The 134,009-nt window shown below is 42.6% G+C and overlaps 12 protein-coding genes across 12 annotated transcripts; 5 read left to right on the top strand and 7 right to left on the bottom strand.

The window, feature by feature from the left end:
• Positions 1–1,584: 1,584 nt before the first annotated feature.
• On the bottom strand, positions 1,585–10,037 carry foxn1 (forkhead box N1). Its single transcript, XM_076735258.1, has 9 exons — positions 9,918–10,037; positions 8,248–8,430; positions 6,891–6,986; positions 6,671–6,792; positions 6,361–6,457; positions 4,487–4,694; positions 3,878–4,318; positions 2,855–3,015; positions 1,585–1,704 (listed from the first exon to the last, which is right to left on the bottom strand). The coding sequence occupies exons 1-9, from the start codon at positions 10,035–10,037 to the stop codon at positions 1,585–1,587; spliced, it is 1,548 nt and encodes a 515-aa protein (XP_076591373.1).
• A 12,106-nt stretch (positions 10,038–22,143) lies between these two features.
• On the bottom strand, positions 22,144–29,802 carry LOC143323159 (solute carrier family 13 member 2-like). Its single transcript, XM_076734827.1, has 13 exons — positions 29,701–29,802; positions 27,233–27,361; positions 26,973–27,109; positions 26,596–26,843; positions 26,444–26,503; positions 26,006–26,198; positions 25,472–25,594; positions 25,169–25,378; positions 24,772–24,866; positions 23,739–23,854; positions 23,358–23,519; positions 22,811–22,948; positions 22,144–22,452 (listed from the first exon to the last, which is right to left on the bottom strand). The coding sequence occupies exons 1-13, from the start codon at positions 29,800–29,802 to the stop codon at positions 22,324–22,326; spliced, it is 1,842 nt and encodes a 613-aa protein (XP_076590942.1). The 3' UTR covers positions 22,144–22,323.
• Positions 29,803–32,208: 2,406 nt separating this feature from the next.
• On the top strand, positions 32,209–36,969 carry slc46a1 (solute carrier family 46 member 1). The gene is made up of 6 exons (XM_076734826.1): positions 32,209–32,771; positions 33,474–33,865; positions 33,990–34,468; positions 35,059–35,142; positions 35,453–35,609; positions 35,715–36,969. The coding sequence occupies exons 1-6, from the start codon at positions 32,457–32,459 to the stop codon at positions 35,764–35,766; spliced, it is 1,479 nt and encodes a 492-aa protein (XP_076590941.1). The 5' UTR covers positions 32,209–32,456; the 3' UTR covers positions 35,767–36,969.
• Positions 36,868–43,285, bottom strand: sarm1 (sterile alpha and TIR motif containing 1). The gene is made up of 8 exons (XM_076734824.1): positions 42,090–43,285; positions 40,739–41,357; positions 40,430–40,642; positions 40,256–40,347; positions 39,853–40,179; positions 39,523–39,712; positions 38,908–39,029; positions 36,868–38,514 (listed from the first exon to the last, which is right to left on the bottom strand). The coding sequence occupies exons 1-8, from the start codon at positions 42,551–42,553 to the stop codon at positions 38,400–38,402; spliced, it is 2,142 nt and encodes a 713-aa protein (XP_076590939.1). The 5' UTR covers positions 42,554–43,285; the 3' UTR covers positions 36,868–38,399.
• Positions 43,286–45,516: 2,231 nt separating this feature from the next.
• vtna (vitronectin a) lies at positions 45,517–49,399 on the top strand. The gene is made up of 8 exons (XM_076736083.1): positions 45,517–45,604; positions 46,092–46,211; positions 46,294–46,713; positions 46,815–46,954; positions 47,047–47,203; positions 47,311–47,463; positions 47,559–48,062; positions 48,586–49,399. Exons 1-8 carry the CDS (start codon positions 45,547–45,549, stop codon positions 48,702–48,704), a joined length of 1,671 nt encoding a protein of 556 aa, XP_076592198.1. The 5' UTR covers positions 45,517–45,546; the 3' UTR covers positions 48,705–49,399.
• A 69-nt stretch (positions 49,400–49,468) lies between these two features.
• Positions 49,469–56,065, bottom strand: scarf1 (scavenger receptor class F, member 1). The gene is made up of 11 exons (XM_076736082.1): positions 55,820–56,065; positions 55,487–55,548; positions 55,249–55,350; positions 54,298–54,838; positions 53,991–54,209; positions 53,568–53,696; positions 52,708–52,814; positions 52,462–52,573; positions 52,235–52,359; positions 51,800–51,937; positions 49,469–51,682 (listed from the first exon to the last, which is right to left on the bottom strand). Exons 1-11 carry the CDS (start codon positions 55,918–55,920, stop codon positions 50,568–50,570), a joined length of 2,751 nt encoding a protein of 916 aa, XP_076592197.1. The 5' UTR covers positions 55,921–56,065; the 3' UTR covers positions 49,469–50,567.
• A 478-nt stretch (positions 56,066–56,543) lies between these two features.
• On the bottom strand, positions 56,544–66,570 carry rilp (Rab interacting lysosomal protein). The gene is made up of 8 exons (XM_076735689.1): positions 65,865–66,570; positions 64,164–64,287; positions 61,766–61,887; positions 60,569–60,754; positions 59,925–60,094; positions 59,594–59,719; positions 59,379–59,477; positions 56,544–58,095 (listed from the first exon to the last, which is right to left on the bottom strand). Exons 1-8 carry the CDS (start codon positions 66,201–66,203, stop codon positions 57,969–57,971), a joined length of 1,293 nt encoding a protein of 430 aa, XP_076591804.1. The 5' UTR covers positions 66,204–66,570; the 3' UTR covers positions 56,544–57,968.
• A 322-nt stretch (positions 66,571–66,892) lies between these two features.
• Positions 66,893–82,739, bottom strand: prpf8 (pre-mRNA processing factor 8). Its single transcript, XM_076734714.1, has 43 exons — positions 82,555–82,739; positions 81,780–81,900; positions 81,493–81,661; positions 81,150–81,314; positions 80,760–80,978; positions 80,444–80,656; positions 80,127–80,252; positions 79,873–79,978; positions 79,286–79,476; positions 79,023–79,142; positions 78,716–78,905; positions 78,514–78,633; positions 78,077–78,211; positions 77,823–77,952; positions 77,492–77,688; positions 77,013–77,219; positions 76,332–76,495; positions 76,088–76,214; positions 75,706–75,898; positions 75,373–75,560; positions 74,922–75,160; positions 74,590–74,736; positions 74,242–74,452; positions 73,971–74,087; positions 73,620–73,867; positions 73,349–73,528; positions 73,093–73,228; positions 72,752–72,921; positions 72,502–72,631; positions 72,261–72,407; positions 71,963–72,123; positions 71,611–71,802; positions 70,910–71,147; positions 70,666–70,794; positions 70,348–70,461; positions 70,043–70,216; positions 69,673–69,866; positions 69,305–69,544; positions 69,061–69,202; positions 68,765–68,905; positions 68,513–68,652; positions 68,103–68,305; positions 66,893–67,583 (listed from the first exon to the last, which is right to left on the bottom strand). Exons 2-43 carry the CDS (start codon positions 81,886–81,888, stop codon positions 67,429–67,431), a joined length of 7,017 nt encoding a protein of 2,338 aa, XP_076590829.1. The 5' UTR covers positions 81,889–81,900; positions 82,555–82,739; the 3' UTR covers positions 66,893–67,428.
• Positions 82,740–83,688: 949 nt separating this feature from the next.
• Positions 83,689–86,965, top strand: LOC143323673 (arsenite methyltransferase). The gene is made up of 10 exons (XM_076735668.1): positions 83,689–83,816; positions 84,129–84,262; positions 84,632–84,782; positions 84,860–84,996; positions 85,167–85,236; positions 85,324–85,405; positions 85,522–85,653; positions 85,735–85,877; positions 86,071–86,196; positions 86,481–86,965. The coding sequence occupies exons 1-10, from the start codon at positions 83,781–83,783 to the stop codon at positions 86,568–86,570; spliced, it is 1,101 nt and encodes a 366-aa protein (XP_076591783.1). The 5' UTR covers positions 83,689–83,780; the 3' UTR covers positions 86,571–86,965.
• A 127-nt stretch (positions 86,966–87,092) lies between these two features.
• On the bottom strand, positions 87,093–94,277 carry aifm4 (apoptosis inducing factor mitochondria associated 4). Its single transcript, XM_076735667.1, has 19 exons — positions 94,167–94,277; positions 93,307–93,391; positions 93,100–93,209; positions 92,888–92,997; positions 92,464–92,508; positions 92,287–92,368; positions 91,954–92,066; positions 91,722–91,808; positions 91,536–91,627; positions 91,241–91,371; positions 90,742–90,857; positions 90,578–90,649; positions 90,293–90,356; positions 90,101–90,177; positions 89,748–89,865; positions 89,535–89,633; positions 89,364–89,439; positions 89,178–89,282; positions 87,093–88,343 (listed from the first exon to the last, which is right to left on the bottom strand). The coding sequence occupies exons 2-19, from the start codon at positions 93,387–93,389 to the stop codon at positions 88,313–88,315; spliced, it is 1,611 nt and encodes a 536-aa protein (XP_076591782.1). The 5' UTR covers positions 93,390–93,391; positions 94,167–94,277; the 3' UTR covers positions 87,093–88,312.
• Positions 94,278–97,414: 3,137 nt separating this feature from the next.
• On the top strand, positions 97,415–118,629 carry tlcd2 (TLC domain containing 2). Its single transcript, XM_076736112.1, has 4 exons — positions 97,415–98,013; positions 98,445–98,527; positions 101,240–101,322; positions 115,017–118,629. Exons 1-4 carry the CDS (start codon positions 97,835–97,837, stop codon positions 115,395–115,397), a joined length of 726 nt encoding a protein of 241 aa, XP_076592227.1. The 5' UTR covers positions 97,415–97,834; the 3' UTR covers positions 115,398–118,629.
• Positions 118,630–119,491: 862 nt separating this feature from the next.
• ccdc92ba (coiled-coil domain containing 92Ba) lies at positions 119,492–133,386 on the top strand. Its single transcript, XM_076735091.1, has 4 exons — positions 119,492–120,068; positions 120,417–120,557; positions 126,652–126,699; positions 129,190–133,386. Exons 2-4 carry the CDS (start codon positions 120,425–120,427, stop codon positions 129,906–129,908), a joined length of 900 nt encoding a protein of 299 aa, XP_076591206.1. The 5' UTR covers positions 119,492–120,068; positions 120,417–120,424; the 3' UTR covers positions 129,909–133,386.
• Positions 133,387–134,009: the final 623 nt, after the last annotated feature.

Raw genomic sequence — 134,009 nt, 5'->3', positions numbered from 1 at the left:
GGTCTGTGATGTAATTTCCCTCATGTTTGTCAGGCTGCTTAATGTAGAAAACACCAAAATACCAACAGAAAGTTAAAAATCAGACCGTTACATCAGAGGAGAAGTGGTCAAATGGAACAAGCTGCAGATCACAAAGTGTCTTTGCTGCCATCTTCTGTGACAACAGTCTCACTGCACTGTTACCGATCATCGTCCATCACTGCACAGCACTGCTCTACCACAGGTGGAGAGTTTTTCCTATGCTGAGCCCAGAGCACAGTGGAGGCTATGATTGTAAAATATACAAAACAGTACGAATAATATTTTATTACACTGAACTTCAAGGAGAGACTTTTTTGGACCAAAACAGTGAAGTTGCAGGCAGACAAGACAGAACAATGAGCTGAAAATCGCTATTAAGTTCTGTAAAGACATAAAGCTTCAGATTAAAACATTAAAAATGTGATTTTAATCAGCTCACATACCTCATGCATGATAATCCAGGCATCTGTATGCATGTTTCACAAACTCTTAACAATTTATGCGTGTTTATGTTTTTAATATAGAGGAACTATCCATACATTGACTATATCAGGTAAACCTTTTTCTCACCAAGGGCCGTTTCAATTGTTACAGCATCCGAGGGCCTAACTCAATCATTGAACACATATATCATACTGACCTCTGCTGATGTCACATGGTAATGATGATGATGATGATGATGCTACTCGATTGTGGTTCTTCTGGTTTGGATCAGACAGTCTCTCCGAGAGTTTTTTCTGAAAAGAGTGGCTCACAGTCGGAGGTTGTCCCACACAGAAAACTTCGCTGCACGTCTCCTCATACTGGGATCCTCAGGATGTACAAACAGTTTATACAAACTCGAGCAGAGAGAGGTTGATGTACCTGGTTTTGAGATTTCATGTTGGTGGCTGGTTCCACATTAAATGACGTAGCAAATATGTTCAGGTCCTGTTGTTTACTCTTCATGTCCTGAAACCTCTCACCAAACGCCTGAAGGAGTTTCCACACTGTGAAACTTGTTCTGGCAGTGTAGGAAAATGCACAGTGTTTCCTCTTTCCAGTAGCACTTTTAACTGCTTTAAATTAGCTTACAATGATTTCACATTTCAAAGCAGAGAGCTGAGAAGCTTGAGGTTCAGCTCTGAGAGGTTCTTGGTAATGTCCACCATGAAGGCCAAAGTAAACAGACACTATCACTGAGTTTCCACGTCAGGCTTTCCTTCATCTTTATGGATTATTTCAGACAAACCTAGCAGCTCAGCAGCAGCAACAAAGCACTCCTTCACAAATTCTCCTTCTCAATGAGGTTTCAGCCTCTTAGCCATTAGCTCGCTCACCACAAAACTACATAAGGTCAGAATGTGGTCTTGTGAAAGCTGCTTGGTGGTCATCCAAACTCCACTGAAGAGGCTTAACTTCATCCAAGCGCACCTGTCGTCGCAGCCCATCCAGTTTAGCACGTTTTGTAGCTGAAACGGAATTCAACCTTTTTCTCCTTGCGAGCACGTCCCCACAAACTCAGGCCCCCTGGCTCGCCTTTCATTTCAACAAAATAGTAATAAAAATAATTTGTATAAATCTCTAAGCGCAATACTCTGCTTCAACTTTCGTTTTCTTGATGGTCGCCATACGCATTGACGTGACAGCAACGTAACAGTTACGTGTGTTGCGTTCAGGGACCCCTTGGAAGGTCGTTTTTGTCTACAATTTTAGATAATTTTCTTTCATAGCGGAAAAACGTAATTGCTGTTATTTATTCATTCATTCATTCATTCATTCATTCATTTATTTATTTATTTATTTAGTTAGTTAGTTAGTTAGTTAGTATTCAGACATTTTGTATTTATGAATTGCCTCGTGGGCCAGATCAAACGGTCTCGCAGTCCGCATACGGCCGTTATAGCTCATTCTTAGCTCCTGTAGAGTCAAAGGGGACCGATCCCAACTAGCATTTGTTAGTGGTGGACCGCTAATGGACGACTGAACCGTCCGCTGGCAAACGAATGACCCGCCTCACTCTACCTCTGATTGGCTTCTCGTGATAGTCTTCCCTTTTCCTAACCAATCAACACTCCTCATACCTAAACGTAGCCAACCCAACCAAGGCATGCAACCCAGATCTTTCTTGCTGCAAGACAATAGGTCTAACCACCGGGCCACTAATCCCTTCGAAACAGATGAACAGAGACTGAATGCGAAGGTTGATTTACAAATGACAAAATAAAACAATTTCGTTTCAGATTTACAATTAAAAATGCATTAATACCACAGTAATGTGAAATTGGTAAAATAATGTGATAATAGTGTAAGTAAATAAATAAATAAATACATGAATTCACAAATTAATTTAATAATCGAGTTTTCAATTAGCAATTTCATTACAATTTCTGTTTTTCAAGTGGTTCTCTGTTTCCCTTTCCATTTATCAAACCTATAAGCATTTGTTAATTTGCCATTAGATATAACAGGAGCAGTGGCAAAATTTTTAAAAAAGAGGGGGAAAACTAAGTATTGGAGGAGACAAAAAAAAAAACAGATAGAATCAGCTGAACTTGTTACTAACAGTGGATACAAATTAGTCCCTCCAAAGAGTGGTAAACAGAGGATTTGATGGGTTAAATAACCACCAAGTTAATACTGTGGCATGAGGTTGCCTGCAATAATATTCCACATTCAGGTTACATGAATGGCCAAGGAGTGTGAAAGAGTCAGGTGTTTATATTAAGGAGATGGATGCGGTACATGAGGTCAGATACCCAGCCAGACTCTCCACCCCTGAATAAACCACAGGATGCAGCCCATTTAAGCAGCCATGCTGCTCTAAGTTTCTTTCACAGTCTATGTTTTCCACCTCATAATCTGCTTTTCGTCGGCTGACAGGAGGAGGTATGACCTGCTGGCAGCTGGTCTGGACGTGGTGGTTCTGCAGGGCAGAAGTAGTGGACGGGGTCGTGGTGGTGTCTTGTGGATCGGAAACCAGGCTGTCCTCCCTTAACTCCTCCCATAAGCTACCTGAGAAAAAGGAAAAATATCAGATGTATTCAGGATGCATTTACCTCCTGATGCCAATTGATCCCTCCTCAAATACATCATGCAAGGTTTTTAGAGAATAAACACAATAAAGTGATAAAATAAAAACATAGATCATTAACGTGAATGAGAACACTAATGTTAACTGGTTCAAACACCAAAATGACATACAGCCATCATTAACATAATTAATTGTATCTCTGCTTTTGTTCCTTTGGCATGCTGAGGTCTGTGCTGGTCTGATAGCAACATAAAGGATTCATTTACACGGTTGTTGTTAATTGTATCACATGCAGACTTTGCACCCAAACAAAATGATGCCACATTTTGACACCCAGCGTATAAAATGAGGTAACTACTTGCACGCCATGAGCTGAAAATAGCTATCACACAGCAAACAAGACTCTGAAGAAACTGTGATCAGTTGTCTTCTTCACACGCATGTATCATCTCTTCCTGTGTCCCAGCGAACATGAGCAATATGATGTACCAAGCAGGAAATTTCACAGCTGGAAAGTCAACTTGTTCGTGCTCCTTGGTGGTAAAACTATGCAACTGAAACTCTGTGTCAGTTCCATTGTAATGTTGTAACGCTGGATTTCTGTACCTACTCATCAGCCAACGTATACACCGACAGCAATATCTCTGTGAGCTATGCTGAAAGCTGATATCAACTCATAATGTCAGCAGTGCCAGTATATCTGTCAATTTGCAGAAGTTGGATGACGTTGAAGGAATGTTTTTGCACTGTTGAACACACCTTCATTTCTCATTACCACAGTGATCAAAACTCACATGTCTCCTGCTTGGTTGTTTTCATAATGTCTCTATCAGATTCCTGTACCTTGCAGCTGTAGGTCAGTCAGACTGGGGTTGAGCGTGTCAATGTCGCAACTGGGGTCTCCCTCCAGCAGAAAGTCCTGCATGCTCCTGGGGCCAACACTGTACTCAGCCTGCAGGGCAGCATTGTAAGGAGGTGGCATCTTACCAGCCATGGGTGAGTTCAGGCTCTCAATGGCTGTTGGCTGTCCACGGGGTGAGTACAGAGCAAATGAGTTGCTGGGGTGAGCTGCAGTGGGGGGAAGGTAGCAGGGCTGCTGAGGCTGAATATGGGCATACTGTGGAGGCCGAATGGTTAAGCAGGGCGGTTGAACTTGGGCTGGGGGGCAAGACGATGAGGTGGTGCTGTAGACAGGGGCCACTCTGGATAACAAAACTGAGTTTGGGTAAGGTGGCAAAGACCTGAGCTTGTCCGGTCTCTCTCCTAGTAGACGATCAAGGCATTCTGTAGAAAAAGTGTGTATCAAACAAAGTTTGAATCAAATAAGATGTGTTAAAATTACCATCCAGTGTTGGTAGGTTTAAAGTGCAGCTCAGAACAGAAAAAAAATGATTAAAAGGTCAAACAATCTCTTTCGTTATTGACATCTTTCGATCGGCTCAGGGGACGCACCTGGCTTCGCCATGCTCCTGCGAACAGTGAGGGGGTCCTTGCGACGCCACTTGTGCACCTCATCCTGCATCTTCTCCACCTTGGCTGGATTGAGAGCCCACAGACAGCCTTTACGGGATGAGTTCCCATTTTTGTTCTCCACCTTGACAAAGCACTTGTTCAGGGAGAGGTTGTGACGCACAGAGTTCTTCCATCCATCAGGAGCGGTCTGAAAACAGAAACAGAAGATGGAAAAGAAAAGGTTTAAAGCAGATGTTCTTTCTACAAAGACATGCCAACCATATGACATTTTATCACATAGATAAAGAAAAGCAGTAAATTCTCATTTGAGACGCTGGAAGCAGTGAATGTTTGTCATTTTTCCTTGACCACAATGAACACATAATCTGAACGCAAAAATCTGGCTGTCGGTCAGAAACAGTGACACTTGTGCTGCACTGTGCAATGCTGTGTGCTGGGTTTATCATTGGATCACAGCATCAGTGCGCTGAGCTAAATGCTAACACCAGCATGCCAGTTCATCCAATAGTTGTTGAGGCATTTTCAAAAAAAAAAAAACTACAAGGTGGTTGAAGAGGAACCATTACTGTTTCATGGTGGACCAGAAGAGATTTTAGTTTTAATTTGTTTTACTCTTTTAAATGCTAATCATACTTAAATCCATATTTTGCCCTATCTTGGCATTACCAACACATTTGTTCAAATGTTGCATGAAATCCATACACAGAAACCAGGACACCAGGCCCGCCCTGCAGGAAATATTAAAATGTGAATTCATCTTTCAACCATCAGCGATGTTCGATATCTGCATGCCAGAGCAAGTGGCAACTAAACTCAAAGAAACTCGGTAGTCAGAAAGCATTTAGATGTCTCTATAAAAATCACAGCTTTTGCAAAATACGTGGACTTTCTTTGGTGTATATCACTAATCATCTGCCTCATTTATTTTCTGGCCCTGCAGCCTGTGTCTAATGTGGCAGGCAGCTGTTTGGAAAGCAGCCATCTATAGAGTGCCTTCTTTAATATGAATGGCAGCAAGTCTTTGAGCTCTTTCCAAAGGTGAGTCTGAGCTTATTTGATTTGTAGATACATGGAACCTTTTGGAAAATGTACGTGATGACCCAAATCGAACCCTGCCGCTGGCTAATTTAATCAATATCAAAGCACAGGGGCATGAATTTATAACGTGTTTTAATCTACCAAGTATCTTCTCAGTAACATTATATAATTACTGTAGGATATCTCTTCAGTCCCTGCAATGTCCTCACAACCTGCCTAGAAACACCCATACAAACACACACTGCAGATATTAAACAGATCCCAAACACCTCCTCATTTTACTCCCCCATGCCAGCCTCATGCCTCAACAGGTTATTACCCAGCTGGTTAGGGCCACCTATGGCTGCAGGTGTAACACACTGTTTTATGCAGTGCGTCATTACCGAGAAATGTGACACACATGGCAAAAAGATCAATAAATCAAAACAAAATGCTCAAACAGGTCAATCAATTTGCAAATAACTTTCATGGGAAAAAAGCTCCAAGCTCACTGCTAAAAAGATTTACCTCAACCAGGAGCAGACAAAGAGGAGCAGCAGAAATCAGAGGCTTTACATCTCCAAAACATACAGCTGAAGTTAAGTTTAGAGATCAAGTCATTTGGAAGAGGTGAAACTACAGCAGAAAATAGTTATGCTTTGAACAAATTACACTATTGTAAGTATATGAAAACATAAATTGAGATTAAGTTTTGCTAGGAGTGTGAACACTGCAGCAGAATATTTGGTCAGGCTGTAGCTTGTATCACAGATGATCACGAGATTTTTTTCAACGGGTTAAATTCAACTTGATATAGAAAACATTAATAGCGTTACCTTGAAATAGGGGAAGTGTTCAGTCATGAAGCTGTAGATCTCACTGACTGGCAGACTTCCTGTTTTACTGTTCTTCAGAGCCATGAAGATCAAGATGCTGCAGTCGTGAAGGAGGCATTTTCACATTAGCATTTTACTGAGAAGCTCGGTTTACGCAAACAAAGCACTTCACTTCAATTTAAGGTACCCCCACCATATTCCCTGGAATCGCTTCATTTTTCAGTCAGAAACACATTGTTGCTTTAAAAATGATTAGGGAACAAAGGTAGACAAAAATACAAATGTTTGCAAAAACAAGATGAAATGTGACCTGTATGAGTAAATGGGCTTGGGGAAGAAGGGGTGTGACGTGCTTCCCTGGTGCGATTCGGTGGAGACAGAATATTTTGAGCTGTTGGACTGGTCGTTGTTGGAATAAAGTCTAGATGAGACCTGTAGAGGACACAAACGCACAAAATCACGGCCTGAAATCACTCATGTTTTAACTAATCATCACCTACTACATCCAGTCTTCTACAACACTCACTCACCTGTTGTCGAGGGCTCGATGAGCTGTAGGATGAATAGCCTTGAGACAGGAAACAGGAAGGCTCTACTGGTGCAGCTGGTAGTTCTGAGTATGATCTCTGCAAGAAAGAGAACAGAAAAATAAAACTGTTCAGAGAAAACATTTAGACTGTAGTCTCAAAAGTGAGGCAAAATTTTTGTATGTGGTTTAATACATCTGTAATCAAATTTGGGCTTAAAACTGACTTTGTGGCCTGATTTGACACATTTAACCTGCAATAAAGTATTTTGTTGTGAGCACTGATAAATCATCACCTTTCAATTTGAGATGGCAAAGATGTTAGCAAACAGTTGCTTATTTACAAATCTAACATCTAAGTTCTTCAGCTGCTAAAAGCTTCAGTAGGCTCACCAGCTGATCACTAATCAAATGGAAAAAAAAAATGCAATATACCATTTCACAGGTTTGTTTTTATATATAATGCAAACCATATTATATTTTATTGACTTTCAGTGAGAGAGGTTTTTTGGCCAACAAACAAAACAATGACATATAATCCACATCCAGCAGTGACAGAGCAGCATTAGATCATTCACTTGTAGTCGTGTGCACCCGATGAATCCATCGTTCACTCTGTTTTAGTCTCTTGTCTTTCTTTGTGTCTGTCTGCTGTTTGGTGTTGAGCAGCAGGTAATGTACAGTGGGTTTATAAACGGGTGCACATAACTAGTCTTTGAGTACCAGGCAGCAACTGTCCTTGATCAGCAACGCATGGTTCTTATCTACACGCGTTTCTCATTAAAACCAAGGTAACCAACTCTGACAGATGTCATAAAAACAGCACCTGCTACAAAGACATGGCAAACCAAAACCATGAAAACAACACTCACTATAAAGCTCCATAAAGCCAAGGCAAGCTTCAGATTTAGGTGATAGCTCTCTGTAGGTTCATTAGTATGAGTGGCCCCTTTGGTGCTGTCGCATTGTTTTCACATTATCATGTGATACATTGTTATTCTAAAAATATCAATTACAGCCGCTCTAACATTTGCATTCAGATTAATTTGCCTGTGTTAGTAATGACTGAACACGAGTGAGAAACAAAGTGTGTTGCATTTTTTACACAGTTCTAGTACTGCTCTCCGTTTATGCACCCCCTGTCTTTCTATCATACCTTACTTACACTGCACAAAACCTTAACTGAAATAGCAGGTGAGAATAAAATCAGTGTACTGTACCAGAAGTCGAGAAACCTGAAAGCTGCCATTGTACTGGTCCCAGGATGTTGGCGCCTCGCCACTTGAGCTGTCAGTGTCAGGGCTGCACACCTCCTGCAGACAGCTGAAGGAAGGCAAGCACTGTTGGAGACAATCTGTGGCCGTCATTGCTCCATTGCTGAACTGTCGGCGGTACGGATGGAAGCGGTCAGAGTCAACGGAGCCTGGTCCCGGCGCTGATCCTGACCCTGGACTGACGGATTCATCACAGCTGTGCCTCCTGTTCACAGTCCTCAAGCTGAAGGTGTTGTTCTCTTGCTGCGTGACGTAGCTGCCCTCTTTAGTCTGTGGTGTGATCATCATCACAGTGGGTACAAATTATTCAAGATGTACATTACAATCTACACTAACTGTTGGCAAACCAATCAGGGCAGGGCTCATTATGTGGAACCTCTCCCCACTCCTTTCCCTAGACCAAGATGCTGCCAAGATGCTTACAGGGAATCCCCTCAGGCCACTAAAACCTCCTCTCTCATAGTAAACAAACCACGGAGAACTGTCTCAGCCTTTCACACTCTTCATGAACAATGAAAACAATGAAAATCAAGATTTTAACCTAGTTAATATGTCCATATGCTGTTTTTTTTATATATTACAAGACATCATGAGGAAAATAAGTAGTCAGTGCCATGGCTTAGCTTTTCCACCTTGGAATTACAGTGGACCAATGACAGTCTCAAACACAGAATCAGACAATCAGGGTTTCATACCTCACATGCCTGAGGAACCAATCCGTCAAATTGCGGGTTGGGGCTACAATGAAGGGGGGGGGGGGGGGGGGGGGGGTGTCTAAGGAGAGGCTATGGATCAGTATTTAGCAAATTTGCATGTTTTTCTATTTTCAAACCCGAGACGCTCTGAATTTGTCTGCAAAGCTGCAAAAAGAGAAACGGCGAGCCATCATGTGTCACCAAACAAGACAGTGAAAACTCCACCAGAGCACTGTTTTGAAAATCTCACCCAAAAACAGATGAATGCTGCCAGAAAACCGATACTGCTCCTTCCATTTATCATGGGGACACAGCGAGCACACAGCAACATGTTGGTACGTTCATTTTTCTTGTGTTTTATTGACCGTGCCCAAACAAACGTGCAGTGTGCTCGATAGTGTTAGCCAGCATTCACCTGCCAAGTGACATGATGAGTCATGTCAAATGCGGACAGGACATTTTATATGGCTTCGGGGTGTTGACGAAGAATGTTATGGGAAATGTTATGCAAAACATTTCATCAGAATACTAAACTGCTAAATTAGACAATGGCTACATTCATAATGATGTGCAATAAAACTTCACGAGTGAGTTTCTTCTTCTTCACAATCATGTGCATGGCTGACTTGCTCCTATTACCACTTGTCACTGTGTAGCGTACACCAGCTAAGAAAAGAAAAGCTGCACTTTACCTTTGGACAGAGAAGGCTATCTGTGTGTTTACCATCTTTATGCTAAGCTAATGGACAAATGTGAGATTGGTTGATCTTCTCGTTGAACACTCAATAAGAAACTGAATAAGTGTACTTCTCTAAATGTCGAACTATTCATGTGAGACTGTTGAATACTGCATGTACCCCAGGTGTTCACTAATTTGCCCTCAAAAAGATCTATAACATTTGTCCTTGTAAAGACCATTTAATTCACAAACACCCATTCATTTTTTAAAACCAGTGTCTGTGCATACTGGAGTGCAGACAGCAGCTAGTACAAGAGTCAGAGCTGATTTTCTATTTCCAGGGTGTTTTGGGTTGATACAGAAAGGGCAAGGTAGCTCAGTACCTGTGATTGTGCCATCTGCTGGCAGGAGGTCCCACAGGGCTCATAGGTGTGTCGGTTGGCCTGGGGGGTTGATTCTTGAGACTTGCTGCTGATGGGGTAAAATGACGGGGAGTTTGACATTCCGCACCAAAAGCTGCTCCTGTGCAGAGATTTTAAAAAAAAAAAAAAAAAAAAAAAAAAGACAGGTTAAATTTGAGATGGGAGAGAACATCCATCCATCCTCACTGGCATTTTTCTGGCCCAGTTTTGATGAAACTGAGACAGATGATGCATCTTATTACTGATTCGCCCAAAGAGGGCTTGGCATAATTCAGGATGGATAATGTGTTTATGTGTCAATTAGCTTTGTCAATCCAAATTAAAGGGTCACACAGAGCTGTTAAATATTTTGGGAAATGCTTTTGTTCGCTGTCAGCAGCTGGTTAGCTTAGCTTAGCATAAAGACTGGAAAGAAAAGGAAACCTACAGAAACCTTCTGTCCAAAGGTATCTGCCTGTTAATTGTTGTCTGTGTAAATGTAGAGGTGCTGACACCTTTGAACAAAGCCAGGCTAGCTGTTTGCAGTCTTTATGCTAAGCTAAGCTACATGAGAGTGGTATTGATCATTTCAGAAAGAAGAGTTTTTCCAACATGTCAAACTATTCCTATAAATTGTGCATTCGAGTAAGAGAAGAAAACGCAAGTAGCTAAAAATGAAGCTTTTTTAAATCCTACTTTTGATTTACTGTATGTTGCTGTTGGCACATGACAGAAAGCAAATCTTGAGTGCTTTGACAAAGCACTTCTTGTCACTGATCCTTTGAGATCATATCTACAGAGTCTTTATTCTACTGTAAATCTGCAAGATACACTATACTGTGTCCTCTGACGGCATGAGTGCAGGCGTGGGAAGAGCTGAGTTCACTTTCAGTGCCAGTTTATTAAAACACTAAAGTTTGACGTTATTTAATGTGCATGGGGCGGGGTTTTATCTGGCTGAGAGTAAAAGAAGTGTTATCTGATTCCAGCGAAGGTGACAGACACGTGGCCCAGATTCCAGTAAAAGTAACCTCAACCCTGACATAAACCAAGCTCATTAAAACTGCCAACAAACCATGGCTGTCAGGTCACGTAAAGCCAAATAATGCTGAGGCAGAGAAAGTTGGATCCACCTCTTCTGTAGTGTGTTTATGTGTGTGTGCGTGTGGGTTTGTGTGTGTGTATGAGAGAGAGAGAGTAGCAATCGAAACTCTTTCTATTCAGATCAAACGAGGCTAAAGTGTCATGGTGAAAGTTGAGAGATTGCCTTTTCACTGCTGTGGCAACAAATCCTCTCATCTGCTTGACAGACACGCTGCCACCAGCCAGAACGCAGGCACTTATAGAAAGAGAAGTAGAAACTTTACCAGAGGTGTGTGTGTGTGCGCGCGCATGCATGCATGTTTGTGTGTGTCACGTTCTCATCATGAAGACCATTAGAAGAAACTGAGCAGTAACCAAATCTTTTTAGCTGTTTTAGTCCCTAGATGACCCATGGATGCACAGGTTTAGATGTAGAACCAGTTTGTGTGCCTCTCATGTATCGACAATGCAGTCAAGTGACAGGATTACCTGCTGGAATCCAGGTGTTTAACAGTACTTTTAATCTGAAGGGTATTTCCTGACTCATCAAAGACTCCTCTGAATTAAAAACTACTGCATGTGTTGCACAACAAAAACTTATTTCCCAAATTGTTCTTCCCTATTGTAATCCAAACAAAGATGGAAGCTGGAAATGACATTTTCAATTTGTATAATGCGAACCAAAATAAAAACACATGAAAAGAAAGTGAATATGTCATTCCCAGCTACCTGGATACACAAATACAGCTGCCATCAACTGTGAAACTGGTTATTCATTGTGTAGCAGACAAAATATTTTGTGAGGATTTCCTTCCCTCTGTTTTTTTTCCTTTTTTATTAGTTAAAAGCTGCAACAGTGTAACTGGTAATCTCAGTGTGAACGATCCTGCAGTGGGAAACATGTCTGGGACTCCCCACCAGCGAACTGAAGAAGCCTCTTGGATGAGAGGCGAAACATCTCATCTACACACCTGCAAACTTTCATAGTGCTATCGCATTGGTCACGGCTGGTGTGATGCCAGTGCAAGATGGCCTCTAGTGTGTATTTGTTGTCTTACTGTATTTGCTTTAGAGACTTTCTCTGAAAATCAATCATGTCATCGCTACAGTATCATTTCATGCCCTTGTTCTTAAGTTGACAGGTAGGTAAGATGGGCCCATTTCACATTCCTTGGCCACCGTGAGACGTTACTGACAATTAAATCTTAGGAGTGGTTCCCTGTGTATCTTGAGCCAAAATGTTTGAGGAATTACTCGGCTTCAAAGCGAGTAAGTGAGCAAGTGACAGGTATTTGTACAGAACTTTTCTAGAGAAGATGTCACAAAATGATTCTTAATTTAACCAGCTCCTGTAAGATGTACTGTTTGTGACACTGTTCATCACTGAGGAAACAATACATCTTAACTGAATTATCTTTTGCCCATTACAGAGACTAAGAGTATTATGGTAGAAGTAATGCTAACCAGTATGTATGATGCTCCGTACAGCAATTTCCGTCTGCAAAGTTCACCCATTGGACCGAAAGAGAAACACCGCCCTCACTCTATTGTTTCCGCCCCCTGTGCCCTGATCTTAAGGACAGGGTCAAAGTTTTTCAGCTCTGTCTGAAAACAGGAGTCAGGTGCCCATACAAACACTGAAACAGGTTTTGCTTGCTGTCCATCAAGAAATCACTTTACGTTGCGCTTTCAAAGGAAGAGATGGAGGTTGGTTTAGATGCTCACTGTGTCAGATTTGGTCATTATTGCATCATTAACTCTAGCCATGATTTGTTTGAGAGACAAATTACATGTTTGTTCCAGACCAATCATAGCTTGATATCATTCCTGACCTGCGTGCTGTCATGAGGAAAGAGGTGCCTGGGACCAACTTCTGGCAGTAAGAATATAAACAAACAATGGCATCTGACAATACAGCGCTCTGTGCTCCTATTGGTCAATGTCATGAAACACGTTGTGGAAGGCAAGAACAATTCTGACACAGCAGTTTTTCCGTCAACACGCCATGAGGTGCATCCGCTACACGATCCGCTACACAGGATAAAATGATCCGTTGCATCGCCCGATGTCGGTTAAGGCTATTATGAGACTGACATTGAGTAGTCTGACCACAGCATAAGGCTTCAGCAGAGTTAGCCAAATATGCTAGAAATGTTCCAAAGTTACAGTCTTTTCAGTGTAAAACTCCCTCTTTGTGTTTCGCTGGACAGTTTTGAGCTGCAGCAGAGGGACAGTAAGAAAAAGAGGGAATTTTGGACTAAAAAGACAGGTTTCTATTTGCATATGGTGCAAATTTTAACCAAGGAAATCAGCAAAAGAAACTGGGAATTTATGCATGTTTCCATCCAAAACTGCGACTATCAGGAGTTGGTTCAAGATAAGCAGTAGGTGGCACTAATGCTCCTATCAGCCAGTTGTACCTTTGTAGAAGAAGACAGCGTAACAAGTTAAAAGAGCACCAGTCAAAGCGCATATGATGGTAGAAAAATGTGGAAAACATGATGGAAATATGGAATGTACATTTGTTTCATGCATTAATTTGAGGAAGGTTACAGTCTCCTCATTGCTCCACACAGATCTGAAGTTTTTGGCTGACACCATCTTTCCTGCCTCCTGTGGAACAGAAGCCTCAGTGGACATTTAAGTCACATGCTTCATGTGCATCGTCATTTATTTGCTGAGACTGTTCCCTTTGTGTTTTGTCGCATTTTGCTTTCATCGACACATTTTCCAATTTCCAGCATTTCTCCTTGTGTGCAAATTGAAAATACCCATAAAAACAGGTGGACAGACGCCCACGTATGAGCCAAACTAGCAGAAATTGACTTGATTTGTCAAACTCAGACAGCTGAATCCTGAAGACTGTAGATTTTGTCCCTCATTACTGACATTAAAGCACTTCAGGAGGGGATCTTTTAATAGCAAGGATAAACAAGAGGAGCGATTACAATAAGGAAGAGCTGTTTCAGTGCAATGCTGACTGTGAACCTATCCTTAAACTGTCACATACACTTTCCATCAGTGACGTGACGAACGTGTGAATGTGTAGAGTTCCTTACATGCTAATTTTCCAGTGCGATCGCTGCCAATACTTCACAAGGAAGCCAACATGTCGTAGGCACGAAAGTGGAAATGTTGTTGAGACTGCTCCATAAGTTGTGCTGATAGTTTGTGATGCCATTTTGAAGACATTGCACATGTTGAAATTAGATGTAATCACAACATTGTAGAAAAATGTATTAGTCCTGTATATATTATTGTAATATACGGGGCTAAAAGCAATTTAAATTTGGTATTTATGTGAAGTATATCTGTGTACATTTACTTACAATTTTGAGCTACTTGTTCTTTACTTTTGTATCAGCATTTTTACTGTGCCACTACAGTTCAGAAGGAAATCTGGTACTTTTCACCTGTAATATTATTGTACGATTCATGTGACAGCTACTCATTTCAGATACAAAACCTGTGATCATCGTTTAAATTTGATGCATTGTTATAGATAAAACTGGTAGTGTATAAGGTGATTAAAACTAGCCCAACCTTCAGCAGCTGCAGCAGTAAATTGCTGCTTACGTGTTAATGTATCAATAATAGTGATCAAATATTATGAAAGTGTGAAGCTGATTATACTTTTCATTGTTACTGAATAACATTTTGAATGCAGGATCTTTACTTGAAACTGAGTATTTTAACATTGTTGTGCTGCTTTCATTTGTCTGCATACTTCTTAAAGGACCACATTTGAAACATTCATTGCTCCTAAAATCTCAGTAAGTGTCCGGATCTGTGTTTTTAAATCATCATCTTAAGTAAGAAATGTTTGACCAATTTCCTTCAAACCTGCAATAACTTGCATTGTGTAGTGTAAATTGCAGTGGTAAATTAGAAAGTCAGTGACTGCTGGCACAAAATAACAGTTATCAGCAACTCTTTAACATGCATGTTGGTCAAACCCTATGTAATTACTCTGCACATTAGGAAGAAGATAACCATCTGCACTGGATAAAATTAAAAAAAAAAAAAACACCACCCTCCAAATGTCAAATGGGATGCAACTGTTTGCTCACCCTGCACAGCAATGCTTTCCTAATATGCAAATAATGTGGTTGTTTTTGATGTAGAAGAGCCAGTACAAAGTGTGGGTTCGGCTAGGAAGAAAGCCAACTCAACCAGAAGACAGCAAGTTGTAGACAAAGCACCATAGATGTGATTTGTTTATGATTTCCAATCTTTACGGTTCATGTGAATTTTGAGACAAGTTAGCGGTTTGACAGTCAAACCCTTTTTTAGTTCACAATGCCTTATCAGCAGCATCATCATCCCACGTGTCTGGGGTCAGATGGGATTTGGAGCGCTGCGTATGAAAAAGTCACCTGCTGCACACTGTACAGTTCTGAAGTACTTGTACTTTACTTGAATATTTCCATTTTGTGCTACTTAAAACTTCTACTCCACTACATTTTATTATTTTATTTTGTCACTGCATTTTTATTACTCTTGTGCTTTTTACTCCACTACATTTATTTGACAGTTGTAGTTACAAATTAAGATTTTAAATAAAATCTTAATAAAAATATAGTTTTTTTAAAGATTAAAGCAGTGGCTGTTCCCATCGTCACGTCTCAGATGTTTATGAGTTGTTAACGGGACTTGTACCCTCTCTACATATCCAAATGCTTTCATTTCGATTAAGTGTTCTAATCCCAAAGAGATCAAATTATCCAATGTTTTAGCGAAGTTAAAGATTTGAAAAATATCTAAAATATTAGTAGAAAGTTCTCCTTAATAGCAGACATCATTTATGCTGTAAACAAGTAACAATCAAATCACCTTATTGCATAATGTTCATCAGGCTATGATGCTAAAACTGTGTGAACTGTGTGAAATTAATTGATGATTATTAAAGCTATCGTCTCTTTAAAAACTAGTTAATCCCTCTCATGGATGTCATGATGATCACATTTATTCTGGATTTTAAATTTAACATGTTTTGAAATTCTTATCCAAAATAGTAACTTCTGCACACTTGCAGCATTCTGTGATGCCAACAATGTCAAAAAAGGATTACATACTGACAGGGTTTTGTCTGCAGTGTCGACATGAGCTGCTCAAAGCTGACAGAGGGTAATAAGCAGTCAACGCCTATAGCTGTGCTAACAGTATCAGGACGGTTACTACGTAAACATGAGGTAAAGAAAAATGTGCGGTAGAGTCATTCAAAGTGAGCTCCAGTGCTGCAGCACTTTTTGAAAAAAAATGTCAAATTAACTTACCTAAGCTTTCCAATCAATAACTGTTCCCTCTCTTCTTTTTTAGGATTTGTAGCGTCAGTCGGACCCGCTCACTCAGACCTGTAGCATCTGAGTCCACTGGCCTTGTGTATCTGTGCACCTCCTTCACCCTGACAGTGAGCCACTTCGATTATATTGACTGTCTAAATATGTCTGGAAGTGGTTGATGGGCTGGTTTCAGATTTTGGCAGCTCCAAATATCATCCTCTTCTTGTGTGTTTATTCTGTGTGTGCGTGCGTATGTGTGTGTGTGTGGTGTATGTTTGGCAGTCGTCCAGAAAGAAAGAAACAGAAAGAAATAAAACCTGCTACAACAGGTTCCAAAAGATCTACTGGTGCAGTCTTTGGCAGCTGGCAGCGCTCTCTTCCTCCTTCCATCAGTCTTTCTTTGCCTGACTGAATGGTTACTTGTCTGAATGGGACATAAGATACACTACTGATCACAGCCAGTGGCAGAGAGCGGGCGCCGTGCCCTGCTTTCTGAGCTCGCCTATGGCAAAGGCTGTCTTACTGTAAATGTGATCTACTTCAACTTAGCTGTTGCACATTCAAACAAACGTTTGCACAGGTAAACACAGGCAGGTTAATTTGTGCATTAAAGGGTGCAAGAAACATCCAAAGTTACAACTAAAGCAACTAAAAGGGCTGTAAACAGAAAGCAGTCGATCTGGAAATTTCAGTTTATGATGCACCCACTAAGAGTTAATGCCATGCCTAATGGAAATACCCACCAATCAGGCTGTTGTGGTCTGCAGGATGTCAAGTCAAACCAGTCTCATGACCAGCGGGCAGCTCCTACGTACGTCTCAAGGATTTTCAAGCATGTCCCTTTTTCTTGAGAGATATTTAAACTCCAGTTCCTCTCTGCAACTTTTACAATGACAGTACGAGGCTCAAACAGTAAGAGAGGCAGAGAGATAAAGGAGAAAGAGAGAGAGGGAGAGGGAGCAGAGGTATGTCAATACAGGTAGATTCCTATCCTATCCTCCCAGTGAACCAGGAAAACAGTAATAGCCTTAGCTTGTAGCTATACCTTGAACAAACCCTGTCCTCAGCGAGAGGGTGAGGCAGAATGACAGAGAGACAGAGGATTAATTACAGATTGAATAAACTCTTGTGTTACAGTGCAAGGCCTCTGCAGAGCGGAGCTACTGCTGAAGGCTCTTTCTGCCAAACATGGAGTTCTTGAGGAGGGTGTAATGTGGGAACAGATTCCAGGGGCCACCTCACTGAAAGTCTCATTGTCTTCTGGGGAAAGAAATCGCCCCAGTGCTCGGGTGTACTCAGCTGCAATATCATGTTGTGCAGAGTTAGAAAACGTTATTGATCCTTTCATAATTGTTTCCTCATACCTCTCGAATCAGTCACTACTTTAAGCATTAGTCAACGTTTTCACAATCCTGAACTCAACCCAGGACAGATAAACCTGATAGACAATTTTCGATCAGTTCCTTCTGAGTCACTGTCCGCTCACAAGTGCGAGGCCCTCTGGTAAAAACAAATAAATTAATAATGACAAGTAACTGTCGTTGGAAGATGTAGTAATGCTGGTAGCATGTGCATACCTGTGCACGCACTTCTATTTTCTACTATATTCAAAGCAGCATCTTGTCATCCAAGTGGAATTTAGACATGCTGAGTCTGTGACTCATCTACCTCATCCACCGATTGGTCTGCTTTAAGAATGACAGATTGTAGAAGTTGCATAAGGCGTACAAGCTGCTTTCAAGCACATTGTTTCTCTGGCCCCCGTGTGCTTTGACTTTGACAACTGCAGTCTGTTGTGGACAGTCATGCAATGTGCTAGCATCCAGCATGTATATGACATTTGCAATGTTAATGTAAAAAGGGACATTGCTTTTAACTGTTGCAGATCACCTGCTCATAGTTGAGGTCAAGAGGGGAAGTTTTTAGCCAACTATACTGAATAGATTTCCCTGACATTTTGTACACATATTAATGTCACCCCCTAGATGAATCGTAATAACACACAACGTAAAAAAAAAAAAAAAACACACAGAAACCTCATATTTAACTGAACATAGCACAAAGACAGCATATCATATGTTGAACTGAGACATTTGTGCCTTCACAGATGTACAGGTTTGCCATGTTATGTGCGCTAATGCACCTCCATACTGTCAGAGATGCTGGCTTTTGAACTGTGCGCCTATAACAAGGTGGATGGGTCCCTCTCTTCATTAGTCTGGAGGACCAAAAAGAATTTCAAAGGTTGACTCTTCACCAGGACAGTTTTCCACTTCTGGACCAGAGAAGTCTGAGATGTTTCTGGTTTATATACGTTTCCTCTTTGCATGGTAGAGTTTCAGGTTGCATTTGTGGCTGCAGCAAAGAACTCTGTTCACAGATGATGGTTTCTGGAAGTGACCCTGAGCTCATGCTGTGATTTCCACTGCAGAATCGAGTCTGTTTTCACTGCAGTGCCGTCTGAGGGCCTGAAGATCACAGCCAATCAATACCAGTTTTAGGCTTTGTCTCTTGTGTGAAGAGATGTCTTCAGATTCTCTGAATCCTTTAAAGACATTATGAACTGTAGACAATGAAATTCCCTAATTTTTTGTAAGTTTACACTGAGTAACGTCATTCTTAAACTGTTGCACTACTTGCCAGCGGAGTGTGGTGGTGAACCCCTCCCCATCTTTACTTCAGACAGACTCAGTCTCTCTGAGATGCTATTTTTTTCCCCAATCACGTTACTCACCTGTTGCCCGTTAACTTAATTCATTCTGAGATGTTCCACCAGCTGTTTTCTTTCAGCATTTCAAAACTTTTCCAGTCTTTTGTTGCCACCGTGCCAACTTTTTTGAAACATGTTGCTGCCATCAAATCATCAAAAAAAAAACCAAACAATGAAATTTGATATGTTGTCTCTGTGCTATTTTCAGTTAAATATGCGGTTTCTGTGTTTTGCAAATCATCACACCACTAAACTAAGATGGTGAACACAATATATATAAGCATGTTAGCATCGTTATTGTGAGCTGACAGCCTCACAGAGCTGACTCTTTAGTCGTCTTACAGGTTCATCAGAAAGATCATCATGACAGTATGAACAGTATGTAAAACTGCTGTGCTGTTGTGTTGAAATGATATGTTGATGGCTATTTGATTGCGAATTGTGGCCTGATGTTTGCTGCTTTTGCAATAATGATGAATATATAAACATATTGTTCAAAACTGAAGAAACAAACTCCACATGCACAGCATGTGATCACTGAAGTGAACTGAATTGGCAAGGGACACATACTGCATGAGCTACCTAGCTTAGCTTGCTGCCACCACGTCCTGGTTCCCGGTAAACAGCTGAAAAATCATGGATTGATCGATGACATTATCTGGTAACAAGCAACCCTTATTTTGATCAAAGCAGAAACACCATTATCTGGGGGAGGGTGATTTTTCTTCCTCAGACTGTTTAATTGTAATAATTTTTAAGGACCTGAACATGAACATGACAAAGCTCTCCAGAACTGACCTGCTGACGATGAGACTGTGCATCTTGACCTTTAGGCTGCAGCTCAACAAAACTCATAGCTGACAGTAACTCACCTCTCCTCTGAAGGGAAATGCAGTGAGACTAGTGCAGATAAATAACTGAGCCGTTTTTTGCATGATGGGAGAGTGTTGACTGATTCCTTTGCCACACCTGTGCAGAAGCATGCACTTACTTACTTACTTTCAATACTTTGTTCCCGTCATCTGTTTAGTGTGTTGACTTTGTCGTGTCTCTTGCTTGACAAATTCTACCACAAACCAGCCCCTTAAGATGTCTTTGCCAGTAATTTAGGAGTACACCCGGTACAACATGTTTGTGACTGCGGTCCATTTTAGCTGTTTTATTAGTTTCACAACAATTCAGATGATTTTCTCCCATAAACAGTATTTGAAAATAGGAAGATGATTGTAAGATGAAGTCAATGAAAATCCAATTCCATATCTTATGTCATCTGAGCAGTGATTTATGTCTTTCGAAAACTCGGAAGAAAACTCTCAAAGTCCCTGAGGCAGCGAGATTTATCACTGACTTCGCTTTCTGGCTCAGGGTGAGGTTATAGAAATTCAGCGATTACTTTTCCTGTCCCAGGGATATCTCATAATAAAATGTGCAGCTGTTTCTTCAAATGACTGTTCTCAGTATGTTATATTCACGATCACCCTTCATTGCTGATTCGGGCCCCTTATTAAAAAAACAGGTTCAAAAAGCTGAGTCGAGGTGGTAAAGCTTTCCAGGGAGTCTGATCACTGCAGATGATTGATTCACATCTCACAAAACAATGTTCTTGCACATGATCAGTAACCTGAGACTTACAAATACTGACCATCCAGCTGCAGCATTGTACATCCTGCTTGTCTTTTATCTATTTAAAAGCAGTGGTGGAGGAAGTACTGAGATTTTTTACTCAAGTAGAAGTACTAATACAACTAGAGATGCACCAATACTGACTCAAGTAGCTGGATCGGGTATTATTGACAGTGACCTGATATTGGATACCATCATTTTAATAAATAACAATTCCCTAAATCCCTAAATTCACTAGTGTAGAAATACATATAATATACAATATGATACACATAATAAATCCTGCATTCAAAATTTTGCTTGTTTAAAAGTACATAAGTGCAAGCAAAGTTGCAGCTGGAAAAGTTGAGCTCATTTTAATGGCACTGAGTAAATGTATTTAGTTACTTAGTTACACTGTACAAAAGTCACAAAACACACATTGGGACAGGACTCAATTACATTATGAGACCAAAAGTAATCAAAATAAGACAAAACAGAAGATATGACATCCAGATGTGGTCTTACCTCTGATGACTGACATCCATCACACTTCCATAAACTTCCATTACTGTGAGAACATGTTTAACAAGACAGACAACGATCGTTCCTCCATTGAATGATGCCGTCTTTTACTCTGAAGAAGAGTGGTCGCTAGATTAAGCAAAAACGTTTTTGGTTTCATAACTGCGTACTCTTTTGACCTCCCTGTACTGTAGTTTCACCATTTTAAAATCCCTTTTGCTCCGGGCCTTCACACACAGCAGATACGTGGACCCCTGCCAAGGAGTTCAATGAAAGGTTTTCAATTTGTTTCCTATAATTGATTTCCCTTACCTTCAATCCTTTTGCCTTTCTCCCACATTGACCCTTTGACAGGATTTGCCTTCTGTCCACTGGGCTCTCTTTAAATCAGCTGGGGACCTAATCCTATGGATGGCAATGAGATTTGAGCCCACCATTAAATTTACCTATCTCAGTCAAATAGTAGAGCAAACCTGCAGCATCTCTGTTCCACCGATTCTCTCGTCATTGACAGACAGCAGAAAAGTCTGAGCAACAGTATTCTCAGTATTGCATGTAGTACAGTGTGTATAAGTAGGAATGATTATTGCTCTCTGTATCAGGTTTAGACTCTGTCTAGTCAACATATATGTCTACAGAGAGAGAGGACCATGGTTACATATGGTCCATTATGTTTACTGCATGTACCTGCCCCATATTGTATACAATGACACATTAATGCAAATGTAAAAACAAAACGATTGATGGGTTTTTTTTAATGTTGGTTAAACTTTATTACATTAGGACAGTACAACACTGTTTATTACGGCTGCCATGAGAACTCACAGTATCAAAGTTTCTTCTCTCTGCAATCCAGATGGACATCAGCGCGCACGTGTTTTTAAATGTCATGTGTGGTCGATGAAAAAACACTGTTTCAGCTTCTTTTATGAACAAACGGTGCTCCAGTGTTTCCAGTCAGCACGTCCAGCTGGTTTTGAAAGCTGCATAGAAGCACCTGTGTTAGCACTCAAGGACAGTCGCTGCACATCAGGCTGGACAGGATGGAGCCTTCAGGGGAGCTTTAAATACAAACAGCAAGTCGTCTGCCAGCCCAGTCCTCCAGTGGAGGAATCCTGAGATATAAGCAGATACTGTTCGTCTCCCCCAGCTTCTCTCCCCTGTTTCCATTTTCCTGAGATCACATTCAAGGAGTTGTGGTGACATTGGCCCAGCTGGGAAAGGTATTTAGCTGGAACATGGCCACACCCCACGTGTTAATGGCTATGTTGATGGTTATGACTCCAACAAAGTTCAGAATGAATCCAGCTTTGGCCTGGAACAAGCAGAAAATAATACAACAGAAATTAAATCGCATTTGTCCTTTGGTCCAAGGCAATACGCTGTTTTGTCAGTTCCCTATCAGAGTAGGTCCTATACCGGTCTATCAATCTTAATGCCAGTTTGTGGAGACTTCAGGCATGTATACACTGTATTTGCTTTTCAATTTGCCCGAGGTCAGTAATATTCTATTATTATAATACAGGATATTGTGTGTGTGCAGGTAAACCATAATGATCAGATATAAGGATTAATATAAGCTGCTTATCTTAAAACTGGATATGAGCCTTTATCCAAAACACTGTGTGCATGTCAACACTTACAGGGTCTGTATGGTTTCTGAAAGGTCTTACCATGTCCATGACTTTAAGGTTGCCATAGGAGAAGGCGATGGCGTTGGGTGGAGTGGCTACAGGCAGCATGAAAGCCAGTGAGGCAGAGATGGTGCAGGGCAGCATGACGTACAGTGGGTGGATCTTGATGGCGGTGGCCTGGATTGAAAGAAATAAATAGAAGGACACTCGTACACGTGCTGAACAGGCAAGTCTAAAGCTGTCAGGGCGCCACGGTGGGAGAAAAGTGCAATAGATAGTTTTTTAAAACAATGCAACTGGCTGATATCAAGGACAGGGACAGAGCTGTCATACGTGGTCCATTAGCAGGCATTGTTTTATTTTCACATAAATATATAAATGCTTTCATAATGTATCATCAGGCTGAAAGGCAATGAAATAGATGTTGAATAGATGAGTGAATTTGCTAATGATAAACATCTTAAAGGGAGGCAGGATTGTAATCTAAGTACCTGTACTGGATATCTATAAGACTGAGAGGTCTAGTTTGTTTAACCTGCACACAAAGACATATGTAAAACAAACAGAGTATTATGTTCTGTCTCACCATGGAGGCCAGAATTGGCAGAAAGAGAGTGGTAGTGGCAGTGTTGCTGGAGCATTCGGTGAACATGGCCACCAGCAGACACAGCAGGATGGAGATGGCAAAAGGAGGGATGTTCTGCAGCGGTATGAGACTTTCTCCAAGCCACACAGAAAGTCCAGATTTCTTTATATGGGGTGAAAAAACACATCAGCATTGAAACATCTACGCAACCCTGATTCCAAAAAGGTTGGGACGCTGTGTAAAAGGTAAATGCAATCAATTTCTAACTAACTATGTTTACTGACAATGGCTCTACAAAGTGTTCCTGAGCTCATGAAGTAATATAATTTCTACAATCTGGGTTGTGGAAAGGAAGATCAGTTTGGTCATCAGCTGCATTACCTCACTTCCATGGGCCAATGCAAAACCTCCTCCCAGAAGCAAAAGGATGTTCCAAGGCATCTTTTCATGGACGATGTCCCAGCTAAGCAGAGGTGAAGGGGCTTCAGCAGGGGCCCCTATTAAGATAGAGGTGGGTTTTTTTCAGCTTTTAGTTAGGACAGTCATAAATAATGACATATCTAACCCAACTGTAGAAGCACCTCGCTTTTACTGTGTACAGATAAGATGCTGTGACCATAAATGCACTCCACTAAGATAAAAGGAAATGTGATAAACTGGTCAGAATCACCATCTAAATGTGATGTTGTAACTGGATTCGTACTTAAAGCCTGATTTTTCTCTTTTCCAAGGTGAGAAATGAACTGTGGCACCTCAAAGTCTGCATCTCACCTTTTAAACTGTTAATCATTGTGTCACTCTTCTGTGTTCAAAACACACCGCTTTTCCACTTTTTGAGGAGTCACAAAGACTGTGTTGCTTATAGGCAGAAGCAGGACATGCTTAACTTAATTTACCAAGGGCGAAAAAGTATTCACTGATACAAAAGTCATTTGTCTAAGGAACTGTGAACTGTTGTACAGGCTTGACCTTGCCGCTATCAGGCTACAACTCAGGAAGGAGTCGGGATAACATTTGTTAGAAAGCACTGAATCAGCAAGATGAGTTGTCAAGGCCCGTAAAAGTTATTGACTGTATCTGTCTGTTTTAGGACGGAGATAGAGGACAGACTTGATTATAAACCCGCACTCCTATCTTCATGTGACAGACTTGCTGCAACATGCTGCAAACATAAAAAGTGGTGCAACAGAGAATGAACATTTCCAACAGATAAAGTTTAAATGCTTCAACATATATAGTCTTATTTGTCTCAAAACATGCTGATTTAAGGTTTTTTCCACACACTTATGTCAATTATCAACATGTGACCCTCAAAAGCTCCAAAATCAATATCTTATCTGTTGTATGGTAAGATGTGCCCTCAGACGCACCTGTTGCACATACTAAATTATCAGACACATGCCAGCTGACCTACCATCCTTGGACTTCCCACAACATCTGGGTAAATTGGACGGGATGCAGAAGAAGAGTGATGACATTAATATGGCCACAGTGCCATCTGTGACATACCTGAAGAGAAAGCACAGTACAAATATCTGCATTTCTACTGCAGAACCTCTTGAATAGACCCAAGACTGGACAGAGGATCGGGTCATCAATTCAAGCATCAGACACTGGACCATTCAATGATAAAACAGTTCTTGACTGGCTGACACTCAGCATCATGGAGACCAAAGTTTGGTGATTGATACACCTTTAATAGTAGACCCTTCCTCCTTCACAGTGGGCCATTCCCTGGTTAACTGTTCACCTCTGTGCTTTTTCACCTAGGAGTCATAAAAACCTGTGTTTGAACCAGTTTTTGAACTCACGGTTTGTCTTTGTTGAAGAGCACAGTGGCCCAGCCGGGTATGAACCCGGGCTCCCTGGTAAACCACAGAAGAACCAGCAGCGTGAAGATAACCAGCACACAGGCCTCAGCGAAGCTCATCCTGCCCAACTTTTTGTACTCATCTTTGATTACCTGGAATGCCTCCCTGTCATTGTCTTTCTTTGTGCCACATCCAAAGGACTTCCTCAAGCTGCAATAACACAATGTGACACTAAATTATTCTGTTTTTGCAATGCAGATGGTTTGACAGTGACAGAGAACGACTCCAGCCCACGAAACTTACTTGAAGCCCAAAAACATGAACTGCAGCCACAACCAAGACAGGGCGAGCATTAGCACCATGTTGGGGAAGGAGAAGCCAAACCAGCTTGCAAAGTTGATTATGCCTCCATTACCTGGGAAGAGTCTATGATATAAAAGAAGAAGAAGAAGAAGAAGAAGAAGAAGCATTAGAACCAAAACACATGGCTGGACTCTCTTGCTAGATTAAGTGCCAGCAAGTTAGATTGGAATAATTTTGTTTTTATAAAAGGCGCGTTAGATTTGGCCATCACATCAGTTAGTAGCGTAGCGTTTTCTCAATAATTTCATTACTGAATCTACTTGGCGTGACTTAAAAATCAAGGGCACTTGGCATATTGAGTTTGCTCACACTGGCTTTCACATCCAACTTGTTTAAAACTTGTTTAATCCTGTTGCTTATCTGGACTTTCAATCTAATCAAAGGTGTGGCTATTTCTGGCGTTGGCGCAAGACTACAAAGCGATCTTTGGGTAAGATTTTATCAAAACCGTATTTGTGTACATGAATGTCGTACTCATCAATTTGGCCTTTCAGGATGACGTTGGGTGTGGTTCCAGTGAGGGTGGCCGTGCCACCGATACTGGCAGCATAACAAACACTGAGGCTCATGCCTTTCGTCAGTTTCGCATATTTCTGCTCCCTTTTAAGTCTGCGCTGCTCCGTCTCTGAAGTCGTGTCACAAACTTCTGGAAGGACGAAGCTGACACCTGCAACAAGAAAAAACACAGTATGCCATGTGGTAATGCTCTCATTGGTCGTCCACGCTTTATTACTTTCTGTGATTGTTAAACTCAGTGAGCACAAAGTTTCTCTGGATTTTAAGAGCTCTGTGAAAGTTAAGTTTGACAAATTAACATATAGTTTATTGTGGCACTTTTGTTGTTCTGTTTGGGGTTTTATTATTCTTTTCTAAGCCAGGCTGTTAGTTCAAAGATAAAGTTAAAAAACCTACGTGAAGACACATTTTCCTTCATTTTCTTCATATCTGTGCTGCCACCATCTTTATCTGCATCTGCAAAACACCAACAAGTAAACAACAGAACAAAAAAATCAGTAAAAATAGTGAAAACTAGCAACCAAAAAGTTAACAAAAAAGACACACACCCATGTCGATGCTGCTGTCCTTTGGTTTGAGCTCCATGTCATGGCTTTCTTTGACGTCACCCATGTCGAATGCATCGTTGTCCTGACCATCGTTGGTCGGACTATAATCCCTCTCTTCAGCGTTGGCCTCTGTCTCACACAGCTGCTGCAGCACAGCGTTGGCGATAGGCAGCATCATGGCTGTGGAGGCCGTGTTACTGATCCACATGGACAGAAAGGCCGTGGTGCTCATGAAACCGATCATGAGGCTGGAAAGGACGCAAGACAAATGATTAGATTGAATGGATGTGAGTCCGTACACGATACGGCCAACAGCTTCCACTCTTGTGGGAAGGGTTTCCACAATGTACGTGCAGGTGAAGAGTGAAGTTTCTTACAGAGATGGCTTCACCCCTACAATAAGCAGAACTTGAAGGGCGATCCTCTTGTGCAGGTTCCAGTGCTCGACAGCGATGGCCACAAGCAGCCCACCAACAAAGAGCATGTTGGAGTCTTTCAGGTACTGGATACAAACCTGGATCAGGGAAGAAAAAGGAGTAAGGAAATAGGTTCATGTGGGGCAAAAGAGGTAAAAGATCCAAGCTAATTCCAAGAGATGGCAACGAAGATGTGTGTGTACAGTATGCAGTTGAAATACCTCGCCTGATTCCATGATGCCCATCATGGGGAAGAGAATGACGGGCAGCAGGGCGGTCACAGCCAGAGGGATACACTCTGTACACCAGTACAGCGCCATGAGGATTATTACAAAGCCACATTTTGCCTCCTGTAACGACACACAAGGACTAGGCTGCTTAACCTGCTTACAGTTCATACTGTCTGTCACACATGCCTATAAATGGTCTGATGCACTTGGCACGTGTATGAACAATGGCTGCTTGAGAAAAAGAAGAAGAGGAGGCACACGTTAAAGCTTGTGAGGCAACTACAACACACCAGAAACCTCTTTATCTTGGCTGACCGACTATAGTTCAGCCTTTCATCACTAGAACAGGCGACGTTTCCTGAAAAATATTCATGTGCTCACTGTTGTTGTAGGAACATTTACTGACAAGCATCAAAAATGACATTAAAAATCAAAAAAAACTACAAAGTAACACAAAGTAAGCTCCGCAGCTTCTGTCTGTGTAGCTGTCAGGAATTTCTGACACTTTCTGGCACAACTGCTGTGTACTTCAGTGCTAATGCCTTGTTTTACCCACTAATTGCTTGTAATTAAAGCTGATTAAAAAAACAGCTGGCACCAGTCAAAGAAAAAAGAAAAGACATTCTGCTGAATGATACATGGCTGAGTATAACTTCTTTCCTTCTATTTTTTATTTTTTTAATCTTTTTTTTGCTGTGTGTTCTATTCATATTCCTGAACTCTGTTCAGCTTGGTCCTTTACAAAGGAAGTGTATTATTATTCATTATTGTTCTTTGTGCACACATGAACAGTGTATTGCAAAAAACAAAGAGGTGAACAACAATGAAGGCCCATCAAATACTCATCTCCCTTAAAACTGACTATAAACTCATTGTGACAAGCTCAGAGGGAGCAGAGATTGTGGTCGAAGGGACTGATGGAGCCCCTGAACATGATCCCACTTTTCAATTTATTACAGTAAAAGATTACATGGCACGAAGGGTCACTGACGGGGGGCCTTTTCCTGGCCATGGTGCAGCTAGAGACAATGTAAAGCAGTGAAATGAATGCACCTCCAGGCTGATGTCTTTGATCCTTTTTCATTATCAGAGGTTACCTCTTTCATTTTGTTGCAGTGGTTTCACAAAATTTGGCTGCAGATTTGGATGCAGAACTATTTACTTCTTGCACTGCTTACTCCTAGTAATCACGTTGTAGTAGCAGTAGCAGCAAAATGCATGTCCTATATAGTTTTAGTATGTGTTCTTAGTGCAGCACACATTAGCATATCTAAGTTACTGGTGACAAGGTTACTGGGCGGTCTCCATGGCCATAATGAGCGGCCTGTTTGAGGTAGTTTGTAACAGTTTTTGGTGTGAGAAAACAAGCCAAAGGTCAGAGATTAGATATGATAATACACCTATCATCAGAGCTGTTCTTTGATGACCTGTGGCTCTATGTTTTGGCAAAGGAAGGTCTACCAGATAGCCCCTTAACCCTGAATGTACAGTGAGCTTGACCTGTGGACACCATGTGTAAGACCTTATCAAGAAACGTTTCAACTCTCACTTGTTTAGCAGCTGAGTTGCAGCTTCTCATGCAGCTACCTGAGGAGATTCATGGGTGTTAGAGGACATCTGTGCTGTACAAATGAATATCTACCATCACATATATTTAAAGGTGGGGGTGTGAGTCATTCAGGAGCAAGTTTGTTGATATTACCATCTCTCCTTCTTCACATGCTATTACATGTTAGCATGTGAGATTTAGCGTCCCTCTCACTGCCCCCATCTCACCTCCCCTTCCCCTTGTTCTGTGCATGAACACAAACGCCACCTGTTGCTGATTGGCTGGAATAGTGTTGTGTAGTCGTTGTTTGTCTCCCATTTTCAGAGCCAGGGCTGTGTTTTTTATTTTTATTTTTTTTCCAGAAGTGTCACAAAAGGGACAGCTAGCAGACTGTGAGAAGATATTTGCTGAATTTAAAATTCAGCAAATATCAACAATCTTTCTCCTGAATGACTCACCCCACCTTTAACTCAAATAGAAATTATACAACAGCACAACTGTTTTTGTTTACTCCATCTTCAGCAACGTTTCCCATCAGCAGCTCAACAGATGATGACTAAACTGCATCGTGTGTTTGTGCTGATGGACAGAAAAGGCTGTGCTCTGCCTTTAATTGCACATTCGTCATTATTAACTGACTTCATGGCAAACATTTGGAGAGAGGGTTTGATCATTTGCATGACATCTCACATAACAGCAAAGCGAGTCAACACCAAAAGCCCATACTTACACCTATACAGATATACATACATGGTCAGCAACGTTTGAGGGCTTAAAATATCTCAGTGATAGCTTAATATATGTATTGTATAACTCTGAATGAACTTTTTCAGCAGGTCTGAAGTCTAAAATATGCCTGCAGATATGTCTAATGACAGGAAAACACACATACACGTGTTCAATTTCTCACCGTGGTCGGGATGATCAGCGGCAGAGGAAGGAGCAAAAGAGGCGTCAGGACGATCACAATGTAGTTCCTGTACCTCCACAGCCACGTAAGAAATCCAGCCATGATCCGCAAGGTGTGATGGACATCCAAAGTAATAAAGAGTCAGAGGGAAAAAATAATTAGTCACACCATCATACATCTAAGAGACAGTACCAAGCAAAGCACAGTGTATATATAGTGGAAAACTGAAAAAAGAGATTAAAAATTAACTTTGTGGTGAGGGGCCTGCGTGCACAGGGTGTGTTTCCATGTGTTTAGAGGGGGGGCAGATAAGGTAAGCAACCAGGAGTCATTATATTCAGAAAAAATAATCTTTCTGATCTTGACTGAAAGACTGCTGGGTTTTTTTGTTTGTTTGTTTGTTTGTTTTTGGAGAAAACGATAAACCTGGTGATTATTAAACGGGCTATCACAGGGCTAACACATTCACACTGTTTCACTGCGAGGAGCACTTGATAGAGCAGTGGGAGGAAAAAGCCTTAAACACCGGCTGTGAAAGTGGGCAAGGTGTAATTCATAAATTCATGAAATGGCAACCTAAAAATAAAGAAAATAAAATCAAAACCACCCAATATGACTGAGAGAAACTACAAAGCGAGTAAGTGTGTTGTTTCTGTCTTGTGGAAGGAGTGGGAAATAAAGGAAGAATAAATCCATCACACAAATAAGTCATGTGGGCGTAACTTCTGAAAAACAGTCTCGTGATTCCAAAGAAAAACATCCTGGAGAGGCTAAAATGTAGACAAACCTGATCAATGTGCATGTCTGTCCAATAAAAAGGTGAAAAAGTTTCACAGGAAAGACGGATGATTGACATTTTACTGCTTGAGGCAACCCTGAGTTTGTTTTTAATTATGGTCAAAGTCTAATTAGTGGACAGGAAAAAATGCTTTGAATTAAGAAAAGAATCCTCTGAGAGACACAGAAAAAGAAAAACATGAGAGGAAAATGATCACGGGCTATGTTAATATCACCATTTTAAAAAAAAATAGTAATAAACAGAGTTTAGTTGGGCTGTGAGACATGAACTCTGCTTCAGGACTGGACAAAGTGGGTGTTCAGGTTTGACGCATGTGTCTGAGGAGCAGAGAGTTTGATGTAAACAAGAAGTTAGTTGTGAATGAGACACAAACTTCCCTGATGGATTATTTGTTTTACCACTTCAGGCTCAACATTTGTCATTTTGTGACCTTCGAATAAAGGCCCGATTTAGAGTGACTTTATATTTAGCTTTGAGGTGTTTTTTTTTTTGTTTTTTTTTCCACTTTATGAAGTGATCAAAAGCAAGTTAGATCATAAAAGTAAACCCTAAACTCTCAAATATGTGCAGTTGGCTTAAAACAGATAAAACAGTGCAACAGGGTTTTCTGTATTTTCCACATTTAGACACAAGATTAAAATGCAAAGGGTCACAGGAGGGCAGCACCTCTGTCTTTTGTGTTAAATGCAAAAAATCCCTTTTAAAATAGCAGAAAAAATATATATACAAAAACATGTTTAGTCTATAACCTTAAACAATCCACATGACTATGCACAGAAAGAGATCGTATGCTTATACTCTATTAAAGACATGCTTTACCAGCCCTGCAAGCTTTCTCAAAATTTAAATAACTAAAAGGAGGCAGTTGACAATCACTGCACGCCGCTGTTTTTCTAAGCAGATCTGAGATCTAAATTTAGCTACTGAGTAAACTCCTGCCGAGCATCACAAGGCACTGATGCATATCTCTATTTACTTTTGCTCAATTGACCATGAAAATAGTAGGATGTGTTGAGGCTGGTAGTAAAGTTAATATCATTAAATTCTAACCTAAAAATCAATTAGGCCTTAAGGTTTAAAGAGTAGTTTATTTCTTTAAATTAATTTATCCTTAATACCTCGTTAGAATGAGTTACCAATAAAGGAGAACACTGACAGTCAGGTGGTGTCTTCTCTGCTGCCATCATGGCTGTCCTGTCATGTCTGTCTTCTGCTATTGCTGTCCATTGTATGATGTGCATAAAAATATGTTATATTAGTTTGATAAGGTGTGTTGTTTAATTGTGCTTTTCTAACATCTGGTCAGGGGCCACACATAACAAGCATGTCCATGGATGAAGCCAAAAATGATGTCCAGAAAAAAAAAAAAAAAAGCTGTTGTATTTTAAGCTATAGCATTTTTAATGATTAACATCACTTCAAATGAGAAGTAGTTTGTAGCAGGGCAGCTGAGGTGGTTATTTTTGTGAGAAGTTTTGCCCATTAGCATACAGCTAAAAACACCACTTTCGGGGAAATAAGCAGAGTCTTGTAACTGTAACTGTAATTAACCTTCATGTTAGGAAACAAAACTGGTCAACTGTATCTGTTCATGCTCAGTTTGAGGTCGCACAGCAGCAATATTTATGCTAAATATCTGATTCCTCTCAAGGTGAGCCTCTGCAAAAAGAAAGTGTAGTTCACCTTTTCGTCCAGACGGGGTCACTAAGTTTCTGCTTTATGAGCACCGGCGGCGCTTCCTTTAGTTGGCGGAGCGGGTCGATAATTTATCTTCAGGCTGGGTTTCTGTTACACATACCAAAGCGGAACTAGCAGCACAAACAAACTAACGTTAGCATGGTTAGCTAGCTAGCTACTCAGCTACAGTGGAACAGAACGGGGAGCTCGTCCATGTCTCAGAGACTCTGAATGCAAAGTTAGAAACGCTGACACAGGTGGTGTTTACAGCTCAGTCGACATGGACGAGTCAGACACCGCAGCGATAATTCCCGGCGACGTGCTCACATCAGCTGACGATGACGGCTCAGGCGGCTGCAAAGCACAGATAGAGGAGGCTGTTGTACCGACCACCCGCACCGTGCGACCACCGTTCACATGCCCGCTGCCGGTGTCTGTGGAGCCGGTGCTGTTCCTCTCCATGTTTTCTCTGGCCCTGCAGGCGCCTCTGGCCACACAGTATCTGTGGGACCGCATCAGTGAGGACCTCGGCTACGACGGGTCCAAGAGGTCGGAGTGCAGCAACAGCTCCGTGCCCCCCGACCCTCTCCAGAAGGTGGTCAACTTCACTTAACGCTTATTTCAAACTACAAAGAGTGCAACAAGTGTGCTGCTGTTGGCCATATCTGTAATTTAAGTGTCTTGTTCAAAGGAACCTCTGTAATAGTAGCTGCCGGCTGTTAGGTCTCATTTTCCGACCGACTCATCAGCGAGTTAAAGGGCTCTGTTGGTTAGCGAGCTAGCTATTAGCCACAGCTGGTGCTAGCCAGCTAATTAGCCAGACACATCAGGTGTGGATCATTAACTGATTATTCACTATCAGCGGGAACAAAAAGTCTTGTAATAAAGTTTCTTTTTGGGATAGTCATAAGTGAAGGAATCACATTTACAAACACTATAAATTTGGATCAGTTGGCTCAATTGTATGTGTTGCTTTATTTACAAGAACTTCTGTAATCCCGGGATAGATGTTACACAGTCATCATCAAAAATAATCTAGTTGAAGGAGTTTTTCCACTCAGTGACAGAGAAGCACAAAGTTAAAGAAAAAAAAACAATGCCAATATTAAAGATAAACAAGACATCTCTATATTACCTTGTCAAGTACTTAATTGAAGTATGTAGCACAGAACTACACAATACACAGCACTCAAATGAGTCATCAGTGTCCCTGAGCATCATAACAACTCCATCATGTGTAATGATAAGTGTGGCTGACTGAGTTACACTCAATACTTTTTTTTTTTTTTTTTTGTAGGAGGTGGAAACCTTGACTGCTCACTGGAACCTGTACATCAGTCTTGGGGGCTTTTCTGTAGGCCTGTTGGTGGTGCCTCTCCTGGGCTCGTGGAGTGACCTCGCAGGTCGCAGACCTGTCCTGATCCTCCCCAACCTGGGAATGGCCCTCCAAGCAGGGATTTACCTTGTGGTGATGTACCTGAAGCTGCCTGTCATCTTCTTTCTAGTGGGCAGGCTACTTAGTGGCCTTTCAGGTGATTTCAACGCCATACTGGCTGGCTGCTTTTCATATGTGGCTGATACCAGCAACAGAAGGTCCCGCACCTTCAGGGTGGCGGTCTTGGAGGCTTGTCTGGGTCTCTCAGGGATGCTAGCCAGCATCATCGGGGGGCAGTGGCGGCGGGCACAGGGGTAAGAAATATGTGTTGTTTCACAATAGTATCTAGTGAGGGATCATTCATGCCAGTGCACTTTGCTCAAAATCTAAATATTTGCTGTCTGAATTTGTAATTATCATCTTTATGCCTGTGTTTAGGTACATCAACCCATTCTGGCTGGTCCTGGCCACTAACTTGGCTTCAGCTCTGTACGCTTACCTGTTTGTCCGTGAGTCTGTCCCCTCAGACCCAAGTGCCAGGCTCCTCACGTGTCGCCACTATAAAGCCGTCTGGCACCTTTTATCAACAGGAGGCAGTACTAATGAGGAGGGTGGAAGATATCACAGATGCAAGCTGTGGCTTTACACGCTGTGTTTCTTTCTGGTGGTGACCGTACACTTCGGCAGCAGGGAACTGTATGTGTTGTATGAACTGAGCTCGCCGCTGTGCTGGGACTCAGCCCTCATTGGCTACGGATCAGCAGCTCAGCACCTGGCCTACCTGACCAGTCTGCTGGGGCTGAAGGTCATGCAGCGCTGTCTGGCAGACTCCTGGGTGGCTCTCGTGGGTCTGGCCTCCAACATCGCAGGGCTGGTGGTCTTCTCTGTCGCTGACACCACTCAGCTCATGTTCACAGGTGAGAGAATCTGAGAGAGAGAGTTAATGAACTTGAGTGTTTACAAATATGTTCTGTCTGAAAGTCAGAGGACTTCACGGTCTGATTACTCCACTATTGAGTACAGAAGTTAGTATTTAAGCATTATTAGGTATATGATGATTTATGTGACCAACTAAGATCCTTTCCTTGGATTATCTCTTGCAGAAGGATTGCAAAGTATATCCATTAAAAAGCCATTTAATGACAACGCTGACATTCAATACACCCTTTTTGCTTTCATTATCCAGCTTTATTCATGCTTTACAGCTCCAGTTTTGAAAGCATGCACTTTTTTTTATAGCCGGAGGTGAAAACAGTCTCACTTTATCAGGCAAACGCAGTCACGCTGTCACAGCTCAGCAAGTGACAGACTGAACAGGTGGGGTATGTTGGCAACCTTGAAACACCAGGCAATAAAAGACTAGTGCTTTCTCTGCTGTTTGTGGTCCATCTAATGGCAGACTGAGAGCAAATGCATTCATACAAACACAAAAACAGACCCTAGAATTATGATTAGCAGTGGTCACAATGCGTTAATGTGGTTTCATTGTTAATTTGTCCATCACCAGGTTATGGTCTGTGTTTCCTCTTCATCACTGTGACGCCTGTGCTCAGGTCAAAGCTGTCCAAGTTGGTGGACCCATCAGAACAAGGTCAGTCACTGAGCATGTTCAAATGCAGCACACAGACTAAACAGCAAACTGTGCAATGTTGTCAATATGTAAGCATTGTATTGAAAGACTAGTGCATTGCCTTCTTGTCCATATGTAATTCTGCTAAATGGTCAGAAACACATCTGAAAACCAGAGCTAGCTCAGTGTGTCAGCTGTCAGTGAATAATTATATTTAGATCAGCATATAACACTACAGTGCTGTTTAATTTGAAGCACATGTCCCTTTGCCACGAGGGACAGCCCGTGTCCTGCACGCCGTGTGCACATGATGCTGTGTTTGTTCTCCCAGGTGCCTTGTTTGCCTGTGTCGCCTGTGTGGAGAGCTTGTGTTACCTGGTTGGCAGCGGCCTCTTCAACTCCCTCTATCCAGCCACACTGCACTTCATGAAGGGCTTCACCTTCCTGTTTGCTGCCATCATCCTCTTCATCCCCGCCGGAATAATTGGGTGAGTTTGCTCTTGCCTCATTGGCCAAATGGATCTCATCAGCAAACACGTTTAAGCTTATTATACATATAGATTATTAAAAACTGTTCATGTTTGTCTTTCTAGGACCCTGCAGTGTTTAGACCAGAGGAGAGACCACAGAGACTCCACATCCTGACCTGAGGTCTGTGTGGTGAGCAGCTCTGACACTGAGGTGTCCGTCATGTCCGTCTGTGATGCTGGGAGAGACTCTCTGATCCTCTCACAGTGACGAGGCAGCTGGCTGTTGTTTGCTAGCCCAGCGATGGGAGTCTTTTAACTAGTCACACCTAACTGATCAAGACCAAAGGATGAAGAATCAACCACTGACTTACAGCACAATCACGAGCAGAGACTCAAATTTTAGCATAGTTGTCCGATCATGAACAAGATTCAATCCACGTTTTCATTCAGTGATTTGATACATTTTCAATACAGCGTGATGAGTCAAAGAATGTGCCTTAGATTTCCATTTTGAATTTGTTAAATTCAGTTGCACCAAAGGTTACGGTGCTAATGTGTTTTCAAAGGGTCATTTATTGACAGCAGCATATCAGTCACCTGACACAGGTGGGGTTCCTAATCACAGCCGTAATCATTAAGTGAGACATCCTTGACACTTCATGCTCCCTCCTCAAGGCAAGACACTGCAGGTGAGCAGGGTGAGCGTGGATATCACCACAGAACTTCCCCAGTTGATTGCTTACACTTAAACAATAACTTTTTGTATCACAATTTTATGTGAGAGAGTGAAACTGTAGCAGCAGCCAGAGATGACTGAGGTACACCTTGACCCTCCATAAAGCAGATAGCACGGTCCAAACTCCTTGAAGAGCCTCCCTCCCACCATCGCAATGACACAGGATAGTCCCAGAGCACAGGTCCACGGCCAACATGCACACAGGGGTCAGGTCTCAGCCGCACAGCGAGGGAACAAGAGCTGCCAAATCAGCTTTAAAATGCACAAAGGGAAGTTCAGAGGTTAAGTGAGGTTTTAGCTCAGCGACTGTGAATTGATCTGCATGGAGATTATTTTTGACGACTTGGTTGGATCATGTGCTCAAAGCCTTTCTTCAGACTTACCCACAAAGCTGTGGATTTGTGGTCACAATCGGTTGCCGTCATCGTATTTATTGGAGTGGAACATTTTAGATAGCTTGTGTTGAAGATGATGGTTAGATCTGTTTCAGTTTATATGTCACACAAAAGCAAAATGAAGTTCAAATAAAGAATTTCACTCTTGAATGTTTTACAACACATTTTATTTTTTTTTTTACCATCTTTCAAATAAAGGGACCAAATGATGTTTGACACAGAACATGAATAAACACAATGAACAATGAAATCTTGTTTGACTACTTGAAAAAAAAAAGTTAATATCAATTACTCAGACTGTATTTAATAAACACCATCGGGTGGACATGGGAGACAAACAATATTAAGGCAAGATCAGATAAAAGACCTGTGGAACAGCAGTTGCATTCAGGCTATAATAACTTATTTTATTACTAACACATCTGGATGACTGCTGGATGTCACACTTTATATTAAGGTACACATATTCACCATTAACTAGCTGCTTATTAGCATGAATATTAGTAGCATACTGGCTCATAATTAGTCATTATAAAGCACTTACTAAAGGCTTATTCTGGGGGTTATAAGGCTATTAAGGGTTTGGTTATTAATATAATTCCTGTACAACAACTTCAGCAGTAATTAGGGGGTTATTGAGTGAATATAACGGCCTAGTAACTGTAGAATATGACCATGCAGAATAAGGCATTAACATTCATTGTGCTACTCATATGCACGTGAATAAAAAGCTAGTTAATGGTGAATGTGTGGACCTATTATAAAGTGTTATCCTCTGCAAGACTTAACAAAGCCTTCATCACAACTTCCATTTCAGCATCATCAAAGCAGAGCTGTCTTTCTTGAGTTTTAATGTACACAGGTGTGGAAGGGATTAGTCACTTTTCTAAGCCTGAGTGTGTCATATTGCTGGCTTTCTTTAAGTTTTTACTTGACTGCTTCTATTAAATTCACAGAGGCAACACGGATGGGGTTTCAGTTGCAAACCTGTGCTGAGTAAAATCTCAAGTCAGCGTTATTAAATGATGTACGTCAATTCAAAGTTATATTTTTACCTACTTTTACATAAAGAAGGAAATGTTTAATACTACATGGGTATTTGCGGTTGCCTGTACACTCCTTAAATCTGCAATTGGCTAAATTAGGGATGCAGTTGTACAGTATGTAGCTTATTTGCCTCCAGCTTAGATTATGTCCACAATCAGTGCATCTGCTAGGAATGGTTTCTTTTCTGTCACAGCCCGAACATTAAAAACATCACAAATGTCCCCTGCTTTGGTTTAACTCATGTACAGAGCAGTACATGATTCAAAAACAAAGGCTTCAGAAATGACTATTGATGGTTTTGCTGGATGCCAATGACGGCTGATCTATCACAGTTATTTTCCTGAGAGACAGAAGGCGTATACTGAACCTGATTACACATATACAGCAGTGTGAGCGTACTATCATTAAAGGTGTACAGTTTATTATATACAATCTCAAATCCCTTTTTTTTAAAACTTAACTTATTGATTACAATATATTTGGTCTATTTATAGTAGGTCTTCTTGTGAGCTTGTTACCTAAACATAATCAATGTCGCTTCACATGCATTTGGGCTGCTGGCCACGTCGAACCTGTCATCACTGAAAGTTATCACAGCGAGATCAAACTCTGCTTGTGGCACTTATTATCTCATTCTTTCTTTTTCTGTCCTTTTGAGGCTGCCGGGCCGTCCAGTTGGTCTCGGTGGCCTTTCAGAAAGCGTAGGATCTTCTCCATCGAGGCCTCCTGATATTCATGAGACCATCTGTGTCGAGAAGAGGCAACAGGCATTTGATGATGTACATTATAAACAAATCAGTTGTCTCTAAATGGATGTTTTGCAGATCTGCTAAACAGCTGTCACAAAGCATAAAAAGCTAACGCTTGTATTCATAAATTATCCATCAAAGCCATTAAAAAGGCTATAAAAGATTGATAGCGTTAGCACGCAAAGGGACTGTGTTGTCATCACACAACCACAACAAATCTTCAATCAGCTCAATAAGCTGTTAAACCTGTTGAGAAAGGTATTTCTCCTCCTAAGGTTTACTGGAGGCTCACCACAGGTATGTGGTGAACAGTGAGAAAACAGGCTGTCCTAATTGCACCACAGCATTGCTCTGGATTGTTTGCGTTTTCAGAGTGTACAGCGACTCACTTGATGCCATTGAAGTTGAGAATCGGTCTCATGTCCTCTGGCAGAGACGCGGGTTCGGGCCACATGAAGTTATCTGTGACAGGGACAATGTTCTTCTTGCCTGCCAGGGCTGTGACTATCTCCTGCAAGATTAATGATAGTATCCTTGAATCTGTGATGTGTGTCCTGACAAGAAAAAACACTTAGAAAACATGATGTAGCTCAGACAGGGAACATGAATGCAACAGCACTGATTAGATTAAACATGCACAATTCTCAGACATCCTGCAGAAGACAAAGGCGAGTGACATTTTCTGATTCTGTTGCAAGGAACTGTGACATTAACACACATTTTGTAAGACTAAAAGTAGTCAACTGGATCACATCGATTGCATAACGGAACATGTAATCTTGAAAGGAACAGCAGAGATCCAATAGGGGTGTGGTACATCATGTTTACCAGCCAGAATTTCAATTTCCTGACCTGGAAAATTCATATTTGATTTTAATTAATTGCATTTATTAAATCCAGCTGTCATAAAGTGATACCTAGGAGCTTTTAAGTGGTAACAGGTTCACTGCACTCATTTGATCACTGATCTGATGTATTCCAGCTAATACTGTTCAACTTCTGACCTTATGCACCCAATCCTTCATGGCAGTGTCGCCCATGCACTTGTCGAGCGCGTTTGCGGACAGGACCAGGATGAAGTTACGTGCCCTCTGTACGCTCTGAACCAGTTTGTCCTCAAATTTACCGGCCTCCAGCTTCTCCACGTCGATGAAGACGCTGAATCCTCGGACCTGCAGGTGCACCTTCAGAAGGCTGGGACCGGAAAGAGAATGAGAGAGTATGTAGGAAAAATGCAGTTTAAGCACAGGTGAGGCTGAACTTACACATGCCCTCTGTCCTCGCCCTGGCTCTAACTCAACCTCCTTTTCCACTACACCTGTTTCAGTTCTGACCTGGCCAGCTGGGAGCCGGTAGTCCGACGGTAGCTGATGAACACATCGGGCCCTGCTGGCTGGGCGTCTGTGTGGCTCGGTTTTAAGGGCCTGCGGGATAAAGAGAGTATCTTGGCTCTGTGGACTCCGTTTTCTATGTGGCAGTCGTGCTGGAGCTGCTGATCGGTCACGTTCTGGATAATGTTTCGATCCACTCCTGACTGGACCAGGCCGTAGGTGTACTGACGGAAGCGAGGGTCCACCTCAACCAACCAGTCGGCCATATTGTTTGGGTCGCATGTGGCGTAGTTGGCATAAGTCTTCAACACACGCAAGTCTCTCAGAAACCTGAAGGATGAGACAGAACAGAGGTGTTACGTTGCTCAGCCTCAGAACCATGCGTCGCAAGGTCTGCACCACTTGCCTTTTGCGAGTGAGGCCTGCAGTCATGCCCAGATCAGCACTCAGCTCCTGGTCTGTGATGTTCAGCAGGAGGTCTCCATCCACCTGGAGCTCCTGCACAGTAAGGGAAATGTCAGACATGATGTAAAATAAGTACATCTTTATGCTTGTCTCTCTGTGTAACTGATTATCTTACCTGGAAACGGTCACAATAGGCACTAAAGCCAACCTGCTGCAGCCAGGTCTGCACTTCACAGGTTTTCCAGTTGGGCACACATGACAGGATACGTTTCGGCACTTCCTCCCCCATCATGCTCAGTGCCCGCTTGGCGAGGCTGGAAGCTGTGCCATTACTGGAGTACATGACGATTCTTTTCAGGCTCTGCACTGCTCCGATCTCTTGAAATATCTTGGAAAGAGGACAAATTCAAGTCACAACAAAGCTACCAGACAGTATGAGCTAATATTCTGAGCACAGTATGTAGAAAGCGGACGGTGATTGTACCCTGGTGTTGCGTTGACGAGACTTGATGCTTGTCTCAACACAAAGGTAAAAGGCTGCGATGCACTTTCCCTCCAGTCTTGTGCCATCCAGTAATGGCATAAGATGCTGCAGGTCAGATGCCGTCCTGCCCTGCATGCAGTCTGCACTGTCCGATAAACTGCGGGCAAACTCATCTGGATCCAAGGATGCAATGAATGGCTCCACCAGCTCCAAGGTCCCAGATTTCACCACCTCTTTCTCAATTTCTCTGTTTGCAGCTAACACAGTCACAGCCAGACATGCGTGGAAGCGGATGAGTTCATCCTCTTTGGAAAAAGCCAGTGGGAACAGCCACTCGGCCGCCTGCTTCTCGATCATCCATCGCTGACAGCGGTGGCCTCCGTACATGGCACAGTTCGCCAGGGCCACGGCACAGTGGCGCAGCACTGTGGGATCTGTACCCCGGCACCAAAAGAGGAGGGTATCCAGGGCACCGTTAGAGATGAGGTGGATGGACGTCTCCTCATTGTGTTTGAACATGTGCTCCAGGATCCCCGAGACGCTGCGAGCCAGCTGTGCATCTTCCTGATGTCGAGTGAGGTTGAGAACGACCCCCAGACCCATTCGCGCTACATAATCTCTGTTAACACAAGTTTGGAAATATGGTAACAAAACTCGTACCATCAGTTAGCCACACTTCACTTCACACATGGTGTGTTTGTTAACACCAAGGTTAACAATCTACTAGGGCGGGAACAATGAGGTAATTAATGGATTATGTGATCCTCATAATAAACAATTTTTATAAATGATTAAACCTTTCAGCCGTTTATCAGGAAAAAACAAACATTCAGGGGTACCAGCTGCTTTTCTCTTTTTCATATCGCTGTAAAGTAAATATATATTTAGTTTTGGACAGCTGGTCCAGCAACTTAGATATCTGGAAGCCTGTGACCTCCATGATGGGTGTTTTTCACAGCATCCAAACATTTAATCGACTTGAACCATCAACAGAAGAAAAATATTCACTAAATTCAACATAGATGGACACAAAAACATGAATATTGCCTTTAACTTTTATGAACCAATAAAAAAAACAATTTGTAAAGCTCAGAAGTGTTGATTCATCTGGATTGTTTTTGAAGCTGAAGCTGTTACTTTCATTTTGCCCTGCAAGATCACATGACAGAAACGCCTACTATTTCATTGATTTGCATGACATTGTAAGTTGCTCCTGTTGTTCATCCCCGTACAGACACTGCAGTGTGATGCCATCGTGTGTATGTACAGACATTATACACATTAAACTCCTCAAAATGTGATCTGTTTGTTTATGTTTAAGATACTTGGTCCACCCCTGTACACACACTACCTGTTTTCTGAGATCAGTATCTGCTCCAGCAGCTTTGCAGACTCATAGGTGATCTCCACGGCAGGTGTCTGCTGAAGCTGCAGCAGCAGCTTCAGGCCTCCATCCAGCCGGATCCTGTTGCAGATGTCCTCGGCCACCTGACGGCCGACAGTGGGCAAGACCCAGGCCTCCTCCACCAGCTGGAAGATCTCTGCGATGGCCTGACGGGTCATATCTGAATCAGAGGTTTCACTGCCTGTCTTCAGCCTCCTGATGGCGCAGCGCAGGGCGGGGAGTGAGGTGTCCAAAACCGCCTGGACGTCGGCACTGATGCCCGGGGAGACCGCTCTGGGATCGGAGCTGGAGCCGCTCCTCCCTCTCTGCAGCCTGCTGACATAATCCGGGACTGTGAGCCTGTCTGAGCTGAACATGATGGAGAAATGTCGATACAGCCTCCACAGGAAGAGCGTCAGAGAGATGAGCATCTACCGGTAGAAACGCGTCAGCGTCGGTGGATGCTGTTTATTTACAAAGGCCGCGTTTCCCTGACAGTGATTTTCCGCCTCGTAAACACTCTGCAGATGTGTCGATCAGGGCTTCGGTCGTAAATCAACAGTGACAGCTTTCACCAAATTGCATCACCTCTCTCATCCCTGGCAGTAAGCGCATAAACACCGATGAGCAGACTTTAAGCCGGTCACGGTTCTTCTGCCCTGCTCCAACAGCCGCTGCTTTGTCTGCGTTATCTCACCGACCTGAAGATGACTCAGTGCCTCACACACTCGGTGTGTTCAAGTCTCCTTAAAGAGGCAAAAGCTCAGCTCAGATGACCCCTAGCTGAAAGCCTTGAGAGCAAAACCCACTTCCTGAGCTGAAAAAAGACTTGTTGTCTATTCTTCTGCTTTCATTGAGCTCTTCCAGACAAAGAGGGCCTGTTCTGCTCATACGGCGTCTCTGCTTGTCTCCTCCAGCAAATACAAACTATGACACCGAGGCAGACCCCGAGCTGTCGCGTCCTTCGGTCAGCATCCGCAGGCTCTCTGTATCCTCAGGGGTCTGCAACGCCCACCGGCTACGGATACTGACAGGGATGAAGATGAAGAAAAGAAGCCCCCACTGCTCTCCTCCCTGCATCACAGAGCGTGCTCATCGTGCCCATAAACACTGCACGCCCTCTGCTGGAGGAACTGGAGAACAACAGGGAGGAGTAGATAAAGATATTTAAAAAATTAAAAAAAATGATTCATCTGCATCAAGTATTACAGGGGATATGGAAACCCATATTTTTATTTATTTATCATAAAAGAAAGAGGATTTAGATTTGGTCTTTTTTTATCTTATTGATTGAAATGCCTCATGAATAATGCATTAAAGGGATGAATATTTATCCCACTTAAAATAATAAGAATAACTTATTTAAAAGCAATTACAGAAATTTTTGAGGCCAAAGGAGAAAAACTGGAGAAAAAAAGTGGCTGTGCAAATTAAAAGCATTGAGAGAATCAATACTGAATCAGTACTAACAAGATGACTGTCACACAGTGCAGAATGGGAAATCATGGAGGCACCTCGTGGTAGTTATTTGTATTTATAGACTCTAAGTAACAAAGATTTAAAGTGTTCAGTGTTTTCCTGCCAAAATGTTTCCTCATCGCAGTCTGGAGAAGACTTTAAAACACCACTCAGATCTTCATTTTGAGAAATGAAGTAGCAGAAAATATAATTAAACAGTTAACTGAATACATTAAATACGTAAAATCTTATTTCTGGTGTGTGGTCAAGTTTTCTGCAGTGAGGGGGATCGGGGGACTCAAACGTCACCTCAGTGCTTCTAAAAAATACTAAGGTCACAACATGTATATTTAAGCAAATAACTATATGAACACAGAATCTGAAAAAAAAATCATATAAAGTCAAAATATGATAACAGATTTTAAAAAGTACTTAAAAGGATGCAAGTATAGTCCCTGAAATGCTGACCAAAGCTAAGCCTGAAAAAAATGTAAATGCATTTTTCTTATCCAAAAATGAGATTTATTTGGTCAGAGTGCAGAACACAGACACTGATGATTTGAATAATGAAATGATTTGATTCAGTTCAGTTCAATTTTATCGCACAGAGCAGTCATCATCAATGTGTACAAACAGAGTAAACTGAAAAGTAGGATTTTAAGTAGCTTAGTGCAGTTCCCTTAATGCCAATGAAGTGTTCCAGTGTCTGTAATAGGATGCCATGTTCAATGGTGTCGCACGCAGCACTAAGATCTAATAAGACTAGTACAGAGACAAGTCCTTTGTCTGATGCAGTTAGAAGGTCAATTGTAACTTTAACCAGTGCTGTCTCTGTGCTATGATGCACTCTAAATCCTGACTGGAAATCCTCAAATAAACTATTGTTGTATAGAAAGTCACACTGCTGATTAGCAACTGCTTTCTCAAGAACTGAGAGAAAGGGGAGGTTGGATGTAGGTCTATAGTTGGCTAAAACCCCTGGATCAAGAGTAGGCTGAGATCACCGAGAGACGATCCATGTAGATCCAGATAGGAACGGGCAGGCAGGTGGAGTGAGTCAGCAGGATCTTCAGGTGGACACAAGGAAAACTGGCAAGGCAAAACTCTAGAGCGCAGAACAAAGCACTGAGCGAGCACCAGGCAAGTGAATACAACAATCTGAAGAAGACTGCTGAGGGGATCCAGGTTTTTATCCTGTGGCTGCTGAGTGTGGATCGGCTGCAGCTGTGGTGGCTGATGGGCATGAAGAACAGGTGTAGGTGAGCCATGATTGAGGAGGAACCGCCCAGTCCACACACACACACACACACACACACACACACACACACACACACACACACACACACACACACACACACACACACACACAGGGCAGCACAAGGACAGGAGGAGGCTTATTTGTGCAAACCACAGATTTGATAAAACTCAGCTTGTTTGCTGCTTTAAACGTCATGGTCAGTGTGGAGAGTGACACATGAAGACAAAGATGTCTGCACTCACTTTCTTTCCTGCAGCTGTCAACACCCCTTTATTAGTTTGTAAACCTGTGTGTTAAACTGTTTTACGAGACCTCGTAGCAGTCTGGTACTTTCCTCTTCCGTCTTCACTGAGGCCTCAATATGACCCCAGGTTACACATTCAGGTCTAGTTTTGTCCTGAAAGCTAATGATAAAATAACAAAGAATGATGTTGCTGATGACTCAGAGACAGTCACTGCTGCCACTAAATGACCTGAAGATTGCAGTCAAAATGCACAAGCAGCCTGATCAGAGGTCAACAGAACTTTTGTTTCTATCGATCTCTTTCTCTCTGTGTGACTCTGTTTATTTGCTCGAGTCGAAAGAGCTTTGCAAATAAGGTTAAAGTAGACAAGGAAGAGGGGTGACTGACACATGTTTCCAATGATTGGAAGCACACAGTCCGTCGCTGCTTTTCTCATTCTGTGCTCTGACACAACAGAGGCAACATGAGGCTGTGGGCCGTCCTGCTGCTCGCTCTGCTCGCTCGGACCTTTGCAGAAGATGGTAAGTACAGCATTAAAAATCACTTTTCAGCTTCAAAAATGGGATTTCTCATTAGCAGACAGAGGAGTGTTGCTCATCCTTCAGTATAGTATTACCATGTCTCAGTCAGACTTGATAATATGCCTGATCTGTGTGTCAGATGTGTCCTGATTTAGAGTCAGCGTTTGTCTATCAGCCGCTGCAACTACTAGCATTTAACATATTCATTCATGTAATTTTTAACATATTTAGACCACAGGGTGGCATTAAATATACAGAGTGATCTACAATGATAGAAACAAATATTCCTTATAATGAAGAACAACATGTCCCATGATGTCATTGGCACATTGTCAAAGCCTCATGGGAGCTGTAATCAAATCAAATCCAATTTAACTTAATTTTCCAAAGAAGGAAATTAATTTGGACAGAGGTGCAGAACAAAAACTCATCCAATGAAACACTAGAGCCAATCGATTGTCTTGATTGTCTGTTGTGTCCTCTTCAGAGTCTTGTATGGATCGTTGTGAGAATGGCTTTGATTCCCAGAGGAAGTGCCAGTGTGACTCGATGTGCAAGTATTACAAGAGCTGCTGCTCTGACTTCGAGGTCATCTGTGGTATGATGAGTAAGGAAACGTCTCTGCTCCTATCTTTGAAATCACGTCACGAGTCAAAACGCTGCTCACTGAGAACACTTTCCCCCCTCAGCTCGTGGAGACACGTTTGTGTTTGCAGAGGATGACGACGATGAGCTGTTTGAAGGCACCACGCCACCTTCTTCTCCAGCCATCAGCCATCAGCTGAAGCCCACACAGGAGCCCACCTTAGACAGACTGCACCTGCATGCTGAAACCACATTGGAAATGACTATACCCCCTCAACGGATGGACACCATAATTCGGAAAATCCCTGATCTGCAGAAAACACCCATTTCACAGACAGTCCCACTTCCACAGCAGGCCCCCAGCTCGACTAAGCCCCCTCAGACTGATGCAACAGCTGAGGCGACCACTGTTCCCATCACAGCAGGCACCACTGAAGCCCCCGACCCAGACGCCGTGGCCTGCAGTGGGAGACCTTTTGACTCCTTCATGCAACAAAAAAATGGCTCCATATATGCCTTCAGAGGTGAGAGGCTGGCATTGTAATCAACTAATATTCAGGTGTAGGAACGTGACGTTCTATAAAGAGCAAAACTTGCTTATGAACTTCTCGTGTTTTCTTTCTAGGGGAGTACTTTTTCGAACTGGACCAGAAGTCAGTTCTTCCTGGTTATCCAAAGCTCATCAGGGACGTGTGGGGCATCAGCGGGCCTATCGATGCTGCCTTCACCCGCGTCAACTGTCAGGGGAAGACTTACATCTTCAAGGTGGGGGCCCAGGAAATGATCCTCTTATTGATTTCACCAGTAACATATGTGTCAAGCTCAATGCTTAAGTGAATCCAAACGTCCCTCATTAGGGAAACAAGTATTGGAGGTTTGATAACGGCGTGCTGGATGAAGACTACCCTCGAGATATCAGCGTGGGCTTTGACAAAATTCCTGATCACGTGGACGCAGCGTTTGCTCTGCCTGCTCCTGGTCACAACGGAAGAGAGAAGGTCTATTTTTTCAAAGGTACAGCCAGATGCTACATGATATATTGGAATATTTGGTGTAACCTAAAATTAAGTTACTTAAATGTCAAAGATTTTCATTTGGGGGCATCTTCTTGGTTTCTGCAGGCGATCAGTATTACACATACGAGTTCTTGCACCAACCGTCCCACGAGGAGTGTATCACCATGTCTGAGAGGTCTCCGTCCACACTGTTCAGGCGCTACACTGACGTATACTACAACAACTATGAGCGTTTTCTCAGCGAGCTCTTCTCTGGCTGTGAGTGGTGGTGCTGTGGGTCATTTGTGTTTGATTGGAGGTGGAGGCAGGAGTTGTCCCATAATGCAGCTTAATGTTCTTCTCATCTTCTGTAGTGCCTCAGCATCATGACAAACACCACTTCATTGACAAGGACTGGAGGGGCCTCAAGTCTCCGGTGGATGCTGTCATGACAGGCAGAATGTACGTCCCTCCCTGGAGGTCCACACAACGCCGCAACGACTACTGGCCTGACCAGCAGTGGGGTCAACAGCAAGGCCAGCAGTGGAACCAGCAGTATGGACAGCAGTGGGGACGTAGGAGGCAAAGCCGGTCACCCTTCTGGGGGTCCATGGCTGAGCGGGGGATGAACATGGGACAGGAGTTTGCAGAAAGGGGGATGGAAATGGGTCTGAGGCTGGCAGAGAAGAGGATGGAAATAGAGGAGAGGCTCGGACGAGCCTGGGACAGACGGTGGGATCAAGACTGGGACCAGGACAGACGGAGAGATGGTTACGGTCAGAACAACAGAGGCAACTATGACTCCAGGGGTGACAGGTCGTACTGGGAGCCCATCCACAGGGATCTGCCCATCCAGAGCGTCTACTTCTTTAAAGGAGGTAAGGGACAGATTCATCACCAGTGTAGTTTAGGTGAATAAAAATGTCATATGAGCTATTAATGAACATATTAATTCATTCAAACTTTAGACCACAAGATGGTCCAACCTGAGTCATCACCCCCGCCTCGCATGGATGCCTTGTGTGCACAAAAACTGAGATTTTTATCACAGTTAGGACAGCAATGTAAAACCTAAAGCACGCTGTCAAAGCCTCAAGGGAGCTGTAATGAAATCCAGTTTAACTTTATCATTCAGGAAAGTCACGGCTGTGTACCTGCTGGCTTCTCCTGTCCTCCCAAAATAAAAGCACCGCTCTTACGATGCAGTTTTTCGGACAGACTGATGCAAGAAAGCGCCTTGAGATGAGTCACAGATGTTGAGGGCACAACAGGAACTAAGTAATTTTATTAAACCCCCCCCCCAGCTGTGTCTCGCCACACAGGCTTATTATATAACTAGTTTCACATGCTGTGTTTTAGTCCACAACACAAAGTGACTGTCTCATCCTCTGTGTTTTACAGATAAATACTACAGAGTGGACCTCAGGACCAAGAGAGTCGACCCTGCCATGCCTCCATATCCCAGATCCATCGCCAAGTACTGGCTCGGCTGTTCAGACACCACCGGGGCAGAGAAGTAGTTTCAAATATTTTATTTGATTATGATCATTTGGATGAAATTTGTATATAACCGATAATTCATTTTAACTGAAGCTGGCAGTGTCGTCTGTAAAAAAGTGTGTCAGACGCGGACACGTAACAAGCTGCTCATCAACTTCAGCAAATATTGGAGATCAATGAGAGTCCACACACACACACACACACACACACACACACACACACACACACACACACTGCTCATCATGGCCAAAGTTCAGCTGGTTGAGTTTCTGAACTCTTCTTTCTCATGTATTGTCAACATCAGCTGACCTGATTTATTAAACACATCTACACTGAAAATAGGCTGAATTTTATTGCTACTTCATTCTTCTACTCCAACTACAATTCAGAGGGAACTTTTTACTCCACAGCTTGTATCTGAAAACTATAATTACATCTTACTTTATGATTTTACATACAATATATATGAACAACAACTAACCAACGGTGTATAAATTAGTCGAAAATTAGCACCACCTCGACCATGTATGGATGCATCAGCAGTAATATTCCAATAATGTGCTACACATCATAATACATCACTCTCAGAGGGGCCCCTCTGCCCTCATGTGTACACTTTATGATATGATTATGATATGATATATGATAGTAATTTTGTGCTTGTACTCATTTTGAGTGTAGGACCTTTACTTGTAACTGAGTGTTTTTGCAGAGTGGTATTGGTACTTTTACCTAAGTAAAAGATATGAGTACTTCTTCCACCTATCCACACATTACACCTATCTACACGTTACAAAATGTTTATTTTCATTATTAATTGTGAACATATTTACAATAAATCTGAAAATATAAAACACTCATGACATGATGGAGGCACTACAGGGTCATTGATTCATGACTCATGGTCATACAGATGTTCACTTGACACTTCATGAGAACGAAAATCCCTTAAATTGCAATAATGTGGGTTTTACCCAGCAGCAGCACTGTGTGACTGTCACAGCAGAGGTTAAAGGGCAGCGACAGGTGGGTTCATGCTCGAGGGCGCTGACTTTTAGTGGTTTTTCAGATTTCTACAGGCTGTACTGTTTCAGAATGTCACCGACTCCACATCAACACCTCCATACAGAAGTAGCAGCCACTGCTCCACAAAAAGGAGTAAAAAAAAACTCCTCCTCATCCTCCCCTCATTGTTTGCTCATAAATTCTGTACCACAGCGTGCTGCGTGTGACATCATACGATGTGTTATTGTTCTTTTGTGCGTGCAGGTCAGTTCAGGAATCAGATTAACACTGGAATCTGATAAGGGCCCCATTCAAAAACAATGTGAACAGAAAAAAATCAGATGCGAGCAGTAAATCCAAACTGAGCACTAAGCTTGCAGTGTGAACGTAGCCTTTATATCTGTTTATCCTCTCTGAGTCCAGGCTCAGATACTTACAGTACTTCTATGTATACACTTATGATACCATGCATCACTGGAGCAAATAAAAAACAACTGTTGCTCAACTGTCTCACTTGTGTTCATATGAAAGTTGAGATACTGAATGCAGCCAGTGGTGTTGTTAAAGGAGAAACTACCCAAATACCTCACCTGATGTTGTGTAGTGTTCTGTTTCATTTATCTTTCAGCCTAAAATATAAATGTCATCTATATTCTGTAGAGCTTAGGCTAAAAGCTTAAGTATTGTTTTTATCACAAACACTGCATCTGTGTGTACATAACTTCGAAGCAAATAACACCACAGTTCAAGACTCAGACCTGGTATTTACTCAGATTTGGAGCAGTAATGAGGTTTTTCCCTGTGTGAACTGCAGAATAACACATACGCAATTGTGTTGTGTGTGGATCAGACCTGCTGACATATTAGTTTCTCAGAGGTTATGAATGCTTAATCATGATGTTTTCATAGCAGGGCTCTGCACCCTCATTGGCGATGACTTCAGTGAGACTCGCAGCGTCTCCTGCGGGTCCCACAGTCAGGTAGTTGCTCTCAATCCTTCCTGCACTGGGGTCTCCACCCTGCCTTGTGTCTCCATCAGCCCTCAGATTTGACCCAGAGTCAGCTGAAGCCACCTCTGGTACGCTCTTCAAAATGGACGACAGTGGCCTTTTTGGAGTGCTGCTCTCTGATGATGGGGTGTCAGGACCACCACCACCTGTGTCAGGGGAGTTGAGCGACGCATGCTTTCTTCTGATTGGTTTACATACGCCAACCTCCCCTCCAGACGGCCCTCCCTGCTCCCACACACTCGCCCGAGCTCCGAGTTTCTTCCTGGGTGGTTTGGTGATCCCTTCAGCGGCTTTAGATTTGGGCCTGCTGGACTCCTGCTCCCTTTGTCTCTGGAGGCTGCCGAGCCGACGCAGCATGGCCTGAACAGGGCCTTCAGAGCTCGACTCTGTCTTCGACACGGGCCTACCTGCCTTCCCTACCGTCACGTACACTGTGGTGACCTTATCTGAGACCTGAGCATCTGAGGCAGATGTTGGCAGCTGGGTCCCCCTTTGAGCAGCTGTGTTGGACATAGTCCGTCTTCGTCCTGAGGCCCCAGGGACCTGCAGGGTGGCCTGGGATGGGGTTTTGTCTACTTCCTGGTTCCCTACCTCACTACTTGTTTCTTGATTGTCTGTCGCCTGCACATCCACTTCATCTTCCCTCTCCTCATCCTCAGCTCCATCTTCCTCCCCAGTTCTAGCTGCACCTCCCTGACTTTGGAGGGCAGACAGCATCAAAACTCCCCAGGGTGACTTGGGTTTGTTGCGTGGGTGTCCAGGGAGAGCGGCGGGGTCCTGAGCCGAGCCACGCCTCTCCTTGGGGCTAAAGCGGGTTCCCTCAGCAAAAGAGACGGACGGCCGCTTGGACTTGGCGATGCTGGAGGTGCGAGGGATGTTGAAGGGCGAGGTGATGTCCTCACTGCTGAAGCCGGATGGGTCTAAGAACATGTTACACTTTGAGCTCATCTCCTGGAACTCACCACCCGCTACCGCTGGGATGTCTGTCAACAAGATGGAGACAGAAAAGTCAAGTCGAGACATGAGAGGAGATGGAGGGGAAGCCTTCAGGAGCAGTTCTACTTGCCACCAGAAGAGGGCGATGTAAGGTTCGTTCCTACCTTCTCTTGGCGGGACACAGTAGAGCGCCTCTCCCTCCTCCTCATCACTGTCGAAGGACGACCCCTCGGTCACCCAGCCAGAAGACGGAGGCTCAATGAAGCTGTGGTTGAACGTCAGCTCTGGGTCATGGTGGGAGACTGTGTGTGTAAACAGAAATAGATAATGATTATAAAGGCTGTCGAAGAAACACATTTAATTTCACGGGAGCTCAGAGATTTTTAATTTAATCTTATTGAATTCCATCTAGTAACGACGGTATAATCAAACACAATTTCATAAAAAGCAGGTAATATACAAAGTGAATTATAAAGTGCTCCCTTTGTCCTTTATATGTGCAACTTTTGGCATTGAAGAGTTTGTACACAATCCATAAATTACAATGTATCACTGTATTATGCTGCATTAGACTATAAATATTGTGCAGCAGGACTGACCTGTGACACGAGGCAGGCCGGAGGACCAGTCAGAGATACAGGGAAGTGCAGCACCGATGTTAGCCAGGACGCTGTAAACATGATATTTCATGCGAACTGACAAGCCTCCATCTGCCACAGTTGCCCTGGAAGAAAGATGGTTCAAGTTCAACGTAGTCCAGCAGTGTTTGGGCTTGTACAGTGAGTGAAGTGGACGTAATGCTGATAGAGTGAAGTGAGGTACAGACCTGTCTTTGCCATCAACGGGGCCTCCTCCACAACAAAAACAGCAGCAGAGCACAGCGAGGAGCAACAGGAACAAAGGAACCAGCACACCTGCCAATACAGAGCCTCTGATACCTGATGCACACACACACACACACACACACACACACACACACACACACACACACAAAGAAACATGTGATGTCATTCATGCTTATACATTAATCCCAGCAGCGTATGCATTTGAATGGATGGATGGATGGACGTACTGTTGGGGCAGACACCAGTGACCGGGTTGCACTGGACTCCCTCACCACAGTCACATGCAGAGGAACAGTTGACGCCGAACTGCAGGGCAGGGCAGCTGCTGTTACAGCTGGAAAAAAACATAAAATCATGTGATTAAATCACAGCAGCAACCACAACATCCTGTGTCTGGATACTGAATCTGATCTATTTGACAATATACTGCGACAACGAATAAGGACCGAGAAGATAATTAAAAGGACCATAATTACATTTGTTAAACAATGACGATGCTGCCGACTATTTTCCAAAGCATACTTTGTTTCACTTGCTTAAATTATATGACTTCTTTGTTTTGAAAGTTCCCCTTCTTCAAGTTTGTCCTCTCGGTTTGATCTTATGGAAACACAGCTCATGACTGCCGTGCTGTTTAAAAGGCAGACTGTTGAAGCAACTCACAGCCGCATTACTACACGACCGTAATGTAACTTTGACTAGAATAAAACAGAAATGTATGATCCAGTGAAGTGGTTAAACACGCAAAACCTTTTAAGGCTAAAGCACTGTTTGGTCTGTGTAGCTAACAGTGTGCTTACAGACTGTGTATCCACATTTTAAAGCATTTCTTTCAGTTTGAATATCTGCAGAAAAATGTACCACGTACAGTACACTCCAGGGTCAGCCGAAAGCTTTTATCAGTCTGCTGACACTACAGCCATTTTCATCTCATAATACAACAGACAAAACTAAAAAAAGCTTCAACAGCTAATTTTAGTTTCTCTTCTTTGTGTAGAGGAATGTCACTTTTTGTGTGTGTGTGTGTGTGTGTGTGTGTGTGTGTTTTCAAGTGAAACCATTAAAAACGTGCAAATAGAAAAGTCACCTCTCGCCCTGAAAGCCTGGCTGACAGACACATCTTCCTGTCACGTGATGGCAGTTACCATGGAAACAAGGGCTACACAGGAAGCTGCAGGCGTCTCCAAACGTCCTGTTGGAGCAGGCCTCCTCACACCTGGCGAGAGGGAGCGTTGACCAAGGACACAGAAAATAAGGACATCGAATAGACCCGCGTACGTTTTCTAATCCTGAACATCAATCTCTCACATGTATGACTGTTTAAGATGATTTCACTCTTTTCTTTTATGTGGATATTTGTGCCACACATATATCAGTCCAGATATATGTCTGCTTGTAAGGTAAAGTATCTGTGATTTGTTGGTCTAAACCATGAACAACCCACAGATGATCCCTTCAGTGTGACTGTAGCACAGTCTGGTCACGTATGCCTCAAAGGACGCATGCACACCTGGGTCCAGTCCAGCCAGGGTCACACCTCCAACATGTCCCAGTTTTTGGGTCACATGGTTCATTGCTCCTGCAACGTGGACACTTCTTCTGGCAGCTGTCACCATAATAACCAGACGGGCACGGGCGGTCGCATTGTGTGCCGTTCCAGCCGGGCTCACAGGCATCACAGGCACCATCAGTGGCAGAGCAGACCTGGTTGTCTTTACAGAAACCGCAGCTAAGGGCAGGAGACAGAAAGAGAGCAAGAAAGAGTTGTCAGTAACACACAGGTAACAAAACCAACAAGTATCCTCCCTTACACCTACCTCATTTTACAACCACTGCCATACTTCCCAGCTTCACAGGGCTGGTTGCAGAAGTGTCCCTGGTACCCTGTGTGGCACAGGCACTGCCCATTGGCCGGGTTACAGCTGCCGTGTGTGAGGTCACAGTTGCATCGTCGGTCACAGCTGGGTCCCCACCAGCCCGCCTCGCAATCACACACACCGGTACGCTGATTACACGGCGACATGTAGCAGTTGCAGCTGACGGGACATTTCAGCCCCCAGTGGCCCCTGAGGCACTGGCACCGGCCTGTTAGCTGGTCACAGCTGGGGCCCACAGATCCCCCGCTGACGCACTGGCATGGCTTGGAGCAGGTCGGCGTCCACCAGCCCTCGTCGCAGGTGCAGTTTCCGTGGACGGGGTGGCAGTAGCCGTGCCGGGCGCACTTGCAGGTGTACTGGCACAGCGGACCCCAGCGGTTGGTGTTGCAGGTGCACTCACCAGTGACGGGGTGACAGCGGCCGTGCGGGTGGCACGGACACACCTTGCGACAGTCTGGAGCCCAGAACTCAGGAGGACAGCCTGGTCACCACCAAACAAACACAGGGAATACATACAAACAGTGTGCAAAAACACAGTGTGTTGGTGTATTTACAACAACAATCTAATAACTCGTGATACTTAAACACATTCATCTTTTAATACTTCTGCACATATACATAAATTGGATTTTATTTAGTATAATTGTTGCATTGTTACTTTTACTTAAGTTAAAGATATGTATATGTGTGTGTACTGTGGGTTCACAAACAGGATCAGGTCACATGCAATTGAAGAGAAAGATTTACAGGTTTATGATGTTGTTTTGCAATAACGCAGTGACCCTAAATGGTCACGGCTACACAGTGCAATTCAAACTCTGTAAATAAAACTGACAAAACATACATCAATCAGCTGATGTTAAGCTGCTCCTGCTGTTTATTGTAACTCACGTGTTTTACAGTGAGCTCCATAGTATCCAGGTGGGCAGCGACACACTCCAGGATACACACAGATCTCATCCTTGAGGCAGGCCTGCTCACCCTCACACAGAGCTATACACACACACAGACGCACACACACAGGTAAACAACATACCTGTGAATGACATACCCGGAACAGAAAGCAAATATGGAGGCAGTAAAAGCATAATTCCTTCAGACTGCTGACCAATAAAATAGTTCAACTCACGTATGGTGCACTCCTTTCCCTCTTGTTGCCATCCAGTGCAACAGACCAGGACGGAGGGGTCCCTGAATATACAGAATATAATCAAATCTGCGATATCTAACCAGGATAAATCAACTACAAACACTAGCAATAGTTAAAAGGACGATATAACATTAAGTCTGTTTTCAGACCAAGGAGCTGTCCAGCACAGTCCTAAACTCCTTGAGAAGTTGAAGCTCCTTGAGAAATACGATACGATTAATGGTTCGTATCCAGGGAGGTCAAAATCTTTTGGTCACCAAAGTGGCAGTGAAGCGATAATAGGTGTAAAGCGAAGTTAAAGTCAAAGTGTACCTGATGTCGCGGCAGACGTTCTTCCCAGCAGGATCCAGTGTGTGTGAGGAGGACAGCGAGCAGCAGAGCAGAGCACTCAGAGCTCTGAGGAGAAGCTTCATCTCCACACAAAGACCAAAAACCAAAACCACGGACCAAATGCTTTCTGTCTCACGTCTTCACGTCCAGTTTGTTCCTGACTTCTTTCTTTCCTCTCAATTTGTTCTCCTTCCAGTCAGAGGGAGCACAATGAGAGGCAGTATCTCTCTTTCTGTCTCCCCTCCACCCTTCCCTCCTTCCCCTTCTCTCCCTCTCTTTCTCTCCTGTGAGTCGTCTTGTAGCTCCAGAGCAGCCAGAGAGGTCGAAGCCCTCGGGTTTCCTCTTCCCATTTCCTGGGGAAGTCAGAGCCACTTCCTTCTATTCAGCCAGACACAGAGCTTTTAGAGATGTTCGAACACTAACACACAAAACTCGCCACACACACTGGTGGGGCACACACACACACACACCCCTGATGTTCACCTTTTTCCCAGAATCTATTGTTGACAGAATTCCAGGACATGATGAAGAACGCCTTCATCCTCCTTATAAGTCTTGAAAGTCAGTACAAAGATGATGACGTGAGCACTGGGAGCTCCTGTGAAAAGTTTTCATTCAAGGGCAGCAAAACTCGTGACACAATTTTTAAATGTGGCATTGTGGGTTTTTTCTTGAATCATGGAGGAAAAATGCATCGAGACCATTTCGATTTTCAATACAATGCCGTGTTTAATGGATTTTATTGGATCTTGAAATCTCACCAAAGCAGAAAATCCACATTTTTGATTGTATGTATCACACTTTGTCAATAAAGTTCACTCACATGGTAAGTGACATCTTAAATGTCTTTTCATCAGCAAAGCTTTCCATTACACACATGCTTACAAGAATAAATTGTGAACACAGTGTTTTGGGAAGACATGATCTGATTGGAAGGTCATTCATCGTCTCTCAGAAAACATAACACCGCTGGTCGGTCCCTGTGTGAGTAGTCCTATGGCCAGATATTTAGAGGGATCGGAGGGGTCAGACAGAGTAAATGTGGTTACTTTATGGTAACCCGTTGACTAATGGTGGTGGGATCTAAAGAAAAACAACAACCATTTCTCACTTACGCAAGGGAACACTAGCTTGCTTTTAAAGTAAAGTAAGCAGTCTGCAGAGGCTGGTGCACTACCCAGAACACGTGTGCTTATACGCACATATGCTCATGCGCATCAATGGCACTACCATCATATACACACCAGCCAAAGACTTTGGTTCTGTGCAATGACTGAAAGTTAAGAAAATATCATTCTAACGATACAACCAGTAAGTTAAGGCTTTAGGGGTTAAATGCACTCACCGCTGCAGGAGACTGGTAATATGACTAAAACTTTGGTTTTTTTTGTCCTTGAGCATGTATGTGCTTCAAATCATGAATAATGCATGAGTAAACACATGGCTTAAAAATTCCCCAACTGAGGTAAAAGTCACATGATAAATTTGAGGTAAAAACTTGATTATTAAATATAGAATTAACACCCTCTTGTAGAACAGAGCTTAACTTAATATAATGTTTTTCATTAATAGAAGGCAGACTTTCATTTCAGAATATATACCTTTGTAATGTCTTTGGTTTTTGTTCAAAAGATCTGAAGATCTATATAATTATCTACGTATATTAACCCCTCTCTCTTTTTTACAGACAATAAAACTTTGCTTACGATGTTGTATTAATACTTGAATCATACAAAAGGGAGTAACTTTTTTGTGGTGAGTTAAAAAAAATATCCCTCTTAATACTGCGGTACACTGTACCATATATACTGTAGTACTACATATGTACTTATTTATCACCTCTCTGGAAAGTTAAGGGGATTTGGAGTAAAATGAACAGAGGGGGAATTGAGATCAACATAAATCAAAAAAGAAAGGTGAAGAGTTTGTTTAAAAATGTTTACACTTCCTCTTTCCTCACACTCACAGAGCTTTTGTGTTATACACACTGGTGCTGTGTTCAAACGTCCATGTAATCTCTTTCCTGAACCACAACCAGATTGAGGAAAAAGTTGTGACTGACGGAAGAAGGGTTTCTGTTTCCGATCAAAAGGAGACAAACTTGGAGAAACCTCTGTGGTCAGTACCAGACTCAGGAAGACGGCCGCTGCTCCGTCCTATCGGCGGCCTCTGAATCCCCAATGATCTCCCAGCTGGAGGCGGAGTTGCTCATGTGGGTGGGGCTCCGGCCGCTGCCAGACCGCGTCAGGAAGCCAAAGCTGCAGCCGACAGAGTAGGAAAGACAGGCCTGAGGTCAGATCTGTAGTCAGGGATTACAGCTAAATATAGTCCAGGATTGACAACGATCTCAGGACAGTGAAAGCGTCAGCAGACAGACATGAAACTGCTTTGATTCACAGATGATGTCTGCTGTGTTTTTATAGCAGTGGTGGTTTGGGGCCATTTTTATTGCTCTTGCTTTGCATTTAATGCGAATTACAGTGAAAAGTGTCACAGTTATTAGAGTTTAATTAATCATTCTTCTTCATAAAAGCTCTCTACTTGTTTTTCTTTGAAGATTCTGGGCTAAAAAATATATCTATTTATGCTAACCCTAACCCTAACCCTTATGTTATTTCAACACAAAATGTGCAACAGATGCATTAGACTGGCCGTCCACCAGAGCCAAAAAGACCCATGACACATCTTAACCCAGCTGTATTTTCAGTCCTGGCCAGACAAGAGTCATCAAAAAACACATTCTTCACTTAATCAAACTCTCAGTCAGATGCTTTCCCTCACTCAGACTCAAAAGTACTTTCCCCAGTAAGATTTCCTTCCCTGCAAGTCTTAGCTGCTGGTAATTCCCAGTCCCTCCCTTTCATTACTTGACTCAATATATGCACACTTCTGGGAAGACAGACTTAACTTAAGGGTAAAAGCACGAAGAGGAGTAATAAGCCAACTTAAAATCCACTTTGTAGATTTGCTGAATTACTACTTGGAAAATTAATTCCTAATTGTGCTTTAGTGTAAACATACTATGAAAATTAAAGACTGTACAAGCTTATATTGATATTTATATTACTCCAAAGTAAAGCATCATGCTTCTACTGATGTAAATCATCAGGAATCACATCTCTTTTGTCACATGGCGTTTCTCTCTCTCCTTCCCATGCTTCAAGCAAATGGCATTAGAACAATCCTCATCTGGCCCGTCCAGAGAAATCCTCTGTAATCTCTGTGTCAGAAGTACACAATTACGAGCAAAACCAAAACCACTAGCCTTTTTACTGATGAGCTCAGGTCACTTCAGTCATTTTCCCTACAGTATATAACACTTTAAAGCCATGCAAGAAAGAGAGTTGACCTATATTTTCTCAAAGCAAAAACATAAGCAAAGATAGACACTGAATCAAAAATATCAAACCACCACTGTCAACAACCTCAGGGAAGAAATCTATACAGACGAGGACATCAGCTCAGGCTTTCTGCAGACCAGTAGTGTGCTTTCCAGTCTGAGCGGTGAAGTGTAGCAGAGTAGGGCTGAAGTTGTACTCACAGATTTTGGATGCGTGACTCAGCTGGTTTGTCAGTGCCGTCAACTTCTGTACCATCAACTTCTGTCTGTCCGAACAGAGAACTCCTCTCCTCCTCGTCACTAGCAAGAAGAAAAAATACTTAGAAAAAAGTGTGTCTGCTCTCTGCTGAACACATTTCTACACTGGACGGTTACTTCTGGAAAGGATGAACGTGTGTCGTGCATGTAAGAGAGACCTGCTGCTGCATTGATCGACAGGCATCCCAAGCATCTTTGCCTTAATGAGCTTTCTCTTCTTTTTGATGGCAGAGCGGACAGCTTCTAAAAGGAAACCTGGGCACCTCTCCTCATTCAGGATCTCCCTGCAGAAACACACAATTATTTGCGTTTATGAACAGTTCTTTAAAACTCAGCGTATCAGTGCTAAGAAACTTAGGTTTTACCCACATACCCAGCAGATGATGCGCCTGCATTTAAACTGACCCCAATTTACAAAACTGTGCAACTTCCAAGTGAAATGTTTTCTCAGGAGGACAGCAAAACAAGACAGACACATAGTATACCCACCTCTGATAGTAGTTGAGCTCCTCCTGCACCAGGAACAGGTTGGTTTTGAGCTCGTTCCTCTCGAAAATGATGTCACGCACTTCCTTCTTGGTGAAGCACGGCTGATCAGGATCCTTCTGGTCAACCGCTGACTTTTTCACTGACTCACGAGCTGTTTGACTTGGACTCGACTGATGGGAGAATAGAGTGATCGGGTCAGGGAGAAAAGAGTAAGCACAACAAAAATGCAGAATGCTTCTTTTGGTTTGACAACTGCTATTTGATCAGTAATATAAGCTTCTCAAGACCATAAGTAAGTGTAAAACTATCTCTGAATTTGAGAAATAAACCTGCCTAAGCACATTTTTTTTACATGTAGACTACCATATAGTTTTTTGAACATGAAAGTGAGGAAACATTTATTAAGTATACATATACATATATACATATACATACATACATACATATACACACACACACATATATATATATATATGTATATATATATACACACATATATATATATATATACACACACACACACATACACACACACACACACACACACACACACATACATATATACATATATATACACATACATACATATATATATATATATATACATATACATATGAGCAATCCTATGTAAGAGGTTTGCATACAGGGCTGTTGCTGTAGGTTCTGTCCAGCTGTGCTTGGAGGTTTTCTATCTCTTTGTTTTTCTCCTTCAAGTCGGCCTCCATGTCAGCCTTCCTCTCCACGGTGCTCGTCAGCTGGGTCTGCAGCACGTTCTGCTTGTGTCGCAGCTCCGCGTTCATCTTCATGAAGCGTTCCAGCTGCTCCTGGAGCTGTACACACCCGCGAGCAAACACACGTATGAAATACAATTTATAATCATGAACTGTGGCAAGAAGACCCTCTCAACAGATTTAAAGTCAAAAATAGACAATTTTTAATGTTTCCTACCAGGTATAAATATAGTTAAAAACCAACACAGCAGGGCTGAACATCTATCTGTATCTGAGAGTGAGGGGAAATGTCTCTATGCATGGTAATTGGACCAAAGGTCTGGAGGAAGGCGAGGGCAAGGAATGAAATGACACAGTGTCAACACAAGTGCAGCTTTCATTTTAAGAATGAAAAAAATTCAAGATATCCATTAGAGCAAACAGAGACTCTTGTTCAGCTGACCATTAGTAGATTTTTTTTTTTTTTCAGTCCTTCATTTGAGTCAGCTGACTGTGAGCAAAAAGCAAAGTGCTAAACAAACACACACCCAGTTATGGCCGCTATTTAAATCATGTGGTACACATGCCTTGACACACATACAGGCACACGCACGCATAAACGTGCGCGCGCGCGCGCGCACACACACACACACACACACACACACACACACACACACACAGCTGTGAAAGCTGTAGCTGCGGGTGAAAACTCTGCCCAGACTTGTCTTAGTGAAAACATTACCGACTGCTACACGATACGTTATTGTGTAATTATGTGTTACAAGGCTCTATATGTACAAACATTAAAATTGGGTAATCTTTGCATGACAGCAACTTCACAGACACTATAGTTTTTATGAAAAAAAGCCAATATGTCTTTCAAAAAACCGACTTTTCTAGCTACAGCCATATATATTATTTAAGTGTTTGGGTGTCCACATGTTCCTGGTGGATGGCAGCTTTCTCTCTGCTTTTCTTTCCACTCTGGAAACCCAGTACCCAATTCAATGACAGAAAAATATTCCTTTTCAAGCTGGGAACTACTGTGAATGAATGGTTGACTTTTAATGAGAATGTGTCAGTGCACATGGGCAGAAAAATCATCAAATATCTGTGTTCGTGTCTCCTTACCGCCTCCACCTCTTTGGAGATGGTGGTTATCTCCTGGACTTTGGCTCTCAACTCATCTCTCTGCTTGTCCACCACCTGCTTCAGCTTCAGCATCACCTCTCGCTCTTGCCGCTGGACACGGTCTGAGCACATATGCACACAGACACACACACAGATACAGTATAAACTTAGGTTCAGGTAAAGAAAATGCTGGCCCTTTGTGAAACCTTTTTTTTCTGTTCAACTGAGCAGTGATTGTTACACTGATAGCTAATAACACACCTTTACTGATATATAGTGTTGAATTACCAATAATGTAATAAACTTACCATAGAAAATAAAGAAAACAAAGTAGAGTCATGACTGGACACAGGATATGAAAATAAAAATATACAACTAATCTGGATAGTTTGATTCCAGTTATTCCTCCCATGTATACGGTGACAAATACAACCATGATAACTCTAAAACCTCTGAGACAGTGAAACTAATTAACACAAAACAGAGGAAATCTACACATAACAGGTTATCACCACATAACCTCAGGGTTACACAAGATAAATACCTTAAATAAAGCATTGCAGAAGTGACAGAGGACACTTCACATGATCTTGATATGTTCTGTGCAGACTTAAAGGTTCAGCTCACCAAATCACAAAAGCCATACGGGATCTCTTACTTACTCCTCGAACTTTGGTTCAACTTTGGTTTTATGTGCCAAGGTGTTGACATACGGGTTTCGAAATTTATCATCACATGGAGGTAAACAGAATCTTTTGTAGTTCTCACAGCAGAGAGATCGAGAAAAGGGAAAATTCAACAAAAACTTTTTTCCAGAGACAAAGTTCCAGTAAATCAGGATAATACACAAACAGTTCTCATCTGAACAATTTTTTCACTAAAAAGGAAAATTGTTCACAGCGAGATTATCTGGAGTACCTAAGTTCAGAAAGACATTTTACTGTTGAGTTTCTATGCGTGTTTTTTTATCCAAACAGACCACAAATACTATTCCATTCACCTCTGGAGTATTGGAGTGGAGGGAGAAATCTCTGACGTGAATATCTCAAACCCCAAACAAATGAAGCCAAAGCTATCACACTGTCAGATACCATTCATGGCAAGATGTTTAGATAAAGTGGTGCAGCAGCAAAAAATAAGGTGTATCTTTTAGACCATATACAGCTTCCCTTAAAATTAAATTCTTTCATATAAACTGAAGAAATAAACAGCACATTTCAACTTCACCCCAGCTGAATGAACCGTGGGAGCCTGGGAGCAGTCATTCATCACACAAAATTACTGATCACATTTACCTGCCACATGGCCTCTTGTCAAATAAATCAGAAAAGTATGTAAACAGCATGTTTTTCCTGTCAGTACAAGAAAACAAGAGTCTGCGAAGCTACTCCACCCTCTTGCTTGCAGTTTCCTCAATGCTGAGGTTTATTGGTGAACACAAGAGAAGGAACCAGGGATGATTTCTTTTCATTTCACTTTGTCAACCCAATTATTACATAAATATATTGATATATTACATGTCAAATGGAGATGACCTTTACCAACAAAGCATTGCAATTATTTATGCTTTTCGGACAAAATATTCTATTTAAATTGCAAAAATACAATAATTATGCAATTTGAAGGAAAAATCTTATCTGCAAATTTCCAGTGCATCGTCTTCATGCCCGCAGGGCAAGCACAGCTCTCCTCTATGTCCTCTCCTACCTCTGAGACCATCTGCTACTTCAAAAATGAACTATAAACACTGCAACAACCAGTTTGACTGCTTTCAGTCTCAGTGTATACGACTGTTAGACTACTGCTTTGAATCTGTGCGGTAACTGGTGCAGAGGCATTTTCACAGAAAATACATATATTTGCATTTTTTGACTGCAGCAGGAAAACTACATAACCAAATGACCCTGATGTTAAATGTTTGTTTAAAAAAAGGTGATGGCAATGCTGGGTAGGTCTTAGGGGTGTTCAAGGGATCATCATGGCACTCACACCAAATTCAGGTTCAATTCTGTTTGGAAAAACTACATTCCTGTTCGAAGTGCTTCTAAAAGCAATGAGGTACACAGCATGCTATCTATTTGTTGTATGTTGTTTAAAACATCATAACTCACACTGTGGATTTAGAGCTGTCCTAAAAACACCAAATGTGTTGTCCACACATATCCAGTTTAGACTGTCTTCTCAACTCTCACAGATGAAAATCCCCATGATTCCTTCTAGTTTTATCTCCATTTTGGGGTGGGATTTCAACTGTCATGAGTACTATAAACAATATGTAGTGTAGAACAGTGAACGACTGCTTTTGGAATGAGTAAGTCTTTTGGAACTGATCTGGGAAGTAACTTGCCAAACACAGTCCAGCCTATTTAACATTTAACTTGAAAATCCTGGCACATACCTTCCTGTGCATGGCTGCCCTTCAGCCTGCTCTGCAGCTCCACCCTGTCCTCCTGGAGCTGCTGTACCTGGACCTGCAGCTCCTCACACCTCCTTCTCCACTGCTGCTCCTTCTGCTGCAGCTCCTGCTTGTGAGGATGGGAGACAGATAATAAGAACATGACCTCAGAGATGGGACATTAAGCTTTGTTAAAGTCTCTTGAGCATGTCTGCATTTGGCTTCTGCAAGCAAAGGCTGTGTCCAAGCGGGTGTGCCATTTGGTTGTTAAGTAATTACAGATGCTTTGTTGAAATGGCTCCAAGACATTTCAACAGCACTTTCTGTCTTCTGAGGACCACACCTTTTCAGTCACTTGCTTAGCACTGATTTGAATAAGTCTTACATCCTGTGCACTGATACTATTATTAAAGTGTAAAGGGCTACACACACAGATGCGTAAGGATTACCATAAGAGATTTGATATGATGTAGAACAGGCAACGATGTTGGTTAAACGGCGTAGAACAAATGCTTTCTTAAGACTTTAGAAGTCTGATCAATGTTATTTAAAGACAAATATTTGCTTTGCCTTTACAAAACAATTTGAATGATTGGTTGGCACAGTCTCACAACAATAATGTCCCTTGTGGTGTTAATAAACTATAACACATGTACTACAATGACCGGCTCCTGCTGTGGAAGTACAGTGCCAACTTCCCTCTGTCAGTAACTGTCCTCATGTCACGGCAGCATTTTACTGTATCTTGTTTTATCTCCTGAACTAGCTCAAACTGCACGAATTTCATACAACACTGTAGCATAAGCTGTATGCAACTTGGCCACAGATGGAGAATAAAGAGTATTCATTAAAGAATGAATATTGTGTTTTAGAAGTTAACTTTCTTAATTAACACCAAGTGAACTTAGGCCACTACTGATGTGCTAATTGTACATGACGTTAGCTAACAGCACGTGAATGTAATACTTTTATTACTTCCCGCTGAGAAGCTTTGTTGATTAGCTAGCTAGCTTCTTTTTAGCTGACTAGCAGCTAACATTGGTTTCAAAACTATCCAACGAATGACAGTAAAACCACTGCTGTGTCGCACAACCTATCTTAACATACAAAGTTTACACGCTAATGGTAACCTATTCACCATTAGAAACAGGAGTACTGATATAAAGGTTAAATACCCCCACTGGGTGAGCTACAACACCCCCGTAGCAGTCCTGCCATGGCCACTGTTGCCTTGACGACACAGAGCGGCGGGGCTGGTATTTCGGATTAACGCTAGCAAACTGCTATCGTTTAGCTTAGGGACCTATAACATTTTATATCATAAAACGTCATAGCTCAGATAATCATAAATAGCGCTACACACAGCGTAAAACTCCCCTTTCACGCTGTCTTACTATGCTCTTCACAGTCCTTTCATATCTGTAGCGTTTATGTTATGCTTCTGCGACATGTGGATGGTGTCGGCCATGTAACGTTACTGCAGTTGGCCTCCGGCCTGCATGTCAACTGACATAATGTAGCTACATGTTTGTCACGACACTGAGTAGAGCAGAAACAATTGTTACTACCGCTTACATAAAGCACTGTCGTACAGTTTTAACACTTGTATAACACACACACACACACGGTGGGGAAAAGGCATTGGCGCCGTTAGTATATTGTTTATACAGTACTGTGAGGATTAAAAGCCCCCACGTTTCTCACCCGTATTTCACTTTTATCGTTTCCCTCTTCGCTTTCCTTCCCCACACGTTTCTTCTGCTTCTGCAGCTGAATCGTCTCCAAAGTCTTGAGCAGCTCCTCTTCCCTCAGATTGTGAGCATGGTTCCTCGACGCGAAGCTCTCCAGCAGCTCCAGCACTTTCACTATTCTCGGCACCAGACCCACGACGCTCTCTTTCCCGCAGCCATCGATAAGTTTCTCCACCTCGGTGCCGATCACTTTGGCAATTTCATACACATCGTCCACAGTCAGAGCCGAGAACGTCCTGTCAAAACAGCCCTCAGTGGTCCTGGTCTCTGGATGTGCTTCAGGTCCCTCCATGTCTGGAGTCCGGGCAGCTCACTTCACATATTCTACATCAGCTATCGAAACCGACAGTGCGCGACACTGACAACCAACCGTGACACGAGATAAGAAAAGTGAAAATGAGCTCGTGCTGGTGTAAAGTTTAACGTGAGTGCATTGCTGAGCCCACGCTACCGACACGCCTCAACTTGACCTGCTCCTCTTTCAAAACACGTCATGCATCTTCACGCTGTGCTCACGTTAACACAGCAAAAAAAAAAAAAAAAACAAGGACATCGAGTACTTTACTAAACACTGTAACGTAAGGCTGGACGATCCAGGACAGCACTCATGCAGGATCCTCCTACTTTTCTGACCAATGTAATTCGAGCACACACACACAAACTACATGCAGAAACCCGCCTGCCAGGTCGAGCATACTGATGCATGCACCAGAGCGTGAACATTCAATTTCCTCTGCAGAGCTGCTGCCAGAGACAATGACCTTTAACTGTCCAATACAATGTCAATCACATCACTAAAGTAAAGGCAGTTATATGAGAAGGAAAACTACACTTAAGTAGGACAAACTACAGCGCTTAAGCAGGACCCAAACCAGGCTGAGTGCTCTCCTGTGGTCAGTGTTGACCTCTGGCTGCTCCAAATAGGGAAGCAAGCCTAAAAAGAGTTCCCTTGTTCAGTCAAAATGAATATGAATGCTAAATGCTTGTCTTCTAGTGAACAGATCTTGTACAGTTTTATTAAAATATCAGAATTACAGCAGATTACACTATGACATGACAAACACTTATCAAAAAAAAGGTGATCTTTATTTAAACCCAAGCTACAATGTCACAGTCGGTGCAGTACAACATAAGCAACAGGGCATCACTGGCATGAAAATACATCTTTCAATTTCATTTCTCAAAGGGCTAAGGGGAAGCAAATCTTTATCCCACCAGAAACAATATTAATTGTCAAATATTACACTGAAGTATTGTGTACTGTAAACTACACACAAATGCACATATGCTTAGATGTTGAAATGAAGCCTTACTATAGTAAAAGAGGAGACAAAACAAAACATTTGTAGAAAATATCAAAAACATTAACACACTCCTAAAACATCCTGAATGCTTTACATAAAAATTTCCAATCATCAGTTTCATGTGTTCAATAGAAATATTACAAGGGCTGTTCTGTACTGGCTCCACATAATTCCTGCAGAGCTATCTTGAAAATGTGTGCAGAACATCTGCTCTCAGGCATACATGTCCTCGCGGTCTGCGTTATAGATCTCACCCTCCTGCAGTGAGGCAAAGTTTAGGAAGTGCGAGGGCCGGTGGACTTCATGATAAAACTCCTTGGGATTGGCCAGCTGCAGGTCGTACTTCATGTTGGGGTCATGGCGCACACCTGTAGCGAGACAAGTGAACAAAATGTTTATTTGAGCTCACCTTCTCTGCCACTCCTGTATGTATTCTAGACTTTGGTGTTACTGGTTTGGGCACTATGAGTGCCATCTAGTTCCATTATATTTGTGAGAAGGCAGATTCAGTTTCCACAGTCAATAGAACTACAGAACTCTGCAACTCACACCAAAACGATGTAGATGGATAAACAGTAGTACAGGTAAGAGGCAAATAGTGTATTTTTGATTTTGGTGAGAACTGTCCCTTTAAGATGACAGTCTCACCTTATTTATCCACTGTTCATAATATTTAAATAACAAGAATACTGTGTATTGAGCTCTGAAGCAGAACTGGACAGTAAAATCAATCAAATTGACACAGAAACAGAGCAGAGATATCAATATATGGCACTGGTTTTTGTCACAAAGGAAAACAAGCAGCAGTATTGAGGATATAAAGTTCATCTGTATATGAAAAGAAAAGTTACTTTAGATTAAAAAAAAGATAAAGAACAGTTACTAACCCATGAAGTTGTAGTTCCAGGACACCTGTCCAGGCACCATGAAGAAGCCCAGGAAGCGGTCAGAAAGCAGCATCTGCACTCTTTCATAGTGGGATGGCAGGTAGCCTTTCGGGTTGTTGCCCTTGTCTGTGTTCTGGCGACCCCACTCATAGCCACTGGGTGTCAGCTTGTAGGCTGTAAGTGTGCACGAACCTGGGGTGAAGCTGAAAACCAGAGGAAAAATTAATTTCAGTACCATTCAACTGACAGCCATAACTTTACTATGCAGTCATTACTGTAATCCATCAGAGTTTTAAAACATAGCAGAAAAGGAAAACCAAGAGTCTGTCTCAAAAAAAGGCTTGACAGAATCAATTTTCTCCTACAGTTATCAGTGCTTTAATGGACAATTTTCTTGTTCTGAAACCTACCTGCAAGTGATGATGATGGTCTTTTCTCCATCCCAAGAGGGGTTGTCAGCCATGATCTTGGCATGGGTGGTGACGTCCTGTGGGGACAGCTGGGGCGACTCATTAGGCTGCGTATGGATCCAGCCGAGGGGCTCCATTTCCTTTGAGGAAAAGAAAGAAAACTGTTACGAAGTAGCCAGTACAACAAACGAGCATCCATCACAAAATGGTAAGAATGAGCTGCAACACTCTCAATCTGCTTGTGTGTCTTACTTTGAGGTACTCATGACCAGGCAGCTGGTTGGGCAGATGGACAGTCTGGTGTGTTCCCCACTGTGGCACCATGACGATGCAACGGATCTCCTTCACCTGGGGGTTGTCTGGTGGACTGGTGCCATACAGATAGCCTGCAATCTGGAACAACACAGTGCACCATCAGTATCTACAGACAGTTAAGTTTCTGTACTTCTCACACAAGTGATGAGGGAGATGTCAAGGTTTGCATCAATATAATAAGTTTAAGGAGACAGTTTGTCTCTGAACTGCAGTCCTATGAATCCCCTACATACCTGTGCTCGCAGATCTGAGATGCAGATGAACTTCTTCAGGACGTTCTTGGGCAAGATGTAGGTGTAGCCCGTCTCCTTGATGTCATCAGATGACACATAAATGTGGTTGGTTCGGAGATGGAGGTTGGCAGCAGATATGGCCCTGAAAGGTGAAGAACAAGGAACATGAAAACCAACTGACATGGAAACAAAGATTCTGACTCAATCTTTAAGGGAAACAAGACTCAAAACAGTGTCGGCTTACCTGACTCTCCACTCGGTCTTAGAGGAGAAGGTCTGGGTCTCATAGTTTGAGGTGGTGGAGGTGATGATCTCGTCACCGTGCTTGTTCACAGTTCGGGTCTGTGTGGCCGTGAGCTGCGACTGCTCTTTAGTCTGCTTTTCAATCTCGGCAATTTGCTGGCGCTGCTGTGATGGAGCGGAGATCTCCATACCCAGGATGATGTCACGGATCTCAGACTGGGTCAGTGAGGCCACGTTCACACTTGATGAAGACAAGGAAAGCATTGACTACTAAACGCAGGTCTAGCTTTAATCTGTTCTATTGTGTTACAGAGAGCAACATATCATATTTGATTCAGGCCAATATTCAGCCCATAAACTGACACTTACTTGTTCTTTTTGCCGTAATCTGCCAGAATGAGATCTTTGAGTTGCACTTCCACCTTGATCCACTCCTCGTCAGTGAGCGTGGGCCAGATGTGATGGGGCTCAGTGATGGTCGTCTTGTCAGGTTTCAGGATCACCTTGGCTCGGTCGTTGTTGACGTGGAGCGCTCTGAGGATCAGGATGAGTCGGGAGAAGGCCTAGAGATGGAGCAGACCACCAAACACAAACTATTTACACAGGGGAATAAGCTGATGTCATGAAAAATAATTGCACCCCAATGAGCTTTACTGAGAAATCGGATCAGGTACACGACACAGGGAGATGAATTAAACGCTTTGAATTTCAGGCTCCTGTCAGACAGGATGAAACTCACTGTGTAGGACGAGATGGTCTTGAGCCAGTCGTCATAGAGGTTGAACAGCACCATCTGAGGCTCTGTAGCCTTCAGAATCAGGTCTCCAAACTTCTCCACCTTCAGACAGGCCTGGAAGGGCAGCTGCAACTCAGAACCTTTGATCACAATGTTGGGGAAGTCGAGCAAGTGGACCTAAACAGAGAAAACATTGGCATTAGAATGGGAAAGCATTGTGTGTATACATCCAACTTTCAGAAATACACAGAGATGATCCCTCATGGCTTATAAGTATTACAGTAATTATTAGCACAAATGAGTCTCACCTCCAGAGGATCCAGCATGCCCTTCCTGGTGACAATGATCTGTTTTGGCTGCTCCTCCACAGGGAGGGAGCGAATCAGGGCAGCCACTTCTTCAGCTGTCTTCCATTTGGCCAGCTGCAGAGATACAGGAAGAATAAAGTCAGAGATTTGAGAGGGAATGAACATCAGTGTTTGGGACAAGTATCAATGTAGACACTTCAAAGTGGTAGGAGGGTGCTTGAGTGCGCCTGTGCCACTTGTAGATGAGGACTACAGAGTTAAGAACTTCATAAAAATTAGCTGCACTGTTTCTGTAATACAAAGAAAGCAGGGCCAAACCTGTCCCAGACGTTTCTGTCCAGCCCACACAGATGTGTGAATGATCTTGAGGAAGAGCTGGCCAGTCCTGGGGTTGAAGATGAAAATAGCTCCATTGATGGGCTTCGTGGTCAAGTTGCCCTCAAAGGTCTGTTGAGACAGATGAAGAATACATGTGACTAAATTCAAAAGGACGCAGTATTTCCAAAACTAACAACTCTTCGGTGAATTACTATTGAGGATTAAAGAACAGGTCAGTCCTCACCTTGTGGATGGTGACTCGGTACACATTGGTGTCATCTACAAACCAGATGATCTGGTTGGAGAAGAGTTCACCATAGTTCTGTGAGGACAGGTAGGGCTCAGTGGGCTCGGACGAGTACAGCTGCAGACCTTTGCGGATGCGCTCCCTGAGCACGTACAGGGCAGGGTTGGCCTTCATGATCTTGGCCATGGCCTGCTGGATCAGAGGCTTGCTGCCAGGGAACCAGTTACCATAGCCACTGTAGAGGAGATAAAATGACAGAGTTAAATACTGGCTGGAGATTTTTTTTTTTTTCATTGATATTCCCACATTAATACTCAGAGAAAACTAACTTAAGGGAGATCAGAGTACCAGACACCATTTGCGTGTCTGCTGATGTGACCTGCTACTGCAGAGTTACACTCATGTTGAACAAGTTAGGACATTAGTGTGAAGACTTCAAAGGCTACTGCAGAGCACACTTGTTGACATGAACAAGTGGATGTCAAAATCCAGGCATTGCTGTTAAGCATACAGTCTTTTTGGATTGCCTGTTCTGGCCTGCTGTAGAAAAATGGTGGTGTAAAATGGCAGCCTCAGTGGATGAGGACCGACTTCCTCTGTAGATATAACGGGCTCATTCTAAGGCAATGAAAACACAACTCTGAACCCCAAATCCTACACACTGAACCTTTAAATAAGAAAGATATAACAATCCTAACCTGTGGAGGTTGTAAGCCAGGTCAATGGCAATGAGCACCCCAGTGGGGGAGGGGTAGATACTCATGTTGTCGGTGGTGTAGTCCAGGAACTTGGCCCTGGCGTAGCGCTCGATGTCATGCGAGTCGTAGTCACCCCAACGCAGCTGAATGTCGATCCAGTACTTCTGTGTGGTGGTACTGTCCATCACATCCCTGTAGGAGGAGGTGAGTATAGCAGACTCGATAAAAGGACCTTTCAAACACTTCCATGATGACAGTTTATAAATTCTAGTCTTCAGAGCAGCTTGTGTAACTTGAAAATATTCAGTGACTTTTTTTTGGAATCGTGTAAATAAAGCTTCAGAAGTCATACTTGGAGTCAGCAAGCAGAGAAGGTCGAGAGACGTTCCACTTGTATGACGCAAAGAGGAGGATGTCTGCGCAGGATGAGTTCATCTTGTACGACTTCCTGGGGTGGATGGTCTCCTTCTGCACAGTCTCAATCTCGAGAGCATCCAGCTCCTGATCAAACACCTGAAAACAAAAACAAGTCTCATCATCATTGCAGGAAGACCAAATCTTTAATAAAGCAGGTAAAAAGCTACAACAAGCACGAGCTGCAGAGTAAAAAGCTAGTCCATAACAAGGCAAATAAAAGAAATGAAACCTACCTGACAGAGATCCATCACAATGCTCTCGTGAATCTTCTGCCACAAGTGAGCCCTGAAGATCTGAATGAGGGAGATCTTCAGTGTGGGGATCTTGCCGTGCATAAAGATTCCTGTCAGGTCGAGCTGCACCTGGAAACCCACATACACCTAAAGACAGAGGAGAAAAATGTAAGATGCTTAACCTTTTCTCCAGAAATATAATCTGGGAGGATAAAGATTTACAAATGTTGGTTGTACTGACGTTGGCTCTGTTGATGGTGGGAGACCACCACAGTGTGAAGCGACGGTTGGGGATTTGGTTCAGACCAGACCTCTGGGCATTGGTCAGCTTCTTCCATTTCATGGACTCCTCAAAGCCACTGGCCTTTTCCCTAAAGTCCAAAAATTGAGACAAGTTAAGTGGAAAATGGAAACCAAACACAGAAAGTTAACCAAGTGCAAAAGTATTCTGGTTGGTTAGACAAGCATTCTTAGTGTCAAAGTGCTCTCACCAGAACAGACCCTCCCAGGTGGGAAAATAAGTGCCTTTGAAGAGTGTGTGCTCCAGGATGCCCTCCACACCGCCCAGGGCCTGGATCATGTCTGTGCGGTAGTTGTTCAAGTTCCACAGTTTGCCGTCGTGCCTCTGGTGGGTCCACCAGAACGGGTTCTGCTTCAGCACCTGCACACAATCAAAACAGTGGCGTCAATAGATATATGCATGTTGGTGGCAAATGCAGAATGTTTAACATTATAATATGTCAACATCCAAACTGTAAGCATTTTCATATGTTAATGTTAGGATTCATCTCAAAACAGCGTTACACATGGGGCTGAACAATCTTCATCATACCTGGTACTGTTTGAAATCTGTCCTGACTCTCCAGCCTTTGTCATAGGCCAGTGTGTGTCTGTCCTTCTGGAAAAGCGTGTTTATACGGGGGATTCCTCTGTCCCACGAGTCCTCCAAGTCTTCCAGGGTCAGACGCCTGAAGCACAGAAGACACACTGTTTGCCTTATCTAGTTTCAACTCACATTTGTTAACTGACCTATGAATCCTAGTTCTCTGCTGATGTGCCAAATAAATGGCACCTGATTAAGCCAGTACCTGTTCTGGGCAATGGCCTCCTGTCTTTTGAGGGCGTACTCAGCCCAAACTCTCTGGGAGTCGATGAACTCGCTCTCCCATGGCTGAATGTAACGATACAGGTTAGGAATAAGCTGGTCTTCTTCATGGCTCATTCCAGACCTGAAGTGGGTGATACCCACATCTGTCTGCTTGGACCACCTGGTGGAGACAAACATGAATGAAATCCCTGTTTGCTAAAGAAATTTACAAGAGAATTTAATGACAATAAGCAGCCTGCATGCTTACTTACCGCAGGTCTGACTGTGGAATAAGCACATGGCCCATCGACAGCATGCCAAGGCCACCCAACTCTTTGGGAGTGTAGAAGACTACAGGAGGGAAGCGGCTAGGCATTTTGGAGTTGAGGCCGATCTTGATACGTGTTTGGATCTTGTTCTCACACTTGACCAGCAGGTCCAGGAGCTCCTGTGTGTTGACCACAGCTTCACGGAAGTACGTCATCAGACCGATCAGAGCCGTGTTCCATTTGTTCACAATCTGGAGGAAAGGACGGGACACGGTGAAATATGAGGTAATCATCCCCAGCATGACTTTTCATAATTTTTACATCTGCATGCTACAGCTGCAGGGTTTTGCTGACCTTGGTGAATGTGGTGGATCCAGAGGCCATCAGGATCTGACGTACTCTGTTGTGGAAGCGCTGCATCGATTCATCATCAACACGCAAGAAACACTGCGCTGTTCTCTCTTTGGTTACCTACAGAGGAACATAAGACAGCAGCGATGTAATTATAAAAATGCAAGCATGAGTACTATTATTAAATACATATCCAATACTAATTGTATGAACACAGTTGTCAAAGGGGAGTCGTTAGAATAACAATAGCTTATTTTGGGCTTCAGTTCCTCACCTCATTCTGCAGGTTCCACACACCGTCCTTGTGTGTGAACTCCTCATAGCTGGTGCGGCACTTTGGCAAGATGCGGCACTCAAAGCCACACATGTTGAAGAGCAGGTTGGGGTTGTCTTTGCTGTAGACTGATACAAAGCTGTTCTCCCACTGCACAGTGGTCACTGATCTGGGCAGGCGGTTCTTGATGTCCCAGAACACGGCACGTCCACTGGGAAGGTTAAGATTAGAGAAGTTCTGGCTAATGGTCTCCAAAGCTGGTAAAATAACTAATATTCAACATAGAGTAAGATCTAATAACACAATACACTTCTATCTTAAGAGTCATAGTCTTGAGATGGGACTCACAGGTTGACATCATGCTTCATCAGTCTCATGCGGGCATCACGGGGCCAGCACTTCTTGTTGTTATAACCCACGATGTTCTCATTGTTGGGGTCTGGGTGCTCGGTCAGATACCTCTGAATCAGATCTCTGGCCTCATCAGCAGAGAACCTATAGACCCACAAAAAAGCCACAACTTACAATTTCAGTTTATCAGCAAAAACTCACCGACATTTGGAATCAAGATTTAATCATTTTTAAAAGGTAAGGCAGTTTATACAGTCAACAGAGAAATATCTCCAAAAGCCATATGTTAGCAACATCTATCATTTATGATTTCGGTGATTCAATCCCACCTGAAGAAGATGTGGATGCGGTCGATGTAGCGGCAGTACAGTCGGATTGGATGGGCGCTCTCCGTGGCTGTGTCTTGGAAACTGAGGAAGTCATTGGGCATCTGAGGTGGGCCAGCCATCTCGCTGGCACGGTGCAGGCCAAGCACCAGCAGGTCCATCACCAGGCCGTAGTACTGGACAATGAATGAGGCGAACTGGAGCCCCCTGATGATACCGTAGGAGTTTGTGTGGTTCATATCCTGGATGGACGAGAGACCAAGAGGAAAACATTTTGATGAAATGAGAGTAAAAACTCAGATTGGCAGCAAGTTCTTAAACATTAACTGAGTGATACACAAAATCAAGTATGTCTCAACACTGAGTCTGAAATGACCTACCAGGGAGTTCTAAGGAATTATCCACAAAGATTATCAAGGAATAAGTTACATGTGAAATGAACGAGTGTGTTTACCTTGTAGTTAATGACCACGTTGTTCTTGGCTGTCATGTAATCAGCGATGTTGTGGTCAACAATAAGACGCAGCAGCCTGTTGAGCAGAGTCAGATCAATCTTCTCATACATCTTCTCATAGCGGGACTCCAGCATCACGTTGCACTCTCCCTCCGCAGTCTCCCACACGTCCTGTAAGTTGTTGATGCCTGAGGAGAATTTGAAAGACCTTTCAGATGTTTGACTTTTTCCTGCTATTATATCAGATGTGATGCACGTCAAACTTTCATACAGTAACCCTCAATTATATATTCTTTTCCCTTCACCATAGTATAAACCTGAGCAGAGCCTGACCTTGGCACCACTTGTAGACCAGCAGTGGTGGTGGCTCAGTGTCGGCAGGTTTGATCCAGGGTGGGAAGAGCCGTCTCTTGTCCGCCTCGTACCACAGGTACTGGTCCAGGTAGGCATCGGTGATCTTCTCCAGGGGCTCCACATCATACACCGGCACCAGATGACTGTACAAGTCCATGAACTCGATGCCCACCTGCAAAAGAAGTAGTAGTTCTGTAACTGACAGGAACTGAAGATGCAGGGTATGAAACATGTTTACAACAACGACATTAAAGAAATTCAGAGCGATGACAATTAGCTTATAGTAAAGATTTCCTGCAGTGGTTTAGAATCAAATTTAAGTATTTTTTAATTTTTTGTATCTGCTTATCTTGGTCCTGACCTCTTTGAAGGCTCTCTGTGTCAGCAGGTGACGTTTGATCCTGGACAAGGCCTCGTGAGGATTGTCGTACGCCTGCTCTATCAGGCCCAGCTCCTCCCTCTGACTCTGGTTCAGACGAGACTTCACACTAAGAGACACAGAGACACAAATGATTGACGTAGGAAATAAAATATTCTGGCATTTGTGCTGCCTGGTTTTAATGAACACTTGCAGACAAAAAGGTGGTCATGTTGATGCTCTTTACCTGTAGGCTTCCTTGAGCCTCTCCAAGGCCAAGATGAGCAGCTTGGTGTCATGTTTGTAGGACAGTGGAGGGAAAGGGATGGGCGAGAACCGCCGACTCTCCAGCCAGTGAACGGTGGTGGTGTAAATGGCTACAGCCTCTTCAGCTGTGATGTAGGGGCCGTCCTGTAGGCAGAACATATACACTTGGATGTAGAGATGAAATGGCACTCATTTTCTAGTGTTTGTGTATTCAGTTAATAGAAAATGCAAATGTGGGCAATGGGAACAGGCTAAGGTAAGAAAAATGTAATTAAGACTGTAAATTATCAGAAGCAGTATCAGAATGGTGCGGGGCCGACTGCAGCTGCAGCCAGTGATGAACAAGAGTCACCATTCATTTTAATATTCCTCAAGTTCTTACGCACAGGCAAGCAGACCAATGCAAGTGCGCCTTTGTAAGAGGACTTCAGTCAAAACTTCACATGGACTTTGTGTGGGTGCATCATATTTGTCTTTTCCCATTGCTGAATGTAGAAGGTTGATAATCAGCCACATTGATTATTGAAGATTGCCACATTGAAGATCACTGACCAGAGTGCTATTAGTATACCTAATCAACACAAGTTTGCAAGAAAAAGGTGCTATTTATACAATGGAAAAGGTCTTCTCAATTTTTTCAAGCTTTTTTTCTGTGTGTTACCTTCAGGTAGTTGTGCTGCCTCTCCTGCTCAGCCTTCAGGTACAGACGGGTCAATCTCCCCAGGTTCTTCTTGCACACTGTCTTGTCCACAGTGGCTCCACGGCGGATTCGCTCACGGTTGTAGTGAGCAGTGTTGGTCCACCAGTCGGCTTTAGCCTTCACGTAGCGCAGGATCATGTTCTCGATGGGAGTGGGCAGGCCTGGCACCTGCAACGATGGTGAAAAATTGAGAATCAATATTTTGTTAATTCTTGCACCCCGTTGCAACAACTATAATGGTGTTCTTTTATCTTCTCATTGTGAAGTTGTTGCATTGTAAAGGGAAATGGTTCTTGTGTGACTAGATGATGTCTGGGTTCTGTTCCCAGTGTCTACATTATCTGAATCAACAATTCCAAGATGAAGAAAAACAGACCAAAATATTAACTTCAAGTGCTGAAATCTTAATGGATCTAAGTGACATTGCACTTGATACTGACCTTCCAGGGGATGTTGGCCTTCCAGCACCTCCAGGACTCACTGAGGTGCTGCAGGATGGTCCTGGCCTTGTTCTGTTTGATGCCCTCAGGCATCATGTCCAAGATGTCATGCATCACAGCAGCACGCAACTCCAGGTCAAAGTGAGACTCCACACGCTGTTTGGTCACTGTCTTGGCGACTCCCTTGGAGTGACGTCCTGTTGGGGCAATCGAAAACAGCTGTTGCTTAAGCTATATGTACCCTACTGACGCAAACCTCAGTGCCTCATACCATTTTGTTGCTGAAATAATAGTGGCCACCACAAAAACATAGAAAGATGTATATGCATACCTTCAAACTGCCTGGCCAGCAGATTCCCCAGCCACCTCTCCAACAGTGGAGTGATCCCCCTCATGAAGAACAGCCACACTCTCCAGCCAGGAGCCCAGAAGCCACAACCTGGACCCTTGCCCACGGGACCCTGATTTAAAAAACAAAACAGAAAATCAGACTGAAATCTAACTTTTACATGCCAAGCTGATGACAAATCTGAATATCTTCAATACACAAACAGTTGTCAGATCAAATACACTGTGTTTACTTACAGTGTTGAACCGGTAGTAGATGAGATGCTTCAGATCTTTGCACATCCGGATCTGTCTCATCAACTTGTACTTGTAGCGGTACATGCCTGTCAGCTGACCCACATGGGCGAAGATGTACTGCAGACCATCAGCCAACTATAACGCAACAGAGGTGAAATTCTATTACTCAACTATGAAAACACTGTAAAGTCATCTTGAAAACCATGTCTAACTAATGCTAAAAGATCACCACTGAAACCAGACAACAAACTGATCACACTTTCCATAAAGAGCAAAAGGACAGCTTAACAGAAGTGAAAACTTCCTCAAAACCTGTCACTGTGGCTTTAATTATCCAGTTGGTAAAGTAAATGGATTGCACATGTAGAAGGAAAATGAATGCAGGTACAGCTCAGACACAGGTGAGATGCACCATGCAAAAGTGTTGCTAAACTAACCTGGAAGGCATCAACGTTTCCCAGTCTGTACTGCACGTGGCTGTCCACCACCAGCTTGCTGAGACGCAGCACCTCTCTGCACAAGTGGAAGGCATTGCCGAATCTGGACTTCTTTCTTTCCTGGGGGACAGAGGACGTGTTCATTTAGGCACAACGTCATGTTAAAGGAGTTAAAGAGGTAGATCTTCCCCAGACATTGTACCTTTGTGGTCAGTGTCTTGACAGGCTTCAAGTTGAAGTTGTAGTCCAGATGCAGGTAGTTGAGGTTCTTACGGTGGATCAGCAAATTGAGCATGTTGTAGCCCTGTCGGCAAACCTGCAGACCCACTTCCACCCAGTCCAGCTTGGTGGACTGAAAGAACTTGGTGGCCTTGAAGGAGCGGAACAGATACCTGAAAGATAACATAGGAAAAATATTTGCTTTAAAACTTATTAATAAGCAAAATGACAACTTCAATTTGCAAGACGGGGTAACAGGAAATCAAAACAAAGCGTCTAACAATGCTCACCTCTTCTTCTGGGCCTTGGGTGGTCTGTGTTTGAGAGCATTGAGCACATAGTACTTGAGCAGTTTCTGGTATGACACACGCACTTTCACTGGCTGTCCTGCAGGGCAGTGCTCACGGTACCTGTAGAACAATTTTACAACTACCATTTAGAATTTGTCAAAAATTATCATTTCACATCTGAATGAGATAAACCAAACCATTTGTTTTCAATCCGCAGATTAGGACACATTTAGTCTGTCCCAACATGTTGGTAGTTTACTCACCAGTTCTTGATCAGGGGAATATCAATGGCACGCCTCGTGCGCCCAGATCTGAGGTTGAAGGGTCTCGGTGCCCACAGCAGAGCAATGCCGTTGGCTGTGTTGTCTGTGTAGAGTGGAGTCTCCTTGAGGAAGGGCTCCACATACTCAGGAAGCTCAAACTCCTCATCGTCATCAGGGAGAGGCTCCTGACTCTGGGTGGGTGCAGGAAATTACAATGAGAACTTAAGTTTAGGTTAAAGAGTGACCTTGCTTTTAAACAGAATAACTAAATTTAAAGAGAAAAGATCTTAATGTTCATTCTTGTAGGAGTTTTACTCTAAATCAATCTGAACTCTAAAGTTTAAGTAAGTAGAAGCAATATCTGAATGGTGAAGGGCCAACTGCAACTGCAGCCAGAAATAAACAAGACTCACCATTCATTTCAATATTCCTCCAGTTCTTACGCACAGGCAAGCAGACCAATGCAAGTGCGCCTTTGTAAGAGGACTCATTCAAAACTTCACATGTGATTTGTTGTGAGTGAATCACGCTTATCTTTTCTACCCAACATAGAAGACAGATAATCAGCAGAGATGAGCCACACTTACCTTGACAGAGTGTCTGTGTGAAATGGGGTTGATCAGCGGGTCGAAGTAGAACGCCGGGAGATCTGGATCCTCTGTCTTGATAAACACCACATTAGGTGTGTGATACCTGCAGGCATAAAGTCATGAATATCTACACATTGCATTTCTTAGTCAATGTGAAAGATATTAGTTAAATCTAAATTATTTTTCTACTATTAATTTAAATTATTCTCCATTGAAATTTTAAAGAAATAACTCCTTCATTTATTTCTTACCAGGTGAGGTGGACGTGGTGTGGCAAGTTGTTGTACAGGTAGGGGAAGGCGATTTTGTACTCTGTCCTGATAGGCTGTCGGATGATGATCTTGTTGATGTCGTTGAACTCATTCCAGTCTTCATCCCTGTGGCAGAAACAGGGGAAGAATCAGCCTTGGCACTACTTTTCTAGCATATATTCTTGATGTTTTGTTTGGGGTTAAACACAACTACTATTCAAACAATTACAAGAGTTATGTCCTTAAAGCAAGGTCCGCTAAAGTGAATAGTGTAAAGTCTGAAGGTCTATCATCCATCAAAAACAAGAGGTCCTTACTGGAGGTTGATGTCCCTGACCAGAGGCTCAAACTTTGGTCCCCCTGGGATGGCCATGTTCAAGGCCTTAGAAGTGAAGAAGGCCTTGAGGTCAAACAGATAAAAGTAATTGAAATCCACAAGGTCTGTCAGCAGCTGATTGGCCAGACGGTAGAGTGTGGACATCATGGGCAGCGTGAACTGCCAGCGACGGTAGGTAGTGCCATTCACAAACCTGAAAAGAGGAATAAATTAATTAGCATTTTATTTTGCAAAGTACACATCATCTGAACAATTTAAGATGTCTGTTTTAGAAAAGGTGATTTATAAAGGCTTACTTGGCAGTGTCTTTGAGGGGCTGGTGCTCATAGAACCACTCCACACACGAAGAGTCCTCCTCAGGGTCCAGCTCCATCTGAATGGCCTCCAGTGGTTCTACATCAAGGATGTTGTCAGCATAGTCCAGCGGTGGCTCCTCATCATCAAATGGTGGAAAGCGCATCCTCTTGAAGTGCCGCCGATCACGCTTCTCACGACGCATCATGATCCACATGGTGCTGGGAAGAGGATAAGGAATCCCAATGATTACATATATTTAAGAAATACAAAGTTCAATGCACTTGAAGTAGTGATTTTTCTGTTGTGTAACTGACATGTACCACAAACATGATAACATAATAGTACAGCATGGAGTGCTTTACATCACTAAAGACCACAGTCTTTCTTACCCCCACTGCGCAATGTAGACTGGCTCTATGACCCAGGGAATTTCATTCACAAAGGAAATGGCTCCAGTGATGTGGTAGAGGACAGGCACATCTCGAATCTGTTCCCAGGGCATAGGCATGTTTTCCAGCAGCTTCAGCACTGCATGGGGCATGTACTTGAGGGCACTGTTTTATAAAAGGAAAGATACAGGATGAGCTATTTGAGGTTATGAATCTTCTTCACCAGAGAGCAAACGAGTCAAAATGTTAAAACAACAAATTATGCACAAAGGCAATTAAATTTAAGCTTAAGTGTACATCAAATTCTACATAGAGGTATTTATTATGTATGTTTCATTTTTACCCGAGGTACACTCTCTTGTCATGCCGAAACTTTCTATTGGTCATGTCTCCATGGTCCCTGATGATCTTGCGCACATGCTCTGGTGGCATGTCTTCCTTCTGAGCATCCACAAAGCCAAACTTTCTCTTTTCTGAGTAGCGCTTTGCCTGCAACTGCTGCCATTTTCTTGCTGTAGAGTTGAAGGACATTTAACACATAATGGTAAAATTAATAATGTCCATTACAGATATAGCATTGAGGTTTTAATGAAACCATGAATGTGCTGCACTGAGTAAAATCCAACATACCTTTCTCTTGCAACTTTTCCTCAGACATAAAGTCTGGGACTGGCGCAGGAGGGGGTACACCTGGTGGCATCCCTGCAGGGACCCCTCTGTAGGGGAAGGTAGCTGCCATGGCGTCTCACCACTGAAAGCAAAAACACCAAACAAAAGACTTTCAATTAACACAAACAACAACAAGGTTGGACATGTTTCGGTTTTACGTTTGTATGCTATCACCGCTTTGGGGAAATGGGTTTTAAGTATAATAGCTATAATTAAAAAACTAAAACAAAAAACATTACGAGTCCGAAAATAATGAGCAATGAGCAGGCCAGGTTCTGTAAAGTCCGAGAAGCCGAATGAATGTTGTTGACTTGGCTACATTACCCAAGTCTAGGCATTTTACACAATTTTCCCATTGCACATTAACTTGTTGGCAACTTCACATTATTGTCACCATTCCAATAGCTAGCCGACTATGCGAGTGGTTAGCTAGCTAGCTAGCTTAACAACATGGCTTCCAGTGCGGCAAAAACGTAACGCGCAATTTAAATTACAGCACATCTGACTCATTTCCCGGTCGGAGTTTTTAATTAAATACAATATGAGTAATGAATTATTTGCAATAAGTAACACACCGAGTATGCAAAACATTCAGTCGATGGTGGTACTTTGGTTGATAACCAGGCCAAGCGTGGACGAAGCGGTAAGCTAGCCAAATGCTAAAACTAGCATGGCTGCTAAAGACTGAATGTTAAGTAACATTAACAAAACCGAAAATGCTTGAAACACCACGCACCTTGCCACCTTTGCTCCCAGGGTAGTTTCCAAACGTTGAAGACGGCCTTGTTCCACACACAGTGATTTAACACGACATTTCTCTTTCAATGCTGTGTTATCCTTGTTCCGACTCACAGTTGTGTTGATTTGTCTTCACAAAATTGCATCGCGCACGATGAACGACGGTAGCCACACGATGACCGCAATTCAGTGGAAATCACAGACAACAGTTACGCCGCATCCAAGTGTTTTTACTACTACACAACGAGGACTGTACGTCGAAAAATACGCAAACGTGTAGACAGGCGCAATTTCGCAAACACCCGGATGTACACGTTTCCGGCGCACTACTGCCCCCTACAGTGTTGGGGTGTAAAATACAGGGTCCAGTCGATAATAGAGGATATATAGTACATTTTCGGCTACACAAAAGTCTTTTCCTTCTTTAGACAAGTGCATATACTTATCACAAAACTTATTACTATTCCTGACTCTCAGATAAAACGCTGCGATGTTAATTTCTTGTGTAAGTCACTTTTTGGGTGTTCGGAGTACTACATATGGAACTGTATATATTTCTACTACAATATAATAATTGGTTTTCCCATACAAGTCTGTCATGATAGGGTTTTTGAAATGCTATGATGTGTAGAGGTTAAAGCCCACATATTATATACAGATGTGTTCCCCTCCGGTAGAAGTGTATGAACTGTGTCATTACCCGTAGTCTCCTTGTTGAGATGAAACAAGAAATTCAAAAAGGTTTTCATTTGCGGAAGTGAATACTACTAACACCACTTACTACCTATAGAAAGTCTGCTATGATTTTTGTTCAACTGTTGTGACCTAAATTTTAGTCTGCTGTTTAAGACCAGGCCTGCAGAAGTGTTGTGCAGTGTCAAAATCCAATTTATTAGACAAGTAATAACACATTTTATGTTTGAGCTTTTTGCACCTATAATTGGTAAACTTTGTGACTAAATAGTTTAAATTTCTTGCTAATGCATTTTCCTTTTGTTTCCAAAATTATGTCTATCATAGAGTTTTTAAATTTTATTGATATTATTACTGTTATTATTTGTATTACCACTTTTATTCTGAAAAATAAAAAACAACAACCGGAAGTGCGCTAGTCTTGATAGCGGGGCAGGTCCGACCAAACTATTGCTGTCATCAATATGTAGCGTTTGCTTTTCACATAGCTTAGATTCACGTTTGTGTGTTCGTGTGACGCTGTTCGACGTTATGGCGACTGGTGACGACGTGCGGGAAAACGTGAAGGTATTTTGGTTTGTTTCTTGTCGATTTGATTTCCGTACGGAGTTTATGCAGAAAGTTTTCTTCTTCTGAAGTTCTGGCATTACATAATAGCTGCTCAGTCGTATTTGATCGCGAAGTTTGATCTTGAAGTTGAAAACGTTTCAATCAAAGCAAAGTCAGAGCTGCGGAATCCTAATATTGAAAATATGTAATAGTGGTGAGGATGTGATTTTTGTAATTGGATTTTGCAGCTGACCATGGAGCCTGTAAATCAATGCAGTTAAGACAGCTGTTGACCATATGTTTCCCATCACATCTTTATCATGTGTGCAGAAGTACTATGGCACCCTATTGGAGACCAGCTGTGATGTGCAAACAAGTGCCCCCTCCTGCAGTGTGCCCCGCAGCCCATTGCCCAAAAGTGTCAAAGATGCACTAAGCCAGGTTCACCCGGAGGTGACCAAAAAGTACGGTTTGCAGTCACTTCTCACCTCTGCTTTTGCGTCACACACATCTTCTGCTATGATGGCACTTGACTCGATTCCTCAGAGATTCCTCAACACGTGCACTGCAGCAGTCATTGTCCACATGAAGCAGACAAGTTGGGCAAAAATCCACTCATGATCACGCCACAGTTTCACAGACAAATGGCTTTTGAGCCTCTCTGTAAACACATCAGAAACTATACACATGTTAATGAAAAAGCCTGTATTGTCCAGGGTCTTTCTCAGTCTTTTATCCTTTATAGCACAGAGCTACAACACCTGTGTGCTTCCTGTTAATGCACAGCCAGACTGTGGTTATGCACTGTTGTCATGAACAGTGTTTCTCTCCAGATTCTTTGGCTGCGGCCTTCCCTTTCCAGCGAAGCTTGAGGGCTGCAGAGTCCTGGACCTCGGCAGCGGCTATGGCAGAGACTCTTTCGCCTACAGTAAACTGGTTGGACCAAGCGGACATGTGACAGGGATCGATATGACAGAAGATCTGGTGATTACACCTGCTTGTACACATAGCATTTGTCATTCATTGTCTGTGCTTTGTACTGATTTAACTTGCATCTTCAGGTCACAGCGTCTCGCCAGTACATTGAGTATCATCAGAACAAGTTTGGCTATAAGGAGCCCAACGTCACCTTTGTCCTGGGGTACATGGAGAAGCTCAACGAGGCCGGCATACAAGATAACTCAATGGATGTTTTACTGTAGGTTTAAAGCATGGATGTGATTCTATATGATCAACTTGCATTTCATTGTACAACCCTGAGTTGTAGAGTGATGTGCATTATCCTTGCACCTTGTCCCTGTTTATGCTCAATTACTGTATGACAGATTTGATAAGTTGATAAAACTGTTTTCCCTCTAACATATCCAGATCCAACTGTGTCATCTGTTTATGTGCCGATAAAAAAGCTGTGCTGCAGCAAGCTTACAACGCCCTGAAGGTTAGTCTGAGGAATTCTGCCAACTGCATTAAAAAGATGTACGGTAACTTGAATTTATGGCTCTCACCGCGCTCTTATTTTACACAGGAGGGCGGTGAACTCTACTTCAGTGACATGTATGCCAGCAAGGTCATTCCTGACCACATGAAGAAAGATCCACTCCTGTGGGGTAAAATCACTTTGCATTATCACTGAAAAACTCCATGTAAAAGGAGAGAATACAGAATCACTGTATCACTGACGTAAAGTGTCCTTTGGGTGTGACCTCTTTGTTTTTGGGCTCAGGTGAAGGAATGGGTGGCTCTCTGTTTTGGAAGGATCTGATTTCACTGGCCCACAGTGTCGGCTTCAGCACGCCGCACCTTGTTTCATCAAGCTGCATTGTGGTCTACAACAATGAACTCAAGGCAAAAGCAGGTACCAAAAGACCACACTGACTTTTGATGACACGTGAAGGTAATCTTCATCGCACAGCTGAGCCCACTCTTCACTTTGCAGGTGACATCAACTACTCCTCCAGCACTTACCGCTTGTTTAAGCTGCCCAAAAGTCGGGTCATGACTCAGGCAACAGTTACCTATAAAGGAACTGTGGCAGATTTCCCAGATCAACTGGACTTTGATTCCTCCCACTGTTTCAAGGTATGGTAAAAGTCACATCAGGACAATGCTAAAGTGCTTTATCAAAGTTTGCATTTGATAAGCAGTGGTGTTATTGTTCCCATAAGAGGAAAAACAAGTCTGTATATGTCATACTTTTCTCATATTCACATCTAAAAAAAAAAAGATCTGTTATTGGAAAGATTAGATGAGTGTTTTCTTTCGTCCTGTGCAGAAAGATGTGGCAGTGGAGGTAAATGGAACGATGGCAACGATACTCCAGAGCTCCCGTTTCTCCCCGGACTTCAAAATCGAGATATCGGATAAACCTGATACGTCCAGCTCAGAGTCAACCCCCCAGGTAGCTGATAGACAGAGTTTACTGTGGCTGAAATGCTTTAATTTTGAAAGGTTAACTACTTACTGCATTCAGAAAGAAACTAAAGGTTACCCACATTTTGCATGCAAGAATCAAATCAAACAGGTTTCCTATCTTTAAAAAAAATCAATTACTTTCATTTTTAATGTGCAACTCCAAGTATTTAAGAATTCGTAGCAGCTGCACAGTGGAAGCTTTGGGAGTAAGTGAAGATTTCTTTCAGTCTCGTGTGTGAATGACTGTGGATTCCCTTCATTTTCCCTCAGTACTGCCACCTCGACCCATTTCTGCTGGCTGAGAAACTGGGATACTCAGTGGCTCAATGCTCCAAAACAAAGAAAGAAGGATGCTGCTGAACCCCGAGGCAACTGAAGACTGAGTACAACTACGGAAATGAAACCACATTAACTTTTTAGATTTTGATGAGTTGATTATTTTTGAGTCTGTGACAGTACATGAGACAAATCATTTGATGTGCTAATCAGCGTCCATCACTCGTGACGTAGTTAAGCAGAAATGTGTTGAGTAATTTCTGAATAATACCGTGAATTACAGTTGTTTGGCAGCTAATGCTGTCACACTAACATGCTAATAAACGAGTGTCCATATACTAAAATGATATATTTTTTAGTAAAAAAAACAAAAAAAAACAAGTTCATTTACAAAGTAACCTTGATCTACTCGAGTAAACAAAGAATGAATGTACAAGAAAAAGATTCTGTGTAAAAATTACAATAAAAGCATTTTCCCAATGTTTGCCTCCTGTTTTCTGCTGTCACTGTGCAACACGAGAGAGGAACCTTTGGGTGTTAGTTAATAAATGTACTACAAAGTAAATATATAACAAGTTCACGCAGGCAGTAACAGCAAAGACGACTGAGAGTGGACGCCCTGCTGGCAGGCAGTGGGTGGTTTATAAAATGTTAAATCAACAAAAAAAGCCACTTTGTCAGAGGAGAGGACAAACAGACAAGATTCAAGGCGGCAATGGACAACAAAAATGGAGTTAAAAATCCAAGGAAATAACAAACGCCCTGTGATACGTTAGATAAGAAAGGTTTAACTACACCTGAAGACGATTACATTCTGTTTGGTTGTATAACCATCATAAAAGCAACGGTCAACACCGAGAACAACTGAAGCAGCAAAGGTTATCTATAGATGAACAATAATGCACTGGAGTCAATAAATCAAACAGCCTCCACGCTGCACCCACAGGCTGACAACAGTAAATATGTGGTGTGATACGGATAATCGGTGGTTGAAGCTGCCTAAATGATTTGCTTCAGACCTGAGCATTAGTCAACACAGACCTCTTCAGTCACTGAAATGTAAGATTCGACAAAGTATTCGTCGCTACTTCATCCTCATCTGGATTTGAACTTCAAAACCAGACACTAAAAATAATAAATACATATCAGAGATAAAAGATAAGTGTTCATTAAAAACACATCCATCACCATGTAAATGAAGTTCAGTATTTTCACTGACCTTTGTAATTTCAATAAGTTACTCATTAAATATATTGTAACTAAGACAAGTGCAGTGGTGTGTGTCTTTTCAAAATGTTTTAGGTGAATAAAAAAGTCTGAAAAAGCATCACTTGACTATTATAATAGTACTATGACTATCCCACCTTTTTGACCTACATTCAGCTGAACACAGAACAAAGCATATATTTACAAAAATCAAAAAGTTGATGAGGTAAAACATTAAATATATTGTCTTTGTACTGTTTTTAATTGATGACATGTCAAACAGGATGAGGACAGTATCACATTCTGTCTGTTTTGGTCTTACACAGGGTCCCCACTCGTTTGGGATCAGGGTTGGATTTACGTTGTCGTATCCAGGCTCTGCTCATTACACCGAGATCAGATTATTCACAGAGTGCACAAAGTTCAAATTCAATAAAGATTTGCTCTCTGCTATGGTAACAGTGCTCTAACAGCAGGCATCTGATTGGCCTTCAGAGGCCCTGAGGCAGTAAACAGAGCAGTCCAATTTGGCATTATCTGATGGGGAGAGGATCAAGAAAGAGAACGGCGACATCCTTCGTCACGGAGAGGTGTTACACCTGGACACAGCAGGCCTCGGGTTACATCTGCAGCCAGCTCAGGTCATCAGCTCTGAATACACGAGGAAGTAAGAAAACAAATGTTCAACAGTGTCACGGTTATGAGTCTCGCCCTGTAATCTGGGATATGATGTTTACATAGAACAAAATTCATAGTTCACACTCCTGTGGAAGGCTTACATGACTTAAATAGTATAATAGTTCATAGGTTGAGCTGCTATAATCTATATTTTCCAAATTAACAATGCATCAAATGACTACGTGCAGAGTGAAAAGGTGCCGCCCAACTTGGCAATTAGCATTTTAGCATCTTTCAGCTCATTGCTTTGCTTTTATGGCCTCTGATTTTACACTCATGCATCATATTCAGCCATGGTTGGCAGTTCTCTGTGAAAAGCTCTAAAAATTGACTCTACACTATCTGCCCGACACTGAAGTTAGAAGTTTGCAATTATAGCGGCTGAACAGTGTAGCGTTTAGCAGCTAAAGAGCCAGATATTTCTCTCATGGGTTGGTGACTAACTAGACAGAGCTATCACCAACTGAATGTCAATGTTGCTCCACATCTGCTGGATGCGTAAATAAGCAACATTGCAGGTGGTCACATGTAAATGTTTCTGCTTCCCCTAAGTGGCCAGAGTCAGTTACTGCAGGTTTAATAGTCACTGCTGAGCTCACTGTGGGTCATGGCTGTATTGTAAGGGGTCTTTTGAATTTGGCTTCTTCATCTCATTGCTAGTAATAAACAGTAAAAATGAAATTTACTCCCCAGTGATATAACACAACCAATATCACAGCTGAGAAATCCATTCCATCATGTGTTTAATGTGCAGACAGTATTGAAAAACACACAGTCTAGTTTGTGTGAATGCAGCGTGACACTCACTGAGCCTGCGCCTTTGTTAAAATCTGGCCAGTGGCCATCAGCTCTGCAACACGAGACACTGCAGGGTCAAACATCAGGCTGGCCGCAGCTACCACCACCTCGTCCCTGTCAATCAAAGGAGAAATTCAGCACAGACTGCATATATTCACGCTCAGCTGCATCAGGAGTTATTCCACAGCCGCTCACTTTATGTAAAACGCCAGAAATTTCCTTTCTTCCACTTTGCCTTTGAATACGATTTCTGTGTATCCTTCCCCGTAGCCTAGAATGAGGAAACGAAAGGGAGGAAATGAAACTTTAAATGAGAGTTTAAAACAGTCTAATGTAAGGCTGGCATATTCTCAGTAAGTACTCCACCTGTGTATCTGATACTCTTCCCAAGCAACACAGTCCAGAAGAAAGGAACAGACTCAATTTTGGTTGGTTTCTTCAGCATGTTTAGGGCAGCTACTCTTCCTGGACCAAAAAAAAAAAAAAAGGCGCATGATGCAGAAGTATCTTAACTCAGCCTTATCAGCAACATGAATCCAACAAACACAATATGAAACTGTGAGTCCTTCAGTCTCTTACCTTGAGCTTGTGACATCTGCCAGTGACCGATGTTGACCCGCTGGTCCCCACGAATGGTCAGAGGGAAAGAGGTAACATCCCCAGCACTGAAAATATCTGGTATATTGGTCCTCATGAACTGAAAAGACAACGAGCAGCAGTGGGTTAACAGTAGACAGAGGTAATGATTGCAGTGACACAATCATCTGAGGGATTAAGATGATATCAAGTTTAATGTTGAAATAAACAACAGCAAGCAAATCAAGTGCATTCATCAGACATGCACAGCTGTAAAGCCACGTTTATGCTTCATTTCCTATGTCAGTGTCACAGTGATGAGAGTTTGGCTGAGTCCTCTACTGTATGTGTGTTACCTTGTCGACAACCACAGCCTTCTTTGAATCCACCTCCAACTCGCTTCCTGCCAAGAAGTCTGAATTGGGGATTACACCTGAAAAACAGAGATCTTTGCATTTGTTTTTGTTTTTTTTTCAGAACTGCAGCTTAAAAAAATCATGAATAAAAAGGATACATCCCAACACTTTGAAAGAGAATAATAAAATTACCAATTCCAGCAATCACCACATCAGCTTCCAGGACTGTACCGCTCTTCAGCACCACCGCCTTCACCTGGAAAAAACAAAGAGACTGATTTAGCGATACGCTATAGGTAATGATAATAGAGGCCATGTCACAGTATAAAGGACAATGAATAAGAGCATTAATGATGGCTGAATTCCATACTTCAGTTTCAGAGTCCTGGCATTGTGCATGCTGACTCACAGTTAAGACTTCCTGGGACACCTGAACATGACGGAGCCATATTATCACATTAATGCTCAGAGAGTTACCTTGCCGTTCTCCCCTTTGATCTCAGCGACTCCATCGTTCATGTAGAACTTTACATTGTGTTCCTCCAACATCTTAAAAGGAAAAACTGTGTTTTAAAGTTGGTTTCATTTAATAAAAGTTCATAAAATCACACCGAGCAATGACACACATCCTGGTTTCTCACCTGCATACTCATTTTGCCGATCTCTGGCCCCAGAGATCGCTCATACGGGAGTCTGGTGGTGCCCACCACGGCCACGCTGGCAGCTTTGTCTGATAAGTAGGATGCCACCTCCATACCTATTGTGTCAATTAAACAAAGACTTCAGTGGTCTGCAATATATGGAGTGAAACAAAGCTGAATGAATATGATTTATGTAGGGAGTTTGCTGATGCTATCACGTTATCTTAGATTCAGCTTGGATCGCTTTTTTATCAGTTGCTCACACTATCATTGTTAATGATTAATAAAAGAGGTTTTTTTTGGAACACTGGTGTTTTATCTCGCACTGTCAAATATTTACACAGTATCTTTCATATTATGAATGGGGTCATGACACCCTCCAAATGGAGCATCACGTCAACCTGACGGCCAAACACAAAAACAGCTGCAAGCCTGTTTTTATAAAGGTCAACAATCCACGTTTCATTCTGCTATGTGAAGAGAAACTGAATGGGATAACCTATGAAGGAGGCTCCAATTACAACAGCGTTCTGGCCCAGGCAGGAGCTGTGAATCTCTTTGGCATCTTCATAAGTCTCCAGCAACTTTACTCCCTTCAGGTCAGAACCAGGACACTGAAGCTGCTTCGCTCTGTGAAAAAAATAGGGTCTATTACTATAATGTTGGCCTCACATGGAAACCCAAAAAACTCTTTTTAGGTTTTTTACACAAGTGTTTTTGTGTCTTTGTGTGTCCAGTAAGTCAGATGAGTGTGAAACAAACAAGACTGAAGGGAACAGGATGGCGACTCGAACCTGCAGCCAGTTGAGACGAGAAGCTGGTCGAAATGCTGCGAAGTGCCATCGTTCAGCTTCACCGCTTTATCAGCTGGGCTTACCGATACCACCTGCAGCACAAAACACACTTCTTAACGTGACCAAAGAGAGGATTGGTTGTTTTTTAAAAACACAAACAGTCCCTTTTGCCTTTTTGCTTCTCACCTCCTTCTGTGTCCAAACCTCAATCCCATACTGCTGATAAAACTCAAGCGGCCGAAGGATGATGCTGCTGCTGTCCACATTCAAAGCCTGGAAGAGGTAATGCCCTTCACTAAAAACATCTAAAACCAGGCTGTCAGCTAACACTGACAGAAAGATCTATGACTCAACAACAGCGACTGGACACAGATGCACGTGAATCCAGGTTACCTCTCCACTCTGATTTAGCTCCCACCTTGCTCAGTTTGGGCTTGTCGAATGGAGGCAGGCTGTCTTTGGTGACTATGATGATCCGACCTTGGTAGCAGTTCTGCCGCAGCGTTTCAGCACAAACCAGGGCAGCAGGGCCTGAAATCACAAAACTCATTCAGCATGTAAATTTTAAGACCGTACATTTAGAGATGGAGCTTCAACAGACAGGGAGCACTTTACTCCCATATTCATTAGAGCCTAGTCTCTTTCTTCAAATCCTACTAGCACCATTTGTGAGGCCCAAAAATTCAAAATACATGGGCTGAATACTGAAGCAGCAAATAAAGTAGCTATATTTATTCAATCTGGTCTGTACCTCCTCCTATAAGCAGGATAGTGTGTTTGATGTCTGGTACTGCGCTGCACATCTCCTTCACCCTCTTCGTCAACTTCAGAGACTGAAACAAACAAACAAGAGACTGTTGAGTATTTTAACACAAAATGAAAGAAAGCTGTGGGATCATTTTTATCTATTTAACTTGCCATCACTTACATTTTTGTCGATGGTAACATACACCTTGCCATCCTCAACTCTGACCTGTCATTTTTTTAACAAATGAGAGTGAAGTTTAGGTACAGAAAGCCAGCTAAAAGACATTTTTCCAAAAGCTATCCATTCAGAAAAACAGGAAATGTTTAGAACAAGTGAGGAAGTACCCTGAACGATAGTAACATCTAGTAACAGAACGTTAACTCCGTCAAAATTCACACCTTTCCTGCCTCATGAACACTGTGGACTCAAAATGGACTTTAATCTAATTTTGCAAACATAATGATAGGAGACATAAAAGGTGTGGTAAGAGCTGACAAAACATTTCTCTAAGTATTGTGACTAAATTTTTATCACTCCTGGAGTCATTCCTATAAAAGGAACGGTTAATTGCTCTTAAATGTTGACCTCTACATGCATGTTTTACCTTATAACTGGGCAGACTGTCCAGACCTGGATACTCCTCAATATCCCCAGTTCGGATATTAAAGCAAGCACCGTGAAAGGGGCATCTCACTCTGTTACCAACCAGTGCTCCTGGATTATCAAAGAACATGCAATGATCACTACTTAAATTCAGCACAAAACATTTCATGAAGTTATTCATTCAGATGCTGGTGTGTAGAGCAGGAGGTTTACCTTTGGCAAGAGGTGCATTGTAATGAGAGCACTGGCTTCCAACAGCACTGTACTGACCGTGGGTGCGGACAAGCAACACCTTCTGCTCCCCCACAGTTACTTCCTTCATCCTAAACACAAAGATGGACAAAATGGTCAAGAAAAGGCTCCCAGACACAGATGAGAAAACGGGATCTTCTTCCAGTCAGGAGAAGCATTATGACTTACTGTCCATCTTTCAGGTCAGTCTCTTGACACACCATCCCAGTCACCTCCTCCTGCTCTTCACCTGGTTCTTGGCGCACATTCATTTCTGCAAGACATTGTCAGGCCAGCTGGCTTGAATTACAACTTTGGGTGGACCGCAAACAGGTTCTACAACAGACAATACGGGCGCTAAGGAGTTCAACATTATCTCACTGATCTTTTTTTTTTAGTCTTTATCTCAACCATAGGAACAAAATAACCATAGACTCAGTGCGTTATATGGTCGTACTGGAGTATCCCTGTGAGAGTTCAATGTTCTTCCGGTCCCTGTCTCTGCTCATGTTCTATGGTATAAATTGTGTAACTCTGCGATGGTGTGTTATCTTGGCCAGGAGATTTTAATCTTAAGGGACTTCCTGACTAAATAAATTAAAAAGATGATTTACCTATATTTGAGCTTGTGCGCTCTATGTTTTCTTTCTGCTAATAAATACACTTTTTGAACGCCCACAATTTGCATCTGTAACCTACCTCTTACTCCTTTAATGACAAAAGACAAAACAAAGAACACAGACAAATGAAACGATGCAACACAAAGATCAAAAATGCAAATAAAGCGCATGACCAAGCACATTTTGCACCATACTCTCTGTCCATTGTCTGCCCACGCTGAGACATAAAAATGATTACTTTGTCTTCAGTTATGAACATAACAGAAATCCATGCCTGCAGTGGAGACAAGGCTGGGAAGCTAACTGAATATGATGTGCAGGATAATTCAATAAATCACCATCAACCTTTAACACAAGCCTCTCAAAATTTCATGCATTTAGAAACGTTGATTAGTAAAAACCGTAAAAGCTCTGCGTAGCCGTACTCACCAGTTTTCTTGCACCTGACATCGATCAGAAACGACGTAGTTCCTCCTTCTGCCCGAACCTCCACAGGAAAACTACCCGCGTGACAGCCAGTGGGAGTCCCGAGCTCCTCGCGAGCTCCTCCCACAGCCAACAGTAGCCGAGGAGGGGTGGAGGCGATAAGCCCCACCGCTCACTCAGGCTGTGGAGGATGGAGAGATTCCCTGATTGTCTACCCCAACGCGGGACTATCCCCGGTCGGCACTCTCCCGCTAGCCAGACTATCGAGCCCACCGACATATAACGGAGCTAGTTATCTTTTTTTATGTTAGTTTTTTGTTACGTACAAGTGTATTTGACATATAATTAGTGACATATTGTTTCAAATACACCTACAGTATGACCATTAGCCTATGAATTGACTTTGTCGTTACGTTTTAACAAGTGGTGGATAAATCCTCTTTCCGTTTCCGGTCAGTTAACGTCACATCACAGATACTCTTGAGTTCGCCATGCCTCTGGTTTGCGATTAATGTCACATCTATCATAGGCAGATTTTAGAGTGTTATAAACTGGCCAAGAACGTCCTGTTACTGGCATTACTGCCGCTTCGACTGGCATACTCCGCCGTCGTTTTATCCAGTAGTGTTATTCTTACTGGAGTGGTGTTAAGAAATAATACGTGTGCCAATACATAATATATGCTACATAATATATGCTATAAATGACACGAATACGTGAAATATAATCAGGGGGCAGTGTATATATATGATAATACGTGAAATATAATCCGGCGGGATAGATCGTCTAAACCACCTGGGGCTACGCGTCCGTGAGCGAACTCAGTTGGGAGTCTCCGTCTATCTACCGGATGGAGATTAGCTGTGGACAGTTGAGGTAACTGTCAGAAATACTATTAGCCGTCGCTAACATGAGTCAGTAGAACTGATTTGCGTTCGCTGAGGATAATTTCGGGAGTTTAGTTACGAAAGAGTGAAATGTTACCTAACTTTAGACGTCGAACGGCCCAGGCAGCCATTGTTTGAATGATGTCAATTTACCAGCCAGAGTTAAAGAGTTAGTTTAAGTTAAAACAGTAACTCTTAGACCCTGTGGTCTATTGGTTTTGACAGCAACGCTAATTATCTTTGTGTAACCAGCACTTAACTAAACAAACGTTGACGCCAATGTTAAAAGACTTGACGAACGTAACTGACTACGTTACGTGAACTGGTAACTTTAACTTATTGTACGTAGGTGACGTCATGATACGTTATCTGACAGCAGAGAGCTGCGTCCTGAGAAAACCGAGCACTTTTTTTTTTTTTTTTTTTTTACCTTTATCGGAAGAAAAGTCATAATAATTTACAGGAAAGTCATTTTGTTATAACGTTAAAACTACATTTTCACGAGTAAAAATTCATACTTCGTTCGTGTCTCATCCGGTTTCTAAGTAGTTAGCTTGCACTAAACGTAACATTATGACGTTTTTTCGTTTTGGTTTGTTTTAGATGAAGCTGATTCAACAGAAAATGTTGGGTTTGCATTGCTTCAAATGATAAAAGAAAAAGCTTTTCATAAATCAAACGTTAAAACAATACATTTGGAAAGTCAGATAGTGCTTGTAAATAGCTGCACACAATGTGCTTCTTAGCTTTTCATTTGTACGTACAATTCAACGCTGTGAAGCTTTGTTCCAATGTTTTTGGTGAGATTGTCCATTTTGTTTGCTCGCTCAGTCACTCACCCACCCAATAATAATGGCTCTGAAAAGTTTTTATTTGTGGCGGGGCGTTCAAGAGGCCCCGAGCATTCATTCACCTGTACCTGCTGACATTACTACACAACAGCACCATTCGGCCCTGAGCCGGATGGCGTCGCTGTGTCACCAAACATTTTAGCAGTCATTCATGTCGAAAGACAGGCCCAGGCTTGAATTAAAAGAGTGAAAAAGTAGAATATTGATCGTGTTTCGAGGTCCAGTTACAACATTAAACAATGGTAGTGCATAATAAAGGTTGTGGCAAATAAAAGTACCATGCCATGCGTTACAATGTCGCTGTTTAAATGTGAAATAAACTACTATTCCCCTAAGTCCACGGTGGTTTGTGGACCAATGAGGTGGAGCGGGTGGGAGAGAACCAATGTTGCCTTCAAGTGCTCTTCGTAATTTGTAAGTTTCTTTGTCAGTGCTTTTCTTCTTTCTGTTTTAAATAACATACGTTGTAACAAAATATACACTGGTGGCTTTTGTTTTATTTGAGAAATCAAATATTAGAAAGAAAACAAACACTGGAAAGGAAAGACGTCTTGATCCTTCTCATCTGTGGAAGTGGCTCATGAAGAATGAATCATTGAGAGGATTACGCTGATGGAACAGTAGTGTTTGGATGCACGTTTGCTTGATCAAAAGGTATTTCTGACTGTCACACACATGGTGGCTATTACTCCCTTATGGCACCTCAACTCCCATCATGACCATCAATCACTGGCCAAATTTGGATTTTCTGGGTCTAAATGTCAGAGAAGAGTTTAATATGTTGTGTGTTTACTAGGGGTGGATATCTTTTGAATATTTTGGGATATTGGTGCCCATACAATACAGTACATAACATACACTACCAACACCAAAACAATACTTTTTTAAGTATCTTACTTTGAGAAATATAATTATGTTGTTCTACAAAACACTATAGTCTGGATTTGGGAAAGGTTTAATATAACTTTACGGACTATTTGATCAAAGATTAAGATGATAATATTACAAATCTGACAGGACCTTTGATGCCAGAAGTTTTATGACATTTTTACGTTTTATTATCTCTGTCAGTAGCGAAAAACAATTGAGTCTTCATGCACGGCCTTAGTGTTTGAATACGTCAACTTTAAAGATTGTTGCCACAATGCAACGAAGAGCAGCTCACAGATGAAAAAAATTAAATCATGGACAGTGATGAAAATATATAAAGTAAAGCATTAAATCATTTGAAAAACATTGCTCTCTCCTTGTTAAGTTTAATCGACAGTAGCTTTTCAAAGTCTTATTTTGATTGATTATTATCAATATGCTCTATCGTTTCTTGTTAATGCAAAACTGTAAAGTACATTTTATAGTATACTGTGTGATGTTGTTGGTACTCACTCTGTGAGGTGCATTTCCGACGGGGACGTGAACACAACTCAACACATGAGACGTGCTCTTGGCCACGCCCCTTCATAGTAGGGCGGGGAGATGCTGTTGTTTGGTTTCTGTTCATGTCAAAAAGTTACACAAGCAAGGTCTTTACACAAGACGGTTTCACAACTGTGGAGGAGACTTCACGCCTGCGTCCTTCATCCACCTGTGGCCACAGGGCTTTCTCTGAGGATTTTACCTTTATTACAGAAAAACATCACAAACATTTAATCCGTGTCAGAGGGAAATAAATTGAGAGCCTCGTCCACGCCTTCTCTCTCTGGACAATAACCGCGTTTCACAAGCCTGTTTGGGTGAAGAGTGGTCACAGATGATTGGGAGTAAGGAGGGATGTTAACGTGATCTTCTCGGTCGCCGCCAACCCGTAGCCCTCAGCCGTAGGCTCTGCTGCGTTTATAGTCGTTGGAGTCTCATAATTCCATTAGTTAATAATAATTCTACATTCGTGGGAGTTGTGGCCTGTGAAGCCTGCATCTACTGATCAAATATTTCAGCTATGGAGTTGAGCTCAGTGATTTTAACGACTGGGAGCTCGGTCGGGTTTTTCAGACTTGTCAACGCTGGGGTTAGAAAACTCCCCATGCCTGAGTCTGCCTGCAGGAATGCATGGAAATGGAGAAATATCTCCACATCCTTCGTGCACAGTTTTATCACGGCGATATGGGCTGTGCTTTGGTAAGTTTCATTCAGTTTCTGAGCAAATGAAATGATTGGCTTACATCCGGTAAGCTTGCGGGCATGGTTTTATTAGGATCACGTCTTTTGGCGCGACTGTATTCAAAATTAGCTTTCTTGACTTCTTTTTATATCTTTTTACTGTAGTTTGACTTAATGTTATTCATTACTGACCATTCATCATTTTTGCCATGCTGCTTGGCCAGATCCTCTCCCAGTAATCATCATCTGACTGACAGTACATTTAAATATATGACGTTGGAAGAAATTTGCTGTGTAACTGATGCCAACAGCTTAATTGTGGACAATAAAATGAAAGAAGACTGGAGTAATTGTAAAGATATCTCTCTCAAATAAACTTCAACGAACTGTAAAAGCCATTTATTTTCCTCTGAAATCCTTTATCTGAACTTCTTTGTTTATCTTTTCAGCTTTTTCCTTCACCCACAAATGGCTGAAGATTTGATAGAAACTCACTCCGTGTTTTCTCATGCTTTGGTGTCATTTTCGATCGGTGAGTAGCCTGTCAGCACTTCCACAGTGCTGATCACTACCTGTGTCCTTGTCTGAATGGGTTGCTGGTGGTGGTGGTGGTGGGGGGGGGGGCTAGAGCGGGGGCGCACCCATAGGTGCTGCCAGCATAAGGGTGAAGTGAGGAAGTCACATTCTTCCTCCCAGCTAGTCTTATATTCCCTACATGGAGACAGGGCAGTTTTAGGTCCAAGAGTTCTTTAAAAGTACTTCAAAAGTATTTATTAGTTTAATCAATTTTAATGATATCAGGTCAATACATTGCACATTTTGTTTATGTTGTTTTTGCATTATGTGAAAGCAATATAGAAAGCATATTTCCGGAAGAACAGGGAAGAAACTGAGTCAGTGTCACTCTGAATGCTCAGTGAATGAACTGCTGACATGTTGATGTGCTCCAACGTTTGTTCATTGTTTGTACAACTTTGTGTCTGATGGTGCTAATGTTTAATGTGGTGTCGTTGTAATGCTGAAGATGAGGGTTTACCAGGTTCAACAGTACAGAAATATTTCAAATTTGCACGTTCTGAATGTCTTATTTATGAATGAACTGGACATTACAGCTGCTGGGGTGTTCTCCCTCTAATTTGACTCTGACCCCGTTACACTTATTGGCTTGGCAGAAGTTCACTTGTCCTGCAGTTTATTATTTGCTGTTGACTTGCTCCCTGGAATCCACAATGTAATTAATATGGAATTTCATCATCCACTTTCTATATATCTAATTAGAGACTTGCACAGATTAGATTACGCTTGATTTCATTAGGATTTCTCAAACCTAAGTGTGCATGCTACCCCACATTCTTAAAATGGGAATTTGCCGTGTTTTTGCTTTCTCTCATTAATCCCTCAAGTATTCTAGAGAAACTAGTGGCACGTGAGCCCTCTTAAATCCACAAATTTATTGGCTTTGCACCAGGAAACAAGGGCTCCCCGAGGATTCCCAGGATGTTTGACATTCTTTCAGGAAGTCCAGCCCTGGAAGCTGCCAAAGCAAGGAGCAGTGTCAGTATGCGAATGTCAATGGGGGGCATTATTGTCAGACCCTGGCACAGGGCGTAACCCTGTACAGTCACGTGACATCACCAATACAGCAACTGTGCAAAAAGTCAGTTGATTTATGCCGTCCACGTCAGATGCCAGCAGTAACAGAAAGGGGACTCATCCACTCAAAACAAGTGGAGTGCTTCTCCTGGACCCTCCCACCAGAAATGTGGTGTGATTCGGCCTCAGCACCAGACTTGTGCATTCAGCAGCGCTCGCAGTGCCATTAATGATTCTCTGCTTGTTGAGTGAAGACCTTCTCCAACACCTTGAACAATGTCTTGCAGATGAGCTACAGTTAATGATTTGTGTGTAAGGTTGCTTTCATGTGCCTTTAATCCTCTGCAGCTCATTCTTTATGTTGTTACCAATAATCTATTCAAAGAAAAGGTCTCTGTACCTCTAGGTTTTCACCCATAGAGTAAAATAGTAAGCTACCTCCAATGCAGAAAAAAAACATGTTGATAGTGACAGTAATCATTCCGCCAAGGGTATATTTTGGTGATATAGTATGAAGAAATACCCATATCGCAATCTAAGTCAAATTTACACAGATGACAAAAACAAAAAGCCACACTAGTAAGATGTTTACATGTCACACTAACTTGGCCAGTATCACACTAAGCCAGGTGTCCTAATCAGGTCTGTCATGCATAACTGGGTCATTTCAACAGAGAGCTGATGTTGGCAGCCTGAAACCTGGTTGTTTGACTAACTGGTTTAAGAAAGAAATTCCCTGCTCATGTAAACATACCAATGAAAGTCACCTCAGAGGGTTTTGAATGGGAAGAAGTAAATGTATTACTTTGGAGGATTTCGCTAGAATCCCGTCTTTTTATCCTTCCTGTTCAGGCTTTGGTCAGTAGCCAATGGAAAGTCAAGCAGTATCTGAGTCCTTTGTTCTGGGCTAAATGCAGGCTTCTGAGAAAACCATTTTTCTTGTCCCTCTGTCATTCTTTGTCCCACCTGTGTGTTTTGAGTCACTACGGAATGACTCATAAAAATACAAAATGGCAGATAAGAGATGTCAGTTGATTGGCACTTCTATTTATTGAGTCTCACACTGAATTTGGCTGTTTATGGCAAAACCTGACCCAGACTCAACCTCAGCTGTTGCTGAAAAGACTGTATTGGTCCGGGGCGTCCCCCGTCCTTTGTCAGTGCTCTTACGAAACAACGTGAATCACAACAGAGAGCAGATAATGCAAATAAACCAATCAAAAGCTTTGATGGCAATCTTTTGATAGTTATTTGTTCTGCAGCAGCCACCTCATCGACTAAAGGCTCTCGGTGTCAGATTTTCATCCTGTTGGGGTTAATTCCAGTCTCACCAAAGCCCTGAGCTCCCTTCACCCCTTCGTCCCCATCCTCAACGCCTCAACACCATTATTTTTCCAGCATTCTGAATAGCTGTCACCATGGATACAGCTGGTGGTGGGTAAGGGGTGGGGTTGGTGGATATGAATAGCCCCTCTCCAAGACACATCTTGGTTGCCATCGCTGTCGTCATAGAAGCCCCCCCCCTCCCCCCGACACACTTGATAGGCTCAAGGCGTCTATTGTCAAAAGAATCTGTTGTGTTTTGGTTGATTAATGCATTGAAGAACCCTGAGATGACATTAACATTGTCTGAATGGTGTCTATCACACAGGTTACTTCATCTATGACTTCTTCGACATGGTGGTAAACCAGAAGCTGGGTCAGTCCTGGGAGCTGCTCTTTCATCACTTGGTGGTAGGTCTTTCACGCATTACTGTTACAGTTAGAAACACGCTCGTCTAAGATTGAATTATTTGACCAAAGATGTTTCACCTTGATGGTTCGTGACCTTTGCAAGGGGTCACCTGCATGTGCCTGAGAACCCCCTATGAATTCAATATATAGAAGACGAATCAACCCCAATGCACCTGTCAGAAGCACGGACATGAGAAAAACAAAATACCCGTCTTTCTTGTCTAGTTACAAAGAACAAGTGAGGGAGGAACAAAGAGGCAGTCATTCCAGTGTGACACCACCCCCCCACCCCGCCAAGCATTCAACCTTCTGCCATGCCTTGAGAAAGTTGAACTCCACCCTGCTCCCTTACTCTCTTCCTAACCACACAACTGTCTTGAGCAGATTCCCATCAGAGCCCATCGTCTTCATGACACGGTGACCCTCAGCAGGCTTGCCTGATGGGAGATATTTTCCAAAGGGAAGAGCAGGTCAGATCAGTTAACCCTTCCCCCAGTCCTGCTTTTAAACACCGTGGAAAATACATAGGGAAGTAACCTGAAGTCGCATTATAAGACTGAATCCTCATTGAATATTGTCTCTCACTGCTTCTGGCAGTGCGACCTACATACCTACTGTGCTGATGTTATGTGTTGCTTTCTGTTGCCAAGCTCTCGTCTTGTTATTTTAGTGCATTACTCACCTCAAGATTGGAGTGGATTTGTACTGTACAGCAGCCACAATTTACATAGGGACCAGTGATTTCTATCATAAAGAAAACGTGAACGGAATCCTGGAATTTGATAAAATCGCAATCAGTCATGCAGGATATCGTGGAAAGTCCCAAAATGTAGTTTCAGCTTATAAAAAAGCAGGGTTCTCCGCACCATTGCAGGTATTTTTTCACAGCACTTAGGCCAAATGAACAGAAAAACATTGCTATATTTTGATATCTCTCACACACACACAAACACACACACACAGTCACGTCATCCTCTGAGAGAGAGAGGGAGCGATTTGATTTGGAGGATTTGTTTGATAAAATTGTTGTGTTACACCAAATTCATTAACATTCATTGACATTTTGAATATTTTTTTCTTCTTATTCTTACTGAATCGTTCAAATTGTATTCATCCACCAGATTAGACATTAGACACTCTTTCTGGTGACAAAATGGACTTAAATGTGTAACACTGAATTCAGAAAAATGGTGCGTGGCTCGTGCTGCATGTTGTAACGTGGCTGAACAAAGTATATGGCATGCTGATGTTCCCGTTACAGACTGATCATAGAAAAACATGCTTCAACTAGCCACATATGTAGAGTGTATATAAATGTAAGCTAACACGCTCACATGGGCTCACATTCTGTCCTGATTTATATCACTTTCAGAGTAACGTCTTTGTCTTTAAGTGTCTGCAAGATATTTCCATGTACATTTTGATGCAAAACGCTACCAGGAGTCTGGCAAAAGTTGTTATCAGCTGGCCCACATTTCTTCTGGTTTTAGTAGTTTAATGGCTGCCTGATAAGATATGGGAATTCCTTGCAATAAACACACAGCATAACAACCGCTATAACAGATCACATATTTGCATGTAAGAAAATAATACTAAGTTAGAAAATGATAGACATTTGCAAGATTTCCTTAGCTGGTTGCTGGAGAATCATTATTTCCATGAAGCAAAGTGGTCGCTGAGTGTGGTCTCATCAGTGTATTGATGATTGTTTTTCAATGAAATATCTTCTCTGTTGTCCTGGAGGACCTGGTTTTGCCTCTTTTGCCTCTTAAATTGTTGCATATGCCATGGATTTTCGTGGAGAACCTCGTTAACTTTGAGTACTGTTTTGCCAGTAAAGAGCTGACCTCCACGACAGACCAATACATTTTTACTCAGGTCAAACGTCAATGTCGTCATGATGCCTTTGTTTCTAAACAAGGTTTAAGACACACAGGAGTCAGTTTTTGCCAGGTGCTGAGCAGTGTTTCAGTCATTCAGGGTTCGTTGTGGGAACCACCTGGTTTTTTGATGGCAAACAGAGTTAAAGAGAAGTATCTCCTTTTTTTCCTGAAAGTCTTGTTTTTTTTTTTTTGCTCTTTCACTTCCTGGAAGCCCGTTGAATGGATGCTTTGGCCAGGCCAGCTGGCCTCAGATTGTCACTAGAGTGTGGGAGGGATAGAGACTTCTTCCTTATTCACAAGGCTTTCTGTGTTTCTCAGAGAGCGAACTCACTTTCTCTTTAATCACTTACTTTTCCCATTGTACCGTCATTGTACCCGCATTAATTCTTTTCAGTGAGGAAAATTAAGACCAAGCAGGTCCAGCTGGTCATACCGTCAGGAGCAGGAGATTGATCTCTCGTCAGTCCCCAGTTGTGGTCAGATATGTGCATGAATGTTTAATGCCGGTATCAAATTAGTATCTGTGGTTACAGTTTAGGTATTTCACCCTTAAAATGACATGAGTGTGACACCTCCAAGCTTGGATTGGCTCTGACGGCAGATGCAAGTTGCAATCAAAGTTTTCTTAAATGGCCAATATCTACTTTTTATGTCACATTCCCCACACTTGTTGCACCATCAAGCCTATGGTTTGTTTTATTTGTCTCGCGTCGTATTTTTGACCTTTGTTCTTATGCTCATATAATTTTTTCTTGCCATCTTGATTATTTTTTCCTGCTACTGTGATGTTTTTCTTCTCCGTCATACAAGCCCATAGTGAAACACCATGAGGTGAAACATGAGTGTTGCTGAGTCTTGTCATTCCATGGAAAGTTTTTTTTTCCCTTCTTAGTGACTCAAGTGGAGATTACGGCTTCTTTTTTCAGTCTGAGACGGGCCCTGCCACAATCACTCACGCCTGACGAGATCCTGTCAGCCATAACCTCGTGCTTCCTTCGGAAAACAGGAAGTCCTGATAGTTCTGCCAGAAATAGGGTGTCTTCTTCTGAGGAGATTGAATATGTATTTACCTACTATCTCTAAGAAACACAACATGCAAAGCTTTTAAACAGTAATGTGTGCATATGCATGTACAGCTGGTTTAATTTAGCGTTGAAGAAAGAGTAGAGTTAAATGAAATTTGTCATTTTTGCCATTGTTTGAGCTGAACTGCATATGGTCAAAATAAAACCACGGTTTGTGCGCCATTCTTGTAAAAGTCCCGATGTTGACTCTGTTGTAGCCTCATTTGCCCATGACTCTTGGAAATAGTGAGCTTGTAATTAAAAATAGGAGCCAGAAGAGCAGGATGCCGAGCAGGGGCAGAGGGACACATTATATTTTCCACAAAGAGCCAACACATGGAAGGAGGAGTGTGTCTCATGTTGTCTTTTGAGATTTTCAGCGATAATAGGCAGTGGAAACATGAAGTGAAACTGTTTTTCTGCTCTTTCTTTGGAGGTTTGCAGCATGTTTACGGTGTCCTTCCATAAATGTCTGTCATCCCTCTCTCATCACGCAGAATTCAATTACCTTTGTAGCGAGATGCCAACATTCCTCTAAAGCAGATCAGGGCGGCGCAGGTTAATCGGTTATCATCAGGTTATTGTTAGATGCGGTCCACATTGGTACATAAAAGCAATCTAATTTTTCCATTTTTCTTTCAGTAACTACAATACAGTTTTTCGTAGAGCAACCTATGTATTACTTTAAGTTGTATCAGATTATGTCTGGCATTTACCGAGTACAGTCATCTAGCGTTTCATCATCAGTTATACCCCAGTTAGTGTGAGGGAGTGCTCATATCTAAGTGCACAAGTTGCTCTTGTGCATGAAGAATAAGGTTTTGTAACACCCCGAGGAAGTAATTCATTTCCCAGATGCCTTGTGCTGTTTCCAATTGCAATAATCAGCCCGTGTCCTGTCACAAATACAGCAAAATATAGATCCGTCACATTTCCTCAGGTTTGAATGATTAGTGCAGTAACGTACATTTTATGTACAGTTTGATTGGGTTTTCAATATTTTGTTAAATTTCATGAAAAAAAGTTTCGATTAACTTTATATATCGCCAATTCACAAATAAGAAATAACTTGTCGTAGACAAACCAGATGACCTTGAACAGCAGCTCGCGTGAGGTCACAGAGCATCTGCATTTTAAGCATTATTATACATCATTGAGCCTGCTTGGATCTATCTGTGTCATCTTAAGGTGTCTGGATTTGGGAATTTTCCTTCATTCCCTTCGACATATTTGCTCAAGCTTGCACTACCTGAATGAGGAGCCTTTCTACACATCCTCCAGTCATTTTACAGATTTTAAATGAGATTGAAATCAAGACTTTGGTTTGGCGTCTTCAAAAACCTTCATGTTGTCTACTGAAGCCGACGTCATAGTTGTCAAGTTTTTGGCACTTAAACATGTCCTCTGCAAGGATATTTCCCCCTGTTGTTTCCTCTATTTGTAAATGTTTCCCTGCTGAACCACTAAAAAGCTGAAGCTGCAGCATGGCCCAACCATCATGCTCAATGCATAATTGAAGAGATGATGTTAAATGAGCGATGACGTGTGCATAAGACTTTAGGTTATTGTTAAAAAGAGGGTTTTGCTTCTTCACCCCCCTCCTTCTGCTGATAGATGTGTGTACAGTATATTGATTTGGTGAAACAGCAGCATGCGTGTCTGTGTTTGTATCCTCAAAACTTGCTTGTGCGCTCATATTTGCCATGTTTTCAAATTCAACCTCAGTCACGTTTTTCCTATTTAAGGTTCGTCCTGTACTAACCCCAGATATGAATGGAACTTGTCTCAGTTTTCTAGGCATGAAAATAGATTCTTGTGTGCAGAGCATGAAGCTGTCTCACATACCTAACAGGGAATGTCACTTTTAGAAGCAGGAACATACTGTGTTTGGCTGCTAGCCATGTTGTCACTGGTGTGACACCACATGTCACTTGAATGGCTTTTCTTTGCGTCTGCTACTCCTTCCACTAGCTGCTGGGTGTCTAAGGCCAAGGGCCCAGCAGCCTAATGTGACAGCAGTATAAGCAAATACCGGTGGTGAGATTTGTAACCCTGAAAGTTGCTGAGGCTGTTTATACAAACATATCCGAAGCTCAGTTGGTCTAATTCCCGACGGATGTATTTCCTCCAGTGGTTAATCGTGCATTGACAAGACCATTAACAAGCATGTTGTTGAGAGGGATAATGTCAAATACAGTAGAAGTGCACCACATGGCTTGTAATATAGCCGTGTGCTATTTAATAGCAGCAGCAGATTTAGCATGTATGGTTTGTTTTTGTTTTCGCGAGCCAGCCCACAGATGTATTTCCAGCCATCCAGAATCTGTGGGCTCTGCCGCTTATTGACCTACACTCTGGTGTGACACACCACGTGGAATGAGGCTTACTTTTTAAAATCTCCAGTGTCAACATCATATTTGCAAACCATGTAGTTGAGCACCCACAGAAGGCCTTGAAGGATAGAACTGTATCACGCCACATACTGAGGTTAATGGTGGCCAATGAGAGGGCAGAGAGTGAGACGTGTACCACGAAATTTTTTATTGTTTTTTTTTTTTGGCCAGGAAAGGTCATGTTGTGTGTGTGTGTGTCTGTGTCTCAGCAGTCTCTTCTTTTTGGCGGGGAACCCCTGGTGGTTCCCCCGTTCTGTGTATATCCAGACAGGAGGACAGACATCTGGTCTCCACATGAACCTCAGGCTCCTAAGAGAGAGACACACTTCCTGAGAGGGCTTCTGCAAATGTGTGCACCCCCTCAGAACATTTCTGTGCTGTAGCTCCACTCCATATATCACACACGCTGCCTTGTTCACAGCCCCCCTATCCTCGTATGACCGCCAAACATCTCCCCCATCCCCCTCATCCACCTACTCTCTGCAGCTTGTACCGCCCCCTCACATGGCTGCAAACCAGTGAGAGCCTCTGCACTCCAGTAGCATAGCATATGTTTTTTGAGTTGTTTCTTTTTCCCCTCATGGTGTGCCTGAAATTTAGTAATTTCCTTGTCTATTGTTTTTTTTTTTTTTATGGCGGAAATAGTTCACACTCATCTAATGCAAAGGCAACAAACAACAAAATCCACAGATTGATGGCTGCAGCTCAACCACAGAAATACTGTGGTGAGGCACTGAAAAGCACTCGCTTTGGACTATTAGAAGCCTGATTATTGCTGTGAACTTTCAGGATGTGTGTGCACCACCTGTCTACATACATTTTTTGACATGATGTAATTGCACAGCAGCTGACATTATTACACATGCGAAACAAGTTGAATTTGTCCATTGCCATGAGGATTTGAGAGAGAGAAAGCTTGCATTAACTGCACATTATTGCACAATATCTCAGAACGACGGACACCTGTTGTGACGGGAAAAGACAGGAAACTGCTTGGAATTTAAAGTCCATTTTTGGATAGTAAAACAACTGAGAGCAAGTTTGAGGAAAAATGAAGAGTATATTTGGTGTTAATCCCATCGCAGTGCTTATGAAGGCAGATGCAGGTGCCATCCATCGTGAACAGAGCGGGCTGCTTTGAATGAGCCTTCTAGCACACCGTCTTAGGCCTGCAGGTAAACAGCAGAAAAGAGCAGTTGTTTCACACACGTGCCATGCTTTCCTAAGAGGATGAAGGTTGGAAAAGCAGAGTGCCTGGTGACATTTGTTCACAGTTAGCATAACAAGAGCCATCCTTCCACCAGCAAGTTTAGAAAACACAGAGTCGACACTCAGTGAGCTACTTGTCAGTGCTGAAAGGCAAGATGGGGCAAAGTGGGATCTGTGCATTTGTTCTCCTTGAATGACACAACTAATGGACTCGCACCGAAGCACAAAAAGGATGGAGAGAGAACTTGGCTGAGATCCAGCTACTTTGGGAATACCAGAGAACTTGCATATTATTCCAAAAGCGGCGTGGGCGGGTGTGCGAGCGTGTGAGAGTAAAGCGTAGGAACAACCTCACATTGAACACTTGTAGTAAATGGAGTTAACCAGTTCTGTGTCTTTTTTACTCACATCAAACCTGAGATATGTCCAGTAATCCCCAGGGATTCCCTTTCATTGTTTCTCACAGCTCCCCAGAATTCCTCTCTGTAGTAGTGTTATATATCTGTACAGTAAATGTGTAGCTCGTAAATGTAGCCTGATCCAGCAGCTGCTTATCATACAGGACTATTTCTTTTCTCTGCGGTCAAAGATAATCAAGTAAAACAAAGTGATATCAGATCACAAAACTGAAAGTGTTGCAACCCATGAACAATCGGGAATATCATCATGGTACTTCCTGCTCCTAATAAGCCTTAAGATGCATTGGAAAAGCCATCACTGGCTTTTATCTTCCCTTGGCCACTCTAAGAAGTGAGGTAATGGCTGAGACATTCAGTACACTCCAGTTCAAGAGAAACCACCACTCCTCCCTTCACACCCAGTGTCTGAATACCTCAAGTGACGACAATCCACCAAAACACACCTATGAACAGTCATAGCGCCTCATCCTGATGCCCCGCATGAAGGCGAGGAAAACGACTCATTCTTTCAGTCTGTACTTGAAATATCACGCGCACACTTACAGATGAATACCCACTCAACACTAATTGATCATATTTGCTCAAGCTAATTGTGTTTTGGCACATCCGGTCAATATCTGACCAGATGTTTGTGACAGGAAGAAGCTGTGCTGCTGTCAGCTGACCACAGTTAAATGCAGGTCGCATGATCATACTTATGACCACCATCCCCCAGTCCTACAGATGTGTGTGTGTCTGTGTGTCTGTGTGTCTGTGTGTGTGTGTCTTTTCAAACTCGTGTGCATGTGTGTGTAGTCATTACTGTCTCATGTTTCCAAGCGGAGCATCCTTCTTCCAACTTGGAGCCTTTGTAAGGCCCTCCCCCCCGCTCATCACCCCACTGCTGGTCTGCCTATGAGCAGATGGCGACCACCTCTCTTGAGCTTCCTATTCGCTTCCTCTCTATCAACTTCACTGGGCAATTTCCTGTCCATTTATGACCTGTATTAAGGAAACACAGCCTGTCCAGTAATGGGTTTTGTGGAAATGAAACAGGGTTATGGTGTGCTTATAGTATCGCTTAAGAGTGCAGAGAATAATGTGTATACAAGCAGCAAATAATCCAAAAATTGTATGTATAGCCAGTTTTAGCCACTGTTTCAGTCTTTCAGATAGTCACAGGTGTGTCAATGCAACACTGTTTTAGAGTGGTGTAACGTAGCGTATTTGTCTATTTCACTTTTTTTACTGACATATTTGGTCTGTTGATCTTATCAAGCCACGTAAAACAGCTCTTCCCCGTTTAATGGCTGCATATGCAGGCTGCAGGTTCACAGTAGTCGCACCTTTTCATTCCAGTTCAAGCACTGGTTAAAAACTAAACTCAGTCTGGTGGAATGAGATGACAGACGGTCTTTTCCACGTGTGAGACTGCTGATGGTGACATATCTTAAATGTTTGTGGTTTGTTTTTTCTAATGCTTAAATTACCTCAGAAAAGCTGACATTGCAGTTTTTCTCTTTGTGTGCTTTCTGACACACACACACACACACACACACACACACATACATGCAGTCACAAAGTAGGTAATATGTTTGGAATACTTTAATCATATGGGTGTGAATATGTCGCAATGACCATCTCTGTCACCGTTGTGTGCAGTTGTTGAAAATAATGCTTTTTCAAACAGGTGTGTACTTGTGTGTGTGTGTGTGTGTGTGTGTGTGTGTGTGTGTGTGTGTGGCAAGTCATGCTGTTTTCAGTCGTGGGGTGTAGCCACCACACCTGTTGATACTAAACTTTCCACCCAGCTGCTTAGAGCACATCTGCTGTCACCCTGACACCTTTGACTTGCTGGTGTGTGTGTGTGTGTGTGTGTGTGTGTGTGTGTGTGTGTGTGTGTGTGTGTGTGTGTGTGTGTGTGTGTGTGTGTGTGTGTGTGTGTGCGCACGCACGCCAAGAACAACACACGAATACATCCAAACTGGTATGGACTGTGTCAGGTTCTGGGGTTAATGACCTGCCTTGCCTTTCTAACCACCCTTTGTTTTTTATTGCTCACACGGTATCATTGTCATTCAACACTCACTTTGTTCGTTGTAACAAACTTGCTGCGCTGGTACTGAACTAGAAATTCTCCTCTGACTAAGCCAGGTGGCCAGTCCTCAGCTGGAGGCAGGGAAACTGGTTTGACGTGGAAATCCTTAATCACTTCAGTATCCACTCTGACTATCATAACAAAAAATTGTGTGACAAAGAGCAAGAGACGAGACAAGTTTTGTTTTAAATAAGCAAAGCTATTGACTAAAGGATGTGCATGGCGTGCAGCATCAGCTGCTTCATTAGTGTACAACATGAATGAATGTGTGAGAAGTGTGTGTGTGAGGGTGTTGGGGTCGGCAAAAATGTCATACAAATCAAAATCTGCCATCGTTGAGCCTCGACATGAGGGAGAGTGAGAGCAGGCCTGGCTGGGCTGCTGGAGGTGTAACAGGTGCACATCAGGCTCAGCTTCATCTGCAGACTCCTGATTATCCTGCAGGCAGACAAGAGGACATAACACTGCATACATCAATAATGATTTAAACCATCTCCACACTTACACAAATACTTCATATGACAGAAGCAGTCATGCCGTGCAGTCTGTGACATATTGTGTGACACATTACTTAGAGCTCAACTAAAGCTGGAATTATGCTTCTGCCATGCATGTGTATGCATATGTACAAGAACAAAGGAGACAACTATGTGTGTAAACTACCTTGTGGCTGTCAGCCTACATGGAGCCCAGGGAAGCATGTTTCAGCTTTAAAAAAGGAGCCACACTGTTAACTGATTAGACCCTCGAATCTCATGACCCCTTGATTTTATGTGCAGATGGAAAATGTCAACTTTCATGTATCTGTCTCTGCAGTCATGTTAGAGGCTAAACATATCTTCTTTTTTTTTTTGATCATCTTTATCTCGACCTTGGGTTGCTGTCACCTTGCCTTCTGAATAATGATTTCCGTAGTGGTTCGATTCAAAAGCACACATGTTTATCTATACCTGCCTCCTTGACACAAACTTTCTTATCATGTTAACTTTACCCCACTTTTTGGTTGACCTGTGTGGTTTTGTCCATTGGTCCCCCCCCCCCCCCCCCATCAGGTTTAACCATGCTCACACCACTGTCTGCAGCACTTGCCTACCGTCTTTGCATCCAGTATTTCCCCACCTGAAAGTGGGACATGAAGGTCCCTCACCAGGGTGTAGAGAACATCTAATTGAACCCACAGGGAGTTAATGCAGGAAAAAACACCCACACCTGCCTTGTCTTTCAGCCCTTTGCTTGGATTTTATATAGGTGGTTATAACAGAAGGTTAACATACATAAGTGCAGTCCAAAGGTTAAATGACACTCCCTCTGTCCCAGTTAAACCCAAGTCCCACCCACTTCAATCCCCATACTGCAAATCTTCAATGATGGAGCTTTTTGAGTGTATAGATAAAAGGCTGTATGCCATTATTTTCCAATTATGACTTAGGAGTCAAGAACGAAAATGCACCGTTGAGCCTTTGACGACAGCCTGACCAAAAAGTGACTGACCGAAAAACAGCATTCAAATGTGTAAACCTCTCACTACTCTCTTGATGCGACAGATGTCACACATGTATGTTCGTATTTGCCCTCCAGAGTTTCTAGTTGGGCAGTAGTGGGCTGCTGTATGTGACAGCCAAGCTTCAGCCGAGCTTATCAAGGCCAATCGAGCTAATGCTGCATCATTCTAATCATCCAGTAGATCCAGGGTCTGCAGGGAGATTACTGTGATTCCCTCTCAGCTTGGGGTGCTGACAGCAGTACAGGGTGTGTGAGTTGGCTCCTGTCCTTAATGGATGACAAACAGAGAAGCAGTCAGGATAAATTTTGGCTAGCTGCTGGTATCTGATTGGCTGCTGAGCTGCATGGGGCCATCGTCCCTTGGTGATGACCTGTTATGTGAGATTAAGTGGTCACAGTCACCTGTCGCACAGGCTGTTTTTTCACCTTTCAGTATTACTGTGCTCAATGTGTTTGTGACATATGCCTTCGAATTTACTGCGTGTTATATAGCATCACTGGGCCTCTGTGAGTGGCTGCGTTATCAGTGTTTATAGCAAGATTGGGTAACGAATGACCGTCATTGTTTGGTAAAGACTGTCCAAACATAAGCGAGAAATTGCTGCCATAAAATACATGTGCAGGAGGAACAAAAGAGTATCCTGTTTCGGAAATGAAGAAACCTCAACAAGTATCTCCATTTAATGTGTCAATGTAATGGTGTTTTGATATAACTCCAAGGTTACAACATAATGGAGCAGTACACAGTCTTTGTCACTGAGTGTGTGTTCATCTGCAGATCTTAGCGTTGTATAAGGGTCCGTCTTGACCTTCCCTGTCCCGTGTTCTATTGACTTTTATCTTCCCAGAAGAGATTAGACGTTAGATGAGCCACACTTAAGACCACTGGTTGATGTGATTGAAGCTGTGGCCCGGTCTTGCCCAGGCGCAGGTGTGTGCGTGAGTATGTATGTGGGTACTTACACAGGTTATTCAGAGTGTGTGGTCTTGTTTTTGAGTGTTCAGGGGAACAGATAAGGGTCCTTGCTGGCGCCTGTACTCTCGCTTTGCTTTAAACTAACGTGGATGGATGTTTCATAAGGCACACGCCTCACGTGTTGTTTGTCCATGCATTGTGGTTGTAAAAAAAAAAGAAGGACAATGAGTTAATGTACAGTACCAGTCAAAAAACACACCATCTCATTCAATGGTTTTTCTTTATTTTTTTCATTTTCTTCATTGTAGATTAATACTGAAGACATCCAAACTATGAAGGAACACATATGGAATTATGTAGTAAACACAACAGTGATAAACAAACCAGAATATGTATTATATTGTAGATTATTCTAAGTAGCCACCATTTGCTTTGATGGCAGCTTTGCACTCTCTTGGTGTTCTCTCAGCCATCTTCATGAGGTAGCCATTAAGTTGCAGAGCATATACGTCTAGTGATAGTTTCTTACCAATCCAGTGGATTAATATATTGACTGCAGTGATCACAGAACACACGGTCGAGCTAGATACTGACGCACACCTTGTTTTCAGGCTCTCAAACGGGCACCCGTCCTGCAGCAGTGGGGTGTCACAGGAGAATGTGAGTGTGTGTAGCTTTGTTTTGTGCTGCAAAGCCCTGTGTCCTGTTGACACACGTGCCCCCCCCCCCCCCAAACATGCTGGCTTTCACGAGGCAGTCTGTTTGCGTTGCTAAATGCGGGGCTTTCATTGTCACCATTGTAATTGTCCACCAACGTTGTTCGTTATCACTGTCATTATAACCCAAATACAGGTGAAGGCTTTGATTTAAACTGTGATTAGTTGGAGTGTGTGTGAGTTGGGTGTGTGTGTATGTGAGTCAGAGGCTGCTCAAATCACTGTTTTTATTGTTCAGCTGTAGAATTTGCAAAGAACACATTTTTCCCCCGTTAGCAGCATGACCTGCAGATGCTGATGTCTGTCTGTCAGACACTTCGCTCCAGATGAAGATATTTCAATAACTACAGGCCACATTTCCATTTAAGGCACAGTTTCCCCTTGAATGACACTTCAGCAGTGCCCTTACCTTATATTGCACCTAATAGGAAATGCTGTCCAGACTAACAAGCAGCTACAACTCTGTGAACTTGTTTCCAAATGTTTTTGCAGGAAGTGAAGAAAACCTTTTTGAACTTTGAACCTCTTTGAGTCAAGGACACATCCTTTGCAGTGGAGGCGTGATGTAATGACCAGTTAACGTGCTGCTGACTTGCCTCATGTTCTGTTGTCTAACTCACTACAGAGCATCACATGACTGTCTTCCGCACTGAAGAGGGCATCCTGTGACCACAGGCAAAACACACATGCACAAACACAAAATGCTTCTCCAACTGACTCATGTTAAAGGTCATTCTCTCAACCCAAGGTTTATCCCATGACCTGTGCTAACTAACTAAAGACCTGACTTGTGTTGCACTGCTCTCTTGTGCTCTTTCACTGTCTCCCCTTCACTTTATGGCAGCTTTGGTGGAAACAAGTCTGAAACTAAAAGTATAATCTGTCTGGACACAGTTGGTCCTGCTGCTACACTTTTGAGTGTGCTCTGATTGTGAATGAAGCTGGTGAATGTTGTGGTGTGAGTGGCTGCCAGCTCCTGTGGAGAGTTGGCTGAACAGCCTGTTTTGGTATAAACACTCTTCTGTCACCCAAATTTTACACCTGCAACACAGCTGCTGTGAATGTGTCAGACCACAGCTCTCACTTCTGTCACAACTTGTCATACTGTATGTAATCCTTTCCATTGTCAGCAGACGGGATTTGTTCAGTTGCCGGGTTTTTTTTCCGGACTGGTTTTGAGTGATGTTGCTGCCATCTTGTGGAGGTTTTTGGTTAGTTACCAAACTGACTTTCATAAGCATTGCACAGCAGAAATGAGTTGTGGGAGCGGTGTCCTTCCATGTGGTCACTGAGTAAAATACTGACAAGAGTGAAGTCTCTAAATAATTTCCTCTTCAGATTTTGTTTGACCACTGTTTTAGTTGAAATCAAAGCTATTGTATTAATTTAAAGATATTTAATTATTAGGGCTGCACCAATATGTTGTCATTCTAGAGTGTAAGCTGATATTAGTATCATTTGTCACTTATTCCTTCTCTTCTCTGTGCCTTCTTTGTCACTGTCGTCCTCTGTAGGTGATCACCTGTTTCGGCCTCTCTGTGCTATCCTGGCGCTACGTGGGCTTCGCCGTGGTGGCCCTGTTGGTGGAGATAAACTCCGTGTTCCTCCACCTCAGACAGTTGCTGCGTATGGCCAGCATGGCCAAAGGCACGCTGTACCGGGTCAACAGCATGATCAACCTGGGCACGTACGTGGTGTTCCGCATCAACACGCTGGCCTGGATGACCCGCTGGCTGGTGCTCAACAGGGACAAGGTGCCACTCCTGGCCTACACGCTGGGCAGCGTGGGTATGGCCATCATGACGGCCATGAATATTGTCCTGTTTTATCGGCTACTCAGGAGCGACTTTTTGAAGAGCAGCACCCGAGAGACCAAGAAAGAGAAAGAGATGTAGAGGAGAGGGGAGGAAGGGGCACGAGGAGGATTAGACTCATACACACACTCGTTACTGTATGTTAACACCCTGTGGCTTAGAGTTGTTACTGTCTTGCTTGTGTGTCATATACTCATAGATGGGAGATGGAGGGATCTTTCTATCTCTCATACCGTATAGGTACATGCATACAAGGTGTAATCAGATGGCCTTACTTAACCACAGATCACACACAGCCGCTAAGCTAAAAGCTACATTTAGTTGTAGTTTGACTGTAAGCTTTTGTATATGTGTGTGGTGTAGTCATGCTAAAGTGCCATTAGTGCCTCACTAATGGCTGATGGAGGATTCTTCATATTAACAATGTAAGGCCTTGTGAAAGACACCAAATGCCTTATTGTCCCACAGGGTGTTTGAGCTAAATCCGCTCTAAAATGTAGCATACGGTAACTGAAGATGCCCCCACCAACACTCATGTATATTTCCACTCAAAACATTGGAAACAAATGCAAAATATCATAAGTTATATCATAGTAATAACCTTTTTGTTTGCATACTATATATTATGCACATACTTTTCTTTGAGGGTTCTTTAAAATGGTGTTTATTTACCACGGAGTGAAAAAATCAGTGGAATCCAAACCCTCTTGTTTAACATTAACACTGCAGAGGTGAATATATCTTTTTTTTTTTTTTCTTCCCACCAAATCTCCTCAACTAAAAACCGCCTGCTACCTCAGAAAGCTTGTAACAGTTCTTTACCTCTTTCTAACACAAGCTTTGCTGTCAGTGTTTGGCAGGTTCTTTTGTTATGAAAGAAATCATTTATATACAATATATATTTAAAGGTTATACTTTCCTGTAGAGGAAGGGTATCCTGCAAACACCAATCCTGACTGAGGGAGAGAGGGAGAGAATGGGGTTATAGAGTGATCAACACATACTGAATACTTTGGGACATATGAATATAAAACTGCAGATTTTACTTTAATGACACAATGCAAAGCAGCACAATATTTTGGTAGCCAAGCAATTGTTGCTATGCCAAACTGTCTTAAAATTTCTGAGAGAAAGCATGAACTAATCAGTGATAAATGAGTCGCAGTAGGCTTTACATTCATTACTATTCTGCTAACCCTAATCCCTAAAACAGCTTGTACTGTACTGTCCACTAACCAGGTCTCTGTGTTGGTAGATCCTGGGGGAACAAAACTAAATCGAGTAGACTCACTTGGTTCACGGATCAATTACGGTGGCAACAGGGAGAGAGGCTTTGCCCGCCACCTCCCGTCAGCCATTGCCAGTGACATCAGTGTCCAGCAGCAGTCTGTGAGTCTGGCAGACAAGTGGCTCAGCTGGCTGCTGTATTTGTGAATACACTTGAAACCTGCAAAACAGAACAAGCTCATCAGCAGTAGATGGTGCTACAGTCCAAGCTGACTTCATGGTTTGTATGTATTCCTTTAGCGGCCGGTCTGCGATGGTGTGTAGTCTGCAGTAGGAGCTTTCAGAAAGGCACAAGTTGTTCTTCCTCATTTGGCCGATGGAGGACAGCACACTCCTCAACATTACCTCAGCGATCTCAACACAGACATGAACACCAGAGATGTCTCTGTCTCGTCACATCTTGTAGCACCGTGCCTCTTGCTTTCATTTTAAATACGAACAGATAGATGCAGAGAAATTCCTGATGTTGGTGTCGGAACAAACAGGTCTGAGATCTATGAATACAGCAAACTGCTATACACACAGCTGCTACAAGGCTGCCTGCTCTTAGCACTCACATCAAAGCATTACGGTCCTTATATGGCGTGGAAATATTTGATGCCATTTATGTTTTGCGTTGTTGCTTTTTCGTGTATATCGCTGTCGTTATTCGGGTGGTTAAATTGTGTATATTTGTAATTTATTTGTGCTAAAAAGAAGTTGTGGATTTAAGATAAGATGAACCCAATGTTGAATTTCCCTGTTGTGAACACCAGTTGATTATAGTGAAGCTGATATGGTTGTGTGAGCCGTGTTGTTGCACAGCATCGTGCCACTTTGGGTCTTAATATTTAGTTTGTTTATTTCCCCAGCTGATATGTTCATAACCCAGTGACTACAGGGCCAAGCTCATAGTCATCTCAGCTTGACAATGTTCATGTTCAAGCCCTAAAACCAGGCTGTCCAAGCATATTACAAGCACAACCACATATTCAGTGAACAGACACAAACACGCTCTACTTGGTTGGAGTTTGAGGGAAATGCTGGACACAGATTGTAAATTTAGAATCTGCTTTTAGCACTTCAACAATGACACGGTCCACAAATTTAACTCTTTGTCCACGTCAACATCAAGACGTCACTGCACTAAAGAAACGGCACTGTTTGGGAGAGAGACTGTAAAAGTTTTTTGTTATTTTTGCTGATTCTCAGTTGCCTTTTTAGATCAAGAGTAACTCCCTTTTTGAATTTTTATTGTGATTGCTTGTGCTTTTTTTTTTGTTAGTTTGTTTTTTCAGTTACAATTTTTTGGGCAGCTTAATTTTGTGGTTGTAGTGAAGACAACTGGTGACGATTGAAGTTCTTTCTAACAAGCAAGCTTATATTTGTGAATGTGTTGTATCAGGCTGTAACGTGATTGAAACCATACGTGTATGACACCGGATTCGTTCATCATATTGCTGTGTGCTTTTAGAAACTGTGATGGTCGAGATGCCTCTTCATGTCAGTGCTGTAATGACACTGAGGGCTCCCCAGCCCCTGAGAAGGTGGCAGCAGCTCTGAACTCCTCATCATAGCTCCGTTATTAGAGAATGAGACAAAAACTAATAGTAACTTATCCCTTTATCACAACCAACAAATATTTCCATGTTCATTCATAAACTTCCTTTTTGTTCTGGTGATTGGTGATATATTGTCTGTTGTTAATTCTCAAAAAATGAAATTCATAACACTGAAGACTATTGACACTGTGCAGCTTGTCAAGGACTTAAATCCTTCAATAAGGAATGAAAAAAACATGGAATACTGAAGCCACTGAGACCAACTGAGGTTGTGAAAGCGAAATCATCTGCTTTCTCAGAGCATCAAACTGTCATGTTTCACCGAATTTTGTCTTTAAGCATAAATATGACTAAATTGCGTACATATTTTTTCATGTTTAGCCAGAGATTGTTTTGTAATTGAAACACCGATTTCTATGTTTATATAATAGCCTTTGTTTAACGTGAAAATAAAGCTCAAAGGAATAAATGTTGGTTTTTCTTTACACTGACAGTTTTTACTCCATTGCATTTGTCTAACAGCTCAATTAGCATGGGAGCATGACGTCATGGATGAATATATTGAACCCTGAGCCTGTCACTACTGATAATTATATAGATTTTATTTATTTTATATTTTATCGTATACAGTATTTGCTCATGTAGTCCGCAACATTGCTTGAACCACTAAGTTAAAAGCTAATAGAGAAACCCAAACAAACACATCCAGATTCAGAGGCGCGCAGCAAAAACACGAGACAAACAAATCCAGTGAGTGTTTCCAGGGGACACTAAAAACTGATGCACATCGCTGAGACAGCTTGTTGTCCCACGAAAAAAAATGACAGTTAAGCTCATTTTCCAACACCACTGACGGATAGTCAACTTCAACAACTTCATGAGTGACAAACCGTGGCAACAACACGCGTGTCCCAGCCGTGTGCATCACCTTGTAGTGTCCCCTGGAAACACATATCAGCATATCAGTATTTGGTTGTTTTCTCTGTTTGCAACGTTTTTTTTTCTTAATTCTGTGCGTATGCTGACAAATTGGTGATGATGTTTTGTTAATGTGCTCGTGTTTTGTCCACTAATTTTATTAATTTGCAGTGCGTTGAAGTTTCAGGGCCACCCCACCACTTCCCTTGTGAGTTGAATGATGTCCGCGGGCCGTAGGTTGAGAACCACTGTAGCAGCACCGGCATGTCTCTGTCCATGGTGCCGAAATCACACCCGTCAAATCGCGGTGCGTGGAGCCCGAAAATAAAGACTTATTTGACAAGTGGAATTTCAAAATGTTTGCTTCCAAGTTACAGTTTAGGTTTTTTAGTTTATTTTCATTTGTTTTCCAGTGAATCACTCCAGAATTGTGCTTTCCTTTGTACTCCCACGCGCTCTGTATTGATGGTATTGATCCTCAGGGTTGACGTACAGCTGATACGGGCTGGTCCCTCCAATCAGCTGTGCTGCTGCCTCTGTCGTACGATGTTCTCGCGTGTTCTGCTCGCGGTGGCTTGTTTTCATCACTTCGCTGCTCAGCCGTCCGCGGCAGCTCGGTGCCTCAGTCGGTGGGGGCCGAAGAAAGGTGCGCATGTAGAAAAATGGACTGCGCACTTTGCTCGTGGCCTCTCGTATCGACCGATCTGAAAACATCCTCTTCTCAATGACGCTCGACGCGGATGTTGCAGCAAGGAGCGGTTTTGCCGGAGGAGCGCGGTGCCATGCGTCGCGGTGGTTTGGTATTCTTACGCAGCGATCCAGCCTCTAATCAAACGGCGTCACATGCAGCTGAAAAGTACTTTAACGCTTCTGATAAAATGTCTTTGGGTGAATACCGACAGGATTTGGACCAGCACTGGAGGCCAGCATGCCCGGATCGGAGGACGTTTTTATAACGCTTGCGAATCATATTTATTAGATTTCGGTACTTAACATACATTTAAAGGTAAGTAGAGACATTTGCATCGCTTTAACATCAAGTCATGAAATGCTTAGAAATGTATCGAGCTGCGTCCCTGCTGGAGGTGCATGGCTTCTCCCGTTTCTGTTGATTTCTCTGGTCATCGATACCTTATTTGTAGCTCACACATGACCTCAATACAGAACTTGCACTCCCCTCTAGCAGTGGCTGACATAAGCAGTTTCAGAAAGTGGCATTTAGCAGCTGGGCTCGAGCTTTGCTGTGTGAGATCAAGTTGGAAAAGGTGGTCTCTCGAGGACAGACGGACGCTGGTGGCGCAAACAAAACATCCATCAGTCCCATCCTTCTGATTTCCTCCCTCCGTCTCTCCAGACTCGGCTATGGGTGATGAGAGCAGCCTGTCGCGGCAGATTGGGAGTGTGGAGAGGAGCATGGTGTTCCTCCGGCAGGAGCACCTCACTTTACTCCACGGCCTCCACCTGGAGATCCTCTCCCTGCAGAAACGATGCTCAGGTGAGGGACGCGCTCCTGCTGCTGCTGTGACTGTGTGTGCATGAGTGTGTGAGGGGGGGCAAGAAACTTTTCGGTGACCCTAAAATATGCTTTATACATGTCACTAACCCCGTAGAGTTGTTAAATCATTTATTGATGCTTTACAGACTGATCAGCAATTAAGAGTTCTAGAGCTGCGACTAAGTATTACCTGCTAATTATAGCAAGAAATGCTGGTAAAAATACACATTTTCAGTGATGACTTCAGTCTGTATTGTCCAACCAACAGTCCAAACCCCAAATATTTTCAATTTACTATCATATATGATAGAGAAAAGCAGAAAATCATCACATTTGAAGAAGTCAGAACCAGATAATGTGTAGCATCATTGTGTGACATCCTCTGTCAATAACTGATCAGTCATTTCAGGTCTGATCAGTTTGCCAGTGGTTGATCATCTCATGGTGTTTCTTGCTTTTTGTTTTTTGCTGCTACAGTTTTTTATTAATCAGCAAGGACCCCTCTCACTGACCCCCTACCCTCAGAGAGAAGATTTACACGGATTTCTAATTACAGACCTGACGTATCATTGGAAAAAAGACAGTTCCATGACCTTTTTTAATTAGCTTTTTTAATTATAACAGTCCATTCAGCCTGCAGCCAGATGTTCCTTTGTTTGTATCCAGGTGGAGCCTTAACTAATTTGAAGCTCATTTTTAATAATTCATTCGATGGACCACATGACCAGTATTTAATTTTGGAGGGAACACAAGCGGCAGTTATTCTCATTTTTATTTCAAGTAGAGAAATTAAATATCCCCAAGACCCCATGTGCATACAGGCCTCATTGTTCATCGAATGTGCGTGTCTGCACCGTCAATCAATGCCAGACAGTGACTACATGGTGATGTCATGCTACAATTCCTGTAGATTGCATCATTTCCTGTTTTGGGCCTAATGGATATGCCGTCTATTTAATCAAGCAAGTGCATATGAACACACACATGTTTGCATTACTACACTTGTGTTCCATTTAATTGAATTAATTTCTGGCTGGAGGCTTTCATTATCCTTTACCAGGTTTGTTAATGCCTAAACCGATCACTCACCTGAACCTTAGCCTGGTTGTGATGTTAACCTAAAACCTTAAAACCAAGTGTTTACCCCAAAATTTATATTTGACATTATAGGGGGCAGCTTTATTTTCACAAAGCAAAGGAGAATCCACTTAAATGACTGAATAAAACATTATTTGTAGGAAAATAAAATGTATACACACACAAACATACAAAATACAGAGCGCACACACACACATTTTTAATTGTCACACTCACAATACGAGGTCCTCAGAAAGATGCGTACAAACATATCCATCGTGGTTAATCCATAGATCCCACAGCTTTAGTAATCCATATGAACGGGATTGTGGTTGACAAATACAGGAGGGGAGAGCAGGGGGGAAGGTGTGTGTGTGTGTGTGTGTGTGTGTGTGTGTGTGTGTGTATGTGTGTGTGTGTGAGAGAGAGAGAGAGAGAGAGAGGGAGGGAGCTAATGTGACCAGTTGTACAGAAAACGACCCCCTCCATTACTTTGTGGCTCTATTGCATGATCACATCTGGTCAATAAATCTGTGCTGGGTGGTTACTGTGTGTGTGTGTGTGTGTGTGTGTGTGTGTGTGTGTGTGTGTGTGTGTGTGTGTGTGTGTGTGTGTGTGTGAGACCATGTATTACTACTGTTGTGGGGACATAAATCTGTTTAGACAGACCCATTGTAAGGACTCCCTTTGCTGGTGGGGCCAAAATGAAGGTCCCCATAATGTAAAAGAGTAAAGACTTGGGTTAAGGTTAGGTTTAGGTTTAGGTTTAGGTTTAGGTTCAGGTTTAGGTTTAGGTTAGGTTTAGATAAAAGCTGTTAGGGTTAGGGTTAAGCAAGTAGTCATTATGGCTATTGTTAAGGAAATGAAAGTAAGTCTATAAAATGTGCCTAAAAGTGATGGATACATGGCTCTCTGTGTGTGTGTGTGTGTGTGTGTGTGTGTGTGTGTGTGTGTGGAGTTTAGAGACAGTCAGAGAAAGACACGAACACACCAACAAAGAGAGTGTGTGTATTTCTTATTGTTGACTCGTTCTCCCCTCCTCTCCTTCTGTCTCCACGGGGTCTCCCACTGTGAAGACAAAGGGCAGCCCAAACTGTGCTGTTATAGATTGTTTATAATTTCTTGTCCACATGGAGTTAAAGTTACGTTTTCCAAGAAAACAAGACGATGTGTGACCAAACCCTCAGAAAGATAGTTGTGAAAAAGATTTAATCAATAAAGAAGTCTCATGAGAGCTTCGCTGCATTTTCTCTGTAGCAACAAACAAACATATTCCTTCCTCAGAACTCATCAGCGCAAATAGAAATCTTGGTCCTGCAGCAGCTGTAGTCATTAATCTGCTCTCCAGTTTGTATCTGTCTATAATGCTGCCTTTCATTACCACATTCCTCTGAGGCTTCTGTGGGCCTGCATACGCAGGGACATTATTATACCACACTCACTGAAAACACACATATCTTTCTGCTGGACATCTTTAAAGCTTCTTATGATGCTTTCATGTCAGAGTGAAAAATCTGTTAAAAGGTTTTGCAGACAAATGTCTGTTTTTTAAAGGCAAAGTAAGATCAAATGGCCACAGATTCCAACTATACAAGGCAAAGCAAGGCAAGTTTATGTGTACAACAAAGCAATTCAACGTGCTTTATGCAAGATATAAAAGGTAATAACAGAAACATAAGGCAATAAAAAAGACAAACTAAAAACATGCATTTTAATGGGATTTATAAGAGTAAAATACAGTAAAAGAAACTCTAATTTGCTGCAGCAGACTTCAAGTTCTCTGGCAGTTTGTTCCAGATATGTGGTTCATGAAAACCGATGCCTCAGTTTTAACTCTGGGGACAGAAAGCAGACCTGTCCCACACATCTGAGAGGTCTGGACAGTTTATAACACACAACAGCACATCAGAAATATTTTCACTCACCATTCAGTGCTTTATGGACCAACAGTAGAATTAGAAAACCCATTCTTTGACACACAGGCAGTCAGTGTGAAGATCTGAGAACTGGACTCTCCTGGTCTCAGTGAGGACTCTCCCATCAGCGTTTGACTCAGTTGCTGTTTGATAGACCTGCAAAGGCAGTGTTACAGTAGTTGAGCCCACTGAAGATCAACTGACGGACCCCCCTCCAATTCTTGATATATTCTTAAGGTGACAGTCAGCTGATTTTTAGAAATGTTTTTTGGTTTCAAGCACATGTTTTCTGTAGAAGTTTGCGAAAGTCGTCCATGGAGAATCTTGCTGCTAATTAAGCTAAGAAATTGAGCTAAGCTTCAGCTAAGTCCTGGTCACTGTGGTTCAGTCAAAAGGCGTGTGCTGTTGGTAGTACTGAAGAAGTATGTAAAGATAAAGTGTTGAAATATACTTCAGAAATTAAGGTCCCTGTGATTTTTAATATCCAGGAGCCACTGTTTTTAATTGATTTAAAGTCAGCGTTGAACAAATAGCAGTTTCTGCACAGATCCACAACAAACAACCTAAAACCCCTTCCTGTAATTGTCACCTAGCAGCTTGCCAGGCTGTGTTTCTACATTTCAGATCATTTTCAAAGAGGTCTACATTTACAATTTGAGGTGATGAAGAGCCTGGAGGATGGCTGTGAGGCTGCTGATAGGCTAATGCAGTTTGCAGGTGTAATAGGTGATTGCTGCCAGCTCACTAATGTGCAGCCTGGAAGGGTACAGCAAGGTTGAGCTGACGATGTCGCCTTGCATATTAGCTCTGCCTTTTTACTGCCGACCTCTCTTTTATTGTCCTAAACTCTCACCGCTTCTTCATCAGCACAAAGGCGCTTACGCCTCTCTCTCCTTGAACAACAAGCTGAATCAGTTTCTCTCTCCTGCTCTTGAAATATGGGGGTTTTCTTTAATATAATGCATTTATTGTGTGTCCTTCAAGATATCTTTGCAACGTTCAAGGTCGAGCCGTGAAACAAAAACCTCGAATGCTCAGTGAGGCTGCAGGAGATAAGCCTGACCCACAAAGCATTACACATTCTGGATGTGCTGAGCTCCTCATTTTCATTGTTTGACTGTTGTTTCAAGACATAGTTCCTGGAGCCGAATCCCTGCAGTTAAAATAACTTCGTAAGTGCTTCTGGCTGTTGTGAATGAGGATAATGAACAGGAGAAAATGCCCAAATTCTTGAATGGAAGGTGCTATACAAATAAAGTTAATTAATTATCATTATTATTATTAATAATACCAGCATTCAGCGAGCCTGTCCTTCTGGACTGCCTGTCTGGGGTTCCTCATTCCCCCTTCCTTCCTTCCTTCCTTCCTTCCTTCCTTCCCTCCTCCCCTCTTCATCTCCTCTGTCTTTCGCTCTTCAGGCCAGCTGCATGGGTGGGCGTGTTATGCTGACTGCAGAGGGAAGGAGAAAGGGTGTGACAGAGAGACCGAGAGGAGGAAGAAAGAAAGGCTAGGAATAAAGCATGTGCTGCTCTCTATTGATTTAGTTTTTTTCATTCCAAAACACAAAAGATGTTTTATTTACAGTATTAGCATATTTGTTCCAGTGCCGTGTCTACTTTATGTTTTAGTAAACGTCTATGCGAGTGTTAGGAGAGAGTTGCAGATGTGAAATGATGGCTCTCTCCTTTTTTTAGAATTAAACTAGTTTACGATCATCAGCCATGGCTGATTGAACAGGCCCATATTTCTGGCCATGGGAAAATGAAAAAGGACAAATCTGTGCCACGTTTATCTAAAAATTATTGGAGCCACACACGCACACGCTCGTGCACGCACTTTTGCTGCGTTTGAGTGCGTGCTGAAAGCTGACTGTGGAGATTTATCTGCAGTCTGGCCTCCCTGAATTACCATCAGAATGACTGACAGTCTGACCCCCGCCACCCCGTCAGAGGCTCTTAGCTGAAACATTTCTAACAGGGGAAAATCCAACACTGCTAATAACCAGTCTGATACATTATCTTCTCAAAAGCATAAACCATTAGTTGCTGTGTTGCACTGACATGAGATATAATCCATCCAGCATCTAAAAATACCAGTGTGCCAGATATCATGTCACGTAATATTTGGACGATCCTAATCCTGTTGGTGAAGTGTCTCCCAATAACACCATTCAGCTCTATTACCACCTCCTAACGCTAAAAGAAAGTCATGCAGTCATGTTTGTGATCAGAAATGTTTATTGTCCAGTAAAATTCAGACAGGCGAGCTGCTGACGTCCAGTGCCTGTTGTCTGTCTGTATTTTTATGGCGCAAGACAAATGGATGCGAAGGCCGTCCACTAATGCGAGACATAAAAGGCAAACAGTATAACAGCTATGCAGAAGAAGCACACAATCGACAGCAGAAAGTCAGCCTCCTTTACACAGATGTGATAAGAAATCAGTTGAGAACACCTGTACTGACCAGCTCTCCAAACAAAACCACGTGTCACCTTTATAATCCATCGGTCTGCAGAATGTTCCAGCGAGAAATCTGTCTGAAATCTGCCAGCACACGGGGTAAAGGGTTATCCCGCCACGTCAGACGTTGTGATAGATGCAGCTCTGCTTACGCTGCTTAACGGCAAGCATTTTCCACTTTTTTGGGGGCTTTTGCCCATGGTTTGCATCCCCCCTACAGAAACAGATTGCACAGCCTGTAGTTTTTATTTAAGTGAATATTGATTTCTGTGAGGAATGCTAACGATGCTAATGTGTCTGATTGAGGTTACAGTAAAGGACATTTTTTTCCCTCCAGGCTGTGACAAGTAATGTAACATTATTGGCCGAGTCTCTGACACACAGTCTTTGATGTAAAGTTTCAGATTTAGCTTCATAAATTATGCATGAGCTCACTGGAAATGTGCTAGAAAACTGCACCGAGCATCTGTTACGTTAACCAGCAACAGCAAACAGAAAACGTCAGCATACAGCTTTAATAAGACATTTCGCCACCGCTGAGCATTTATACTGAAGCCTAACAATGTGGTTCTGTGTGTTTTTTGAACATCCGTGTCTCCTTAACTGGTCTGTCCTGTGTGTTTTGCCTTTTGTGGTTTTCAGAGTTGACAAGTGAGCTGAAGGTGAAGCCTCCAGGCAGAAGCCAAATAGGTACGTTAAGAGAGACCCTTCAATGCTCATATCCTCCTTCGTGAATCTGTTTTTCTTCCTCACCCACCCCCCATCATGAATCAGCTCTGTCTAGGCCCAGCTGTGTAGAAGACACAAGGCCCATGTCCACCATAACTGTACGCCTGCATCTCTCTCTGCCTCCCTTTGTCCTTCCCCTCCCCCAGGGGGCTAGATCCCTGTCAGCCACCCTCTTCCCTCTTCTCACCCATTCCTCCAGGCCTCCAGACAATACACAGACCAGATTATGGGTGCAGTGTACACCTGTGTTTCCCTGTATGTATTTAGTATCTATTTCCCACATGTGTGCAGTTTTCCTTTGTGACAAGAACTGGCCACAGCTGTATGGGGTAAGACACTAGCACTGCTGCAAAGACAGCATGCCTCAACATATTTGGCTCATAGCTGACGTTTGCAGACCGTTTTTCGCTGTCTGGATATAGCGATGCAGAGATAGGCACCATTTTGTCACAGCGAATTAGAGACAGATCAGGCAAAGAGGAGTCAAAAAGCTGTGTGAATGTGTGTGTGTGTGTGTGTTTGTAGAGAGTGAGCGGGGAGTCGTGCTTGGCTGCATTACTCAGCCATTAGCCCTCATCTCCTTTTCCAGGACAGGTTATCCCCCGATCCATCAATACAGCGCTGCCCCCTGTTCTCCTCCCACCCTGACAAATTGATCCATCCCCATTTGCTTTTCCTGCTCTCGTTTTTCCCTCGCCATCCCAGCGGGGGTGTCCACTTACAGACTTTGCTGAGAACAAGCGAGACGTAGAGCCAGGAACAGAGAGAGAGAGAGGAAGAGGTGGAAGGAGAGAGGTAATGAGAGGTAGCGAGGAGAGCGATTAAGGAGGAAAAGACAAGGCGGCAGCATGCCTGTCAGCTGCAGACATGGAGGAGGGGAGAGGGGCATGGAAGGGTATTAAGATCAAATTAGGTACTGTAGTCTATAGTTAGCATATGAGCTCAACCTGGGTGTGGTGATGGGCGACAGCAAACCTGAGACTGATCGGTCCTCGGAGGATCCATCCTGGAAGGAGGAGGGTTGAGGAAATAGAGGAGATACTAGAAAAAGAAAATCACAGATGAAAAGGACTTGGTGCGATGAAAGAGAAGTCATACAGACAGAAAAATAACATGACAGAAGACGAGTGGTTGGAGAGAAAGCTAGAGCAAAGGAAAAATGTAGGTCATAAAGCAATAAGATGTATCAGCTTCAACCTCAAACCCAAAGCTTTTCTCAATGTTTGAAGCACCCTGTTACATTTAAGCCTCATATGGATTCCAGGCTTTATAGTTTCACCTCCAGGACTCACCAAACCTCCCTCCACCCTTTGGGATTCTCCTACCCAGCAAGCCTGACCTATTTCTATGGGCGGAGGCATCACTGCCGGCCTCTGTGGATGTAATCTCCTTCTCCTCTGGCAAGCTCCAGCTCAGTCAGCCCTGAGGTTGCTGCACTGACTTTTCATCCACTCCTCACTCTCCTCTCGGGAATTTTGCTGGGATGAAATAGTGCAAAGTTTGTCTATAGAGGCGAGAAAAAAAAAAAAAACTTCAAGCAGCATACTGCATTAAAGTTGACCTTGGCACATTGAAGTTCATGTGGAGGGGAGACCTCAAGTCATAGTGTTTTATCTCTTGGGAACAATGCCTCAATCAGCACTAGCTGATATTATAGAATTTAGCCAGCGGACTGTTTTGATGAGAGAATATATCAGATTGCAAGGACTAACTTTATGGACAGTGTGTCTTGTACCTGTGCTGCAGTGTTACTGGAAGCAGGTTGGTTCTGGGAAACTGTAGTGGGAATTTTAAATTATGCCTGGGAATTAACAGATATTTCAGTAATTTAATCATTTAAATTATTCTAGAAGAAATTTGGCTGTTTCATTCACATAAACGATACATTTTTGTGGCATGAATCTCACAAAATATGATGGTGCTTTATGATAAAGAATAGATATTGATATTGCCCGGTTGGAGCCTGTCAATTGATTCCCTTTTCCACATGTGTGTGTCATCCCCACCTAATGCCTGGAGCAGCTCGAAAGCCACCGCACTGTACTGTTTTTGAGTTCACAGATTATCCTCATCAGACTTCGAAGGGAAATAGGTGATTTTCCAAATACTCAGACATGGTCTCATTACCTACTTTTCATCTAACTGAGTGGATCACAGCCTAAGTACTGTATGATCTGCGCCATCCATGAGTTGTACCTCTATGGTCATATGTGCTGAGGATTAGAGCTGGTGTGGCCCAACAAAGGCTCAGCTTTGCATATAGGGATGAGATTAACTACACGGTCTCTATGGTAATGCATAGAGACATGTGTGTATATGCTCGGTATGGTTTATGGTCTATTATAAGAGAAATATATATTTGCTGATTTTGTTGAACACTGTAAATTGAGGAAAAAGCACCCCCACAGGGATGTTTATACTTAACACTTGCGCTTCTGGTCTCTGTGTCAGAGTTACAGGAGGAAGAGGAGCTCCTGGGGGCCAGGTGTCAGCACATGGAAAAACATCTGGCCGAGCGGGAGCGCACCTTAGGAGAGCTTCGTAAGGAGCTGAGTCACAAAGGGGTTTTGGTTGGAGCCCTCAGAGCCAATCTCAAGGAAAAGGAGCGCCATTTCCTGGAGGAGCTCAAACGCCGCAGCCACTGTTCCACCATCCTTAACACAGAGCTACAGAAACAAACCGAGGCAGCAGCATACCTCTCCTTCCAGCTGCACGCTGCCAGGCAGAAACTGCACCACCAGCGGATGCAGCAGAGGCAGGTACTCCTCGCCAGCGCCAACAGTCAGGGGGCCCAGTATGGTGCCGAGCAGAACTCTGGTTCTCCACAGATGCCGTCAGGAGCCTCCCCTTCCTCTCCTGTGGTTAAACCCAAGCGCAAGAGTGCTCGGGCCTCTTCGAGAGTGGAGCGGTCACGGGAGTGTGTGCCCATTGAGAAAGTGCTGGGCCCCGCAGAGCCCACAGCGATGCCGGACCCTGCGCTCTTCCTCCACCCTCGAAGGCACAGGGCTCGCTCCAGGCAAGCTGTGGCACAAAGACAGCCTCCACTGGGCCTGGAGAAGGAGGATGAAGAGGATGGGGGTGGGGAAGGGCCCGTGGAGCCCCAGGATGAAGCTGCCAGACTCATATCTTCAACTGCAGCGCCCCCTGCTGCTGAGACGAAGGCAGATTAGTACTACTGTGACCTCCGCTTTTCAGTTTTATCACTGTATGATTACCTTCTGTCAGACTGTTAATGCTGTTAACTGTTGTTCTGCACCTTGACTGAATTGATATTGAGACTGGTTTTAGCTATTTAACTATATTACACTTATCATAGACACTTTTTTAATATGGACTTTGATATAACCTTAAATAACTTGCAAAGCAAAACTCAGTCAGTGTCACTTTAAGTCAGTCTTGAATGAAGTCAGATAAATTATCTGTTTACACTGGTGCCACAGTATACTGTGGGGCCTTATCTCAAAGCTACCCCTTTTTGGATCCATGGTGATGGTGAGTTTAATGATGGTAGCCGCCATTTTAGGTGGACCGGGAGCACAGCTGTGTGGTCCAACCAACTGTGACCTTTCAAGGCCAACCATAAATCAACCATGTGACCAAACGTTTGTGTGGCCCCTGACTGAGGCACAGCTGAAAATATCTGAAGTGGTGTGCACGTCTGTGTGAGTCCTCCATGAGAAGTCATATACGGTGGAAGGAAGTGTGCTCCAGTTACTTTGAGGGAAAAAATAATAATTAAGAGACAATATAATTGCACTTTTTGCCCAAATTTTAATCCATGACTTCTGCAAATCTCTCTGTTTGGTTAAACAGTCCATCCATTATATCTCTGTTACACTTTATACTTTAGCCACAGAAAATATTCACATCTGATTTGCAGAAAAATGTCTGTGGAACTGATATTTATGACATTGAAAACATAACTGCAGTGTTGTGTTGAAATGCCCCATTGATTTATGTTACCTTTAACTAGAACCCAAAACCTCAGCCAGTTATCTCTGCAACAACTGACCATATGCTAACGTAAGCCCTGACCCCAGGCAGAGGAAACACTGTTTGAAGGGGAGATAGACTTTGACATGCGACCTGTCAGTGGTTGAACCTGTTTCAGACCAGTGCGTAAGGTATTAACTGCAACAGAAATAATGAAGCCTTAATGAAGGTTTCCCTGGTGCAAATAAGCTAACCATGGGTGGAATTAACTAAAAACTAACTTTAGAAATAGATCACAATTTGACCTCTAATCCTGTTAATTGTTTTTAATTAGTTAAACGTTTTTGTACATCCAAAAGGAGAATGCACACCATGTTACAGTCCACATGCACACGGGGCATCAAAAATTTTATTAAAACAATGAAGTCTCCACATGTCGCTTACAAACAAACACATTGGTGATTATCTTAAGAATACATTGTAATTTGCAGCTGAATACAGCAGCTGTTGAAGAGAATTAGCTTCAAACTGCAGTGTTTGCTGTTTGATAAATGCCTGTTTGAGGTGGAGGACAGACCAGACAGCAGAACTGTTGGCAAACTTTGTGTCTTGGAGTAAACAACCCAATATTTAGTGTTTATGTGATTAGTGATTTCTGTTTGAGGCTGTGGTGTTGGGCTTTCTTTTCACCTCAGGAAAAACTGATATCTGAGGGCCGGAGGTGTGTTTTTAACTGAGGTGTGGTCTGATTAGGGAGATGGGCTGTTTGCCGTGTGTTTGTTTTTCTATTTTACTGAAATTCCCAAAGTAGCTGTGACAAAATGCACACAGAGACAGAGACTGTATACTGTACATGACAAGACGGCAGGCTCAGCAGGAAGCGTGCGTCCTCTGTCATCAAAGCACGTGCACATGGTGGCCCCTAGCGTAACAAGCAGCAAATAGCATCTTGAAAAAAAAAAAAAAAGCAGCAAAAGATAGGTCACTTTAATTGACTTTATTTTAATGTAGAACTCCCCTTTTTTTGTTATTTCTTTCTTGTTGTTCCTGTAATTGCTGCCTTATGATAAAGGAGGCGTGGACATAAGAAATGCAGTGTGGAAACTTAAGACATTTCAAGTACTGTGTCCTTTCGTTTCAGAAACACTTTTGTAAGACTCTTTGGGATTTGCATATAAATGTTTACTGTGTGTAACGTGGCACTTCAGTTATTTTTGATTCCAAGTCGTGTCACAGTCGGTGCGCACTCGAGCCACGATGTAACTGAGCATCAGTAGCTGCAGTCCGTGTCTTTGAAAGGAGCCTTCCTGTAGGACTGAATTAAATTGTGATTAGCTGCTGTGAGGCTTTTCCCTCCTTCTGCAGCCTCTGGTTAGAAGTTTAGCATTAAGTTTTTCCCAGTATATCTTCAATAAAGCAATATATCAATATATTTATATATTATTAGTAGGTCACGTCAGCTGGGTTAAGGACACTCGAGGTGTTAAAATAGATTTTATGATTAACTTTGTATTTTGTAATTGTTGAGCTCAGTATGTTTTGCTTAATATTTTTCTGAACTGTCTAATGGATTTGTTTAATTTGACAAAGTTCTGTTGTCCCTCAACCTCTACGTCATTAATTGCTATGTTATGGTTTATAGGAAGCATATCCAAGTGAGGAATGGATCGACATGGGACGCAGCATTAAGCAAATGGGCATATTATTATGCCACATGAGGCTGTTGGGATGAAAATGAACTAAACTTGTTTTCTTTTTTGGCAAAAATGCAAATGAGACAAGGGTTTTCATTCACCTCTCAGCTGGTAAGCCATTAGCATGACTGTGTGCACTATTCTTCCTCAAGTTTTATGAGGCAATAGGGGATAAAAGTACAACGCTGTCTTGTTGAGAACTGTTTTTTCCCCCCTAACAGGAGTCCTGAACTTAGACTGTTAGACTTCATGTCTTCATCCCTCCATGTTCATCCAAACGAAGCGGCAGGTAGATTCAACTCTCCAACCACCTTTCATAATCAACTTAACATCCTGCATACAACATCATAGTACCATCTCACATTTTAGGTGATGTATACTCTGGTATTATGTAACAACCGGGACAAATAATCAAAAAACTGCTTGTCTGCATTGAGGTAAAATGCTAATGAGCCAAAGAGGCCCACCACTAAAATTAACATGAAGAGAAATGGTGCGATGCCTTAATGAAGATGTCTTTTCATTAATACTTCAGCTGAAGAGAGGAAATCTTCACCGCCTGATTTGCTTTTTCTACCTTACAGAGCATAAAACCAGTAAATCTCACATCACTCAAAACATAGCAAGAGAGTAGATAATTTACTCAACGCCCACAGGGAAATGTCTTCCATCTCTCTCAACGCCTATATAATAACCCTAATCCTCATTATAATAATGATAAGAAATGTCAGCAGCAGCGTTGTCTCCAGTCCTGGTTGAGGTCAAAATAAGTTTATTCAGTATCTCAGAGGAACATTTCAGTGGACTACGTGTGAAACCACTAAGCATCTTGTTCGACATGTGACGTGCTCTCCTGCAATAATGCTGCGTGGTACTCAGCATGGAGATGTTGCTGTGGGTTGTTGTATGGTTTGATCCTCGGGTGAGCGTAACTTACTGACTGATTACCGCATATACTGTGTTAGCTTCCTATAGTGATCTGCTGTACACATAACTGGAATAAAATGAAAGATTGTCTAGTCTGCTGCCTGCTCCTTATTGCTGCTTGAAAGTTCATCAGATAGAAAAACCTCATTTGAAAGAAACTGAATACATTTGGAGGTTATTAAAATGATTAATCTGTTTATTTTTTAATCACTTTTGATGGGTGATGAGCCAACAGGTCATGTTGTTGGAGTCTATACTATAATAACAACATATATTTGTAATATATATGAAATAATGCATAGTTAGGATCGGTACCTACACTTATTTCATTGAGATCTTTCCTTCTGTTAGTCTTTTACATGAGTTATCCACTGTAATTCAGTATGAATGATAAAATATTAGTCAGGCCATTTATATATGTACAATTTACCACTCCATAATGATAAAAGTAAAATGCATTGGATCCTTCTAAGAAAGCAGGATTTTTTCCAAGAGACTCCTAATAGGATAATTTGCACCTTGCAGACTTTCTTATAAATTAAAGAAAAGTACAACATTTCAGGCAAAACCCATTCACCCCATTCAAACACACACCTGCACTAGTCTCTTCTTATCCGATCTCACTTTCCTGCACCATATCCTGTTTGACTACTTGCACCTTACAACATGCATATCCTGTATGCATAAATATCCTCAGGGACCCGCAAACTGCCTTTA

Source organism: Chaetodon auriga, chromosome 7, assembly GCF_051107435.1.
Source record: "Chaetodon auriga isolate fChaAug3 chromosome 7, fChaAug3.hap1, whole genome shotgun sequence".
Lineage (NCBI taxonomy): Eukaryota > Metazoa > Chordata > Actinopteri > Chaetodontiformes > Chaetodontidae > Chaetodon > Chaetodon auriga.
This window is presented reverse-complemented; position numbering and strand designations above follow the sequence as displayed.

Coding starts and splice junctions, on each gene's coding strand:
- LOC143323159 (XM_076734827.1), bottom strand. CDS start 29,802: ATGGCTGGATTTCTTACGTGGCTGTGGAGGTACAGGAACTACATTGTG. Junction 26,844..26,972: donor GTAGGGGTGAAGCCATCTCT/GTAAGAAACTTC, acceptor CGTCCTTTCCAG/CCTCATGATCGGTTTCATGA. Junction 24,867..25,168: donor CTCTTCAACAAAGACAAACC/GTGAGTTCAAAA, acceptor CTTTCTCTTCAG/GTATGTCACAGATGGCACTG.
- tlcd2 (XM_076736112.1), top strand. CDS start 97,835: ATGGAGTTGAGCTCAGTGATTTTAACGACTGGGAGCTCGGTCGGGTTT. Junction 98,014..98,444: donor GCGATATGGGCTGTGCTTTG/GTAAGTTTCATT, acceptor TTATCTTTTCAG/CTTTTTCCTTCACCCACAAA. Junction 101,323..115,016: donor TGCTCTTTCATCACTTGGTG/GTAGGTCTTTCA, acceptor CGTCCTCTGTAG/GTGATCACCTGTTTCGGCCT.
- prpf8 (XM_076734714.1), bottom strand. CDS start 81,888: ATGGCAGCTACCTTCCCCTACAGAGGGGTCCCTGCAGGGATGCCACCA. Junction 81,662..81,779: donor GGAAAAGTTGCAAGAGAAAG/GTATGTTGGATT, acceptor TCAACTCTACAG/CAAGAAAATGGCAGCAGTTG. Junction 70,217..70,347: donor GCATGCTGGATCCTCTGGAG/GTGAGACTCATT, acceptor TTCTCTGTTTAG/GTCCACTTGCTCGACTTCCC.
- foxn1 (XM_076735258.1), bottom strand. CDS start 10,037: ATGTCAAACTCCCCGTCATTTTACCCCATCAGCAGCAAGTCTCAAGAA. Junction 6,987..8,247: donor TCAGCAATGGAGCAATGACG/GCCACAGATTGT, acceptor TCTTTCTTGCAG/AGATCATACTCAGAACTACC. Junction 4,695..6,360: donor AACACTTCCCCTATTTCAAG/GTAACGCTATTA, acceptor TTCTGTTTTCAG/ACCGCTCCTGATGGATGGAA.
- aifm4 (XM_076735667.1), bottom strand. CDS start 93,389: ATGAATGTGCGCCAAGAACCAGGTGAAGAGCAGGAGGAGGTGACTGGG. Junction 92,369..92,463: donor ATGTTACCATCGACAAAAAT/GTAAGTGATGGC, acceptor TGTTTGTTTCAG/TCTCTGAAGTTGACGAAGAG. Junction 89,634..89,747: donor GCAGATGTCACAAGCTCAAG/GTAAGAGACTGA, acceptor TTTTTGGTCCAG/GAAGAGTAGCTGCCCTAAAC.
- sarm1 (XM_076734824.1), bottom strand. CDS start 42,553: ATGCTCATCTCTCTGACGCTCTTCCTGTGGAGGCTGTATCGACATTTC. Junction 40,180..40,255: donor GCAGGCCTCACTCGCAAAAG/GCAAGTGGTGCA, acceptor CTCATCCTTCAG/GTTTCTGAGAGACTTGCGTG. Junction 39,713..39,852: donor ACCGGCTCCCAGCTGGCCAG/GTCAGAACTGAA, acceptor TTCCGGTCCCAG/CCTTCTGAAGGTGCACCTGC.
- ccdc92ba (XM_076735091.1), top strand. CDS start 120,425: ATGGGTGATGAGAGCAGCCTGTCGCGGCAGATTGGGAGTGTGGAGAGG. Junction 120,558..126,651: donor CCTGCAGAAACGATGCTCAG/GTGAGGGACGCG, acceptor TGTGGTTTTCAG/AGTTGACAAGTGAGCTGAAG. Junction 126,700..129,189: donor TCCAGGCAGAAGCCAAATAG/GTACGTTAAGAG, acceptor TCTCTGTGTCAG/AGTTACAGGAGGAAGAGGAG.
- rilp (XM_076735689.1), bottom strand. CDS start 66,203: ATGGAGGGACCTGAAGCACATCCAGAGACCAGGACCACTGAGGGCTGT. Junction 64,288..65,864: donor ACGATAAAAGTGAAATACGG/GTGAGAAACGTG, acceptor CCTCACAAGCAG/GAGCTGCAGCAGAAGGAGCA. Junction 58,096..59,378: donor GAGTCACGCATCCAAAATCT/GTGAGTACAACT, acceptor TGTCGGCTGCAG/CTTTGGCTTCCTGACGCGGT.
- vtna (XM_076736083.1), top strand. CDS start 45,547: ATGAGGCTGTGGGCCGTCCTGCTGCTCGCTCTGCTCGCTCGGACCTTT. Junction 45,605..46,091: donor TCGGACCTTTGCAGAAGATG/GTAAGTACAGCA, acceptor TGTCCTCTTCAG/AGTCTTGTATGGATCGTTGT. Junction 46,714..46,814: donor CTCCATATATGCCTTCAGAG/GTGAGAGGCTGG, acceptor TTTTCTTTCTAG/GGGAGTACTTTTTCGAACTG.
- slc46a1 (XM_076734826.1), top strand. CDS start 32,457: ATGGACGAGTCAGACACCGCAGCGATAATTCCCGGCGACGTGCTCACA. Junction 35,143..35,452: donor GGTGGACCCATCAGAACAAG/GTCAGTCACTGA, acceptor TTGTTCTCCCAG/GTGCCTTGTTTGCCTGTGTC. Junction 35,610..35,714: donor ATCCCCGCCGGAATAATTGG/GTGAGTTTGCTC, acceptor TTGTCTTTCTAG/GACCCTGCAGTGTTTAGACC.
- LOC143323673 (XM_076735668.1), top strand. CDS start 83,781: ATGGCGACTGGTGACGACGTGCGGGAAAACGTGAAG. Junction 84,263..84,631: donor CACCCGGAGGTGACCAAAAA/GTACGGTTTGCA, acceptor GTTTCTCTCCAG/ATTCTTTGGCTGCGGCCTTC. Junction 84,997..85,166: donor AACTCAATGGATGTTTTACT/GTAGGTTTAAAG, acceptor TAACATATCCAG/ATCCAACTGTGTCATCTGTT.
- scarf1 (XM_076736082.1), bottom strand. CDS start 55,920: ATGAAGCTTCTCCTCAGAGCTCTGAGTGCTCTGCTCTGCTGCTCGCTG. Junction 54,839..55,248: donor TGGAGCTCACTGTAAAACAC/GTGAGTTACAAT, acceptor GGTGGTGACCAG/GCTGTCCTCCTGAGTTCTGG. Junction 53,697..53,990: donor CCTGGCTGGACTGGACCCAG/GTGTGCATGCGT, acceptor CCCTCTCGCCAG/GTGTGAGGAGGCCTGCTCCA.